A 139,918-nucleotide genomic window follows, 5' to 3' on the forward strand; every position below is an offset into this window, starting at 1 on the left:
ATAAAGAAACTCATGAAATCACCGGCTATTCTAACAGTTTAGGTCCTAAGAAAGCATCATTCGAGAATAATGGTGACCGCCACTTCTTTTGTAAGAAAAAAGGTCATATAAAGAAAGACTGCAACAAATATAAAACTTGGTTGTCCGAGCATGAGCATGCAGGTAATGATTCTTTAGCTTTTGTTTGTGAGTCCAACCTATTAGAAGCCCCATCCAGTTCATGGTGGTTCGATAGCGGTGCAATAAATCATGTTGTGTTTACTATACGAGGATTTATAAATTGTAGGAAGACAAATCAAGATGAATCAAAGCACACCGTAAGAAACAACAATAAAGTCAACGTCGAGTTCTTGGGAGATGTCATTTTAATTATAGATTTTGGTTTTAATTTGATGCAAAGAAACACATTTTATGGCCCATTCTTTAGACGTAACTTAGTTTCCGTATCATGTCTAGATATATGTGGCTACTCTTCTAAAATAAGGAATCATATTGTTTCTATGTTCTTTAATTCAAATAAGATTGGGTGTTGCAATATGTCTAATGGATTATACAGATTGTGTTTAACTCCCAATATTATATACGTCGCTTATAAAGCTGAAAAGGTTGTTTCCAAAAGACCTCTACCTAAGGAATAGTCTTATGCATTTTGGCATAAATGGTTTGATCACATCTCTAGTGTGTAAAGACTGATAAAGGATCCTGCATGCTCTTAAAAGTAATCTAGATACTTGCATAGATTGTTATAGGGGTAAGATGACTAAGATAAAGAAAAAAACTGCAGTTCGTAGTTCTGACCCGTTAAGGTCATCCACACCGACATTAGTAGACCCTATATGGCAATTTTGTGTAAAAGTTTTTGTTTCACCACTTTTATTGACGACTATTCCTGATATAGTCATTTGTACTCGATTAAAGAAAAGTCCGAGTCTCTTGATAAATTCAAGATTTTTCAAACTGAAGTCGAGAAACAGTTGGGAAAAGTCATAAATGTTGTCAGATCTGACTGAGGTGATGATTATTATAGCAAGCATGTCGATGCTGGACAACTTAAAGGGCCATTTGCAAATACTTAGAGGATTATGGGATAGTAGAGTAGTTTACTATGCTTAGGAATCTTGAACAAAATGATATGGTTGAAACACGCAATTGCACCCTTTTGAATATGATGAGGAGTATGATTACTAGGACCAATTCACTCGGTTTTCTATAGGTTGAAGATTTGAAAACAACTCTTCACATTCTAAACCGTATTCCTACCAAAGCTGTTCTACTAACTCTTTTTGAGTTATGGACTGGATGTAAACCGAGATTGAACTGTCTTAAGGTTTGGGGGTGTCCTGCAAAAGTGAGGTTTTATAATTCAACATTAAGTAAGTTGCACTCCAGAACTACTCGGTGTTACTTTGTATCTTACCCAGATCATTCGAAGGGATATCGGTTTTAATCTCAATGGAGGCACAAGAATTGTGGAATCACAGATAAAGAAGTTTCTGGAGTTTGATGGGCCGAAGAGGGTAGCTGCTCACAGGCTATTGAGGATAATAGTATGGTGGGTATCACTATATTTTTTATTTTACCTATACAAACAATTGTGGAACCTTCTACACCACAGATTGAGCCTGTCGAGATCTAGGATCACGTTGTTGAGGTAGCTCCTGATGAAGTTCTTCAAGCTCTTAAGTGCAAAATGAGGTTATAGTAGCTCCACATCCATCAGGTAGAGACGATCAGCTATACCACCAAACTATATAGTCTATCTAAGACAACATGACTATGGTATCGACTGTGTGGTTGATCCAGTGACTTATGCAATTGCTGTTTCTTGTTCTCAGTCAAATATGTGGTTGGATGCGATGAAAGATGAGATGTAGTATATGAAACATAATGGTGTTTGGGAGCTTGTTGAATTGCTCGAATGTCACAAGTCCATCGGTTGCAAACGGGTGTATAAGACTAAATGAGACTCCAAATAAAATATTAAGAAGTTTAAAGCCAGACCAGTAGCTAAGGATTTTACTTAGAGAGAAGGAGTAAACTATGAAGCAACATTTTCCCTACTCTCTTCTAAAGATTATTACAGAATGATAATGGCATTAGTAGCTCATTTTGATATGGAGTTACATCATATGGATGTTAAAACTGCTTTTCTAAATAAAGACCTTGATGAGGAAGTCTATATGGTGCAAGTCGAAGGCTTTGCAGCAGATGATTCATGTAAGCTTGTGTGTAGATTGAAAAAGTCAATTTATGGCCTCAAAGAAGCTTCTAGACAATGGTACTAAAAGTTTCATAGTGTTGTCACTTCATTCGATTTTGCTGAGAACAAAGTGAATCATTGTATATATTGCAAGGTCAGTGGGAGAAAATTTATTTTTCTTATACTCTATGTAGACGATATATTGCTTGCGAGCAGTGACCTTGGATTACTATATGAGACAAAGCGGATGTTGTCGAAGAATTTCTACATGAAGGACTTTGGTGAGGTGTCTTTTACCCTTGGCATTAAGATCTATAGGGATCGTTATCGCCTCGTATTGGATTTGTCTTAGAGGGCATATATTAATAGTAATTTGGAAAGATTTAGTATGTAGCATTGCAAGTTAGGAATTGCTCTTGTCATTAAGGGTAATAAACTGTGTCTTCACAATGTCTTCATTTAGATATTGAGAAAGCTCAAATGAAGGATGTACCTTATGCTATTGCACTTGAAAGTATCATGTATGATCAAGTTTGCACCAAATTAGACTTTGCTTTTGCAATAAGACTTCTAGGCAAATATCGGTTAAATTTAGGACACGATCACTAGGTTGCTGCCAATAAGGTTTTGAGGTACTTAAAAGAGGACAAATGGCTATATGCTGATTTAAGACATGTTCAAGACCTACAGCTAGTAGGGTATTTGGATGCAGACTTTGTTGGCCGTCGGGATGACATATAGTCGATAATAGGATACATCTTTATATTAGTGGAGGTGCAGTATCATAGAAAAGCGAGAAACAAAAGTTTATATCATCCTCTACCATGCAAGAAGAATTTGTACAATGCTGCTCGGCTGCTACTCAAGTTATTTGGCTCCGGAATCTCATTAGAGAGCTAACCATATTTGATTTTGTGGATAAGCCCATACAGTTATATTGTGACATTAACTCTTAGTATTGTTTATCAACAACAACAGAGATCTCGAGGGGTTTAAGCATATGGTAGTCAAGTTCTTTACCATAAAGGCAACAATTCAGAATGGTGATATTGCAGTAGAGCATATATCCATAAATGATATGGTTGCAGATCCACTAACTAAAGGCCTTTGCCCTTGTGTGTTTGAACGATATGTCGCATGGGCTTGGGAGCATCATTGGATGCTGTTGTTTAGTGGGGGCTATTTTGTTTTTGCTCTACTAAAGTTTATATATGTATTTGTCACATTTTGTTATATATTAACTCTTTTGCATTCAATAAAGTGTTTATGAATGTATTATTATCATGTTGAATACATATATATCTTACGAGAATCTAAGATATTGTATAAACCTTGAGTAAAGGCTAGAGGCATTCAATTATTAGCCTTAAGGATAAGACATATGTAGGTTCATTGGAACCATAAGGATATTCTCTAGTGACGCATCGGGTTTTGTGACACTTAAGGAGAGAGAATGTGGACTGACAAAGGAGATGACACATAAGGTATCACTCTCTATGAGGTGTTATCCAATTTGCTACACTACCATATTGAATCTGTCAGAATGTACAAGTGAGTTGTGTTAAAGAATCCCACATCGAATAATTAATGTGGTATAGAGTAGTTACTATATCTTAATAGGCTCATAACTCATTGGTAGCTTTTGAGTGAAGATAGGTCCAACCGGATATGTTAATAGACTCAAACTTTGGACTCCCTCTTGGTGATCTCTCCGGGCGAAAGGTATCAGGCTTCTGTTGCACTCTCAACAAATTGGTATCAAGCTGATGGTTTATTCTGATGTTTGGTGGATGAAGTTGAGCGTAATTTCCATGTGGTAGGCATTGTGGTGTAACAATGCGGGCCCGGTGGCAAGACTTCATATCTTGATGCAGAAGGATACCTGAATTAAGGGAGAGCTCACATGTGAGGGAAAAATTGATACGATGCACATGTAAGTTATGTTAAAGAAATCCCACATCGAAGAATTGGTGTGGTGTAGAGTAGTTAATATACCCTGATTGACCTATAACTCATTGACTTAAGTTTTTGAGTGAAATTGGGTCCAACTAGATATGTTAACAAGCTCAAACTTTGGGTTCCCTCTCGGTGATCTTCCCAGGCGAAAGGTATCGGGCTTCTATTGTGCTACCAACATAATTCATATTAGTAGAGTTAAAATCACTCGTGACCATGGTAAGCTCTATGTATATTCATGCAATTTCCGCAATGATTCGATATTTGAGGTTTTATGGGATCGAATTGACTGTTAAGAATAATCTCTACATGAACACAAAGGTGCGCAAATACAGTATAATTTTCAATTAATATAGCCCAAGTGGGAAAATGTAAGAGTTTTCTGATATGGGTTAAATTAATTGAGATTGTAATTTACCATTTTACAGGATTGATCTAATAAAGTAAAATATAAAGATTCTTAATTAGGCTAATATGGGACAGGCTAGTGAGGGCCGAGTAAAGCCTGACCTATGATGAGAGAGTTTGTGGCTAAAGCTCTATAAATAGTACTCAAGTCTCTCCTCTAACTTTGATGCACAAATTACTTCACAGAAGGAGCAGTTACAGAACATAATTGGTCAGGGGCAGTCTCATTGAGCTAATAATACATAGGGCAATAGAGGAGAAGTACTTATGCTGAGGATCGTCGCTATTTCGCATCAAGAACGATGTATCTTAAATGAGGTGCACAACTATCATTTCATCCATTAATGTATTATAGATTCTAGTTATGGAACGAATGAGTCAACATAACATCAGAAACCATCAAGGTAATAGAGTCGATGTAACCGTTGAGTAGTGGAGTAATGTAACCATCAAGTACTAGAGTCATAGTAACTTCTAGTAACCGTCGACTGTGGGCTATAAGTATCCCAAGTATACTCTTTGTAAGATCCCACAATCAATTAAATAACTGAACATTCTCATAGATTTATCTTAATCTTTACTTTTCTATGATTTAAATGGCTGGCCTTAACTACTTCCAATTTTCGTGCCTTTAATTCTCTTGTCATTTACTTTCTTATCCAAATTCAATAAAGGACCATTCACAACTTTTGTCAATTCACTCATTCATCCATCTACACTTTGAAAGATATTTCATCAACGGTTTTCGGTGAAACAATCTCCTTTAATTCTCTGGCCTCAAGAGCTAACGACTTCTTCTTCTTTATATTATTTTTTACAATTGAGTCTTCATCTATGGCCGACGCCTTAGGTTCCCATTCCTCCGGCAAAACTCTTTAGAATTTTTTGATTAAGCTCTTCTTGAGAATGAACATTGCCAAGAGATTTCAAACCATTAACAATATCTGTAAATCGAGTAAACATATCAACAATCGACTCACCGTCATTTATAGTAAGGAGCTCACACGAATGGGTTAGCATACTAACTTTAGATTCTTTTAACTTGATTTGTTCCTTCAATCATCACTTCAAGTTTTCTCATATTTCTTTTCCACTAGAACATGTCGATACTCGGTTAAACTCTTTAGCATCCAAAGCGCAATACAACATTACCATTTTTGGTAAGTCTAACTAATAGAAAAATAAGCTTTACTAGCCATTAATCACACTTCAAAAGGCTAAATTTTATTACTGATGGTGAAGTCGGATGTCCGGACACAAGTAGATTAAGGTGGTGATACACTTTACCATTTTTGGTAAGTCATTTTCTTCCCCAAATTGACAGTTTTGCCAATTTATTGACTCTTGTGAAAAAAAAAAAAACACTGGCAACGTTTCTTTATAAATACTTTGAGTCTCATTAGAGCAATATGGCATATAAAAAGTGAATACATGTCTAGGCAAATCCCTCCTATGAGTCCAGAGAGTTATATTTCCTCAAACCAAACCTGAGTACTTTGATTAAGCAACTAGTTGATATGACTTTTGCGCAAAACAACAAGGATGGGACAAGTATATATTCTGCATACAGACAGAGCATTTCAATTGTGTTTCTTGCATGTTCAAATCACATGTATAATAGTTTCATGTTGTCTCGTTTGATTTATAAATTTATGAATGTCACATGCTATCTTTTCTCTCGACTGGTATCCACGATGGAAGATCATCGCTGTAGACATCGCCGTCGCCGGAGCTGAGGCCGTTACCGTCTTTGTCATCGATTTCCACACCAACCCAATCAATGAAAGTAAAAAGGAACTCTCTAAAGGTAACGTTTCCTTTTCTACCCCAATCCATCTCCTCTGCACTCATTGAAAAAATAGAACGATGTCAACTATAATCTCGAAAACCAATCCTATCGCAATATTTGCATTATAACTAGGGTTTTGAGGTTTGTACTAAATCGTTTCCTGTTAACGTGCCGAGGAGATCTCTCCCTCGGTGAAGCCTCGTTCAGTGCTTTGAACACGTCTTTCTTCTTCAACTTCCCATCGCCATCTTTATCCAGAAACAAGAAGGCTTCAATGATCGTATCAAAAGTTGCTTCTACTGAAGGTGACCCTATCTTTTCCGTCTGGAAAATCATGTCATAGTGCTTAATACAATATTAAAATGGTTTATTGTTAACCTTTGAACTTTCAAGTAGATTAGATTAGAGATATAATTACCTCATCAGTTGATGCAGCTTCTTTCAAGAGATAGATGAGGCATAAAAGAACGATAAATTCTGTGAATTGTATTTCTTGGTTCTCATCAATGTCGCAAGAATGAAACAAGTCCTCCACATCCTTTTCGGAGAGATGAAGCTGCACTTCCTCCAAACATTTCTTTAATTCCTCTTTGTCAATTGCCCCGTTTGAGTCCTCATCTGCAATGAAAAGAAGAAATGAGGGAGTCTGTTGTTGCAATATTTATTGCATTCACATTTAATAATAATATTGCAACATAATTTATATCTACATAGGTGAGAGGATATTGCAATATATACTAATTACTCATAGTTATTAATGATTATACACATACAGATATAACAAAAGATTAGTTATATAATTTGTTACAAGTATTAAATTTAACTTATTTCGAAATCTAATCGCTCTTAAGTTTAGATAATGCCATCATCATTCACTATCTCATTGACAACCCTGAAAAATTAATAAATTCAATATCATCTAATTATAATCTAACTGAAGTATAAATCTTAATACAAGTGTATATTATACAACATGGATTTTATTATTTTTACCGAATAAGTTAAGAGAAATAGAACATAATGAACTAAATTGTGGGTTTCTTAGCAAACCAACAAAGAATTAGATATAAAATAATTATTTTTTTACTGATAATTAAGATAACACAACTAAATTTGAACACAAATACGGATCGCTTGTGCATGTACTCTTGTAATAACAAAATTGTTAAAACTCACCGTATTGCTGGAAAATGGCCTTAATATTCTTCAATCCCTCTTTGAATTGAGGAAACTTCATGATGATGCTATTGATTGTTTGGAACTTGTTATGCCTTGATGATGGTGTGTTCTTCACTTCGAGCACCTTCTTTTCAAGCTTCGTGTCCAATCTCTTGTACCTAATTTTTGAAGTACGATGGCAAAGTATGTTTCCCACTTTGTAGGATAAATATTTTAAGGAAGGACAAGAGCATGATTTGCCTGTTACAAAAGTGACTAGTGAGATATTGATAAGACCCACATCCAATTTAGTAAGAAATATTTATACAAAGTTAGTGATGAATATAGTAAGACTACTTAACAAAATTGTTAGCCTATATGTATATATATATTAGTCAATGGAAAACATTTTCATTGTTGACAACTAAATATTTTCATAAATAATAAAAATATTTTTCATTTATTCATTTTTATAAGGAATACACGCGATCATTTAGGAAAATGTTTCTCAAATAATTCATTTTTCACAAAAGAAACGGAGCCTTAGCGACAATATAGCTATATTCTATCCTGTTATTTGCTAAGCCAACACACAACACTCTAATAACATAATTACCAATATTTTTCATCCTAAGAATGACTGATTTACGTCTACCAATCTTTCATGAAAATTATTTGAAGGAATAAGGAAAAACAATTCAAATTATCTTATTGTTTTACTGGTTTTGCTTGTCACATGATTGAACAAATTCTAGATAATGACAATTCTACATATACAGGATAAAACAAGAACGAAATAAAATTTTTTTAAAAAGGAAGTAATTCTAACTAGTGAAAGGGATTAAGGATTACCTGTTTGATCTTTCATTGTGATTGTCTGTATTGGAGAAAGGAGATGGTTCTTCCAAGGGTTAAAGAAGGAAGGAAAGAGGAATGTTTCATCGGTGAAATGAAGAACATCACATATTGGAGAGAATGAAAAAAGAACCATTTAGAAGAATTATAAGAGATGCTAAAGTAGCTTTAAATTTAAGCATATATAAAAGTATTCCTTTCTTTTTGTTTATATTTTTTATTTTGTTTGATATAGAGACATTCCTTTCTTCATTGCACGACTAATCAAAACAAATCCTCTTCAAGCATATCGTCAACAAATAATAAGATAAAATAAGCTATTGAATAGGGAGAGAACTAAGTTGTTGGAGAAAAGGATAAGAGATAACGTAATTCTTTATGCAGAAAATTTTGAATTAAAGAATCTTAGATCTTTATGAATTTTCACAATAAGAGAAATGAAGATATACCTTTATCATAGCAATAACCTTGAAAATGATTGTTGTAGAAATAGGAGAAATAAAGATATCCGATTTCTCTCCCTTAACCTACTTTTTGTTTTACGTATGTTATCTTATGGAGGATAAAATATAACCTTTCATTGTCTTGGGTGGAGAGAGGACCAAACTCTATTTATAGAGGCTATCAATAGGTGCCTTCCATCAAAGTACATTCTAATCCTTATAAGAGTCACATCTTTTCATAAGAACGGTAACTTCTCATAAGAATTGCACCTCTTTATAATAGTTGCATCTCTTCATAAGAACGATAACTTCTCATAAGAATTGCACCTTTTCATAAGAGTTGCATCTCTTCATAACCACTACGTTTTAACATTTAAATAGTTATTAAACAATTAATCAATAATATCATGTGGGTCACAATTATTCTTACAAAAATTTCACTAAAAGTCCATAATAGAACACAATTGAATCCTAAACCTTTTCATAACAGACATAATATCCATCCAGTGTATATTGGTGGACCAAGAATTTTAAATACAGTTTTGAAATTTTTTATGCTTAACCGACATTTACAAAAATTGGAACTTAGGATGCGGGGGCACTACTAACCTTCTAAGTCTGCTGGTGGAGTCAACAATATATGAACTTGCTTAAATGACAGGAAATTGCCCACATTGCACAGCTGAATTGCACTTCCGATAAAGGTTTTGCGACTTCATTGTAACTTCTCTCAAATGTTTATAACTTGCACAAATCCAAAGGGTTAAAACTCGGTTTGAACTAATTAGTAAAATGTTGAAGATTTTGATTGCATCGATCGAAAGGATAGGAGCTCGACGGTGAAAGCTGCATTTCATAAAGGAAATTTTGAGAAAATTTACTACATGTTAGGCTATTTTGGGAATTTGGGTAATGCAAAAAGGCTGACAAAACTGTCCTATCGATTAATTAAGGTTGTTGGAATTATGAATTACTTTTCTGAGATTCGATTTAATTAGGGTGGGTAGATTACAAGTGCTTGTCGGCTATCCACCTCGTAAATATGCTTTGTCAAGTGAATAATTATTTGCAATAAACCATATACTCCCACAGGCCATGCTGTCCAGGCCTAACCATAGAGAGTTGCATAATCTGCTTGGCTAATTACTTAAATCTATAAGAGTTTTCTGCGGATGTTTGTGTAAAATCACATTCAATCAATCAACTTGTCATGGTTGATCCATCAATCCAAGCCTACCATAAATCTAAAAATTACAAAATTGGCTCCACCTCATTAATGAGGTCAATTAACTATTATTTTTAACATATATTCAAATCTTATATAGTATATGTTTTACAAATGTCTAAATCCGACATTTAAACTTGAGTTTTGTTAATTAATGATCTTGGGACTTTTAATTGCCGAATGCTAAGGAATCCAGAAGTCTTTTAAACTCCCCACACACGCAAAAGCCAAAATAGAAATCTCAAAACAAGTATGTATAATCTTCTTTCAAATGTGAATACAATGAAATGGAGCTAAAGAATAGTAGGAGAGCCAAGATTATCATTTAATCAATCAATTAATGAGGTTGTTCAATCAGTATTAAACAACTAGTGGTGTGTAGATTCTTCTAAGTTCACCGTCAAATAAAACACATGTCAATTAGCATATGCATACTCTAAAATGCGACCGGAATCTATACTTTATGCAAGTTCTTGGCTTACATACAAAACTTTCCATCTATTGCTTACTTATTTCTTGATCCTTTTATACTAGACCATCAATCTTTTTGTCAACTGCAAGATAGACTTATTTGACGATTCTACTTGGTGTATCAGGCAAAATTTGGGTTGTTTTGTGTTGAGATGTCAATGGACCGTTTCGGTTTGGGTCCCCGTTGACACCCGACCCGACCAGGGCATAAAGGTTATGTGTTTTTCATGACCCGATCTGAGACGCGACTCTCATGGAACCCAGACCAAAAAACGATTCGGGTTTATCAATTATATATTTTTTGTGTTTGGTGTTTCGTAACTACTGTTTACCATGATTGTTTTGGTTTCGAAACAAGTTCAATAACGTGTTTCTGATCAGTTCGGGTTTACGACCTAAAATTGAACCGAACTATTAGAGGCCCATTATTTTACATACCACCCAAACATAAAAGGAGTCCCACTCCGAAAAGACCCAAAAAAATTTATTCGATTTGGTTCAGATTTCGGTTTGGGCGGCTCTTTTTTGTGACCCCTATTTCTGGCCGGAATCAACTATAAGCGATGACATGGATTTGGAAACGGTGAGTTAATTCACAGTGGTATTTCAATCTAATGTAACCCATTGCACGAGGCCAATTCTTTGGTTCGTAAAGGAGCGATCTCCTGTGCTTTACCGGCTCCCGACCAGCCTCGTAAATAGTAGAGTAGCAAAAATAATCGTAAATGAATGAGAAAAATTAAGATTGAGATCAATAAACCTTGGGAGAGTCTATGCGACGCGTTGGTGCCACCTCGCGAGAGGATTAGTTGCACCAGCTTAGTGATGTGGTAGCCCTCATGAGGATCATCTCGAGAAGGTCGCTACATATATGAAAACTGTCACATACGAGCTTCTACAACAGTAATGTAGCATATTTTTCTTCTGCACTTCTGATCTTCCAACACTATTATTATGTTGTCCCAACGTGTGTTTCTTTCTTTTCAATAGTTATGAGGTGATTATAATATTTGACACGTGAATCTCTTCACTTGGTATCTTCATAGGTTCATATCACACAAGATAGCATAGACTCATAGAAGATCTTTATTATGCGATATCCTTTCTGCATTCACTCAGGGAACTCTTCAAATACTTTGATAATATTTTGTGATCGTCAGAATAATCTAAGGTATTCCAACATTAGTTTTCAAATTGTCCAACACTAGAAGCCCCTGTAACATTATGCAAGACCTATGAACTGATTAAGTCGATATATTTGGTCTGCATAGGTGACCATAGCTCAGAGCATTTTATATGCAATTGGTGGGATTCAAACCGGTAAGCTCTAACTCCTGAGCTAGATATCCTCAACATTTCAATCAAATGTGTCAACCTTGGAGATTTTTCAGTAGCTTCCTACTTTCTCCATTGATGTATCCTCAAAATGCTCTCAAAAGTGAATGCAGGTTTGCTCAATGTTGGATTAATTTTTGTAATTTGGATGTTTCAACTACTGTACCTGAGTTTTTCAGTCCCAATTTACCATCTATAATCTGGTTAAACGTTTGATTCTCAGATTTATGTTCTTCAATTGCATCATTTAAATCCATGTGCAATAACTGCAAAGATCATCCTTTCTCGTTTTGGATCTTTCGAGCAAATTTCACGAACGATTGGAATGCTTCATGCTTGTAAGACAAAAACATCATCCATGTGAATCGTGAATAGTCATCAACATTCACCAAGTAATATCTTCTTCCTCCAAGACTTATGGTTTTCATTGGTCCAAACAAATCCATGTGCAATAGCTACAAAGATCCGTTAATGGCAATAGTCTTTATTGAATTGAAAGAAGATCTTACCTGCTTTCCCAAAGTGCATGCATTGCAAGAGTCATACTTGCCATAGTTAATTTTTGGTAAACTATGGACAAGATCTTTTGACAATCTTGGAAATTTACTTCACATTGATGTGACCTAATTTCTTGTGACAAAGATCACATTCATCTAGTAAATATTACCATGCCGTTTGCCTATGAAGGATTGTGTCTTGTCTTGGCTTATGCCAACGCATCTACCTTCTTCGAAGCTAATTTTGTATCCCTTGTCACATAGTTGATTGATGCTTACAAGATTGTGATTCAAACCTTTGACAAGTGAAACGTCTTCAATGACCAGATTTCCCAATCTGATGTTTCCTTTGCCGATTATCTTTCCTTTATCCTTTCCTCCGAATATGACATTTCCTCCATCTAATTGAGTAAGGCTTTCAAATTTGGTGCTGTCTCCTATCATATGTCGTGAACAACAATTATTTAGATACCACTTGTTTTTATTCAAGATCACCTGCAAACAAGAGAACTCTCATCTTTTTGTTGGTATCCACTTAGGCTTGGGTCCCTTCTTGTTAGACTTTGATACTCTATCCAATCTCCAGTGAATGTTTTTGGGCTTCGTCTGCTCTTTTGGACATTCTAGTTTGAAATGACCATATTCATTGCAGATTGAGCAATCAAGAAATTGCTTACCAGTAGATTTTGTGAAGTGTCTTGCATATTGACTCTTATAAAGATTTACAAAAGGTTTTTGTTTCGATTTTTCTTTGACTTTTGGAAAGGGATTCTTCTCATCATCATTTTCCTCGTACCTTAAACCACATTTGTTGTAGTGAGAAATCTGAATCGAGAGAATATGCTGCGAGGTTTTTGAACCAAGTGAAAACTTGGTACTGATTTTTGAAATCTCTTCCTTAAGAGTGCTATTTTCAACTCGAGAAAGTTTAATTTTGCTCACCCATAGGTCATTATCTTTTTTCAAGTCATCAAGAGAAACTCCACAAGCAAGGTTTTCAAAGTACTATCAAAAACATTTTCTTTAAAACTGAAATGCTTTTTGAAGCATTGTTGTGTTCTTCAAATAATTCCTTTCAAAAATTTCCTGCAACTCTTTATAAGTTAGCTCAGAATTGTTTACCTTATTTTCTTCTTCAAGATCAAAATCAACCATAAGGTAGAGATTTGCTTTGTCGTCATCGCTGGATTCAAATTCAGTGTCACTCAATGTTTTAGCCTTTAGTACGCATTTCTTTGTTTCAAATTTTCCTTTCTTTTTCTTCAGAGATGGGCAATCTAATATTATGTGACCTGGTTCCTGCATTTATAACAGATTTTTTGTTTGGTCGAATACAACTACCATTTCATTCATTCAAAGACATATTACACGAGTGAAGCTGACTAGCATCATTACACAATAAAACCCAGAGAGGTTGGGGGGGGGGGGGGGGGGGGGTTTGTACAACCAATTAGAGGGAAGTATCCCTTTGCGATGGGACTTGGCGATCCAGTCCGCAACAAAATTGGTTTCTCGTGGACAGTGGGCTAGAAAAATACTTTGTGATTGGGTAAGTAGATGATTGCAGTCTTCGAATAGCTTTCTCAAGGCCCATGGGCTGAGGGACGGTTGCTCTGTATACGTCATGGTCGCCACATTGTCTGTCAAGATAGTCACTTTCACTGCGGGTCTTCTTCCTTTCTCTGCTTCTTCACGCATACAGCGTAAAGCTTCCATCACCGCTTTACCTTCAACTTCCAGAGGAGAATTGGCCGCAGCCCCTTTTGCAAACCCAGAAATTATCAAGCCCCTGTGATCTCTGCAAACGCCTCCAACCGATCCCTCAGTACCGCCTTCGTTCCACGAGCCATCCACATTTCAATTTCTACTGCCCTGTTTCTGGTGGAGTCCAGTGTTCTGTTGTTGTCTTCTCCGGCCAGGTTTTGCGATCAGGGGAGTTCTGCGTGCTGTAGAGTCTGCACAGATTGATGGCATCTTCAACAATAGCTCCCGGTTTGGGGTTAATTCGGTGGAACACTTGGGTGTTTCTGGCTTTCCAGATTTGCCATAAAATGGCAGCGATAAGTTCTCGATGGGGTAGATTGCCGCCTGTGAGTTCTTCCTCTAACCACTTGTCCATTATTGTTATGTTTGTTGGTGAAGCATCTATCTGTATTCTCTGATCGGTCCAAATTTGGTTTGTCCGGTCGCAAAGGAAGAAGATGTGCCCCGTGGACTCTAGAATTTGCCGGCAGATTGGACAAAGCGGGTCCGTAATCGCCCTTCTTTTGTATAAATTCTCAGTAGTGGGTAGAGCATTTTGGCACACACTCCACGGGAAGAATCGAATTTTTGGTTCGGTATGAATCTTCCATATCTTGGACCATAGAGAACGGGCAACGATACGATGTTGATGCTTGTTACGTATGTTGCTTAGTATGGGATTCTCGAAGTCTTGAGTAGCCCTGCTTGACCGTGTAGTCCCCTGATATACTGCCATTCCATATTTGCTTATCGCCTTCCGGATAAGGTAGGATACGTGTGTCAAGAATTTCTCTTACGACCTCTTCCTGGAATAGCCTTTGTAGCTGGTTTTCGTTCCAAGTTCTTGTGCTTTGATCGATCAACTCTGTGACTGTTTGAGGTCTTCTCGATTTGCTAGCCCTCCTATAAGATTCTGACTGAGCCACTTGTCCTCTCTGATGTCGATACTTTCGCCGTTCCCCACCACCCATTTAACCTCGGAGCTTAATGTATCCCTTCCCATTAACAAGCTTTGCCACCCCCACGATGGTCGGGAGCCCTTTTTTGCTTTCCATAAACAAACGTTTGGGAAGTAGATACCTTTTAGAAGCTGGCTCCATAGTGCATTCGGTTCTTGAGCAAGTCTCCAAGCTTGCTTGCCTAGCATGGATTTGTTGAAGGTTACTAGGTCCTTGAAGCCCAAACCACCGTCTATTTTCCTTTCTTTGAGGGTGTCCCATTTCTTCCAGTGAATACCAGATTTGGATGAGTGCTGTTTCCACCAAAATGAAGCAATTTTCTGCTCTATAGCTTTACAGACAGAAATTGGGATTTTGAAAATAGACATTGCGTATTGTGGGATTGCTTGTACCACTGTTTTGAGTAAGATTTCTTTACCCGCCTTTGATAGCAACTTTTCCTTCCATCCTTCAAACTTCATATTTACCCTGGCCAAAATCCACGCAAACATCTGTTTTTTTTTCTGTCCCCAATCTGATGGAATGCCAAGGTATTTCCCTATTTTCTCCATTATGGGTACTCTCAGTTCAGCTCCTAGATTGTTTTTAAGACTAGGAGGGCTACCCGCACTGTAGAACAGACTTGATTTGTTCAGGTTGATCGCTTGACCCGATGCAAAACAATATTGGTTTAAGATATTTGTTAGGTTTTGACACTCACCAATAGTCCCGTCTAGGAAGAATATAGCATCGTCGGCGAATAGTAGGTGTGACAAAGTTGGACAGCTCCTATTCATTTTGATGCCCTTCAGAGACCCGTCCTCCACCGCCTTGGATAGCATTGAGGATAGGACGTTGGCCATTATTATAAATAAGTAAGGAGATAGCAGGTCTCATTGTCTAATCCCTCTAGATGGCTGGAAATACTGTAGTGACTCCCCATTTACCTTGACGCTGAATGTGACAGTTGAGATGCACTGTTTCACCAAAGATACCCATTCCTCACAGAACCCCATTTTCAACATTGTCGCACAAAGGAAATCCCACTCCACTCTATCGTATGCTTTTTGCATATCCAACTTTAATATGGCCTAGAAATGCCTTTTTCTTTCCCTGATTCTCAGTTGATGTAAAATCTCCTGGACTATAAGTATATTATCTTGAATGAGCCTCCCGCTAACAAATGCGCTCTGTTCTTTAGCAATAAGATTTGGAAGCCAGGGTTTGAGGCGGTTCGCCATCACCTTTGAGATGATTTTATAACTGAAGTTGCACAGGCTTATAGGTTTGAATTGTGTGATGCTTTCTGGGTTAGGCACTTTGGGAATAAGCACTATGTGTGTTTTGTTGAGTTATGGGTCTAGATTGCCTGAGCTGAAAAAGGAGTTAACTAACCGGTGTATATCATGTTGTAACACCTCCCAGTGATGCTGATAAAACTGGCCATTCATCCCGTCAGGACCCGGTGCCTTTGTTGCCCCTTGCTAGAAGGTCGCCTTCTTTACCTCCTCTATGGACACTGGTGCCATTAACGTCTCGTTCATGCCCTCTGGAACTTGAAAAGTGCTTTGTTCTAGTATTGGGCTAAAATTCCTGATTCCCACAGTTTCGTACAGAGAGTTATAAAAGCTGGCAATGTGTTGCTTCAGACCAATGGGATCTCGACACCAAGTTTTGTCTATTTTCAACATTGATATGTTATTCCTTTGTCTTCGTTGGACCGTTGTAGCATGGAAGTATTTGGTGTTTTTATCTCTGCATTTGATCCAGTTAATCCTCGATCTCATCCCCCAATAAAGCTTTTCCTGCTTCCACAAGTTCTGAATTTGCATTTTGATTTGCTGCATTTCTCGTTTGTTGCTATCGCCTACTGTTGCATTTGTAAGGGTTGTTAATATTCTCTTTAATACCTCAATCTGGTTATAGGCATTACAGAATTTCTGTTTGCTCCACGAACTCAAGGCTTTGGTGGTTCTTTCCAATTTGCAGGCAAAGGCTGCTGGAACTTCTTCCGTGTCGCACCAATTATCCTTCACCAGCTCCTCACACTCTGCATCAGCAAGCCAAAACGCCTCGAACTTGAAGTCCTTTTTCCTTTTTACCCGCCTTGGGTGGAGGGATAGTAGGATTGGGCTATGGTCGGAGCCTATTGCAGGTAAGGCATAAGCTTCTGCATTTGGGTACCTAACTCTCCAATTAATGTTGCAAAGGACTCGATCTAGCCTCTTGCGCACTAAAGCTGTACCTTCCCTGTTGTTGGCCCATGTGAAGGCACAGCCCTTACTTTTTATGTCCATTAGTGAGCATCTGTTTAGGCATTCTTGGAAAGCGACAAGCCTGTAGTGCTCCGCCCGACACCCACCCCTCTTTTCCCAGTGGTACAATATTTCATTAAAGTCCCCTGCGCATATCCAAGGAAGATGATTAGCTGCATTTATCACCTGTAAATGATGCCATGGTCGAAGCCTTTCCTGAAAGTTAGTAGGGGCATACAGGAAGGTTATGCGCATAAGGTTGCCACTACCTTGATCGCTACACACGATATCAAAAAAGTCTCTAGATTTATCTTCCACTACTACTGTCACCCCTTCATTCCACAATATAGCCAGCCCCCTCGCAGTACTTGTAGGGTCATAACTCTCCATGTTTTGGAATTGAATCCGCCTCCTCACTCTGCCAACTATTTCACTCCTGTTCTTTGTTTCCATCAAAAAGATTAAATCAGGCCTTTCTTGAGCCACTAAGGCTCTGAGGTGATGGACTGTCAGGGGATTGCCCAGCCCTTGACAGTTCCAACTCATAAGTTTCATATAATCCCTGGTGGCTTATTAGGGCTAGCCACCAAAGCCCATTCATTACTTCCTTCTGCCAAATGTATCGGGGCATCTAGGAGGGCCGACTCATTAATAGAGGGGCTGAGCATCTCCAGAAGACCGAGGGGGTTGATCTTTTTCTGTTTTCTTGCTGTTGCTACTTTCTTGAAAGACTTTGGCCCTATTTTCTCCTTCCTAGACTTCTTTGCCTGCCCTCCCTTTAATATCAACTCAGAAGGGATGATTTGGGAGCTTATCTCTTCGAAGGTTGGCTGATCTTTCCTTGAAGTCCCTGCTAGATAGATCCTCTTGCTAGGCCTCTCCCCCTGGTGCTTATCTTCAATCAATCCTACGGCAGCCTTTCCTTTTGAACAGCGTAATTCTAGCTCTCTTGGGATGATTTCCCTAGGCGTCTCCGGGATAATCTCTGCCTCCTCAAGGATTGGTATATCTTTCCCGTAGAAAATCTTCCAGAATGGACTTGGTTCTCGTACTTCCGCTCTCAACCATTGCCCAAATTTGCCCCTGTCATTTTCGTTGAGCCCCGACTCCTCAAAAGGTATTTCTTTGCAATAGGAGGCGTAATGCCCTATCCTTCCGCAAGAGTAGCAGAAATGTGGAAGTTTTTCATAGCGATAGTCCACCAAAATCTTCTTGTATTCCAGATCAACAAGTGTTCTAGTCTTCAAGGGGTTGGAGAGATTCATGTGGATCCTTTCTTTGCAACTTTTATTGGGGCATCGTCCTCTAGAATCAAATTTCACCTCTATCACTTTCCCGATTTTTCCTGCCACCTCCCTAGCCACATCTTTTGAAAGTCTTCCTCGGGGGATACCCGCTAACTGAACCTAGAAGTCATAGTGGGTAAATTCATAATAATGATCGGGAATGTCATGATAGCCTTGTTGGAGTATGAGAAAATTGCTGGAAAAGGACCAGGAGCCAGATTCCAGGATGCGTTTTTTCTCCTCTAGAGAGGTGAATGAGAAGGAAAAGAACTCCGGTTTTATCAGCTCGCAATTTACCCTGTCTATTTTCCACGCCCTCTTCATGGTACTAAGGAACGCCTGGAAGTTCACATTTGGTTTGGAGTACAACTTCCCATACAGAGTTAGCTCACATTCATGTTGTTTTTCTGCAGGGATGTCTCTTGTTAGCTGCACTAAATCATCTTCAGACCACAAGTTCCCCAATTCTCTACAAAGGGCAACCAACCGGGCAGAGTTGTTTTCCTCACTTTCCATTGAAAAACTGACTGGGAAAGACCAAGTTTGCACTGAGCTGACTATATCACCCGATGTCTAACTAGCAGGACATCGTGCATTATGATATTGTCTTAGCTAAATGATTATAGAAAGCTTTAGCAGAAACTGTATGACGTGCTTTTTCCTTTGAAACACAACTAATCTGGTCACCAAGCAGAATGCAACTGCAGCGATGATAGATTCCTGCTTCATTTGGATCACTGACTTCTGTTGTAGAGAAACACTACTGAAGCTGTTTGTACTGTTTCTTCCTTTATGACGTAAAGCATCTCCGATCTCCAAGCGTAATTGCCCTAGGCGACTGAGAATGGTACTCTTTCTTCGATATCTTTGTTGTTAGAATCCTGCAGCGACGAAGGATCAGAGGGATAGATGGTGGAAGGAGGAGTAGTGAGGGAGGGGATCGACGGACCCCACTGTGGGTGACTCGGTCAAAAAAGGCAGGAGAATGCGCCTATTGGGAGGGTATTACGTAAGAGAAGGAAAAGGGACCCAGTCTGTCGTGATGCGCACAACTCCTTTAGCATGGGAGGAGGAGTTTCCTTCCCTCCCTGAGGTGGCAAGCTTCGAAAGGCTGAGTACTTGGCGAGATGATCAGAAGCGATTACTTCGCCTGGGAGACTTCGATTAAGGCAACGCGAAGCTGGGTTTAGGTGGAGAGGGGGAGTGGAAAATCGGGTTTATGAGGGTTAACTTGCGGACGTTGTGGTGGTCGAAGATGAGTTGAAGAGGGGGTTGAAAATAGTTAGGGTTTGGAAGTCAACTATCACCATGGGGATAGGGGGGAGCTCCACGAAGGAGAGAGGTCGGCTTGAGCGACTGCCTCCATTTATAACAGATGATATCCTTACCTTTGACCTCTTCTTTGCTTTTAAATTGCTTGATGTCCTTAAAGAATTTCAGTGGCTTTTTATCTTTGAAGTTCCCTCATTTTTTCATTAAGCTTTTGAAACTTCTAGTCAATAGTGCCATATTCTCATCATCATCTTCACCTTCTGATGATGTTTGTTCATCTGCATCATCATGTTCTGCCTTTTGTTCATCTGCTTTAAATGCTATAGCCTTCTTACCTTTTGAGTTGCTTTCCCAATTCAAGTGCTCTACTTCGTAGGACATTAATGTTCCTGTCAGCTCATCCATTATGATTGATTGAATTCTCATTGTTTCTTGTACAGAGGTCTCACGTTACTCCCTTCGTTTGGCAATGCTTTCAGTAGCTTCTTCACCTTTTCTCCATTAGTAAATGTTTTTCCTTAGTTTGCTAGGCCATTCACTATCACGGTGAAACTTGTGAACAACCGTGTGTCATTGTCTCATCATATTTCATTTTGAAGAGCTAATAATTTCCAAGAAGAATGTCCATCTTTTTCTCCTTCATTCTATCAGTTCCTTCAAATATCACTAGGAGTCGTTCCCAAATTTCCTTGGCTATAACACGAGGAAATTCTGTTTAATTCATATGGAGACAAAGCACAATACAGTAGATGTTTAGCTTGAGCATTGTGAGTAGCTCTTCTTTGAGCTTCTTCTACAAGAGTAGCAGCAGCAACACGAGCTGCAACTTTTTCAACATGAGCTTCTTGTCCTTCTTGTCGAGCAAGAGCTGGAGGAGCTTGAGCAAGTATGGCTAGACCATTTTCGATCACTTCCCACATGGCAAGATCTGTTGCCTCAATGTAGGATTGCATCCTTTGCTTCCACTAGCCATAGTTGCTTCCATCAAAGTAAGACGGCTAGTTTGAAGCTTGAGCATCTTTTATAAAGAAATCACCAAAGTTAGCCATAAGAGAAGATTTTTATGCTCAGAAGGCATACACTTCGGATAACAAGCAACGAGGCTCCAATATCAATTTTTGGGGCTAACAATACAACCTAGATGGGGGTGAATAGGTTGTTTTTAAAAAACTTTGATAGTTTTGTGGAAATTGATAACTACTATGCAAAGATCAGGTCAAGCGGATAGTTCAAATAACGTGAACTGGTTGAGTTCTTGACGCAGAGAGAAGCGTAAATTTGGAACAACTCCAAAGAACTCGAAATTTTTATTCAATAATACTGTGCTCTTGATTACAAGACGGACATCTTATATATAGAGATAGGACTCCTAATACTAATGGAAACCGAATAATTAAAGAAACTGCCTGAATGGTAATATAGGAAACTGCCTAAATGATAATATAAGAAACTGCCTTACTGGTAATATAGGAAACTGCCTAACTGATAATATAGGAAACTGCCTAAATGATAATATAGGAAACTGCTTGAATGGTTGTTTTCCCCAAAATCAAAAAAACTGCCGAGATTTCCGATGATTACGGCGATCACATTGTTCAAGATAATCACAGGCTAACTGTTCTACATCATTCCCTCCCTCTTCAGAAAAACTCGCCCTCGAGTTATGATCAGGATAGAGGGGTGTATCAGAAGCATGATACTCAAATAAGTCTGCCACATTAAATGTAGGGGAAATGTTGAGATCACCCGGAAGTTCAACTATATAGGCATTGTCGTTGATCTTCTTCAGGATGCAGCAAGGACCAATCTTCTTGTGCTTCAGTTTATTATAGCTAGCTACAGGAAAACGCTCCTTTCGTACGAAAACCATTACCTCATCGCTTACCTTAAAAATTTTCGAACGTCGCCGTTTGTCAGCATCCTCCTTATACTTTGAATTAGAAGCGGCCAATTGACTAGCCACAGCAGCTTGGACTTCATTAATTCTGGTCGGCAAATTCTCTGCCGCGACACTATAGCCTGGAATCTTGGGCAAGGGAACCAAATCCAGAGTATGTTGTGGTGTACGCCCATAAACGACCTGAAAGGGAGATGTACCTGTAGAGCGGTTAACCAAGTTGTTGAAGGCGAACTCAGCAGGAGCAAGATACCGGTCCCATTGCTTAGGCATATCACTGCAGAGGCAGCGAATGATATCCGCCATAGTACGATTCACAACTTCCGTCTGACCGTCCGTTTGGGGATGAAAAGAACTACTATACTGTAAATCAGTCCCAAACAAACGCCATAAAGTACGCCAAAAATGGCTCAGAAATTTCGTGTCGCGATCGGAAGTGATTGTCTTCGGCACACCATGGAGACGGACTACTTCACGAAAGAATAAACTTGCCACATGCGAAGCATCCGAAGTTTTCTTACAAGGGATGAAGTGCGCCATCTTTGAAAATCGGTCAACCACCACGAAAACATAATCTAAACCCCGTTGAGTGCGAGGAAGTCCCAACACGAAGTTCATCGATATGTCTACCCAAGGACCCAAAGGAATAGGCAATGGGGTATAAAGTCCAGTGTTCTAAGAGTGGCCCTTAGCGGTCTGGCAAATGTAGCATTTACTGACAAATCGCCCCACGTCTCGCTTCAGTTGAGGCCAATAGTACCGCTCCTCCACCAAGGCTATAGTTTTATCTCGCCCCAAATGTCCGCCGAGAGTACTACCATGAAGCTCTCGAATGAGTTGTTCACGTAAGGAACCACGTGGAATGCATAATCTATTGCCAAAGAACAAGAAATTTTCTTGAATTATCATATCGCCATGACAACTTGTTTCAGAACACTTCTCCCATATCTCAACAAAATCATCATCCTCAGGATAAAGAGAACATAGCTGATCAAAACCGACAACATCAGTGCGCATGGTCACGAGTGTCGCAGCACGTCGACTCAGCGCATCTGCTACTTTATTTAAATGGCCTGCTTTGTGACGAAGCACAAAATTAAATTGTTCCAGAAAAGAAACCCATCGTGCATGCATTCGATTTAAGTGCTTCTGACTCTTGATATATTTAAGGGCCTGATGATCGGTATTAAGAACAAATTCCTGCTGATAAAGATAGGACTGCCAATGCTTTATAGCTCGCACGACAGCATAATATTCCTGTTCATACGTCGACCAACGCCGGCGAACTTCATTAAGTTTTTCACTAAAGAAGGCTATAGGCTTACCTTCTTGGGAAAGGACAGCGCCAATCCCGACGCCGGAAGCATCACAGTCCAGCTCGAACACTTTCTCAAAATCAGGGAGCATCAATACCGGCGCCGTGGAGAGCTTTTCTTTTATAAGAGCAAAACTGGTCGAAGCTTCATCTCCCCAATGGAATTTGCCCTTTTTTTAAACAGTCAGTGATCGGGGCCATAATAGTACTGAAATCTCGAATGAAACGCCTATAGAACGTTGCAAGACCATGGAAACTTCGAGCCTCGCCAACATTCTTTGGAACTGGCCAATTGTGAATCACAGCCACCTTATCTGCATCAACGTGAAGTCCATCCGCGCTAACAACAAAACCCAAAAACAAGAGGCGTTCTGTCATGAAGCTACACTTTTTCAGATTAATGAACAATTTATTTTGCTGCAAGGTTAGTAGGACATCCCTCAAGTGCTCCATGTGTTGACGCCCATCTGGACTATATATGAGTATATCATCAAAGAAAACTACCACAAACTTGCCAATAAAAGGTTTGAGAACCTGAGTCATCAAACGCATAAAAGTACTAGGTGCGTTAGTGAGTCCAAACGGCATGACAAGCCATTCGTACAATCCCGCACTTGTCTTGAAGGCCATTTTCCATTCGTCGCCGGGGCGGATGCGAACTTGGTGGTATCCACTTCGAAGGTCAATCTTCATAAAAATCCGTGATCTAGAAAGTCTGTCTAGTATATCATCAAGTCGTGGAATCGGAAACCTATACTTGACAGTAATCCGGTTAATGGCACGACTATCTACACACATACGCATGGTGCCGTCTTTCTTTGGCGTGAGAAGCGCAGGAACTGCACATGGACTTTTGCTTTCACGCAAGAAGCCTTTTTGAAGGAGCTCTCCCACCTGCTCCTGTAGAATCTGATTATCCTTCGGATTCATTCGATAATGCGGCAAATTAGGAAGACTAGCACCTGGAAGAAAATCAATCTCATGCTGGATATCTCTCAAAGGAGGTAATCCGTCAGGTAAATCTTCAGGCATAACATCACTGAATACCTTTAATAAGGGCTTAAGAATGTCGGGAACACGAACCACAACTTGCTAGTCGCCCTTGTCCACAATCATATACATCCCTTCAAGCTTTCGGATGTTCATCATAACCCCTGCATTCTGCTTCTTCACAATCTGAGGGGAATTACTCTTCGGTCTCAAAGTAATTTTAGTCCTTTTCCACACAAAAGAATACGTATTCTCCCTAGCTCGGTGTATAGCATCAACATCATATTGCCATAGTCGACCCAGTAAAACATGACACGCATCCATCTCCACAACATCACAGACAATAGTATCTTGATATGATTTTCCGATTGAAATAGGCAAACGGCATAATTGGTTTACCTTAAGTTCTGCTCCCTTGCGTATCCACCTGATCGTGTAGGGCGCGGGATGCGGCTCCGTCTTTAGTTGCAAGTGATCCACCAAGGCCTTTGACACTATGTTCTCGCAACTTCCGCTGTCAATAATGATATCGCATACTTTGTTGTTGACAATACAGCGAGCGTAGAAAAGCTGATTCCGCTGGGTATCTTCTGTCCGCGGAGTAAGCAATAGACGACGCACTACACAATTAACTTGCTCACCCACTTCATCTTCCACTCCCACTTCTTCTTCCTTTTCCCAATCTTCCTCATACACATCTTCGTCATGTTCAACGATATTGGCCATTCTACGACGAGGACAATCGCTGGAACGATGGCCTAACTCGTTACACTTGTAGCACCTGATCGGTTGGGGCTTGGCATATGGATTCTGGGTATTATGATTGGGAGTGCGATTGTTTGTTGCGACTGCTTCCTTAGGCGTCCCACTAGTATCCCCTGGAACTCGGCTCGAATCAGGTGTTTATTGACTAGAACTTGCAATATCAGGCTGTCTTCCTTTCCCGAATGATCCACGACCCGAATAATTGCTACCACGAGTACTAAGGCTAGTCCTCTCCAATTGCACCTCAATTTTTCGCGCCATATCCTGGGCGTCTTCGACAGAGAATAGTCGATGCAAAGAAACCCGATCCTGAATATTAAGTCGCAAACCATTAATGTACCTAGCAGTTTGTTGTGCCTCGGACTCATCCAGGTTATTACGAGTGGAGAGTCGAAGGAACTCTTCCGTATAAGCTTGGACCGATCTATTCGATTGTCGGCAATTTTGGAATTACTGAAATAACAGTTGCTCATAGTCCGTTGGGAGGAACCTCTTCTTCAACTTCTGTTTCATCTGACCCCAAGATCGAATAGGAGCCTTGCCTTGTCGACGTCGCGTCAATTGAGTTTGTTCCCACCAAGCTGAAGCGCCACCCTTCAACTTGTACGCCACAAGTTTCACTTGGCGATCCTCGTCAATATCCATAGCGTCGAAGAATTTCTCGACCTCCCAAAGCCAATCAAGGAAATCTTCAATATCCAAATTCCCATTGAAAGTAGGGAGATCTACCTTTAGTTGATATTGCTCAGGATCTCGTCGATATCCTCCCTGATGTCGATTCCCACGAACATGCTCCTCCTGGAATCCCCTGTATCGGCGACCACCACGAATCTGCATCTCCTGGAAATCATCGTCTTCGTCTTCCGTATCCTCGACATAGTCTTGACGCCTATGTCGGGGAATTCCTCCACGCCCCATAGCATCTTCGGTAGGGGTGTGCAAAAAACCCGATACCCGCCCAACCCGCCCAGGACCGCCCGGAACCGGACCAGGACCGATGGGTTCTAAGGGTTTCGGTCCGGTTCCCGGTTCCAATTTTTTGGAACCGGTGGGTACCGGTCCGGTTCCCGGTTCCGGATGTGGAACCGCCCACCCGCCCACCTGGACCGGACCGGTATAATATATATAATATAATATTTTTTAGTTTTTCGTTCTGAGTTCTGCATCTGAAGAATTTCTGTGTCTGCTTCTGAAAAATTTCAGCTTCTGCATCTGCTTCTGAAAATTTCTCCGTCTGCGTCTGAATAATTTCAGCGTCTGAATAATTTCAGACAGAACTTAGATTATGTGAGTCTTCAATAATGTATTTACCAGCTTGTAAAGTCTGAAAAACTTCCTTCTGAGCTTCCAAAATATACGTACCTGGAATAAATTAGTTCAGAATAAGTATCAAATTTACAATAACATGGAAGGTTTTGTCAACTTCAAAATCAATAGGAATTTTCCTCAATAGTCACTCACTGCGCTCGGTCCGGTCCGAACCCATTGGGTCGGTTGGTCTCGGGTTAAACCTGGTACAAAAATGAAATAAAAAAATTATCGATTGGTCCCGGGTTGACCCTGGACCGGACCGAACCCATTGGGTCGGTTCGGTCCTCGGTCCTAGGCTCAATAGGGTCGGTCCTCGGTCCCAAAAATTGAGGACCAACACTGTGCGGGTTGGTCCTAGGGTTAGGGGGTGGACCGGCCCAACCCGGACCATGCTCACCCCTAATCTTCGGGATCACGAACGACAGGAATTCGCTCGGCTGGAAGAACGCCAGGCGCATGGTTTGTGGACAAACGCTGTATGGCATCAAGGATCTCTTGAAACCTCCGATCGGTTTGATCCACGAACTGATTGAACTCAGCCCGCGTAATAGGCTCGTTCTCACGGCCCTCAGCAGCGGGGAGATTGACATTCACGTTATTCACTATCGTCACAGGAGAAACCTGCTCTGATACCAAATGACGCAGAGAGAAGCGTAAATTTGGAACAACTCCAAAGAACTCGAAATTTTTATTCAATAATACTGTGCTCTTGATTACAAGACGGATATCTTATATATAGAGATAGAACTCCTAATACTAATGGAAACCGAATAATTAAAGAAACTGCCTGAATGGTAATATAGGAAACTGCCTAAATGATAATATAAGAAACTGCCTTACTGGTAATATAGGAAACTGCCTAACTGATAATATAGGAAACTGCCTAAATGATAATATAGGAAACTGCTTGAATGGTTGTTTTCCCCAAAATCAAAAAAACTGCCGAGATTTCCGATGATTACGGCGATCACATTGTTCAAGATAATCATAGGCTAACTGTTCTACATCAGTTCTGGTGTAAGTAAGAGTGAGAGAAACAAAAGTACACAACATTATATAATAGTTTGGCTTTATCCCTAAGCCTACATCCATTGTCCACACGAACAGCCACAAGTCGGGCTGGAGTGCACTAGTAATTTGCTAGACAAGTTACAACCAGCAAAAACCAATCCTATCAGATGATATATCAAACTATCAAGAATCAACTTTTTCTATCACTTGTGTACACTTGATCTTTCATACAATTACAAGATAGCAAGAACACTACAATGAAAATCGTAAGAGAATGAAACACTCTTTGCTAGAAACACAGCTTTTAACAGATTTTTGGATTTTCTGCCGAGTATATGGATCCCAATTATTGAATGTAATGTGATATGATACTAATGCAAGAATAGAAAACGTACCTATAGTTTCTTACCTATGGATGTGGTAGAGTAAACTTGAGATACGGGGCACCTTGCAAGCATCTAGATTTTGCCTTGGATCCTTGAAAGACTTGATAACTTGAATATTTGGTAATGGAGCACCTTAGATACTTGGGAAGGTCTCTCACCTTATGGTAGAAAGGAATTTTGGGAATACCTAGGACGAACCTGGGATATTCATGAAGGTCTCTCACGTCCTTATAAAAAAAAATTTCAAAATGTCTAGGACATATCTTAGATATTCATGAAGGTCTCTCACCTTTTGGTAGAAAGAAATTTTGAAATATCGATAATGTACCTTAGATATTCATGAAGGTCTTTCACCTTCTAATAAAAAGAAATTTCAGAATATCTAGGATGCACCGTAGATAATCGTGAAGGTCTCTCACCTCTTGGTAAAATGAAATTTTGGAATATTGAGGACGTACCTTGGATATAGTGAAGGTCTCTCACCTCCAGGTAAAAAAAAGTTTTGGAATATCGTGGACGTACCTAGGCTATTCGTGAAGGTCTCTCCTCCTTGTAAAAAAGAAATTTTGGAATATATAGGACGTACCTTAGACATTCATGAAGGTCTCTCACCTCCTAGTAAAAGAAATTTTGGAATATTTAGGACGTATCGTAGATATTCATGAAGGTCTCTCACCTCCTAGCAGTTTGAAGATTCAAGAATGTTTGGACTAATCACAAGGGTTTGGAGAGCAACTCGGGAACTCTTTAGTTTTCAAGGAAATATTACCTGTCAAACATTATTGGAGTAAAAATATATGCATTCATCAAACAAATAGACCACCCAGTGTTTTTTAAGAACACATTTCAAAGCTTATTTCATCGTATCAATTGAGCTTTATGCATAAGGGTTTCATCATGCTTGCATCACCAAATTTCCACTTGGGGTTTGAGGTTTTTGGATTTAAGGTTTTAGGGTGTTGGGGTTTTAGGTTTAGGGTTTTGAGTTTTGGATTTAGGGTTTTAGTGTTTAGGGTTTTAGGATTTGGATATTGAGGTTAGGGTTTTGGAATTTAGGATTTGGGGTCTACAACCTAGCATGGGAACATCTTGTGAAAGAGTGATAGAGAGAACTGATCTTGTTCCTCTATTATTTCTCTTTTTGTTATCAAAAACAAAAAGTAGATTGTTTTTACTTGATATTTCTGTTCCAAATATATTCACTAGCTACTTTTTTATTTTAAAGAATAGAAAATTTAACTAACGTTACCAAACGGATTTCTGTTCTTTTTCTATTTCGAGAAATAAAAGAACAGAAAAATAGAAAAACTAGAACGTTACCAAACAGACCTAATTGTGTTCGACCCCCTCTTTTGTGAAGACCTAAATGTGTATATTATAGTGGATAATTAGGTCTAATCAAGGCCAAATTTCGGCCATGTAGATGAAACCATGGGCTTTGGTCAAAATTTTATGATTATATGGGCTCAATTGACTCAATTCTCTAAGTGGGTGCATTTTCAACAATAGGCTTGACAACCTTATGGGCTTATTAAATTAAGCTCAAAGCCTTATATTGGTTCTAACTCGGATTAAATCCAATTCAATTAAAGCTCGAGACTCCCCTCTCTTACTTATGAATTTTGGCCACTTTTCTCCAAGCCTTGGTCGAATTTTGCTTGCCTCTTCATAGGCTCAGTCCATTCAATTAAGCTTAGAACTATTCGCCGCTGGTCCGATTAAATGCATTTAAATGAAATATGCTCCTAATGACTATATGCAATTTAATTTTTTTTTGCTAGTATCGATCCCTAATTTTCTATGCAGTGAATTACTAAATGGGACGTCAAAATTTAGGTGTCAACAATATGTGTCTATACCAAATTCACTGGTAAATCAACCATGATGGCTCAAATTCATCAATAAATCAATTCCTAGAGCAACCTTCTTCTGAGTCTAAAACCCCCCTCAATTATTATACGTTAAATAATTAGGCCCGAGCAAGCCCAAGAGGGCTGTATAGACAGGCTCGGGCTTATGAAGAAAAGTGATTTACCAAGGTCACCAAATTTGTGCTTGGGACCTTGTTGGCTAGACCAAGCTTTGATGGACTGCCAGGTCTACGATAAAGTCTACTTCAGCGTGTCCTTAACAAGCATCTCGAATCATCTGCCCCAAGGAAGAGCGTTGAGCCACTTTGGAACATATAGGACATGACCGACATGATGTTAACTGTTTGAACCATATTTTGCATTCGTTTTTTTGTCTTCACTTGTATTTTTCTTTTTCTTTATTTTTTGCTAGAATTGTATTTATCTTCTTCACTACTACAAGAAGCACTTGTGTGCGCTAATTTGTTCAAATTCAATTAAATCCCTCAGTGAAGCACACATACTTCCTAAATCTTCTTGTGGGACATTGGACGTTTAATAGACATGTCAATAATGCATGAGCGTGCACATTCAAATTACTTTAATTGGAGGAAGTTACCAAAATAAGTTGGTAACATATCATCCCTAAAAAACAAAATTTCCTTTATAGGCACACAATTAATTACAAACCATATTGCCTGCCAAAAATTATATAAGGACAACCGTCATTTCCAATAAATAAAATGATAATTATCTAGAAAATAAAACCTATCAGATTTGAGTCCCTTGACTCACCAAATTTATGCATTCCATATGTCCATATACTATCAATCACAGTCACTCAAAAGTGGATGGGCAAGAAGAATATATAATTCTCAAATAGACTATCCCAAATACTTGCAATTCCCCTCTTTCTCTCCTTCTCTCTCTCTCCCTCTCTGAGTTTCATCCTTTCTTCGCTTGTTCAACATATGGAGGGGAGGGATTTGACCTAGATCTCTCCCTCCCCTCCCTTTTTGGTTTCTTTTTCATCTATTTTCTCTTGTTTCTTGCTTTTCTCTCTCAATCTTAGATCTTGGAGCTTTTCTCTCCCAATCTAGTACTAGATTTGGGAGTTTTAAAGAATAAAGTTCTTTACCTCCAGTTTCAATGACGTTCATAGCAGTTTCAATGTTAAATCTATGCACATTCAACATGTTTGTTAGAAGTTTTGGCATCTCTCACTTGCTAATAGGCTCGCTCTCACATGTATCATATCTGAGCTTGTTCAATATGTTTTCATTGTCTCCGTATAGTGATGGTCTTGGGGATGCCGAACCTAGGCGCAAACTCCCAAAAGGCAAAGACATAGTTACAGATGAAAATTTCTATGTGTGCTCATCATTGATGATAATATATAATCCGGTGATCAACCGCCAATCCATTTATTAGGATGTAGTGATAGATTTATTCATGCAGTGGTAGATTTGTTCTTTCAAGATTATAAACTGCATGAGCTTACTTATTATATTATAAAACCACCTTATTTCGAAGACATTGAAATTCCTTAGGAATCAGTCCCCGAAGGATCGTCGGAATTGTTGCTATGAGATTCAGTTGTTTGGTCTCCATTTGCTTGGATCAACATCTTGCTTAATTCTTCATACCTTCTCTTATGAAGTTTTAGCTCCTCCAAGGATAGTTGGTCGACCGGTGCCTCCCACCAGCCCTTGATCGGACATTTCTCTAACTCTCGCCGGAGTTCAACGCCACGCTTTCTTGTGGCTCTCAGTTTCATTGACAATTCCGAGTTCTGTTTGGATAGTTCACGCAGCTTCGCCCTCTGTTCGCCTTCGGATTGCCTAACAGCATGAGAAGCACATGCGCGTGGATCTTCGACCCGGTTGGGACTCGTTTGACAGAAAGGACGGCCAAGAGACAAGGCCTCATTGCCCAGGCCGAAGAGTATAATCATGGACTCCAGCGCACATTCTGAATAGATGTCGGCAGTGCTCCTAGGATCTTGTTTGCGAGGACGGCCAAGAGACAAGGCCGTGTAGCCCAGGTTGAAGAGTACCATCATCGACTCCAGCGTACATTCTGAATAGTCGGCAGCAGCCCTCCAAGGATAACGAGAGCGACTTTTCAAAGCAGCATTCTTTTGAGTCTTATTGTTCATTGTCGTAATATATTTGAGATCCTCTTGTATTACTCTCGCACTCGCACATGATTGAGTGGGGATTGGCTGCGATTTATAGGCCCGTGACACCAATGAAACCTAACAACGTCTTGTTTTGTGATTGGTGAATTATGTTTTCCATGTATAGCATATTCAAGATAAGAACACCTAAGAATGTTTTATTTCCCTTTTCAGAGATAAGCATTCAAACTTTTCTCTTGCTTGGTTATGTTTCTTTGCAATTACGACTTTGAACGAGTATTGGTCAGAGAACAAATTAGATTTTGGTCCTTAAATTTGTCCATACTTATTTCAGTAATCAAATTGACTTTTTTTCACTCGATCCTTGAACTTATCTATTCTTTAATAGGTCCCCCAAATGGTTCAATTTTCAACCATTTTGCTTTGTATTCACTTGAGGTTTAATTGGAAGAGCATATTCATTGCGACGATATTACATTTTATTCCACTCGAGAAAGTGTATTTCCTTTTGGCAGAGATACTTTAGTGTTGACCTGAGCAATGGCGAGTTGGAATTATATCGAGCTAAACGTCGTTGTCCAAATGAGTCCTTGATTTTCTTTTTTTAAAATATTGGAGTTTACTCATGCAGGATTGAGCATGTCCGAAGACGCTACGCAAGCGGCCCAAGCTTAGGAAGGAAATATTGGCTAGGCCAACCCAGTTTGTGTTTGGTTGGCTCAAGTGAGCTCCCGTAAATCGTGAAATTCATGATCATGTCTACTTTAGTGTCTTCTCCATAAGTATTTGGAATCCTTTGTCATAAGGAAGTGCGTTAAGCCATATTAGAATATAATGGACATTATGGGCATGAGTAACTGTTTGAACAGTAATTTACAATTTTGGGCATGAAGCTTTATTTGTTGAGATTCAATTATAATGTCCTCGGTGAAGCATAGGCATTTCTTAGTCATCATGCACATTCATTTACTTTATAATATGAGATAGTTGCCAAAGGTAACTTGCCATCCTGTGGAGGCACATAATAACAAGATGAATTAATCATGTTTCCAGCCAAAAGTTACATAAAACCAAAGTTATTTCCGGTAAATAAAATGAAAAGCATTTAGGCAACAAAACCTTCCACAATTTTCCTAATTTGAATGACCGAATTTATGCATCTCCGTAAGTCTGTATAGATTTATCAAATTAACTAAGATTAATACCACGAAAAACCCCAAACTACCTATGACAAATTTACTCAAAATTAATTCTTTGAGTACAAAAAATCAAAAACTGATACACCTATGACAAATTTACCAAAAATTAATTTTTTGACCACCAAAAACCCAAAACTGATACACCTGTGATAAATTCATTCAAAATTAATTTTTTGACCATCAAAAATCCCAAATTAACTTGGGTTAATACCATGAAAAATCTCAAATTTTTTTAGTACCCGATTAGATTCTTGTAACCTGGTCCATGAACTAATCAATAGTTCCCAACGATAAAATTTTTAACCAATTTTCTTAGTATGCACTCAAGAGGTGATAGAAGAACATATTTTCTGTGATAATATTACATTTTATTGCACTGACGGGAATAATATTCATATTTACTAAAGTCCGATAAACTATAATCTATACTGTCAATAAAAGATCATGTCACAAGTTATCTCTGTACTTTTATTCGAGATTCAAAATTGTCCCTCTATTTTTTTTTCAAACTAATCTAATATTATTTGGAAAAAAAACCCACTGTTCGTCCCCATGCCGACAACAGAAGTTCCAAATGTCGGACATTTTCCTCTTCCTTCGGCTGCTATGGAGGACGACCACCAAGCTTCCACCATCAACTGAAAAAACATAGCTTTGTCGATTGTGATCTCTCTCTCATCTTAAAAGAAAAAAATCTAAGCACTGCGATATATAGTTATCATCCATTTCAAATTAACTAAATACAGAAAACTATGACACGACAATTGTGCTTAACTTTTGCCAAGTAAGCGAGTCACATTAGTATAATCATATGACACGACAGGTTGTTCAATTGAGATCTCACATGGAGCCAATTTTGAAAAATTTTAGATACTCAGATTGAGCCATAAAAAAAGTTGTGGTACTCGATTATAAAACAAGCAAAAGTTCAAGTATTTGAGGTGTTCCTTGAGAGTTGTTCACACTGATCAAGTCTTTTTTTTTTCCTAGGCTTCTCTAATTTAGTATATGTTAAATAATTAGGCTCTAGCAGGCCCACGAGGGCTATACAGGCAGGCTCAGGCTTAAGAAGAAAATTGATTTACCATGTTAAATGTTTGAACAATATTTTGCATTCGTTTTTTCATCTTTACTTCTGTTTATCTTTTTCTTTATGTTTTGCTAAATTTGTATTTATCTTTTTCCTAACACTACAAGCACTCTTGTGCGTAAGGGTTAATTTCTTTCAAATCAATTAAATCCCTCGGCGAACCACGAATACTTCCTCAATCTTATTGTGGGGCATTGGACGTTTAATAGAATTGTCAACAATGCAGGAACATGCACATTCAAATTACTTTAATTGGAGGAAGTTACCATTGTAAGTTGGTAACTTACCATTCTTAAAAACAAAATTTCCATTAGAGGCGCACAATGAATTACAAGCTCAATTAACCATATTGCCTGCCAAAAGTTATATAAGGACCACAGTCATTTCCAGTAAAAAAAATCATAAGCATCTAGAAAAAAAAACATACCATATTTGGGCCCTTTGACTTACCAAATTTATCCATTTCCATGTATCCGCTATACCATCAATTAGGTTTCCTCAAAAGTGGATGTGCAAGAACAATATATAATCATCAAATAGACTATACTAATACTTGCAATCCCCCCTCTTTCTCTCCTTCTCTCTCTCTCTCTCCCTCTCGCTCTCTGAGTTTCAGCCTTTCTTTGCTTCTTCAATATATGGAGGGGAGGGATTTGATCTAGATCTCTCCCTCCCCTCCCTCTTTGGTTGCTTGTTCTTCTATTTTCTCTTGTTTCTTGCTTTTCTCTCTAGATCTTAGACATTAGAGCTTTTCTCTCCCGATCACGTTCACAGCAATTTAGGTGTCAAATCTAAACTCATTCAACATGTTTTGGTTAGAAGCTCCAACATTTCGCATTTTTTTAAGGGTTCGCTCTCATTGATGATGATGTGTGATTCGGTGATCGACTGCTGATCATTTTGTTTGGATGTCACAAATCTAAGAACGAGCGTGCACTTACCTTTGCTGATCATGCTATGAGATGTACCTTGATTTCTGAATTTTGGTTTGTTTTGCAACTTTATGGGCTACTTTTGTCATGGTGATTTCTAGAATTTCCTATGAATCCTTTTACAGATCATTTTGATAATGAATGGAAATTTCCTTTGACAAAAAGAAGAAGAAGAATATATAATCAGACAACACATTTTCTTACAAGATTATAAACTGCATGAGCTGACTTATTTCAAACCACCTCATTACATTTCAAAGACATTGAAATTCCCTTGGAAGCAGTCCTGGGCGGATCGTCGGAATTGTTGCTATGAGAATCAGCTGTTCGGTCTCCAATTGCTTGGATCAACATCTTGCTTAATTCTTCATACCTTCTCTTATGAAGTTTTAGCTCCTCCAAGGATAGTTGGTCGACCGGTGCCTCCCACCAGTCTTTGATCGGACATTTCTCTAACTCTCGCCGGAGTTCAACCCTGCACTTTCTTGTAGGTCTCGGTTTTGTCGACAATTCCGAGTTCTGTTTGGATAGTTCACGCAGCTTCGCCCTTTGTTTGCCTTCGGATTGCCTAACAGCATGAGAAGCAGATGCGCGTGGATCTTCGACCCGGTTGGGACTCACTTGACAGCAAGGACGGCCAAGAGACAAGGCCTCATTGCCCAGGCCGAAGAGTACAATCATGGACTCCAGCGCACATTCTGAATAGATGTCAGCAGCGCTCCTAGGATCTTGTTTGCGAGGACGGCCAAGAGACAAGGCCATGTAGCCCAGGTCGAAGAGTACCATCATCGACTACAACGTACATTCTGAATAGTCGGCAGCAGCTCTCCTAGGATCACGAGAGCGACTTTTCGAAGCAGCCTTCTTTTGAGTCTTATTCTTCATGGTCGTAATATATTTGAGATCCTTATGTACTACTCTCGCACTCGCACATGATTGAGTGGGGATTGGCTGCAATTTATAGGGCTGTGACGCCAATAAAACCGACCAATGTCTCATTTTGTGATTGGTGAATTATGGTTTTCATGTATGGCATATTCAAGATAAGAACACCTGAGAATGTTTTATTTCCCTTTTTAGAGATAAGGATTCAAGCAAATGGATTTTCACATGGATTTGTCACATGTGTCATCTAGATTAGCAAATTTAACGACAAAATTTGACGGAAACTAATAAAGGGTAATTTGTCACAGGTGTACCTGTTTGGGGCTTTTAATTGTCAAAAAATTAGTTTTGGGTAAATTTGTCATAGGTGTATCAATTTTGGGTTTTTTGTGATTAAAAAATTAATTTGGAGTAATTTTGTCACAAGTGTACTACTTTAGGGGTTTTTCATGATCAAAAAATTAGCTTGGTGTATATTTGTCAAATCTGTACTAATTTAGGATTTGTCATGGTATTAACCCTTTATTTCAAGCTCATTTTCCTTGAGAGGTGTTTGCATTGATGAAGTCTTTTTTTCCTGAGGCTTCTCTAGTTTAGTAGGGCCATGATCAACGCGAGTTGAGTTAGATAGCGGGCCGAAAGTCCCCATCCAAAATTCCCTTCATTTGATATATGTTAATAATTAGGCCCGAGCAAGCCCCAGAGGGCAACATAGGCAGGCTCTGGCTTAAGAAGAAAATTGATTTACCAGGTTAAATGTTTGAACAATATTTTGCATTCGTTTTTTCATCTTTACTTCTGTTTATCTTTTTCTTTATGTTTTGCTAAATTTGTATTTATCTTTTTCCTAACACTACAAGCACTCTTGTGCGTAAGGGCTAATTTCTTTCAAATCAATTAAATCCCTCGGCGAACCACGAATACTTCCTTATTCGTATTGTGGGACATTGGACGTTTAATAGACATGTCAATAATGCAGGAACATGCACATTCAAATTACTTTAATTGGAGGAAGTTACCATTGTAAGTTGGTAGCTTACCATTCTTAAAAACAAAATTTCCATTAGAGGCACACAATGAATTACAAGCTCAATTAACCATATTGCCTGCCAAAAGTTATATAAGGACCACAGTCATTTTCAGTAAAAAAAATCATAAGCATCTAGAAAAAAAAACATACCATATTTGAGTCCTTTGACTTACCAAATTTATCCATTTCCATGTATCCGCTATACTATCAATTAGGTTTCCTCAAAAGTGGATGGGCACGAAGAGTATATAATCAGGCAACGCTCTTTCTTTCAAGATTATAAGCAGCATGAGTTCACTTATTACGTGATCAAACCACCAGAAAACCCTTCGTTGTCGGCTATCCTCCCAAATGACCCTCCCTCAAAGAAATTTCATGTGCAGGCTCTCAGCTTCAGATATTGAAGCTGAGAGCCTGCTTTGCTCTACTTTTCTGTTCTAGATTTCGTTTTTCGTTTTTTTTTGTTTTTTTCTCTCTCGATCTAATCAAGGAGTCTTTTTACGTCTCGTTTGGCATCTTCTTTTGCTAGTTGTTATTGCTTTTCTTCGCTCATCATGGTTAGTAGATTTGCTTGTAGCTGAAAACTTTGTGAGAATGTCATCACCAGTCAAGCCAACAGGATACTCAGGATATGCTTCTATGACTTCTCCGAGATTCGGCGGAAGCTTTTCTCTCCCAATTTAGATCTAGATCTCTAATTATAATCTTCGGCCCAGACTACGCAGCCTTGTCTCTTGGCCGTCCTGGCAATCAAGAATCTAGGAGGGTTGCTGACACCTATTCAGAATGTGAGATGGAGTCGACGACTGTGCTCGTCGGCCTGGGCAACGAGGACTTGTCTCTTGGCCATCCTCACAATCAAGCATCCCAACAGGGTCATACATCGGCTTCTTGTGCTGTTAAATCGGAAGGCAAACAAAGGGCCAAGCTGCGTGAATTATCCGAGCAGAACTCGGACTTGTCGAAGAACCCGAGAGCTGCAGGAAAGCGCGGGGTTGAGCTCCTGCGAGAGTTAGAGAAATGTCCAATCAGAGGCTGGTGGGAGGCACCGGTCGACCAACTCTCCTTGGAGGAGCTAAAACTTCGTAAGAGAAGGTACGAAGAAGTAAGCAAGATTTTGATCCAAGCGATGGGAGACCGAACAGCTGATTCTAATGGCAACATTTCCAACGATCCTAAAAGGAACGATTCCTATGAAATTTCAATGTCTTTGAAATAAGGTGGTTTGATCATGTGTTAAGTGAGCTCATGCTGCTCATAATCTTGAAAAAAAGTGTGTTGTCTGACTATATGTGCTTCTTGTAAATCCACTTTTGAACAATCCCGATATGGATAAGAACATCAACTTTCATACGGCACTCTTGAATGCCATAACTTTTATTTCGCTCACTTAAATGCCACATCGGTGTAAAATGGATATTTGAGTGCCATTTCTGGCAAATCATCTTATGCGGATTTTTTAATTAATTTTTCATTTGACGTGGATTTATTAATTTATTAATTTTTCTTTTTCTTTTTCTTTTTTCAATTTTTTCAAGGCCGGCGATGGTCACCGGCAACCCTCGCCAGTTGCTAAGGCCTTGCCCAAACAGCGAGGGCCACCTCGTCCTCAACCGATATGGCCACGAAGGCCTTGGGCGAGGCCATCGCGATCTCCAGATCTTAGTGGCCGTGGGCGAGGCAGCCCCGCCATATGTGACCATGGTCTCACTAGATCTAGCAAAGGCCTCGCCTACCTGCGGTCGGCGAGGCCGCGATGGCCTTGCCCAGGGGCTTTGCGGCCGAGGGCAAGGTGACCCTTGCTCAATCTGGGCGAGCCTTCGCAACCGGCGAGGATCGTTAGTGACCCTCGCCGACACTAAAAAAAAAGAAAAGAAAAATACAAAATTAAAAAAATATTTAAAAATGGTCCACGTCAACGCCGGCTAAGCCATGTAGAACGACCGGCATCCATGTTAGATTTTCTGGTGAGGCAAATCGCCGATGGCACTCAAGTAATCAATTTTTCAAATTTATGGACGAAAGTTATGACACTTGCGCTGTTTTTATCCCATCCTGATTGGTAATATACGGATATATGGAAATGCATAAATTTGGTTAGTCAAAGAACTCAAATATGGTAGGATTTGTTTCGTAGGTGCTTATCATTTTATTTGCTAGAAATGACTTGGGGTCCTCCTATAACTTTTGGCAGGCAATCTGGTTAATGGAGCTTGTAAAGGAAATTTTGTTTTTAAGGATGGTAAGTTACCAACTCACCATGGTAACTTCCTCCAATTAAAGTAATTTGAATGTGCATGCTCATGAATTATTGACACGTTTATTAAACGTCCGATGTCTCACAAGAAGATTTAGGAAGTATTTGTGCTTCACCGAGGGAATTAATTGAATTGGAACAAATTAGCCCTTACGCACACGAGTGCTTCTTGTAGTTTTACTTAAAAAGATCCACAAAATTATAGCATAAAAGAACGATAAATACAAGTAAAGACGATAAAACGAAAGCAGAATAATTGTTCCAACGAGTAACATCATGTTTATCATGTCCTGTATATTCCCAAGTGGCTCAAAGCACTTCCTTATGGCAAAGAATTCCATATGCTTGTAAAGGACCCGCTGAAGTAGACTTTCTCGTAGACGTGGCAGTCCATCAAAGCTTGGTCCAGCCAACAAGGTCCCAAGCACAAATGGGGCGACCTTGGTAAATCAATTTTCTTCTTAAGTCCCAAGAAAATGAGTTTTAAATAAAGGGGTAATGAGATTGCAAATACTTGGAGTTTTGCCTGTTTTAGAACCGAGTACTTAATTAAACTTCTTTGTTTGCTCAATCGAGTACCTCAATTTTTTTAAAATTGGCTCCATGTGAGATCTCCATTAAACAATTTGTCATGTCATATGATTATGATAATGTGACTCACTTAGTTGGCAAAAGTTAAGTACTATTGGGCGAGCATACGGCGGGAACTTTGGCGTGGTGTGGCATGCCGAGGCGGGGGAGGTAATAGGCCCACCCTGCCCCGTTTTTTAGCTCCTCCGAGCAGAATTGGTCGACCGGTGCCTCCCACCAGCCTTTGATCTGACATTTCTCTAACTTTGCCCAGAGTTCATCCTGGCGTTTTCTTGCAGCTCTCAGTTTCCGAGTTCTGTTCAGATAGTTCAAGCAGCCTCGCCTTTTGTTCGCCTTCCGATTGCCTAACAGCATGAGAAGTGGATGTGCGTGGATCATCGACCCAGTTGGGATTCATTCGACAGCGAGGACGGCCAAGAGACAAGGATTCGTTGCCTAGGTCGAAGAGTGCAATCATCGACTCCAGCGCAAATTCTTAATAGATCTCAGTAGCCCTCCTACGACTTGATTGCTAGGACAGCCAAGAGACAAGGCCGCATAGCCCAGACCAAAGAGTACAATCATCGACTACAGCGTACATTCTAATTAGACCGCAGCAAACCTCCTAGGATCACGAGAGCGACTTTTTGGAGCAACCTTCTTCTGAATCTTATCGTCCAGCGTCGTAATGTATTTGAGATCCTCTCGTATTACTCTAGAACTCGCACACAATTGAGTGGGGATTAGCTGCGATTTATAGGGCCGTGACACCAATAAAAACTACTGACATCTTGTTCTGTGATTGGTGAATTATGGTTTCCATGTATTGCATATTCAAGATAAGAACTCCTAAAAATGTTTTATTTCCCTATTTATAGACAAACATTCAATCTTCTATCTTGTTTGATTATATTGCCTCGCCAATTACGACCGTGCACGAGTTTTAGTCAGGGAGCAAATTAGATTTGGTCCTTGAATTTGTCGATACTTATTTGAGTAATCAAATTGTCTTTTTTCTACTCGATCCATGAAATTATCTATTCTTTAATAGGTCCCAAATGGTCCAATTTTCATCCATTTTTCTTTGCATTCACTCGAGAGCTAATTGGAAGAGCATATTCACTGCGACGATATTACATCTTATTCAATTTGAGGAAGTGTATTTCCTTTTGGCAGCGATACTTTAGTGTTGACCTGAGCAATGGCAATATGGAAATACATCGGGCAAAAAGTCCTTGTCCAAATCCGCCCCTGATTCTAAAAAAAATAAGTACAAGTGTTTACTCATGAGAAATCATGATTGAGCATGTACGAAGGGGCTACGTAAGCGACCCAAGCTTGGGGTGGAAATATTGGCTAGGCCAACCCAACTTGTGTTTGGTTAGCTCAAGCGAGGTCCCATAGATCGCGAGATTCATGATAAATGTGTTCTTCACACTTCACAGGTATTTGGAATCCTTTGTTATGAGGAAGTGCATCAAGCCATTTTAGAATATAATGGAAATGATGGGCATGAGTAACTGTTTGAACAGTAATTTACAATTGTGGCTATTAGCGATATTAGATATTTACTTGATTTTGCATATCTCTTGAGATTATGCATATATCTCATTCAATAGTACATATCCTTCAATGATTAGATTTGATATTGTGTTTATATTATTACTTTAAGTAGTTATCAATAAAGGTCATGTATTATTTATCACATACATCGAAATATATAGAAAATTTGCCATTTTTTCTCTTCCGCTTTCTTACATTTAACTTGGTATTAAAGCTTCCTTTCATGAGACAATCCTAGTGCACCCGGTGCACTTCCCACCCGGTGCACCTTATGCTCCCCGACTACTTAGTGCAACCTCAAATAAATCCATCGTGGCGCCACTCCACAATGTTCATCCAAGTGCCTCATTCTGGTACGAGTAAGTGTCACAGTGGTCGTGTTACAATGTTGGCGACGCGTCCCCAGGTCGAGCTTTTCTTTTTTGTCACGAAGGTATTTTTCAATGCCGCGAAGACGCGTCTTCGTACAATAACTTTCACTCAGTAAAGCCTAGCTTATTCCGCTTGTTATAACCAAGCCAGCCATATCAGCCACATTTGTTAAGTTATTATCCCGACAGCAAAGTCGACCGCAAAGGACGCATGCTGTTTGGCTCCATTGCCTCCCATTCTCGACATTTCACTTCTCATTTCGAGAAGTCGATCCATCACCACACGCCCCGCCATCATACGAACAACATATTGAAATCTCGTTGTCCACCACACACACCCTATGCATAGTCGCGCCACGCATCCTCCATGCCCAACCGTGCAGTGTTGGTTACACTGTTTGATTTCATGTCAATCGAAGATTTTGGGACATTGTTCGGATTATTTTTCAAACACAGTTTATTTTTTTCAACTCACCTTGCGTTTGAGAGGATGTTAGCGATATCAGATATTTACTTGATTCTACATATCTCTTAGGATTTTGCATATATCTCATTTAATGATGCATATTCTCGATTGACTAGATTTGATATTATGTTTATATTGTTACCTTAAGTTTCATCCCATAAAGCCTATTGATAGGCTCGTATACTATTTATCACATACATCAAAATATACGAAAATTCCCCATTTTCTCTCTTCCACACATTTAACCGTGGGAATAATGGCGAATTTGTTGATATTCAATTATTATATCTTTACCGATGGTAACTTGCCATCCTTGAAAGGACCAAATTTCCTATAGGGGCACATAATTACAAGATGAATTAATCATGTTGCCAGACAAAAGTTATTTCCAGTAAATAAAATGAAAAACTTATACACAAAAATACCTACCACAATATTCCTCATTTGACCGATCGACTCAATGCATCTCCACAAATCCGTATAGATTTTAGAAAGTCATAAATAAGAGTCCCCGTCAAACTTAAAGCACCAAATCTGGGAGCAGGGGCTGGAGGCAGAAATGAAAGTCGGCATAGAATATGAAGGAAAAACAGAGTTTTGATAAGTAGTCTTATGTAATTTAACAATTATTCAATCTTATGAACAATCAACCAAATTGTGCCAAATTCATCGGTAAACCAATTCATAGAGCAATCTTCTTTAGAGGAAAGTAATTAATCATATTGCTGCCAAAAATTATGGAAGGACCACATTCATTTTCAGTAAACAAAATGATAAGCATCTAGAAAACAAAACCTACCATATTTAAGTCCTTTGACTTACCAAATTCATGCATTTCCAAAAATCGGTATATTTTCGATCAGGATTGCTCAAAGTGGATGTGCAAGAAGAATATAGCATCAAACAACACACTTTATTTCAATAATTTGACTCATCGAATTTATGCATCTCCATAAAATCTGTATAGATTTATCAAATTAACTTTCATGTTTTTGGTCATGCCATAAATGAGTCAGCGTCCAACTTAAAGCACCAAATCTGAGAGACTCTTATATGCTCTGTTTGGGGAGGGCCATAACTAGAGCCCTTGGTAAATTTACCAAAGACGAAAATAGAGGGAGGTGGGGAAATTAAAGTTGAAATAGAATATGAAGAAAAACAGAGTTTTAATAAGCAGTCTTATGTAATTTAACAATCGTTCAATCTTATGAACAATAATCAGAATGTACGAAGTCACGCCCGTAAAAAAAAAAAAAGACTATTTGCCAATACCAAATTCATCAGTAAATCAACCATGATGGCTCATATCCATCAGTAAATCAACTCCTAGAGTAACCTTCTTCTAAGTCTTATTTGTCATGGTCGTAATGTACTAGGAATTGTCTTGTATTACTCATGCACTCACATATTGAATGGGGATTAGCAATAACTTATAGGGTTTGTGACACCAGTTAAACCTACCTAATTCTTTTTTCCAAGATTGGTGAGTTAAATAAGTTCCTCTGTATAGCGCATTCTAGATAAGAAATTTTAAGATATTTTGTTATGCTACTTGCAGATAAACATTATCTTAGAGGGGTCGGCTTGATTTCGTTAGGGATGAGTGTATTGGAAGTCTTGAAATTTATCATGAAAGTGAAATTGAATTCTAAAACTTTTAAAAAGTACAATTAAGTCCTAAAACTTGTCACAAAGTGTAATTGAATCCTAAAACTTTTAAAAAGTGCAATCAAGTCTTAAAACTTGTCAAATTTGTCCAATCAAGTTCTTCCATTAATTGCATTTGTTGAAAGTTTTACTCGATTGCACTTTTGTGATAAGTTTTATGACTTGTTTGCACTTTTTGAAGATTTTAGGACTCGGTTGCATTTTCGTAACAAATTTTAGGACTTGATTACATTTTTCTAAAAGTTTTAGGACTCATTTGTACTTTCGTGACAAGTTTTAAAACTTTCAATACACTTTTTGAAAACACTAGCTTCTAAAAAGGAAAATTCCATAAAAAACCCCAAGCTATGTCACTTGTGACAAATTTAACCTAAACTTTTTTTTGCGATACGAAAAATCCCAAACTATGTCACTTGTACCATATTTTCCTCACAATACTTTTTCAAAGGGCATTTTCGTCTTTTTTCTTTTTTTTTTTTGTTTTTTTATTTATTTCTTATCTCTTCACTTCGCCGGCCATGGTGGAGGGAAGCCGGCGAGGGCGGCCCTCGCCGGAATTGGGATCCGACGAGGGCCGCTCGACACCGACGAGGGCAGCCCTCGCCAGATCGGGCGAGGGCCGCCCTCTCTGGCTTCCCTCCGTCATGGCCGGCGAAGGGAAAAGAAAAAAAAAGAAAAAGAAAAAGAAAAAAGAAAAAGACGAAAATGCCTTTGGGCAAAAGTATTATGAAGTAAATGTGTCATAAGTAGCATAGTTTGGAGTTTTTCGTGTCACAAAAAAAATTCTGAATAAATTTATCATAAGTGATATAGCTTGGGATTTTTAGTGATGTTTTCCCCATCTAAAATTAGATCTTTGGAGATCTCATAAGCATCCAAAATCCCCTCTCGTCTGTATCCATACTTTCTATGTCAAGGATTTTTCTATTATATTTAAATGCTTATGTTGGTACTTGTTCCACCATTGGAATTGAGTTTTACGCTATCGTTGCCCATCACGTCACCACTACCTTTCTTAATAAAAGATACCATAATCATCATCTCAACCACTTTGCAGAAGTATTAAAATGGCTTCATCCTCCACCCTACTAGCTGTTGGGAAAACTTTCCTTCAGAATTTTGATGATACTACCACTGTCTTTGGTACTAATTTTTATTACAATAAGTACATATGGTGAATTAGTTTACAAACTTCAATGATTCCTTTGTATTAGCAAATACGAAAAATTAGGCTGTGACAATAAGGTGAACAAGCACCAATATGAGTGGTATATCTTGGTGGCTTGGAAGGACTTGTGTCAAGCTAGTGTTCTTGAAAGTCTTTAGGTACTAATAAAGGTGGAAGGATTATTGATATTGTCATCATGTGTCATTTCATTGGTATCGTCGCTAGAGATCATCAATCAACTCGTTCACAATTTGGCACGTGTTGATGATGAAATTCGGATTGTGCTGATGAGGAGGTATCATTGATGACGATTAGGTATGGGTGTGAAGATGACCGTTGATGGTACAAAAAAGAGCGGTTTAAAGATTGAGATCCGTAGTAGAGAAATTGGAAAAGATATCTGACAGGTTTCTACTTTAGTGAAGTGATAACTTCAACATACTCCACTTTTGGAAACCTGTGAAAGTGAGAGGAAACGATTGTATGGGCAATCTTGATTCAGGCATAGATATTTGCCTACTCTCAAACGGCTAGCTAGATCTTAAGGTCTTTAATGGTTAGATTAAAGACTTATATAAATAAGGATCAACAAAGCTTGAAAAAGGTTGGACGTGTCATATATTGCAGTTGTGCTTTGAAGCTCAAAATTATCCCTATAATAGCATATAGTCAAGTGTACAAGTGTAAATGCAATCTTGTGTCCCGATAGTATAATTTATCTTGTGAAAGAAACATGTTCCAGTTGTAACTTGCCTTGCTAATTACTAGTGAAATCCAGCTGTTGTTAGTCTATTAGCTAAAGAGCGGATGCAGGTTTGGATATAAAGTCGAACCTCTATAAATCATTGTTTGATCTATTTTTATTATTCATCATCTACTCTATCTATGCACTATCATCACACACACTGATAAACATTTCTCATAATTTGACTTTCTGATTGTTGTGTTATTTCGTGAAAGATCTTCAATATTTTTCCCTCGGCCGATTTAACATCCCTTCTGGTTTGTATTGTTAGTTTCAATAATTGATATCAGAATCTCGTTGCTTGTTATCTAAAGTGCTTTACTTCTAAGCATAAAGATATGCTTGAATCGCTACTTGGAAGCTTATTTGCTTCTAATTATCATGCTCCTAACAGGCCTCTGTACTTCGACGGAATCAACTATGGATACTGGAAGCAACGCATGCAAGCGAACATTGAAGCAATTGACCTACTTATATGGGAAATCATTTTCAATGGACTTGTTGTACTAGCAAGAGCTCCTGTTCAACAAGAAGGGGAACACCAGCCACCAGTTGCTGCTATTGCTGCCGCAACTCAACTTGAGGAATCTTAGGGGAGACTCACAATGCTAAAGCAAAGCTTTTGCTTTACTGCTCTCTCTGTCTCTCCATTTGAATTTAATAGGATTTCTTCTTGTGTTATAGCTTAAGAAATCTGGGACATACTTCAAGTATCATTTGAGGGAACAGACGGAGTTCCAAAATGAACATGCTTCTCAGAAACTACGAAATGTTCATGATGAAGTCCGATGAGATCATCACGCAAATGTTTACAGGATTCGCTAAAATTGTGAAAGGTCTTGTTAACCAAGGAAAAATCTTCAGTGATGTTGAGAAAGTGAACAAACTCCCAAGGGCACTACCAAAGGAGTGGAGTCATGTGAGGATGTTGGTTCGAAAGACAATAAGGATTCAACCCAATTTTAGGGACAAATGGTTAGGGACCTTGATGTCCTATGAAGTCGAAAATTCGAATGAAGAAACTAGTGGCAAATGTAAGAAAGTTATTGCTTTTAAAGCTGACTACAATGATGGAGGTAAACCAACTACATCTGATGATGATGATGACTACGACATGGCACTCTTCACCAGAAGATTCAAAAACCTAATGAGAAAGAGGGCTGAACATCAGAGGAAGAAATGAGATGAGATTGTCCGAAGAGAAGAAATTCTCCGGGCCAAAGATGATAGCAAAGGAAAATAAGTCATGTGCTATGAATGCATAAAGCTTGGACATATGAAGCAAGAGTGTCCACTCCTAAAAAAGAGAGAAGGAAAAATAGAGAAGAAGAAACGTGCCTTGCAAGCAGAGACATGGAGTGACACAGGTTGCGCCCCCGCCCTGTCACGCCACGCCACGCCGCGCCATGCCAAGCCAATATCCCCAGCCAATATCCCCAACCTATGCTAGGCATTTTTCGGCGAAAATTTGCAACGATAAGGCACTATGGGCGTGGATCCCGTGTGCCAGTGTATGTATCCCTATCCACCGGTGCAAATCGGTGTAATTACTCATGCCAATTCACTAAGGTGAGAAGAAAGGAATATATTTTTTACATTCACATAGTTTTGATTTCACCAGAGAAACTTTTTGACGTGCTTTGTATACATAGAATTAACCTCAAGACTCTGTTTGTTTCGCAAAAAAAAAATTGATTTAAAAAATATTTCCTTAAAAAATGATCGTTTAAAATAGTTGATCGATAAAAAATTATTTTCATTATCGGCAACAATTTATATTTAAATATTTTTATGGATGATAAAAATATTTTTCGCTCATTCATTTTTGTAAGCAATACAAGCGATCATTTCTAAAAAAATATTTTTCAAATAATTTATTTTTCGCGAAACAAACCTAAATCTCTATCTATTCTATTCTGGTGTTACTTCGTTCGTGCGTTTGCTAGATATGCAAAAACAGGACAACGATTCACATTTTTTTTTCTCGATTTCAATTACTACTTTTCCTTAAATTATAGTATGATGAAAAAGCATACGACATGGTCTTATTCGTGAACCTCTACTATCTTTTAAAGCTATATTTTCTGATCCTTTTACTTGGATTATAGTCTGATTGGTAATGTTATTATACAAGCTTATGTTGAAACTAAACACTTTGTTCAATGATGTTATAATAATTAAGTATTAAATCACGTCTTAATCTAATGGCTTATGATTTCACATAATCTCACATGGTATCAGAGTCTAGATTACCAATAAGTTTGGATCCAACAATCACACGAGAGAGATACAGGTGATCGGCTCCAAGCTAGGGCTCAATGTGTGAGGGAGAGATTATTGAGGTTGTCCCATATTAGTTGTAAAAGGAGTTGGTGGTCAGTTTATAAGTACGAGGGAAAGTTAGCTTTTGGGGTGAGAGAAGCACAAGATCACCATGAGATAATCTTTCAGGTCCCTATTTGACTATCCGATTAAATATGGGGCTAAGCGAAAATGATATTCATTTCAATCATACATACAACATCATCTTCTCTTTTTAGAGTGACTTTTTCTTTTTTGTTTCTTAAGGAAATCTTGCGTTCTCCCAAATTGTATTTTCGTTTAAAACAAAGCAATTAAAGCATTTCAAAACAACTAAATATTGACGTAGTTACGCATTTTTTTTTTATAATTTTAGATTCTAAAAGGTACTTTTAATATTAGCAAAAAGGTAAATAGGTAACATTTTTGAAAAATATAAACATGGCCGGATTGAATATTTTGTAATAAGTAATAATTCGTGCTTATTTTCTCAAAAACACACACACAAAAAAAAAGGACAAATGAAGAAAGGGTCGGACAGAGGCGGGGTTTTGCGAGCAGACCCATAAACCCCGACGGCGCCGCCGAGGATGTTCCGATGGCACCCTCGACCGACGGCGCTCCGCCGCACCCCCGCCGCGAAGCACCTCCTTCCTCCCTTCTTCCGCGCTCGTCAAGGTTCACTCTCTCTCTCCTCCCCTCTCTCTCGCTTCTCTCTCTCTCTCTTCTGTCTCTGATTTTCGTCTCTGTGCAGTCGGTCCGCGCGAGGTCTCAGCTCCTCCTCCGCTTCAGGCCCCCTTCTCCACCCGCATCGTCGGCGACGAGCCTATCCTCGTGAGCCCGCATTCTCGATCGCTCCGTGCGTTTCGTATTCCGTCGACCTCCGTCCCGTCCGGCGGACTGATCTGGTTTCGTTTTTGGGGGTGGGGGGGGGGATGCTTAATCGTACAGGTCCGAGATTTCATCCGTTCGGCGTTGTACGATCCAGAGCATGGCTACTTCTCCCAGCGGTCGGGCTCCGTCGGCGTGCTGGAGCGGAGCTTTAAGTTCAATCAGCTCGAAGGTAAACCTTTTGCTTCCGGTCCTCTAATCTCGGTTGCTCTGGGGATTGTTCTGTTCTTTGTGCAATGCATTGTGTGCAAGGTGGTTTTCGCGAATAAAAAGAATTGCGTAAATATTCTCTCCAATAATGTGGTTATTGTTAGTTAGCTGGAAAGTAATGGTGTTGTCAAAGCTTAGGTATTTATTGATTAGAATGAAATGAGGATGACGTGTGAACACTTCACTGCTTGAGTAAAGATGGATTTTTAACTTTAATACACAGGTCAGCCTTTCAAGTTAAACCTAATTAATTATCCAAGAGTTGTTTGCTCAAATGACGGAGAACATGCGAAAGCTTCGGAATGTTAGGTTTGGGCAGTCGAGCGAGGCCTGTCTTACCACAGGCTTTCAATGGTATTGTTGTCATCCTTCTGATCACGTGCACGTATTTCTCCATAGGGGCATATGAAGTTAAATCACGAAATGGTATTCGGAGATCGGTTACATCGACCAGAGTATTAGTCATGCTGATTTGTTTATCCTATGATAATTAGATAGACGGAGCAGCGTCTCTTGATGGTGGGATAGTTCGATTTACTATTTTTAAGGAACACAAATGCATGGCTTTTCAACTGTCTTATTTCTACTACTCAGTTTACTTCCTTAACAACTTCAGTCATTATACTATTCCTTGCGATGGTTAGAAGACCAACATAGTAATATCGAGAAGGAAACACAAGATGGTAAATATGAGTACTATCTTTCTGTTCATATACTGACGTATTGTAATTCTAGGCAGGAAGGATTACATGGAGCATTTGGATAAAATCTACAGGCAAAGTGATATTTCGTGGTTTACTCCTGTCGAGCTTTTCAAGGTATTTTAAGTAACTAATAACTTGTGTTGACGTATTCATGATGCTCCATGAATTTTTTCTAGGGTATGGGTTGTCTGCCTAGTGGTTGGAGGGTGAGGCTGCGTGATAATTCACACACAAGTTTGCAAAGAAAAATTTCTAGCATGCACTAGGTTCATGTGAGCTCGGTGCATCTCAGCCATTGAATATGATGGGTCACACATGGTGCCCAAATGATCTAATGGTTGTAGTAGGCTGTGCTCGGTTGAACATGGTATTTACATGATCATGTGAGGTATAAGTAAGTTTTGACATATTTGATTTGGTCTTAGTGTCTGACTGCTTTTAATGTCAGTGGCTGATGTCATAGAAGCTTAGTTGTCGAGTGGGAATTTGGATGGGCTGAGCAATTCCACTCTCCCTAGGCAGTAGTAAATAGATATCCTAGTGTTATGAAGTCAAAATAAATCTTAATGGCATAAGTACGTCAAAGCAATTGATAGAGGCTTCAAGGGATATCTATCGAGCATTGATACAAGGGCATTAGGTAGGACAGTTGTGCATAGAATAGCCGCTGCAAGCAACATTGAAAAGCTGTCATCACTTAGTTTCCATTCACATAGGGAACTCATACCTCTAGAACTCCAAGGTACCCCCTTGAGTTGTGCTATTTTGCTTGAGAACTACAATGTGAGAATTGACAATCAAATCACTGTTATCAAATCATTACGCTGAGTTCACGCTTCACATAATATCATACGGTTGTCACTAATGGTTGTCACTAATGGTCATCATTGTGTTTGTATGGAATCCATTATAGAAGTGAAGTGCATAATTTATATAAAATTATCTTTTTGTAGGTTCTATGGGTAAAAACCTATAGTGGGATCTATCTGGTTTTGCTTGCAAATTTAATTATGATTTAGGACTAGTTGTCTCGCTGATAAACATGCTTTTTGTAGTTTCATCACATCGTGGTATGCCATGCTAATTCACATCAGATCTGGTAGCTCTTCTCTAGATCTCTTTTGGGCTATCTTCTTTACCAGTAGATTTTGCAACTTGATTACATTATGTTTTCTCTTCCTGTAGCCGTGGTATGCCCATGGCATTGCTGAAGCCATAATGCGCACTGCTAACCTTTCAGTTCCTCTGAAAGTAAGTTTATTTGTACATATTTGTCTTTCTTCTTGTTGCTAGATCTACAAGTTTATCTGTTTACAAAACATCGAAGCCCCTTTTTGTACATAAGTGTCGAATTCACTGGCTTCATGGCATTTCATTCTCCATTGGAAATTTTGCATTTTTTATTTTGTATCCTTATCTTTTCTGCCTAGAATGGCGATGACATTAATGATTATTCTGATTGAGTTTGTGAACCAAGACATACATCCTCAAGAGTTAAGGTCGTAATTTACACAATGATGGTCATGACCAAAGTAGTTTCAGTCCTGCTCTCTTCTATAATTTTACAAGCACAAAGAAGGGTTTGAATTGGTCATGGCTTTTCCGGCTTTCCTTACTTGTTTAAGGAGTTTTTTCCTTGCGGAACTGGAACTAGCACTGCAGCTTGACTGTTCAACCTTCCAGATCTGAGGCCTTTGTGCTCGCATTTTGAGGTTTTGGAACTTGATGATTGTCTGCATGTGCAACAAATACTTATGAGTTACCCATTCTGGGATTAACCAATGAGATTAGCCACTGTTGCCAGAGTCGAGACTCTCTCTTTCTCTCCCCAAGTGCATCTTCCGTGCAAGTGTGCATCTATCGCAAACTTGAAGAGCATCCTTCAGCTGAGCGGCATTTCGTTGGACAACACTATAAACGACTAGGATAGTTTTAGTAAGTGCTTTCACATAGCTACTGTCCCAGAAGGCGAGGGGCACTTGCTAACTCAGTGGTCCAATGCTGGTTTTCAGCCGCTAGCACTTCTGTTACATTACACCTGTGTGGATGAAACTTATAGTTGATGGCCTGACATGGATGAAATTGTTCTTTTTACTTTGTTTCCTCTATGTTGCTGTTGCTTTGGAAATCTTCTGAAATTTTTATTGCAATCTCCTGCTTGAGTTTGAACCAAAGTAATTTTAAGTTGCTGTGCTTTTCGACAGATTATTCTTGAATGTCTTTTGGGCTATTGATAGAGGATGACATAGTACCTCTCCTTATTTGTTAGACTTAGATCTACTTGCTTACTTCTTTAATATAAGAAAGTGATGTGCACTTTGTAATATTCTTTCAGATATATGAAATTGGAGGTGGATCAGGAACTTGTGCAAAGGGCATCATGGATTACATGAAATTAAATGCACCAGATAGAGTTTACAACAGTATGACTTATACGTATGTGCAATGACAACCACTCTTTTCATTCTGGAAATGGTGTATAATGTGCCGCACTGAAAGAGTATACTTTGTTTGTATGTCTTGTAAATTCATTTGCATCCAGACATATACTATACACTCTTGTTTACATATCTTGCGCATGAGTGTGTGCACTTTACGAGTTTGAGATGAACTGCATTTGAGAATGATAACTCTGGATGTAATTCCCTCTTGCAATCATCACCTGCTCAACAGTTCAAGGTCATGCTTGCAGAAATGTTTTCTTTTGCTTGTACTATAACTCATCATCAATCGTTCTAAAAGATGAAAAGTCTGGAGATTTTAATATCAATTAATAGTTGTTGGAAAGATAACTTTATTTCCACAAGCCCCTATAAACTAGTGGACGGCTGATTATGGATGAGAGGTACTATATTAGGACAAAGTATCACACAAATCCTTGGTAGCATGAATCCTATTAAATAAAGGTGGAGTAGAATGTGTTCTTCGCGCTCTTGAAGTCCATATTATTTTTGAGTAAGCCTTTTCTATATGCAATAGTTCCACTAGGCTTCCAAATGCTGGTCAGCCATCATGCTAGTATGATAAACTTAGAAAGGTCGCAAGTGTTGATGGGAATTTCGTATGATTAAGGCTGAGATGGTTTAATATAAAAACCACAAATGTGATTGTTTTCTGTTACACTCTGTTCTGCAAGTAGATAAGTGAAGGTGTTGGTTCAGTGAGGCAGGCTAGCTTTGAAACATGTTCCTATGGGTCTGGTCAGTCAGTGCTTCAAGTTGCGTTATGTGCATGGAGACTTTTATTGCTAGAATTGAGTATGCTTCTTTCAAATATTCTTTTGCATCTGGAAAGCAATAAAATAAGAATGGCGCTTTGTACATCTTTTGCAGCTCCGTAGAAATTAGTCCCTCCCTGGCAAAGATACAGAGGGAAACAGTTGGAGAAGTCCTCAGCCACTCTTCAAAATTTAGGGTGGAATGCCGTGATGCCACGGACCGAAGTGGATGGGGTAAAGTAGGAAGCTTTTTTCTTTTGATTGATCTTTACTTCTTTAATGAGAGTCGGCTATTGTTCTACTTGGAACATTTTATGTGAATCTGAGTGTTAAAGGAATTGAAATAGAAAAAAAAAGCCTTCTCATGCCATCTTTCCAAATCACATTGATTAGGACCCAACAATACCATCTTTAGATAATATTTTGTGTTGATGCTGATGAAATTGGTTGCTCATCCTGGGGATAGTGTTTGGATAATTATGATCAGACAGATTAGAATGATGGTATTTCTAGGTTTGCTGTGAGGGATTTAGAATTGTGAAAAGATATCATTCTATGTCAGTTTACTGAAAGTAAATTTGTAGATCATATGTACTCTGATGGGGATTCGTCTAGATCGGTGTATCATAGAACTTCCATGCAATCTCAAATCATTAGGGACAAGTCATATTCTTTGCTCCCTAGTTTTAAAATGAGATCTTTATGGAACTTACATTCGGTTTCCGATTTATTGATCTCTGCTTTTTTATCTCAATGCACTAAGAGAACTATTTTGTTTTGGTCTCTGGGGAAGGCACATAATCTTATCATATTGTGCTTTCTGGTGCATCCGAAGTGTGTTTTCTGACTAGATCAAATTTTGCGACAAAGTGTAATATTCTCCTTAGATCTGTTTGTTTCTTCCCCTGAACTTGGGATTTGGATGATAAATTTTGTGCCAATGTTAGCTCTCCTGGCTTATAGTGCTTGTCAGCTTATGTGCTTTTCTCTCCCAAGTTTATGTGTCTCTATATATTCAAATGAAATGCATCAATCATATTTTGATGATTTTCCAATATCATATGCCTTTGTTGCAGGGGACCGTCAGGACCAACCTTGTTGGGTTATTATGCTTGAGGTATGCTTGACTTCTTGGAGCTATTTCCTGTTTTAGGTATGCTTGACTTCTTGGAGCTATTTCCTGTTTTGCTCAAGTCATGAGATTCTTCTTCTTAAGAATGGTAATTTTCAATATTTGTTTTATTCCCTTCTTTATTGCAATCTGGCTGCAAACAACTAGCTCTTTTGTTTTTGTCCCCGTCTTCACTTTGCAAAGTCTATATAGCATCTTCAGTTGAATTATTTCACCTGCATTTGCTCCATCTTTAGCTAATTTCCTATAGTTACATCCTTGGTCTTTGTTGAGTTATCGCCCTTAGTGAAAGTTAGTTCCTTTTATTTTGCAGGTGCTTGATAATCTCCCACATGATCTTATATACGCAGAAACTCAAACTTCTCCGTGGATGGAAGTGTGGGTCGAGAAACAAAATGACAGGTTGGAGAATTGCAAGTAGCATACTAGCTCTGAGTTCTTACTATTTTTAAGACTGAATTTTACAACATGGGTGTAATGAGGTTCATTAAATAGATTGGCCAACTGCTGGAGCAGTTCTATTATGTGGAAAAAGTAATAGTTCTGCAAAACCTTCTGATGTGACTGAGTTTCACTTTTTTTTTTTAGGCCAAACTAAGTTTCACATTTTAAATAATATGACGTTTGATTGTCTGTCAAAAAGTTTGTTATTTTTTTTATTAGCTTATGCTCATTCTGTGTGTCCCTTCACCAGTTGTTTCCTTTGCTTCCCTACATCTAAAAGTTTTTAAGCTGCAGTCTATTTGATACTTAGATTGGATTGGAATTGTCTACCATAAGTGAAAGAACAGATATTATGGTTTCATTGTTCTCTCTGGGTCAAGTTGTGTCCACCTACTTATTTCCTTGTAATAATTGTTTTTTTATAATTTTCTTTTTTATCCCCCTTTTTTTGGGATACAAAATCTTTGGATTTAATCAGCTCTTAGATTCCCACTTTGTGCATAATGGAGATGAGTTCTGACATGGAACCATTTGCTAAAGTTCCGCAAACCAATTAATGCAGGGAAACCCTATCAGAATTGTATAAGCCATTAGAGGATCCACTGATCAAGAATTGTCTTGAGATCGTGAATTCAGCAAAAAAACAAGCTTCTTCTAGTGGTGTAAGATTAATGGCGGATACTTTGTGGTCTAAAATCTTTCCTAGACCCCGAAGATGTTGGCTGCCAACAGGCTGCTTGGTAGGAAACCGTAACTGCATACTTTTCTGCCTTTTACTTCATTCTACTTCTAGTCTGCTAGCTTGGAGACAAACCCAATACAGGAACCTTTCTCTGGTCATGACACTGCCTTTGCAAATATGCAGAAGCTACTTCATGTTGTACACGAGGCTCTGCCAAAGATGTCTTTGATTGCTTCAGACTTTAGTTACTTACCTGATGTAAGGATACCTGGTGAAAGAGCTCCTCTCGTATCAACAAAGGTACATCCAATCTCTGTATTGTGTGTGATGCTGCCCATGCTTTTCTATTCTATTACAAGCTATCCGTGGACTGTCTTAGTGCTTCGAACTTTGAATTGAACCATGGCTACATGCCACGCATCAATTATGAGACGACTCACAAGTGGCAACATTTTATTTGCCGCAGACATTATATTCAGATGCTGCTTTAGTTGATTCTCGTGTTGCATGCTTTGACCATTGTGCCTCCTTTAATTTCTCCATGAACTATACTAATGATGTTCTCATAGGCTTCCACATCAATGTATTATGATTGGAACCCCTCAAAGGGCAAATTGGTCTGGTTTCTTTGAGTTCTGTGAAGGTTGCAGTATGTCGGGAAAAAAGAGCTAGAAATGAGGTTGTAAGAAGAAATGCTATGGTAGGTAAAAAAAAAACTGAGATGCCATGAACTTATGCAGGAATGCAATAGAAGAATTTAGTGAGGATATTGAAAAGAAATTCTAAACTGAAGTGTTTAGAAGATGGTTATACAGATCTCAATCGAATTTACAGCATAGCAGACTGCAGACTGCAAACTGTGTTTTGGATCCATGTGGTCTGTCCTCTGATATAGTAATTGTTAGCCACTAATTTGTGTTGCTATTTTCATGTAGTTTTCTTAAGTTCTGGAGTGGTGGTTTTAACTTTTTATAAACAGCATGGAATAAACAGTTTGACCATTTTTGGCTTTTGTTCTGCAGAAGGACGGGAGTAGCTCAGATTATAATAGCTATTTGGATGCAAAGGTTTGTAGTTCATAGAATCACTTTAAATGGTCCCAGCAATCTGTCACCATGGAATGCTTATTGACATCACATGAACTGATTGCCATAACTTAATGAGTATGGTCCTGTTTTGAGAAGCCTTATGAGTGACTTCTTTTAGCGACCAAAGCCTATTGGGTGAATTTAGTAATGGAGGTTATTCAGGAATATGCATTTTAGTGTTGAAAATTTTGCCAAGTATTTGTTTATGTTCTTTTAGTCTTATTATTTGGAAATCTACCTAGTACGCCTACCTTAAGTATTTAGTTGTATATGCATGCATTGTACTCGAATGTCTCTCTAAATATATTAGGCCATGGCTGTGATTACAACACCAAGCAATCAATATTTTGGAACGCTCATGCCATCTGTACAGTAATGATTTGGAATGCCAAAATCAGCAATCACAACATTTCAATATGTGAATAGATATTGAACTTTCACATGATGCCGTAATCTTAGATCTAGGCATAATTAAAGGCATAATTTTTTATATTTAATATCATAAACCTTTTAGCTATGCATAAAGTACATTTTAATGTGCTAGTACTAACATGAGTCAATCATCAGTTTGGATAATATCCTAAAGTTGATCCATGCTCCTTGGGCCACGGTTCCTTGTCATTTCACTCTATAGACAATTTTGCTTGCTAGAGGTGTCCTCGATGGAATGGATTAGAATCTATACAGTTTAGAATATAGAAATTTTAATCGCTAGAATGGTAATTTCTAACTGCTAACTAAAAAATGTATATCTAACTAGTATATTATATATTAGTTTTGACATAGAACCAAGTTGTCTAGTAATGGTCAGGATAGCTCAGCTGGTAGAGCAAAGGACTGAAAATTCATGTGCCACCAGTCTTATTGGGGTCCAAGACATTATTTGTACTAAAGATTGGGGCGATAATGATTCTTTCATTCTCCCATTGATGCAGTGCTGCATTTGTTATGCAGGGTGATGCTGATATATTCTTCCCTACTGACTTTTGGCTTTTGGAACGGATTGACCATTTTTGTTCAGGGTGGCTGAAACTTCATGAAGCTGCATCCTCTAAACAAGGAAGAAAGAGGAGAACAATTACAGTGAGACTGATTTTTCATGCTACTTTATCTTGTTTAGCAATGCTTCTACTGGAAGAAATTTTTTTATCTGAGTGATAGTAGAACTTCATTGCGTAGGATATTGATTGCACAATAATTTCACTCATTTGATCAGTTTACTATGTTCATATGATAAATACAACAACATGCTCTGGGTACCTTTAGTGAGGGAAAGAACTTGCGTATAGGGACACTGCATTATCCAAGCAAATGAAGGCGGGGAGTGAACCGCTCCATATTTATTGGTGCTACAGTGACCTTAAGACAAAGTCACTTTTGACTGCGAGGTGGTTGCTGTCTTCAAGGGCGACGGCTACTGCCTCAAAGTGGTCAAGCGGCCTTGAGGTGGTCACAGAGTTCATAAGGCCATGGCCGTCTCTTTTAGCCGCAACTTTTTTATTTGTCAAATTACCATTATTTATTATACCATGTTATATTCGATCTTATCTTGTCCGACATGCACCGATTTTAGATCAGATAGTATATACCTATATCCAGTATTATAATACCTCCGGAAAGCAGAAGTACAGGATATATAAGAAATGCTATCCTATTCTAATCCTATCTGGTCAAGTAGTCTATGTGGCCAAAGGCATGCTATACTCTGTTGGATTGCTTTGATTCTGTCTTTGGCATTATTGCTGTCATGGTCATGATTTGCTTATGTGACATTATATGATGCAGCTCGATACTTCTTCATTCATGGAGGAATTCGGCTTACCTTCAAGGACACGGACCAAGGATGGATACAACCCTCTTTTGGATGACTTTAAGAACACAAAATTCTATCTTAGCGTTCCTACTCACAACATTAAGTGATGAATCTCATGTGCTCAAGTTTCCGAGAACACCACCGCCTCTCTTGATGGAGGAAGAGATTGATTTGGGTTTCCCCATGGAAATACAGCATCTTTCAAAGCAGATAAAAGGTCTCTCAATCTCGGTTTCCAGAGCATTCTATACTTGATGAAGTTTCGAGATCATAGCCGATTCATGTTTTGCGCCGCATCTCACATGCAGCACAAAGCTGTGCGATCCAGTGAAATGTCAGCTGCTATTTCTCAACTTATTATTTGTTTCATTGGTAATAGGATGTCAAGGATGGTCACGGGTCGACGCTGTGCTATTTATATTGATTCTCGAAGATACAACTGTCCTTAATTCTCGATAGATCATACCTGCTACTTTTCAATTCTTCAGGCTACTCTTAATTTACACTGATCCGGGTCGATGTTGTATGCCATTGCTTTTATCAGTCAATAAGCCTCGGTTCCATGACATGCCCTCTTTGATATACCGTTTTCATTGTTACAGAACAAATTCTTCGACTCAGCAAAAGAGAAACAGAGAGTAACTTCGGCACATGTACAATCTTCTAAAAATGGAACACGTGCAAAAAAATGGACACAACTACACCACTTCTGAGCCACCTGTCTTGTTTCGTTCCAATAATTCAAGTTGAGTGATTCACACATTTTTGTGAAAGAAGAGGGAATAATAATTGAGCATAAGGTAATCTAAATCCATGCATTGATGTCATGGAGCCGTAAAGAAGGAAATAATAAACAGAAATAAGTGACGGTATTAGAAGGGTTGACTGCTTAGCCACCCTTCGGAGTCAACGAAACTTGTGCTGGTCAACTGGCCGACCGTCGCCGCGCTCAACTTCTTCTCCCAACCCACCCGGCGAGAAGTATTGGACCCGGGTCCGTAGCACCCGTATTCTGAAAATGTCAATTGGGACCTGATCCATTTCAATCAAAGGGAAAAGAAGCAACCTTCAATGCAACTACTAGAGAATGCAAAACTAGCCAGTTTCTTTCTTTTTGTTAACCCATTTGAGGGTACTAGTAAACCTAAAAGCTAAACTAAAAGAGGAAGGAAGATAAGTTCTGCCATTTTTTAGCTAGTCAGTAGCAGACAAGCAAACTCCTAAACTGAGGTCAACAGCAAAGGTTTCACTAAACAATAGGAAAATTATAGCACAAGTCCAAATATCTGCACAAGTAGTCTTGGTATGTTTATTTTGGATCATAAAAAGCAAAAGGTAATAATAATTATTTTTTCACAAGAATCTAAAATATCATTCGAGTTCATAAGAAATTATGGAAAAATTATATGTAAACCTACATGTCAATATTGACATATTTTGAGAAAGTTTAAAGCGCTTAAGGATCATGCTCAAGTGTTCTCTTTGGGTGATTTTTCAAGATGAATTAGCTAAAAAGGGCATAGTGGATAGAGGGACACACTCTTGTCCGGTGAAATGCCCGGCTTCCCAGCCTCGAGCATGCACGACATTGGTGAAATTGGAGCGATAGAAGATGACTCTCGCGTAGGCTCTCCACGGCCGTCCCAACAAGGCCGACCCAGAGCCGAACACATTGCACTCCTTGAACACGAACCCGTTCGCATCGTGGGGGTTGCTTCTTCCTTGCGCTGTGATGAACCCTAAAACTCCTTGCCCTAGGGCTCTTCCAAGCACTGATATTGCACAGTTCTGCAAAACAAAGCGCAAGAAATGGAAAAGGGCAATAAAAGAAAACATTTTAAGTTTAGAAAGATTGTGAAAAAAAAAATTTACTTAATTCTACATGTCAATACTTATATATATTGAAAGGTCTAACGTCTAAGGCGTTCTCCACTAAAACAAAAGTCAAAAGTCAAAAGTCAAATTATGAAAGCAGCAAGAGTTGAAAAAGTTGAAAGAGTCGAGCTCGATTTAAAAAATGTCAATAATTTGTGAAGTGCATTCAAGTCTAGGCTACATTTATTTAGCAAAAAATGATTGATTCAGGAAATACTTTCCTATCATAAAAACGTTGACTTATATTACTTACAAAAATAAATAAACGAAAAATATTTTTATTGTTCACGAAAATATTTAGAGATAAATTGTTGATGATAATGAAAACATTTTTCATTGGATAATTATTTTGAGCGATACAAACGATTATTTTTAGAGTAATATTTTTCAAATTATTTATTTTCTATGAAATAATCGCACTTAGGTGAAGCTTCATTAGGTTTGGCGTTGAATTGGTGGCATGCAAAAACCTAAGGAAAAGAACAACACAGAGTGACCAATTTCTTAAAACATACTGCCGATGATGACGATGATTGCATTAAAAAAGATGAATACATGTCTGCATCTACATATAAAGGTTTTCTTCATATAAATAAGGTCGTTTGCAAGACCAAAGTCAAATTTACCTCGTAAATGGACTGCCCACTACCGAAGATGAAGTCGACGGCTCCTTGGACCGTGCAACGCTTGAAATAATGCCGTCCTTGGTCGTCCCACAGTGTATCTTGCAGACCATAGAAACCACATCTATGGAACACATTCTTGTCCCCAGAAATCCTAACTGCAACTGCTGGGGCCCTAGGGTTTTTCTTATTCATCGGATTATTATACGAATTCTACAGCCAAAAAAATGCAAGAAAAAAAAGCATCAGTATGTCCATTTACATAAAATCTACAGTTAGATATACGTGACATACGAGAAAAAACTAACTCGAGGACGCACGTTTCACCCATTCCACGCATCGCAACATTGTTGAACTTTACATTATTCGTCGAATTATATATTACCCTGAAACTGATGCTCTTGGCGACGATGTTATCGGCCAAGGAAGTGAAGGTCGGGCTGTGCGCAACGGTGTCGTGGTCGTCCCACACGACCTGGGTCGTCCTCTTCGCTTGTCCTTTGAGGATGATGTACGGCTTGTCCTTCGGTATTCTCACCTTCTCCCTGCATTTCACATTAGGCACTCTACTCAACTCAGGCATAAGCTTGATACACCTTTGTAAGGGACTTTCCATTTTTCTTTTCATTAAAATGAATACAGATACATCAGACGTGACAAACTTTTATCAAAGATAAACTCTCAAAGTTTGGTTAATAGCATAAGAGGAAACTAATGAGCGTATTAAGTACGACAAATATAGTCAGAAAGAAAAGTTACGTCCATGATTCCATGAAGAGACTATTATTTCTCGAATTTTTGACGCATGCATAATTAGAATCTAAAATTACTTACGACTGCTCGAACATTGAGGAGCCCCATTGAATATTCAGATTTCGATGTCAAAAAAACTAGAGAGGGAAAAAAATCAGTGAAACAGTACCTATAAATCCCTTTCTTGATGTAGATGCAAACCCAGTTCGTGTTATTCGAAGGGACGGAGTTGATGGCAGACTGTATGGTGGAGAAGTTGCTGAGTCGCCCGGATGAGTCGACAAAGATCATCCGGTAAGGCGCTGCATTCGCACCGATCCGCCGGAGCCAATCACTATCGTCTGCAAGTCCCTCCGAGGATTTTGTATGGAGAAGAAGAAGAAGAAGAATCCATGCGCAAGGGTTACACAGAAGAAGCAATTTGATCAATCTTGAATAAGCCATGAAAATGCGATTGGAGGATCTGAGACAAACAAAGAATCAATGACAATGGAGGCTAACAGTAAATGCTGAATGAAGCTTGTGGATTCACATATAAAGGTGAGGATTGTTAGTGGGAGTTTGGCTGAACAAAGGTTGACTCTTGAGTTATCCAACTATCCAATCTGTCCAAATTGTAGTGTGTTTGTGATTGTATAAACCCTCATACTATAATAACAATCTGGTGAAGTTTTTGTTGGTTTGAAACAGGGTCTTTTTGTGTGGGAAAATCACTGACCATAGAGTTTGCATTTGTGAAGGCTAGATTAGTTAGTAAGGAAAACATAAGCTCCAATGTGAATGGACGGTTCTTTTTCAACGATTTTGGGTGACGCTCCTTTTTTTTTTTTTTGCGGGAAATGAATAATTTGGAAACAAACGATAGCTTGTAGCGCTTACAAAAATAAATAAATAAATAATATTTTCATTGTTCACGAATATGTTTAGAAATAAATTGTTATCAATAATGAAGATATTTTCCATTGACTATTTATTTTAAAGGGTTAATACCATGAAAAACCTAAAATTGATACACTTGTGACAAATTTACGCTAAACTAATTGTTTGACCACCAAAAACCCCAAATTGATACATCTGTGATGATTTTACCCTCTGCTAGTTTCCGTTAAATTTAATCGTCAAATTTCTAAGTTGGATGACATGTGGCAGTTGACGAATATACCAATTTAGGGTTTTACCCTCCGTTTGTCATAAGTGTACCAATTTGTGATTTTTCATGGTATTAATCCAATTTAATAGAGGGTAAATTTGTTACAAATGTACCAATTTTGGAGATTTGGTAGCCAAAAAAATTAATTTGGGGTAAATTTATTATAAGTGTACCAGTTTAGGGTTTTTAGTGGTCAAAAAAAATACTTTGACGTAAATTTGTCACAGGTATATCAATTTGAAATTTTTCGTAATATTAATCCAATTTTAAACGATACAAATTATCATTTTAAGAAAAAAATCTTTTTTAAATCATGTATTTTTTGCCAAATAAGCAACATCTTCGTGCTAAAATCAAGTTTTGAGAGAGAGAGAGAGAGAGAGAGAGAGAGAGAGAGAGAGAGGATTTATGGGTTGCCTGAAAAGGGGGGTTAAGTGGAGGTCGAACGGGCAAGTGCCTAATTTGGTAGGCCCGAGGGAGGAATTAGTCATGATGTGAGGTAATTGATTGCTTATTGAAGTAGAAGCGAAGTTTGGATTTATGGGTTCGGTGACTTGCAAATTAAGGGACGGTCCTTCATTTCACATACTGCAAGTGGCTACAGAATTGCAGTGAAAACTTCTTCTTGAATAATCTCATCATGATGAATCAACAGTGGTCCCAAGGAAACTTCTTTCTACAAAAGATGGAATATCTTATTATAGTGAAAGCCGTTATATTGAAAACAACTATGCTAGAGAAAACTAACTTGGTATAGCCGCAATTGTGCTGTAACTGTGTCGTGCCAAAACACGTGTATTTGGCAACACATCATTTAAAGATATTATGTTGCACCTACAAGATATTGATACGTGTTGCAAAAATTGCTGAGAGATCGATGAGGGTATTAAAATAAGAAAAAAGACCCATGACATTGGTGTATTTTTTTGTTCTTTATTGTTGAAGTTTCTGGCATATACTATTCTCACCATGTAATAATAATAATAACAATAATAATAATAATAATAATAATAGTAGTGTCGTACCGAAACAGGTGTGTTTGGCAACACATCATTTAGAGATAATATAATGTACCTACAAGATATTAATACATGTATCAAAAACTAGTATGAGATCAGTGAGGGTATCAAAATAAGAAAAGAGGCCCATGACATTGGTGTTTCTTCTTTGTTTTTTGTTGTTAAAGTTTTTGGCATATACTATTCTCACCATTATTATTATTATTATTATTATTATGTAAAGGAAGCTCATGCTATAAACGAAGTGGATAATACTCAACGTACCTAAGAACGAAGACCTAGTGCTATATCGATTTGATTTAAATTTAATTGGTGCTTTGGAGACAACTTCAAGCCTTGAATCCACGGAGAAACGTTCTGAAGAAGTTGGACAAGTTTGCAAAGGCAATTCGGTCTATTTCGGCAAGAATCATTAATTAGCTCTAGGTAAATGTTTCTAGCTGAAAACAGCCCTTGCAACAACTACTTTAACATATTTGAAATCTCCAACATGCTGAGGAGGTTTGGATATGCGTGAAAGTGAGAGTTAAGGGTGGCAGAGGTGATCAAAACGCTCTCAAAGCTTGTTCTTACTACTCTTGCTTATTCTTTGAAAAATACCTTGTGATTCCGATTGTAATTCTCTAAGAGAGTGTTGGTGTAATCATTGTAAAGAATGCTATAAGCGCAGAGTGAAGTGTGTGTACTTATAGAGTGAGCTACAGTCCCTCATAAAGAGGCAACTTCAATTATAAACATTGTCAAAGGCTTTAAGGATTGCACTACTGTATTCCAGCCTAGTCATTAGGCTCTTAGAGATGGAAGAGTAGAGTACGCCGATTAGAAACTCTGAACCACTATAAATTTCTTCACAGTCTCTTCTATCCTTATACTTTTTTTAGAATTTTATTGATAGAAGAAATTTGTTTTGCATTGCATATGTCGCCTAAAATCATCATGTCATTTTCTACACGTATTGCATGAAAAAGCTTTAAGAACCCTACAACAACAAATTCAATCCTCTTTTGGTCCATTTCCAAAGAGAACGTTCAAATTGCCCTAAGTTAGAGACAAGCTCAAAAACCCATGCACCCGCGTGAAAATGGGGGATCACCTTTTCAATCCCAGACCTCTCACCAAGGCCATTCCCGTCGTCTACGTTTGCTCTCGTTTCCTCATTCTATTTCCGTTTTGGTTTTAGCATATCTCCTTAATTATATACAATCCCTTAATCAAAATAGTCTTTTCGAGGGATGTAACGTAAGCTAGCTTCATGGCTTGGAATCAATGGGCATCCAAATGTAGGCCCTAGATGGAGGTTAAACAAGTCAAGCGACCGTACTCGCTTTTTACTGATCGTTCTTTGCTTGTACCGGGCCTCTTTCTCGAATGAGTGATCTTTCTGACTTTTCAAAACAAGGTGCCCTTTTTGAAAGTACATCCAAATGCGCATGCTTTGCCATTGCTTTTGCCATTTCCATCTTCCTCTCTTTCGTTTGACTTTCTCCCTCTTCTTCTTTTCTGTTTTATGATGCCCTCCAGCACTTGCCTTTGCTTTTACTCGACATTTGCTCTTTCTTGGTTTCTTGGCCCTTTTCAATTCACTTTTCATACACAAGTGCAAGATTTTTGTTCCCGTTTGCTTTCTCGATACGCCTTGCCCTAGTATGGAGGATGATCATTAATGGGGTTTATGGAAACAAAGTTCACAGGCTCAATTGGGTTTACTCTAGGGGTAATACTGTTCAGGAATGTAATGAACCGTCTTTCTTCATTTTAAGGGAGTTGTACCTGGTCTCGAAAGTCGCTGGTGGTCGGACCGCTTCTTTCTGTTGTGCCTCGAGCAGGGGCGATGACCATGACCGCGATTTTGAGAGAAGAAATCATGCCTTACGCGGGGTGCAGATTGGTTTAGCAATGGATCACATGTAGGTTTGATATAGAAGAAATGATAAATGACACAAATGGTCCTTAAATTTTGGCTTAATATGTAATGTGATCCTTAGACATTTAATTTGTTCAATGTGGTCCATGAACTTTACCACAATATACAATGCAGTCCCTGAACTTTTAATTTGTTCAATGTCGACCCTGGATTTTGGTACATGTTCAATTTAGTCCTCGCACTTATGAAAATATTCAATATTGCTCCTGAACTTGAATTAATGAAAACACAATGTTGAATATTTTCATATAGTTCATGAACTAAATTGAACATTATCCAAAAGTCCAGGATGATATTTAACTAATGAAAAGTTCAGAAATCATATTGCACATTGAGATAAAGTTTAGGGATCACATTATACAAATCAAAAGTTTAGGGGCTAATTGTACATTAAGCCAAAATTTAGAGATAATTTGTGTTCTGTTCCTTAGGAGAAATGACCTACTTGCTACTCATCATTTCAAAAATTGTCAATTAATTCTCAGGACTACCGGAAATCGATTTTCTTGCCCCAAGATCTCAATTAATTCATCATTTCAAGAATTGTCGTATCCTTCGATGGTATTGCTGCGTTCCTGCCTACAAGAAAAAGGTGAGATGAGAGCATCGTCTGACTAAAGTTGGAAAATCCCTAAGTTTGCCCCATTCTGATAAATGGTTTGGGCTTCCTAATGCTAATCCTACGATGGCACGTGAATCCAGAAGAGTGGCCAGCGAGGTTATGTAGAAGGGCACGCGATTCATTATTATTTATAAAAGCAAGAAAGGAACGACACCGTTTTCGACATGCACCTGTGAGTCGGGGAATGGTCAAATTCCATTAATATTTCATCTCAAGGGAAATATTTCTTTACAGCATCAGAATTCACAGGATCCGATAATTCTATTCTCGTCTATCAGAATAAGCCAACCTCTGGAGAAATGCTTTCTATGCAGTAAACTACACGGGGACCCTAGAAGATTGGCTTGAAATCTTCCTTTGGATGCTTTGATAGCTAGCAGGACCCAGCACAAAATTTAAATCTCCAAATTGAAAGAAGAACGTGGCCTGACTTTCTCATTCTATGCCCTAGCAATTCGTTTCCGGTAATACATATCGAGGGTAGACTAAACTGGCTATTTATTTGTCTGTTCAGATTTACGCTATGTTTGTTAAGAGGGATGAGAAGGGAAGAGAGAGGGTTTTTAAAAATGCAAATTGCGTTCGGATGAAGGGAAAGCCTAAACCCTCTCAAATAATTTGTTAAGAAAAATTTCGAGAAAAATAACAGATTAGGAGTGATTCGAAAGGACATAAAATGTACAAAAAATTGATTGGCCTTGATCTTATGTGTTTCGGCGCGCCTTTGAATCACTCAATCCTCAACACCTTGGGGTGGTAGTTAAATGCATGGTTCCAGATTGGAATAGCTCCGGACAGGAAGTTTCAGTTGAATGTACTTCACTCTGTTTTTTCAAGCTTCAATTGGAGATGTCGATGTTCGACTCGAACGTGCACCAACAAAGGATTGACTTAAGCTCTCAGTTTCAGCATATAATCCGAAAAACTCCATGATTCTGAATAACCTCTTTCCAACATTTTTCCCATCGAGAGACCAGAAACAAACCGCAACCAAAAACTGCGATGATTCCATTCATTGTCACTTGTCCATTATGATTCTACTGCTATCGCTGGCCAACCAAGCTCGTATTAATAACCATAAAATATAGACGTCAACCTCAAATTCTTTCCCGAAATTGTCGCAGATGTCTACAAGACTAAATCGACATGTAAGGGGCAATAATTTCCATATGGGTACCGAGCATTTCTTCCGCGGCCTTCTTAGCCTTCGCCCTCATTTTGTTCAACTGCTTCTTCCTCTCATATACAAGTTGTGCCCTCTCCTTCCTCTTTATCTCTGAGTTCCTACAAAAGTCATACAAATATATATCATCATCACTCCCAAACTTGCAGCACCAAGGCCCCTGCATTAATTAAAGTTTCAAAATCAAGAAACACTCCAGTGTACCAATGCATGTAGAACAAACAAGTAAATAATTAGTTTGGTCATATGCAGTAGCCGTACAAATCATGTGCTGATGTAATCTCATACAGACTGCTATGCACATTCAGCCTATAGAGAAAAAAATTCTCAGCCTGGATACAAGGATCAAAGTAACCATAACAAACTTAATTTTCTTTTGGCTGAAGAGAACACTCTATGACCAAATACAAGCAACATGACAACTTGATAGGAGAAGCAATATGTCTAGTTATAACTGGTGAGAATATGTCTAGATATTAAAAGGCAGCAGATGATTCCTCTTCTCCTAGATCAGCACCCAATCGAAACTGACAGAAGCACTAATTTATAGCTGCTAGTTCAAATTTCAAAAGCTCATTGAACTAAAGTTGAGCCATATGGAGCGTCCTATACACCTGTATATAGACCACAACTAGAAGCCCTCTGCAAACCTGATAGGGGTTCTGGTACAAATTATTTCATGTTCTTTGTGTAGACTATACTACTATATGTATAAGATTTTCTGCATAAACACGCCAGACTAAACTTCGCAATAGCTGCAAACCCAGCAACAAACATTTGCAACTAAACCTCTTCTGCAACTTCTCCTATATAAACACTGCTTCTCAAGCTAACAAACAAGTCTAGAAGACAGAAGGAGAATTATACATATTTACATTCAAACCTCAAAATTTACAGGTTCACAAATGGCGACTACAAAACAACCTGGAACCAGCATCCTAACCTTCTTTTATTAAGTCATTTATCTCCAATAAGAAAACAGTCGCCGATTGTGATGGCGATGCTGATATACAAATTACAGGAAATAAGCCCAAACCCCTCCTTAGTATTGGAAACGATCTGGTAACAGCTGCATGCAAAAGAGACAAGTAGCCAGTTCTCCCCTTAATGGTATCAAAGTGATTCCATCCCACTTCCGATGACAGCCTACCCAACAAGCAGTACTTATGTCCAGCTTGGAGCCTCAAAACCCTGTACAGGAGCCCTCAATCTTCAATTCTTGTTCAAGGAAATAATAATCATATAGTGCAAATAGGAAAATCATAATAGATGGTAAACCTAGCCTGGCCACACAAAACTCACTTGAGTGCATCAGGGATGGCCATCCTTTTCATCTTGTCATATGGAGGAGGAACTCCCTCGTAGGCCTTCAATCTTGCAAGTGCTGCCGCTCCTCTTTTTGTCTTGTGAGGAATCATACTAACATAGCAGCAGTTCAGTTATAGGAGGGACTGATATAACAAGAAATTGATCACTACAGCAAAAACTCTCCTCAGCAGCAATTACACTATGCAGTGCATAAAGTTACAGAAGCAATTTCAGAGTCTAATAACACTTCCTCCAGCTCAAACATACGTGCAGAAAATCAAGCTGTCAAGAACATTAGAACTCAAAAAATGAAAGAGGAGCTTCAAACGGATCCTATTGACTCCTATGCAAACAGCCAACAGAAACCTCGCCCCAGTTAATCCGATAACTGCATCCGAAAATCATCAAAAACCATTCCAAAAACTCTCATCCGACTAAAATTTTAGTTCCTACGACCAAATGCAGCAATAAACAGCACCAAACCTCCTGTTGTCAATTCCAATTTCATTCTAAATGAGCATAGACACAAATAAAGAGAATCTCTCTTTCCAAACCACACTTCAACAAAACAAAAACCCAATTACAATTCCATCAATCCACTAAACAATTTCGTCATCTTCAAACCTATTTTTCCAAACGAAAAAGCAAAATCGATCCTCTCGACCTCATTACACATGTCTCCTAAATGGGCACCAAGCACAAACAAACAGAACTCTCTTTTCCAAGTACACCCACAAACCTGTCAATCCACTAAACGATTGCATCATCTTCGAACCACATTTTTCACAAAATTCCAAATTACCTGCGAATGGTGAGCCAGAGGATAGAAGCTCATAAGCAAACTTCATGATAGAAGCTCAACCTTTTTCCATAGCATTCAGGACAGAGCAAAAAGAAACAAAAAGTTCATGGTCACCCCGACATAACAAAGCGATTGATCAAGAGCATATCACAGTGTCGAAACGCCGTCGACAATCAGTCTTGACTTTTTGGTTCGAATGCTTGAATCTATCTGGTAGAGGCCTACATTCCCTCGTTTGCTGATCAAACCCTCTTATGCATATGTAGCCTGAAAAATTCAAGAGGTACAAATAAAACAGTAGAACTACAGTCCAGTAAATTTTGCATTTTAGGCATCATGTCACATGACATTATCTCTTATCTGTGTCTAAAAGCATAGTCTGTCTTTTTTAACCGGTCATGCAATCCTTGTTCCAAGTTCTAGGCCACGCAAGTTTTTCTTTGTTTTGGTTAATGGACTGATCTTTGTAACTGAAATGCCATGCATATGATGAAAGAATCTGAAAGATATAAGGGCATTGTTAGAAAGTCCAACCCAACAGCTTAAGCTAATAGGTGGAGGGAGAGCACATGAATATAAAGAGCAATTAGGATCCGTTGTCAAGCGATGTGGGACAATATTTCAATAGGCATAGTCATCCCTTGTTCCAGTTTACCAAAGATCTGTTTCAGTGGCAATTGACAGAAATTCTTGGCGCTGGCCTAGGACTGGAAATGCTCCAACTCTCTTTCCAATTGGCTCTTTGTATCATCTTTAATCATTAGGACTTGAATGCCTCGCCAAGCCCATAGTTCTTGCTCAATAGTACCTTTTGTTGAAGTATTATCCCACGTCGATTGACAACGGGTTCTAAATGCTCTTTATATTCATGTGGTCTCCCTCTACCTAATAGCTTAAGCTTTTGGGTTGGACTTTCTAACATGGTATCAAAGCTAGTGCTATCCCTTTCGCGAATGTGCGTGATCAAAATTCCATGTGAATATGCATAGTCAAAATTTCACGTGCTGCTCGTAATCTGGCTTGCACGTGAGTGGGGGTATTGAAGTATTATCCACATCGATTGACGACGAGTCCTAAATGTTCTTTATATTCATGTGGTCTCCCTCCACCTAATAGCTTAAGCTTTTGGGTTGGACTTTCTAATACCTTTTATAACCTATGTTAGCCCGATGCATGCATAAGATGCAGTCCAAACCATTCTGGTCCAAGAATGACAAAGGAGAAGATGATGCAGATTCCCTGTCTCCCTTTTCGCAGGGGAAGCACCTATTAGTTGGCACTTTGCCTCTTTTTGTAGATTATCCAAGGTTTGGATTTGTTCCCAAGATGCTTCCCAAGCTGAAAAAGAGACTCTCGCTTTCCAAGAAAACTCAGTTTGACCACCATCAATCTTCTTTTCTACCGACTTTCCAGACAAAATTCCAATTATTCCACTATTTAACACGAACACATCCTTAGAAGTAGCAGAAATCTTTAAACTCTATACAAAGCATGAATAAAAAGCTTCGAATCCCCAGTCCTGGGTTTGTCTCGAGTGATCGATACCCCTAGTGATCCTTCCACCATTCAAATGATGACAGTCCACCACAAAAGCCTCCTTTTTTTCTGGCACTGTCAACGTTGAGAAACCGATCATTAAAAGTTGTTTCCCTATACCAAAAGCAAAAAGTGTATCCGACTCCCTTTGCCCACTTTAAGAGTAGTCTCAAGGAAAAACTCACTCCCAATCTATGCAGAAAATTTCATTAATAGTTATGAAGTAACTCGATGACGTCATGACATTGAACCAACCATTTTAACCTGTTGAACTGTGAACCACCAGCCTGACTTGTATTTACCTTTGTTTAGTTTTTAAAACATTGATCTTGCTTTGAACTAGACGCTACACAAAATTGATGAATTCATCTAGTATTGTTTTAAAGAGATTCCTCATCTGCAAAACACAGATGAGTGATCTTTACCTTTTCTGAGAAAGTAATGCAAAATTCAACCCATGTCACAAACTGAGGAGATTTCAGATGGCACAAAGAATCAGTAGAATGAACTCCTACCTCAAAAGAGCAAAGGTCTTCATGAGAGCACCCTTGATTGGGCATGTTGGTTAGACATTCTATGGTAGTCATGAAGCAACTCATGAGCTAGCAAAATGCTGTTCCCAAAGTTTCTTCCATATAAATGCACACTGATTCATATTTAAGATGCAAGGCAGAATATTATTCAGCCTCGAGGTCAAAATAGCAGTAGTACATGTGCAGAGCATATTGCTACATCAGATTGGCCAGAAATCAGAGACTTCTCAAGGGCTTTGGTTTGGACTTTAGGTACTAAAGAGATAGCATTAGAGTAAATAGCAGAAAGCCTAATGCTTCCAAACATTAGAAATGGTCTCAGTAAATCTGCGAGCATCTAGCAGGAAAATTTTTGAAAACTGGACTGGACTGATCAGTTCAATCTGGTGGATAGAGTGACGTCCGTGGTCTGATCTGGTTCAGACCCCTAAAGACACCAGTGGTTGTTGGTTGCAACCTGGAGAAACCCAGTGTTGACCCAGTAGTACCTGGTCAAAGCTCCGCTCAACCCAGTCAAGAACCAATCCAATTTGATCCTATTAGAGAAGGTAAAGAAAGGAGATGGTGGTGGCTGCATTTTTACCTAAGGAAAGAAAATTCTCTACCAAATATTTGACGTCTACCATGGACCAAGTGTTGATACCGGTTCAAGAAGAATTCTCAGCTCCAAGAAGATCCTCAGAGCATCTGAGAATTAGTTTACAGTTTAGTTTTACATAAGAAATTCCGAGCGTATAACTGCAATATCGTACCAGACTTCAACTAGATCTAGATCTCCTGGATTTAGGAACCTAGTGAGAATATGACCTTTGTTTCCAGAACGCCACTTCAATTCTCCTAAGTTACGCATAACAACCTCCAAGAGTTCTCTATACCAACCCAAACTATAATTTATCCCTCACTATGCAATCTTGTGGAAATATTTTCTTTGCTAAATCTATTCCTAGCACGCATTGCTAATCACCACATGCACGCATGGTCACCCACTTCAGGTTTCTATGATGTACGGAGTGAGTTTGAGAGGATCCTTTAGAAAAAACAAAAAGGGGACAGTAAGCCATTTTTCCCAATAGCATTGAACTGCGCCATTAAATATGTAAAATTACGGGATGGGATCTATGTGGAATTTTCTAATCTCACCTCGCAGAAAGCAATCTGTCACCTCTTCTGGTGATAATCCTGCCACGGGCAATATTAAGTACATAAACCCACTCCTTTCACCCTTCATAATTCTTCTATATGAGCATCAGGGATCAGTATAATGTACCTCTACATATCGACAAAACCGAGGCTCCACAATACAATGTCCGTCTTGTCAAGTTTTTTATCAGGTCCACTTGAACATTAACCGGGATTCTACTTGAGCCATCATCAGCAAGCACCTGCAAGTCAATTTTAGTCTCACGCAACAGTCTGATGTGGAAGAACGGCCAGAATAGTGGCAGATGGAACTAGCAATAAACCAGCTGTGTCTGCAAATGACCTCATTGATTTGGAAATATGTCCCATTCAACGGAAAGTTGCCGCGTAAAGCTGTGCGCACTGGTACCTATTTTCATGACCATTTCACATCAATTCACAAAATTGTAGTTTAACATGAACAAAACGCTCCAAAAGGACATCGGGATAGTCTTCTTTTTCTTTTTTTTACCAATATCGTTCCTTGAACAGTGTCAGAACTATGTCTGTCCATATCGTTACCGAAGCTCCTGGTATTCCTTTCAGACAGGAATCCTGCAGATGAAATTCCATGATGAAAACAAGTTTATTAGATGGCATTTGTGAAATCAAACACGCAACATTCCTGCACTAGAACTTCAGAGGACGATATACTAGTGTAGTTCAACCACAACTGTTAAACAGACTACTTTCGGGAGGTGATATGAAGCAAATTTAATAAGCTGCAACTAGTGAAGCACTGTAATTAAGAAAGCTGCATTGGTTGTTTACCTGGTTTCCATATAGCAAGCAGGTATGGATATGCATCGTCAATTTCTCGCCTGCATAGCTATTAACACTTACATTTTACGCTAAAGTATAACATCAAAAAGCTGTGGATATTTGCTCATCCACTATGATATGAACTCATAAACTGGACAAAAATAATTGCTTACTCCTTCTAGAAGGGGGTGAGAATCTGGTAGCTCAAAACTGCAAAACAACAAAAACTGTGTTACAACTTGGAAATAGTCTTTGAGTTGATTATACGAAGGTTCCAAAGGGTCAAAAGAATGTAAGATATACTTGAGTGCTCAAGAGACTATGTGATACTACATTTATTACACAATAATGTCCATATCCAAAGGATGTTTTGCAAGTTAATCAGCGAAAGCTGAGTTTCTGTACAAACTAATATTTGTATTGTTGATTTGTTAGTGCAACTTTCAATGTTGAGTTGTTAATAATCACATAATAATTTGTCTGTCGTGCACGCTCAGAGAAAAAAAAAATGTTTAAACACATAGAACAATGAACAAGGACTGCCAATGGAACTATAGATGAGACTGAACCATAGAAGTAGGTAGAGCCTCAGCTCCTCAATTTAACCAACAAATTTTTTGCCCATCCATGAAGGATTTCGCTACTTACACTGGGAATGTCATCCTTGAAACGTTGTGCTTCACTTTGGGCATGAGAGGAGGTCTTGTCTCTTTTAGCAACAACTCGTTCACACGATGTTTTGGATCTACCATAATGTCCTCAATGTCCTCAATGCAGACGTCAGTTCTCCTGGAACCTTCACAATTCCCATGTGACAGTTTCAAAAGATTGTACACGATTGAGGAAAGCTAGTGCTGGGCAGAAAGGAAAGTGCATCTCCGGTACCTACCAGCTCCGTTTGGAGGATAACTAGACCTTTGTGGAAGAATGCTTGAACTGCAGGCAAATATACCTCATTGTCAAGTGAAGTTAATTTTTGTGTTGGATCGGATTACCGCAAAAACAGGGATTGTAAGACCAAGATGAAGGAACTAACATGGCAGTGATGTTAAAAAAAATTAAGAAAAATTTGAGAACAATCAGAAGGAAGGTATTAAAAAGTCCATAACGGTTCCCACCTAGAGAGATAACTAAGATTTTCTGCAGAAGCAAGCAGAGTGAAGACCAGGCGATGATTGGATTTCACATCTCTCGATTATACAGAATTCTTAAGGTTAAACTCAAGTACGTTGGCTAAAGAATATCCCACCAGAATTGAGACATCTCTCTGGCTGTGGAGAGTATCAAAGCAAAAGTTAGCATACCCCTCATTTCTGCTTCCATAGTGTTTACATTCATCTCTAAGTGGACAAGCATTGCAGTTCGGTTGCGTTTTTGTGCAGAAAACCTGTACAACTTTTTCAGCATCAGTATCCACATGTGGTCATATATGATCGGGGAATGAGACAGAAATCTTAATGTCCTCATTCTCCATGACATGACTAACCACTCACCTTTCCCAAGGTGATCATATGATAATGCAGCTCATATCTGCAATGCAGAATTGACACGTTAGCAATGAATCTACTAGTTAGTAGGCTTGTTTAAACCACAGAGCATTGCCTATTCTGTCCAAAAAAAAGAAAGCATAGTTATGTAGTTACAATGTCCGATGGTCAAGATGGCAGAGCCGCGTCCAGAGGTACTTCTGGATGTCGTCAACTGCAGGGTATCTGATCAGGGAAAAAGATCAGAAATTCAATAAAAGAAGAGCATTAGAGAAATGTTTGAGTACCGTTGTTATACTTTTGCAAGAGATGTAGTTGGAATGTCTCCGGCATCGGTTGAAGGGGGACCCATCCAAGGCGGACCACTATGCGGCCCACATTTGTGTCAACCTTTTTGAGGTGATAAATTTGAGAACGCTCAGAGAAAGATAAGATACATCAACACAGAAATAAGCCGCTGAATTCTTACTGGGAAGGCAGGTTGCTTGAGGCTCAAAAGACGTATGCATTCCACGCTTTTCAGTCCCAGCCCTTCTATTGTCAGCAGAAATTGTCTAATAACCAATTTCAGAATCAGTGACTTCTAAATTCATTAGAAAGTTCAAATCAAAGTTTACAACCTCTTGCTCACTCATGCCAACATGCATAAAAGTGGAAAATAAAGTCCACTCAATCTTACTTTACTAGGTTTGGTGGGACGTTCTTTAGCCATTCAAGGTCGATACTCCCATGATCTCTACACAGTCTATGAAGAAACCCCTACCAAAGTTAAGGAACCGTCATCAGCTATCTTTGACATTATCATGTAAGTTTGTACTATATGAGCTTTCAGCAAAAGTTTTTTTCTCCTTCAAAATGTATACCTGTATTCTTTCTGCGAGTTTATCGTGCATGCCTCTGCTCATTAGAATTTTAGCTAAAAAAGCTGTATCGGCTTGGCTCACCGCCTCCCAATCCAAAGATTCTAAAGGCCTAGGATTTTTTTCTTTGTGTCTCCCTCTAGAGTATAAGTTTCTTACACTTTCCCAGTACATTTTCTTGTCATTATCTTCACACATCTTTATTCCTCTTGAATTTGCGCCTCTTCGCGCCTTTTTTTTCCTGCTCTCTGGGCAAATGTGATGATAATCTTTTTGCATCTTTCTATTCGGAAATTTTGCAGCAAGTGCTATGAAGGATGAGCTGCAAAATAGATGTTCTTCTTTCAAGCTTTTCTTTATCAATTTGCCAAAAAATCATTCATTCTCACACTGTTTGTGACTTAAAGAAATCTTAAGGAAGCCATACCTGGAATTCTTGTCTGACACGTTTTGTGTTAGAAATGCTCCGACTACTGAGTCCACAACAGAACCTTTCCACTCCATAAAACATCGATCCCCTGCACATTGCATTACAAAATGTTGTTATAATTGCGCTCAGAAGTAGAAAACATGGAGCAAGATCTCCTTATTAGTTTCTCTATAAAAGTACCCCTCTAAAGTTTTTCCGAGTTATTCAATATAGGTATACACTCACCTTGGACACGACGCATTTTCGTGACAAAAGAAAGTGTCTGTTCGTGGAAACGCTTCCTTTCTTCTTCCCAATATCTTTTCTTGTCAATATCTCTTTCAATTTCTTTTTCTGCACATTCGCTCCCAAATTCATTTAATAATGCCCAAACTCTTGTGGTCTCATAGTCTATGTCAACTTTAGGCCGTGATAGCCATTGCCAGCTGAGATTCATCCTTGCCTTTCTCATATCAACCTCTGCATAATGCTTTCGCTTCACCTGATGGACATCTTTGTCCTTCCTTGTTTCGACATCCGAAGCTCCTTTTACTATTACGTCCATAGCCTCATTGGTTTGTTGTTTCGTTGGGGTCTTAACATCTTTCTTTCTCTTTTCGCCACAACGCTTCTCCAATGAGGCTATGCTCCGTTTGTCGTCTTCTTTTGCGGCACTTTTCCTCAAGCTTCGTGGACCGATCTTGACAGGGGTCACCGGAATCCACGGATCCCGTATAGTCGCCTCCATCAGATTAGTCCTGTCCAACGGATCTTTCATCTCACGTACTATCTGCATCTTCAGCTAAGAAAGCCGAGTCATTTAATCACATCAGGTCGGTAGATGTGGCATGATGGAAGACAAGATAATTGGCAAATATGGCAATAAACAATTCTTAGAAGGAAAAGCATAGCATCGTCGGGAACAATGACATTAGGTGTTTAGTGTCTTGAGGAAACTAAATCCTGCGCCAACTGATGAGCATGTTTGTGGGCAGTGTGTGCTGTAACAGTTGGACCCAACGGCTATGTGCTTCTTTGCAACATTTACTGTAATGCAAAATAAAAAAGGATTTAAATTTCAACTCCATCACAAAGAAGTGTACAATCGACAGTGCCCTCGAGGAACATATATTAGTGAAACGAGCAAAACAAATCTAAGATCCAGTCAATGAGCTGAGAAGTGAAGGTGGAAACCATCAAAGTTTGAAAACTACTTATCTACTCAAACCTTGTCGGGGTAGACGACAGCTACCACCAGAGAAAATGGTGATCCATAGTTACACCACTCTTGATCGGTGAAGAAAATGAGGATGGGTCGACCTGGTGGGGTTTACAGGTCGCAGGTGGGCGAGAAAAAGCGTACTTGGTAAAGAAGAAATGAGGGGAGAGAGGACTGGCGGGGGTGGTCTGGGTTACGAGTGAGGAGCGACAAGATCAGGGGAGAAAGGGTAATTTACAACCCGGCTCGCCCCAAAATTCTAATTTAGTTTCAAGACGGCCACGGACCCAGCCTCGATGGACCCAAGGTGCTGGTGAGTTGGGCGTGCTAGCCGGGTAACTGAGCAGTGTTGCTGAGGACCCAGGCATACCTCAAGAGACTCGGGCCCTGCCTTTGGGACTCAGGCCATGGGCATCGAGATTCTCGTGCCCAAGTGTCGAGATCTCCGGTCAAAGCGCTAGAATATTTGGTACAAACGCCGATGTATAATTTAAGTATAGACATTTTATGGATTATGAAAATATTTTCTCTTGATTCATTTTCCTAAGGGGAAATTCCAATTAAGGACCCTAAATGGGCCTTTTTTTTCAAAAGAGGACCCTAAGTGGACTTAGTGTCAAATAAGGACTCGAAGTGCCCAAAAAGTCTCAAATAAGGGCCGGGTGGCAGGGCGGCCAAAATGCCTGCCGGGGAGAATGTTACTATTAAGCCAGACATTAACTTTTTAATTTTTTTTTTCCTTTTTTTTTTTTTCTTTTCCTTTTTTTTTCTTCTCTTCCTCCGCCGCCATAGCCAGGGCCAATGGAGGTCGTCGGCCTCGAGGCGAGGCCGCCTCGCCGGCGTCGGGCGAGGCCGCCCTCGCCGGCGTCGGGCGAGGGCCGCCCTCGCCGGCGTCGGGCGAGGGCCGCCCTCGCCGGCGTCGGGCGAGGGCCGCCGCCCGGTTGCCGGCGAGGTCGAGCCTCGCCGAGATCCGGCGAGGCTCGGCCCGCCGGCGGCCGGCAAGGCTCGACCTCGCCGCCTCTCGCCGACGCGGTGAGGTCGAGCCTTGCCGGCGGCCGGCGGGGCCGAGCCCTCGCCGATCTGGCGAGGCTCGACCTGTCTAAGAATCGGGCGAGGTTCGACCTCGCCCTAGCCGGCGAGGTCGAGCACGGCCGGTTCCGGCGAGGGCTCGGCCCGCCGGCCGGCCCAGTGGGAGCTCGACCTCGCTAGAGCATCGGCGAGGCCGGCCTTGCCGTTGCGGGCGAGATCGGCTCGCACGGCCAGCGAGGTCGAGCCTCGCCCGGGCCGGCCGACGGGCGAGCCCTCGCTGGGCCGGCCGGGCTCGACCTCGCCGTTGCTGGGCGAGGTCGAGCCTCGCCAGCGGCGAGCCCTCGCCGGCAACTGGCGAGGCCGGCGACCTCCGCCGGCCCCGGCTATGGCCGGCGGAGGAAGAGAAGAAAAAAAAAAGAAAAGGAAAAGAAAAAGAAAAAAAACAGAAAAGGAAAAAATTAAAAAAAATTAAAAATTTACTGTTTCGGTGCCGGAATAGTAACATTCTTGCCGGCCGGCAGGCATTTTGGCCGGCCGACAACCCATGCCCTTATTTGAGACTTTTTGGGCACTTCGGGTCCTTATTTGAGATTGATTGGGCACTTCATGCCCTTATTTGACACTAAATCCACTTGGGGTCCTCTTTTGAGAAAAAGGCCCCACTTGAGGTCCTTAATTGGAATTTTCCCTTTTCCTAAGCGATCCAAATACCGAAAAATGAGGAAAATATTTTTTAAGAAAAAAGTCTTTCACAAAAAAGATGAAGTAGATCTCTAGATGGTTATACTATAGAGATAATGACAAAAAAAATATATTGCATCTTGTTTTTAGTAGCATATTGACAATTCACAGATAAATAAGACTTTCCTTAACCATGGTTTTCATCCATGATCTTGAAGCTAATTACTTTCACTTAACTTCACTCGTAACTTCAGCTCCTCGTCATCTTCCCTTCAACTCTTTTCTCTAAGTTTCTTCTATAATTGATTAAAATTCGTTACTTTTATAATCACTCCGACCAGACATAGCATTAGAGAGGAATTAGCATAGAATCTGGCTTGAGCTGGATTACCATTTTAACCTTTACATTAAGTGAGAGAGCAAATTTACTATGGAAACTAATTGGAATATGGAAAGCAATTTTAGATAACCTTGGAAAATTTGATATGTCATATTTTATTTGTCAAATCAACTACATCTATATCCACTTTTTCTATTGATTTTTTTCCAAAAAAATGATATTTGACTTTCGATTCCACAGACATCAAACTTCTCGACAAAAATGAACTGAGTGAACTTAAAAAGGATGAAAGAGACATTAAATCGACCACTTATATTTAGATTTGTCAAAGATTTTCTAATTATGCATTTATTTGTTATTCATCAACATCCAATTTTAGAATTAATACTTAATAAGATTGTAATGAAGTGAGGTAAGAGAAAAGCATCTCCTTAAAAATAGGAGAAAGGTATACGTGATTATTAAAGAATTCACAAGTTACATGTTTATCCCCATTTATTCATTTTTTTTAGACCTCAATAAGGGTAATTAGGGGGAAAAAGGGGGCAAACATCCTTGAAAAGTAGGAACACCTATTCGCTCCAATTTAGGATGGGAACCACCAAAATTGAAAAGTTTATATACCAAAAACACTCTCGATTCGTTCACAACATTACCGATTTGTATCCTCTATCTTGAAAACCATAATTTTGCACCTATTCGTCATGAGAATAGTGTACCGATTTTTTCTTTTGAAAATATAATCATAACCTTTCCTCACAGCCACCAACATATAATCCAATTGGGAAAACTCTAACTCCAAGTCCTAATTCGACCACTATGATACATGTTGAATGTAGTCCCTGAATTATATGAAAATGTTCAATGATGACCTTCTATTAATTCAAGATCAGGGATAATATTGAATATTTTCATATAGCTTAATGACTAAATTGAACATGAGGGGACCAATTGAACAAATTAAAAGTTCATGGACCACATTGCACATTGGGTTAAAGTTTATGGATCATATTGAATAAATTAAAAGTTCAGGAACCACATTGAATATTGGGCAAAGTTCAAGAACTATCTGCGTCATTTTCCCAATATAATAATATGATTCCTTTCACATGGGTCAAAATCTCTAAAGGAATTACTCTGAACAAGCATACAAGGTTGTGATCATTTCAGGATGACTCCTACATATGAATAATATTACAAGACCTCACCCATCAGATGTGAAATTTCGGTTACCACAAACTTCCTCAGTTAAACCATTAAAGTCCTCATCAATGCTGGTTGTGCCCCCATTCAATGTGTGGGCCAATCAATTTCTACTCCATTCACCGTTCTAAATGCTTGCCAATCCAAGCCCCTACACCAAAATAATCACTCCTCGTTCTTGTCGAATCAAGTATAGACCTAGTCAATCCATGAACCATACATCTTACTAAGGGTGGTGTGTTATTATAATAATATCCACAACGACTCGACCTGTTCCATATGAATAAAACCTCCAAAAAAAGTACTTTGACTTATTACACAATATTTTAATAATTTTATCATTTGAGGGGTGGATTCTTACTTATGAATAACATTACAAGATCTTCACAGTATGATAATCCTAGAGGTATCACATTCACAGCTAGTAAAAACCATATTAAGTTTGTCGAATGCCCATGCATTATACTATCTTTTAGTAAAGATTGTACATAATTGTGCTGGGAGAACAATGACAATCCGAACAATATTGGATTAGCACAGCGGAACAAAACACTCTCCCCTCTTGTGTAAACCTAATAGGAAACAAATGAATAGAGCAATAAAAATACCAAGCACCCACAAACACATGACGAATTTTTTTACATGGAAAATCTCCTAAGTGTGAGGAGATAAGAAATCACGAGACCAGAGTCCACCAAAAAAACTTCACTATCAGCAAAACTGGGTGAACAAAGTTCTTCTCTAGTATATACTAGAGGTACATAGCAGCAAAGACATCAGGAACATTCCTGGCAATACACATGAACTTCACTAGAGACAAAGGATAAATCTCACCAAAAATGCAGGTTTAGTTAAACTCACGAAAAACCTGATGTAGGGAGTTTCAAGTGAAAATCAAACAAATCATATTCGAGAAGAATGTGTCACAAGCATGCTGACAAAGTTTGAGCTCAATCGGACCACGAATCTAGCTCCGATGTCGGCTTGATGAAAATTAGATACTTCCCAACCCAGATTTTCTACTATATTTTTCTCTCTTGTTACTGCGTCTCAAAAAACGTTCTTTTTTGCGGTTACCACATAATAATAGTGAGAAACCCTATTTATTCATGGATTATCATATGGGCTTAAGTCTTGGGCTTGCAAATCATTGGGTTTCCTCTACATGAAAGTGAACCCAGCCAACAAATTAGACAATCAAGTTCTAAAAAATATCTACATGAGGTTCTTGGCACATGCATTTTGCATTGGTAACAATAAAACTCTCTTAGTTCATTACTAGCAACTTTGCAAACCAAAAGGTGAAAACAGATAAAGAGGTCCTTAAATAGATTTTCTTTTTGAAAATAAATAATTATTTTCACATGAAAAGACCATTTTTTGGGTCTAAAAACACCATTCGAATAGCTATAAGATAAATAAGTTATTCAAAAATAATACTCAACATAATCCATTATATAGAAAGTATAATATTTTTGTTTTTCATGATAAAATAATATATAGATATAAAGGATAACCAATGAATATGAATTCATCTAAATTCTTGTTTGTGTCGCACTAAAATTATAATGTAAAACTACTCTTGGTTATTGGCTAGCTGTTTGTTTGTTTTTCCATATAGAAGGCCACGGTTGAAGAATATGTGTTTTTGTTTTTCCATATTGAAGAACAAGGTTCAGACCTTGGTGCATAAAAAAATAATAATGTCTTTTCTCAAAGAAGCTTAAAACCCGATATAGAACTTATTCAAATTGAGAAACAACATGGTTGGACTGGTTCTAATAAATAGATTGGTAAATCTTACCTTGGATTTGGTGGGCGTTGAACCTACTCTTCCCAAAACTAGACCAACAAGCCGATTCCTGCCGGTTCCCACTTAAAATGGTTCTCGTGCACATGTATTCTAAATGAGTCCATCTAAACATCTTCGTCTATTCAATATGAGATTATCTTGTGTGGACTCATTAGCCTCTATCTTTAAAAATCATGCAAGGAGAATAGTTTTACGAGAAAGCTCATCTAAATAGGAAAAATTCAACCTTCATGAGCTCATTGATCGTGTCAAAATAAGCTCGAGTTGGCACAAAGACGGAATTGTTCACATTTAATACGATGGAGTATCAAGTATGTGTTATGTGCCTAATTTATAGAAGTTGGACAACACGCATATGAGGAATTTCCTAGCAAGTCTTGTTCTCATATAAGGACAACGCAATGTACCTCTTCGAAAGCTCCAATTGAGAGTACTAGAGTTTGACTTTGGAAAGAAGAGGGTCATTGGTGCTGACTAGACTTTGGAGAGAGGCCAAAAGCCCAAGCATGTGCATGTGTCAACCCACAATGGGAGGAAGCTTCGTGTGTTGAACTAGTAGAGGACAAAGAGGCATGCTAGAACAAGTCTAAAAACATGAGATATCCAACGTTTTACGGAAAATGAGTAATTTAAAAAATATTTTTTTAAAAATAATCACTTGAATTACTTAAAATAATTGATCAATAGAAAATATATTTTTATTATCGATAACAATTTATATCTAAATAAATCACTCATTCTTTCGCAAAATAAACAGAGTCTTAGTATTAATTATAACTATTTTTTTAACGTTCAGTTAAAATCTGTGACATTACTTAGGGTAAATCAATATTAATATATTGAACATCAATAGAAAAAGACCTCACAAAGCATGGCTCATTTATCTGAGTGTCGCCTGATAATTCCAAAGCCAAAAAAAGTCTAGGACTCAACAATTTCTGACATGTCAACCAAATTGTAAGAAGATACTTATGTAGGACAACTCGTTGACCTTCCACTCTCTCGTGTGTACCCACAAAATTAATCGTTCTCATTGGCAGCTTATGCAATAGCGACAGCTCTTGTCGGTCGCCTCGACCACTTCACCCCATTCGAGCTGTTTTTTTCTTTTTTTTTTAATCCAACACTTAGATTGACATGATGTCATTAAATAATCAATTATTCACAGTTATAATTTCGAGTATATATGAATTTATGAGAGTTCTATCTTTGACCCTTATATTCAATATCGAATTTCAATAATATATTTTGATAGAAAATAGACTTCTTGTGAACGTACCATTCTAAGGACCAATTATAATCGCCATATGTACTGAGAGTTACTACTAAAACTTCTCTCCCGAGTAAGCAAGAAAGAAATTCTTGGTCACATTATAAATATATTAAACATAGAGTTATCATATGATGAAAGAAATTCTAATTGAATTTTGAACCAACTAGGACAATTCTGCATTCAATATAGGATTCTAACACATAAGTGGTCTCTCTCGCGGCACATTATAAAAAAGGTTAATAGGATAGTATTTATGTTTCCATCATTTCTAACCAAGTCCCGGATCTTTTTCCGGATAGAGAAGATCAAGGGATAAATGAACTCTATTTCAATTACCGATGATGGGAATTTATTTTCGTGAGTAACGTTCAAACCACAACAATATTGTAAGATTTTGTCTTTAATAACTACCTCCGTTCCATTGATATGTTAATCTTTCCTTTTGAAGATTGTACATGCAGAACATGTTGCACACTGGCAATCGATTTGGTTAGTGACATCAAATTTGGAACCGAATATGAAGTTGTAAATCCGCACTTGTTTCTTTACATTTTGCATCACATATTTATCGTATCTTTCAAAAGTTACCTCATGATTTGGCAGTGAGATCTCATCAGCATATCTTATGGTACAATGCAATGAAAATTTACTCACAAAGAATGTATGTGTCTCAGCCTGTAATTATTTCAAACGATAAGTGCAGTATATTAAAAGGGAAAATAGGTAATTATTTTTTTTGTGGCCAGTACAAGAATGTAATACCCTAGTATTTTTCTAACATCAAAAGAAAAAAACTACATTATGTAATGCAACGTTCAATATGTCAACTCTCTCTCTTACTAGTTGATTTATTATCATAATCACATCGCGCTATTTGCATGGATGAATCCGAATATCTGCTGAACCGAACTCGCTATGTCTTCTGCTGTGAATCTCGCTTCACCCGCAACCTGCACAAGAACAACACAAACGAAACTGACCAGTGAAATCACATATTTTCCTAAAAGTCTTTTGGTTGAAGTGAAACACAGAAAAATCTCTCTGATCATCACAATTCCTACAGTTAAAAAAATTCCTCCATCAATATCAACCAGTGTACAATACATAATTCCTTTATGTTTTGGACGTAAAGACATAATTCCGGTTCCATAAATTTTGACATAGCACAATAAACATTTAACATCTTTAAGTATGTGACCGAATTACCTTAACATTAAATGAATAGAGGACGGTCTGTTCAATGGTGGTTATATTTGTGTGAAGGATATTGAGTTGGAGGTCCTCTATAGCTGCAATGATCTTGATGAGCTGCCCAGGCCTCCTTCTTGACAGTATCTTGATCATGGCGTCGAACCCTAGGAGCTTGACCTCCACATCGGCAATGCACGACTTGCTCTCTGCCGTCTCCTCATGGAGCCCGGTGTCGAAGTCTGGGAGCTTTATTGGGTCGTTGGGGAGGCCGGGCAGTGGGGGAAAGAACTGGGGCTGCTGCGGCTGGTGAGGTGGCTGTTGCACAGGGAGAGAGGGTGGCGGCCCGCCGCCATCCCCGTAGAGCCGCCGCCGCTTCTGAGACTCGAGGCACTGGAGGAGTTGCTCCAGCTCCCTCACGAATTCAATGGCGCCTCCAATGATAGAAGCTTGATCTCCCTGTGGAAAGATTAAGCGAGACCCCTCACATTATTTCTTTGATTTTTTTTATCTTTTCTTTGGACTGCATAACTGAAATATGCATGGAATGAGATTGAAAGATTTAACAATCAAGTAATTGTGATTTATAAATAAAATATAGTATGATGGAGTCAATTACAAGGTATAAAATCTGCTGGTAATTTTTATTTTGAGACCTAATGTATAAATCTCCCTCTCTCTATGATTCGCTTGATGCAATAAAACGAGTTGAGAAATATTATGTACACGCAATGCAAAAGATTGGATCTCATGAAGCACACTTAGATCAATAATTTCTACAGCTCCTTTCTTTTGTTTCTTAATCTTCAAAATAAAATGTTTCATTGCATACCCTTTGTACGTAAGAGCCTGGCATGAGAGACCTCAGAACTCGGAGATGCTCGTTCATTTGCCTTCTCCTATTTCTCTCCACAGCTATATGAGTCATCCGCTGGCTCTCAACTTCCTCGCTTGTCTTGGTAGTCCGTGGCCGCTTCCTCTTGCTCTTGCTGGCCTCTGCCGCCACGGAACTCTTGTTGCTTTGCAAATCTTCCCCGAGAAAATGCAATTGCACAGAAGCATTATCGGGAAACCGAGCAGCTTCTCGATCCTCCCTAACTCCATCCTCGTCGTCGATTCTTCTTTCTTCGTTATTGTCATTCAAAACTGGAAACTTGAGAAAGCAAACCGGGTCAATCCCGGCTTCATCCTCGGAGTTGTGGCTCGCTTGGTTGAGGGCCAACTTGGGCCCAAAGTCCGCGAATTGCATCACATCTGCAAAGCTCAACTTGTCAAGAGAGCCAGAGCCAGAGAACCCGAGCGGAGATATCAATTGTTGATGGCCTTGTTGAGGAGGGTGATTCAGCATGTAATCCACCATTCCATTATTGTCACCGCTGCCACCGTCGTGGTGTAATGGGATTTCGACGACTCGTGATCTTACGAACTGATGGTGATGCTGATGTTGTTCATTGAAAGCGTGATTATCTTGGATGGCCTGAAAGGGAAGTTGTTCATGTTTAGAGCAATAATACAATATTGGAGAGAGAGTGAATCCAATGTCGACGAGATTTGTTCTGTCAATGAAAACTAACAAACAAGTGCAAATGATGGGGTTGCACAGTTTGTAGTACCGAGTAGTTCTCGTCTTTCTCCATTTGAATGTTTATATATATATATATACGCTTCTGTATGACTTCAATCAGAAAAACCCTAACAGAGCTCAGTTCTTCACGTAAGGACGAAAAGCCTGGTGAGATTTCACCCACCTTGGATCTCACACCTGAAATAATAGCACACACATCAAATTACACCAAAAGCAATTGAAATTCGTATAACCCAGTACAAATCTTTATCGTGTTTAGCTTCGAAGGACAAATTTATGAAACCAATGCAAGGTGAGAGAGTCGTGATGTGAACAAAACAGGAACCTGATTGGAGAGAGAGAGAAATGGTAATGGGACAAGGAGCAAAGTGGGGTTTTGGTGTTTATGAAGTTTGAGAAGGTTTTTGTTTGGACAAGATAAGGTGGTGGAGTCACGTGTTATAAAGGGCCAAGTTTGCCTTTTTGACTTAGAGAGAGAGAGAGAGAGAGAGAGAGGGAGAGCCTGTAGGGAGATAAATGCCCACCTCACAAAGTTTCACAGTTTCACCACCCTTTAATTAATGGGGGTCACAAGGGGCCAACGACGCTCTTTTTCTCTTGCTTTTCATGACTCTTATTAATCAAAAAGCTCGGGGCTCCACGGGGTTGAATTTGAAATACAAAAGTCCACCACGCTGGTTTTTGCGTGTTCAATGGAAATTGTGCTCGCTACAGGTCGACTGATTTAGGGTTTTGCATTCCTTGCTTCACTTTGACGAGACCATTTGTTCGATAACAATGATAAATGTGCTTCTAACAATGTTGAATTTGAAATGCAAAGCATATATATATATAGCTCTACATAAAATAGCTCAAATTTCCGACATGGTGGAGCGTGTTACTTATTGGTGAACTACATTTTGCCTCCCCAATTTTCGAGATTGAAGCAAGTTGCCCCCCAAAACTTCAATTTTGCAATTTACTTTTTTTTTTAAATTGGTTGTAATGTGCCCGTTAACATCGGCTCGAGCCAAACTTTGCTTGTAGCTCTCATCATTTGACTACACATGACCAGTTATGGAAGATTTTTATCACCTATATATATACACCATATGTAGATATATATGATTGAAAAAATAAATATACGTCTCAAAAATATATTTGCAAATTATATTTCTCAGTTACTCTCATCAAATTCTTGTTGAAATTTTTGTCACATGCCATTACGCGCAATATATTTCTAAGTTGTCCATGTAAATATTTATATGGTTAATTTCCCCTCGAAAATAAGTTATCATGTTGTCATGTGATGGAAGCTCCAAGCATAAATTGGGAAAATTGTCTCAAAAGTCTTAAATTTATTGCACATAAGCCGATTCAGTCCAAAATTTTCCAATTTGGGTAATTTAGTACTAAACCTTTTGAATATTTTCCAATATAGTCCTTTCGGCCAATTTTAACAAAAAATTTCTAACATGGTGGTTAAGGCAGCGTCGGTCATCCTATGTGACAACCTCCACTGTGCATTGTCAAGAGCCCGGCTACTGGTAAAAGGAAATAGGAAAATAAGAGAAAAGAAAAGCAAAAGGAAAGATAAAAAAGAAAAGCAAAAATTCAGAAAAATTAAATATTTTACAAAAATTATTCACGTCAACGTTGACCGTGATTGATAGCGTCAGCGATCTCTAGCCAAAATCGGTGGGAAGGACTACATTAAAAATTCGTCAAAATGTTTATGACTAAATTAACCAAATTGAAAAAGTTTAGAATTGAATTGGCTACCGTACAATATGTTTAAGATTTCTTGAGTAATTATCCCAGCACAATTTGATTAGAGTCAATGTTCGGGGCACATTGCAACAAGTTTAAAAAATTAAGGGGACAAATTGCAAATATTGAAATGTCAAGCGGCAATTTGCAAGAACCCTATAAACTTGGGGGTAATATGTAATTTGCCCAGTCAGGTTGTTTCCCCACCTAGTGTTACCATTCAATCACACTTATTCGGGTACTCCATATTTAGGGTTTCGATAGTAATTTTTACTTTTTACTAGTTTTGCAGCTCTTACAATTGATCTACTCAGTACGAAATGCCTCTTGATTTTAGTGATTTGGTACTTGCTTGGATAGCATAAGGGATAAGCAATCTCACGAGTCCACTAAGAGCGCCATGAAATATGAAACTCTGAAATTGTACATACTCATATCTGTAGACCATTTACTCCCTGCCTCAATGGTCAGAGATATTTTACCATCCAAGTTATGTGCATCTCTAAAAATCGAGACTATTGATGCCTTTGAATTTGATTAGACAATGCTCTCTCGATGGTAAAAGGTATTAATCCTTGTCCATGTATATTTAAATGATTTGGTCCCCAGTCAAGCATAAATATAGGGATATTATCAAAAAAGCTCTAAATCTATTGTACGGATGTCAATTTAGTTTTAAACCTATTAATTTGGCGAATTTAATTCTAAACTTTTTGACGATTTGCTAAAGTGGTCATTGCGGCCAATTTTAACCGAAAATCGCTGATGTGAACATTGGCTATCCTACATGGCATGAGCGGCGCTGATGTGGACAATTTTTGCAATTTTTTAATTATATTTTTCTTTTTTCCTCTTTTATGCCTTTTAATTTTTTCTTATTTCTTATTTCCCTCCACCAGTCCGCGGCCTTGGCATTGAGGCCAGGACACCTTCGCTAGATCTGAGCGAGGGGCTATGACTAGCGAGCCCTTGCCAGCAAAGTCAAAAAAAAAAAAAAGATAGCAAAATAAAAAAATGGAATATAGTAAAAAAGAATAAAAGGAAAAAAATAAAAAAAAATTATAAAAGAATTGTAAAAATTATCCACGTTAGTGCTGACTATCCTACGTGGCATGGCCAGTGTTCACGTTGGCAATTTCCGCCCAAAATTAGCAGGAAGGACTAAGTTGGCCAAATTGAAAATTTTAGGACTGAATTGACACTCGCACAAGAGATCTATGACTTTTTTGGTAATTTTCCCCCTAAATATACGTTTGTGATTCTCCACCACTGTTTGCTTTGCAAAAAAACATATCAAATGGAGAAAAATATTTTCCACGAAAAATATTTTCTAGCGAAATGACTAGTTTTTAGTTGTTTGGTGATGTACTAAAAAGCGAGAGGGAAAAAGTTTTTCAATATTTAGGCTTTACTTTCAAAATTATCTTCTTCGCAGTAATTATTTTTTGTTGATAATATAAGATACAAAGATGATATCAAAATCTTTGTCTAAGATATTATTAATCTATGAAGCATGAATTTTTAGTTATTTCTTTTTAAAATTAAAGCAACCTAAAAAAAGGTTGCCAAAAAAATAGAAAATGCAAATAACTACTTAATCTCTTAGTACTCACAAAACTACATATGAAATGATACTCCATTCCAAAAAAGTAATCAAAAAGTGGTACCACAAGAAGCAAAATGAAAAAGCAAAGAAAAAAGAAATTTCATTGTAAATTTGAAAATAAGAACTTTTTTAATTGGCATTTCCACAAACACCTTCTAAACTTTTTTTTAAGAATATGAGTCACATAGCCGAGTTAAAGTTCATATGACATATTATCATTTAGTCCAATACACCTATGTCATATCGAACGCTTATATGCTATTGAAGTTAATGGTAGGAATCAATTCGAAGAGAAGATGAAACAAATCGAGAGTTTATTATGAATAGAAGAAAAGGTATTGAAGGCATTGAAGATGAGTGAAGATGAGTAAGTAGGGAGAGAGAGATTACGTAGATTAAAACTCTGTGTGAGCGTGCACGAGCGTGCATGTGGAAAAATAGTTCAGAAAAATGATTTCTTCTTTTTAGGATGGAGGAATCATTTTTCTCAATTTTAAATATGGTTGTTTTCCCTGGTCATTAATTTTTTTATATTAATTATCCACTTTTAGCAGACCAAATACAAAAAGTTTAGAAAATCATTTCATGAAAATCATTTTCATGAGAACAAACACATCCTAAGGTTTTTATAAAGTTCCATAAGGCAAAGACTAGAGAATACTCAATACCACATGAAGAGTTGATTATGTGCTCATGCTATAAGAGTTTTTCTGAAGTGGGCTATATTAATTGATATTGAAATTCACTGTTTTACGAGGTGGTATAATAAGGTAAAATATAAAGATTCTTAATTAGTCTAACATGGAACTGACTTGTGTGGATCGAGTAGAGCCCAATCTATGATGAGAGGGCCTATAGCTAAAAACTCTACAAATAGTGCTCAAGTCTCTCGTCTAGCACTAATGCATAAATTACCTCACAAAAGGAACAGTTACTTAATGTTTATCGTGAGGGGCAATCTTATTAAGCAAGTAATAAAGAGGGTAATAGAGGAGAAGCATTTGAACCCATAATCGTTACTATTCCGCATTAAGAATGATGTATTTTAAATCAGGTGCGCAAATCCTTTTTCTCGATTACTATGTTCTAGTTTTCTGACTATGGATCTTGGGGTGTTGTTTTCACGGCTTACATGTGCTATTAGAGTCATCATAGTCTAAGGCTAGAACCTTTGAATTTTGCTTGTTTTTGGAATTTTTGTTTGATGAAATTTGATTTTGATCACATAGATGGATATATCTCGTCAAGACAAGAATTTTGATAGGTCACACGCCTCTAGGGGATATTGCATGTATCGCCAAGCAATCGTCACCTAGCGTTGCATGCGCTAGGGCTGACGTCAACAACCCACTGACACGGGTCAACTCGATTGACCGTGGGTGACCTAACCCTACCCGCTAACGCGTTGACTTGACCCAGTTGACCATTGATTAGACCGGTCAGTTCGGCGATCCATGCCAGATAAAGCACGCCGAGAGTGCGCTATTCACACCGGTGCACTCAAGCGGCACGTGAATTCATTTGGATTGTGCTGAGTGCTAGTGTTCTCGTACTTGATGCTCTATAATTTGGTATACTTATTTTACACATTTGATGCTTTTAAGGATGTGAAAATGCGCATGGAATCCTATATACGTGTATTTTTAGGGTATTTTTGGTATTTTTTTCCTATATTTCTCTATGGTTTCGGAAATACAAATGCTAGCTCACATGTATATCATCATAGATAGATTGTGTAGAGCATGATTCTTTGATAGCATGTATAAGTTTTAACATGCATCAATGAATGAAACAATGTAATTGTCATGACATGTGATTTAGTAACAAATTGCCCTTGTCTTCAAGTCTAAATTTATATGTATATGGTTAAAGTGAGACATAAAGTTTATATCCCTAGTGCGAGAGAGTTTCAAGGATTCAATTGGGTTGTGACTGCTAAAGTGACACACTTAATTTGATTTGAGAAATATCGGTATAAAACCCCTGCTTGGCAAAAGAGCAATCGGATTTGCTTGTTATCAATGATACAGTCCATTCAGAAACACTTGAAGAGTGGTTTACTAGCTGACTACACTGCTAAACAGATGATGAAAGCCTTGGAGGCTAGGAATCGTGCCTTGTCTAATGCTGAGATTAGGACACATTTACAATGACTCTTCAATATGAGGTATGATAATTCTAGTGGGGTTAGGGATTACGTCCTTAGAATGGTAGACCTGCAGACAAAACTTCAGGCCCTTCAAGTTACTTTTCATGATACTTGCATTGTGCATCAAGCCTAAACACCCTTTTAGTTGATTTTGGGATTATCGAGACCAGTTATAACTCTCAAGATGAGACCTCGTCAATTAATGACTTAATAGCTAGGGTGGTGGCAGAGGAAGAGATATTGAAGAAAGAAAGATGGCACATTGCCCTTCATGCCTTTAGTTTCGGTAATAAGAAAAGTAAGAGGTCCAAAAATCATACTCATAAAGAAACTCATGAAACCACGGGTTATTCTGACCAATATAAGAAAGCATGGCGACCATTACTTCTTATGTATGAAGAAAGGTCACATAAAGAAAGACTGCGACAAATATAAAACTTAGTTATCCAAGCATGAGCCTACATGTAATGCTTTGTTGGTATTTGTTTATGAATCCAATCTATCTAAAGTCTCATCCAATTCATGGTGGCTAGATAACAGTGCAACTGATCATATTGCATTTACCCAACAATGATTCATAAACTGGAGGAAGCCAAATATGTACGAATCAAATCTCACCTAAGAAACAAAAATAAAGTCGACGTCGAGTTCGTGGGAGATGTCATTTTAATTTTAGATTCTGGTTTTAATTTGATATTAAGAAACAAATTATATGTTTCTTCTTTTAGATGGAACTTAGTTTCCGTATCATGTTTGGAATATGTGACAACTCTTTTGAAATAAAGAACAATATAGTCTCTATGTTTTTTAATTTGAATGAGGTTGGGTGCTGCAATATATCTGAGGATTGTACAAATTGTGTTCAACTCCCAATGATATATACGTCGCTTATACGGCTGAAAAGGTTATTTTCAAAATACCTCTACTTAAGGAATAGTCTTATGCATTGTGGCATAAATGGCTCGGTCACATCTCTAGGGAAAGAGTGGAAAGGCTGACATGTTGCCTGCTTTTAAAAGTGACCAAGAGATTTGTGTAGGCTATTGTAGGAGAAAGATGAATAAGATAAAGAAGAAAATTGTAGTCCATAGTTCTGACCTGTTGAAGGTCATTTACACTAATATCATTGGACCCTATAGGGCAATCTTGTGTAGAAACTTTTCTTTTGTCACATTTATTGAGGACTATTATTGATATGATTATCAGTACATGATTAAGGAAAAGTCTGAATTTCTTGACAAGCTCAACATTTCTCGGACTAAAGTTGAGAAACAATTGGGAAAAGTTATAAAAGTTGTCAGATCTGACCGGGGTGGTGATTATTTTGGCAGCTACTCATGCTATTTGGCTCCGGAATCTCATTAGGGATTGACCGTATTTGACTTCATGGATAGGTCCATATTGTTGTATTATGAAAATAACTCTATAGTGTTATTTATCAACAACAACATAGATCTCAAAGGGTCAAAGTATATGGAGTTCAAGTTTTTTACTATAAAGGAAATAGTTCAGAATGGTGATATTGCAGTAAAGCATATTTCCACAGATGATATGGTTGTCAATCCACTAACTAAAGGTCTTTGTTCTCGTGAGTTTGAACGACAAGCCATTAGGATGGGCTTAGGAACATCATGAGATGCTATTGTTTAGTGGGAGTTTTTTTTTTTTTTTTGCTCTAATAAAGTTTACATCTGCATTTGTTACATTTTGTAACATTTTGATATATATAAACTCTTTTGCATTCAATAAAAATATTTATGAATGTATTGTTATCATGTTGAATACATATATCTCATGAAAATCTTAAAGTATTATGTAAACCTTGAGTAAAGGCTAGGGGCATTCAGTTATTAGCCTTAGGGATATGTCTTGTTGCACATAAAGTAAAGTTAACTATAAGGATGGGACATATGTAGGTTTATTGGAACTATAAAGATATTCTCTTGTGACACATTAGATTTTGTGATACTTAAGGAGAGAGAATGTTGATTGACAAAGGGCATCACTCTCTACTAAATGTTATTTATTTGCCATACTATCATATTGAATCCATGTCAGAAGAGTTAAAAGCACTCGTGAATATGGAATGCTCTGTGTGTATTGATGCAGTTACCATTATGATTCGGTGTTTAAGACTTTATGGGATTTGATTGACTGTTAAGAATAATCTCTAGACCAACATAAAGAAGCGCACATACAGTACAATTTTAATAAATAAGCCCAAATGGAAGAATATAAGAGTTTTTCTGATGTGGGCTACATCAATTGAGATTGAAATTTACCGTTTTACGGGGTTGATCTAATGATTTAAAATATAAAGATTTTTAATAAGTCTAATACGAGGCTGGCTCATGTGGGCCGAGTAGAGCCCGGCCTGTGATGAGAGGGCCTGTGGCTGAAACTCTATAAATAGTGCTCAAGTCTCTCCTTCAACTTTGATGCACAAATTACCTCATATAAGGAGTTTTTACTGAACGTTAATCCTGAGGGGCAATCTTACTGAGCCAGTCAGATAGAGGGTAATAGAGGAGAAGCGCTTGAGCCTAGAATAGTCGCAATTTCGCATCAAGAACGATGGATTCCAAATTAGACATGCAAAGATTTCCAAATTAGACATGCAAAGATTACCGTGTTCTAGTTTTCTAACTGTGGATCTTAGGGTGCTGTTTTCGCGACTTACATATGCTTCTACAATTGAAGACGTCTATGAAGTGGATTTGTGAGTGCATCGTCTAAAGCTTACCGCTGGACAACTATGGCTGTAGACATTTTTATGCAGCTGCATGTTCATAAGCTATTGATATTTCGTTCACGAAAAAAGCTACATAATTCATTAGAAATTTAGAAATGCACTTAACTATAGTTGAAAACCCGCTTCAAAGGCAAGGTTATTGGACTAGACACCATTTTTTTTTGTAAATGATCATACTAATCGGTAGAGGGATAAATATCACGAGTCACACGGACATGAACTATGCGTCTCGAGCACAAATGAGAAGTGGATAATGCAGGCCGCCGCGTCAGACGTTTCACGGCCACACGACGAAAGACGAACGGAAGGTATTTTGGGTCAGTGGTACAAGTTTGGTGCGTAGGAGAGGCGGAAAAGAGTTTGAATATTGATGGCCCACGGAAAAAAGGACTTACATTTCTCTTTTGGAGATCATCTCTGACGAATTAATAAGAAATTAGAAATCGAGTGCGGAGGGTAAAACACCATTTTGAGGATGTCCACTTTTGCCTGCAATCCGCTGTCTCTCTTGGGATCCGACATGAGAGGGCGGGGACATTATTGACCGTTTTCTTTAATTGATTGTCGAATGCAGATATCGAGGTATGCACACGAGTGTCAGGTTTAACGACGGGTTAATACATGACCAGTAGGCACCTGAACCTGGGAACCACAAAGGACCAACCCAAGACTGGGATATTGCACCAAACGAAGGGATATTCTCTCTTTGATCCCAAGTGGGGGCAGAACAAGAAAGATATTACCAGTCTGCTTTCCCAATGCTGAAACCCAAAAAAAACTGGGGGCTGACCAAGAAACATTGAAACTATGGCAGCACGTGAAGTGCTGACGCATTTGATCGCAATTCTTGTGCTCGCGCAAGCGGCGGCCGTGATGGCCGTGACGGGGCAGAGCCGCAGCGCAATACCCACGACCCTCGAGGGTCCGTTCAAGCCCATCACGCGCCGCTTCGACCCGTCCCTCCGCTTGGGCAGCGATGACTTGCCAATGGATCACCCGAGGCTCAAGAAGAACGTCACTTCCTTGTTCCCAGAGCAGATTTCGCTCGCGCTGTCTACTGATCCTAGCTCGATGTGGGTCTCTTGGATCACAGGTAATTAATTTCCTTCACAATTTTGTTGTTTGTTAGGTTTGTAAAATCAGAGTGGTCAAGCTTGAGGTATATGTACAAGTTTCGAGTATGGTTCTAACGGTTCTTGGAATTAGGAATATGTTTCTTGAGAGACTCAACAAGTTGTTAGCTTTTGTGATCATAGTGCATTTCTTCATATGGGTAAGGGACTGTTGTGATGACCAAGTTGGTACTGCATTTCCACCTTATGTGATGTGTTGCGTTTGAGTTCATCGAGTTCAGGGGCGGTCAGTGAAATCTATTTGTTTGTATGGATTAAGAAGTTGGAATAGATGTCGATGATGGTCGGGTTAATGAGTTGATCCGTGTCTTCAAGGGGATGCTCAGATTGGCAAGAATGTGACGCCTCTCGATCCATCGTCGGTCGCCAGTGAAGTTTGGTACGGCACAGAGAGTGGGAAGTACGCAAGCCAGCAAGACGGCATGTCGGCCGTCTACAGTCAACTGTACCCGTTTGAGGGGCTCTTGAATTACACCTCTGGCATTATTCATCACGTCAGACTTGAAGGTAACTGGTAATCGGTTAAATGCTATGTAAGGTTTTTGATTTCCATTACATAACTTAAGGTTCATTCCTGACACATGGGGAAACATGATCTGGATTGTCGGTGTTTTTGCCTTTGGTTTTATGTATTCCTCAAGTGAGAGCGATGGATTCCTTCATATACTGAATTCAATTGGATTCTGCAGGTAGATGCTGGGCATGAGAAGCTTCACTTGATAGACGCCATTTTATCTGTAATTGCTTAGTGTCACATGTTGCCTATTATTGTCAATTTTTTTTCTGTTCTTTTTTTTAATGTGAGCTGCTATCATGTTATCAAGATGGTGCATTTTGTATGACAATGCTTGGGTAATAAGAATTTCACAATGAAGACCAGCCTAAATTACAAATCATTATGCTTGCATTCAGTATGGTAATCGATTGATTCACTCTGAGAAGAAAGCTGATAAAGAGTACTTTTTCAGCAAAATGATCCTCTACAAGAAGAAAGCTCATAAGTGATCTTTAGTACTCTGCTTCCTGTGCTCACTGCAATTATTAGTTTTAAGAATCTGAAAACACTTTCACGATAATACTCCAATCGCGTAGACGAGAGATTGATCTCTATGCTTACCAATTCTCCCACCCCCAAACATTTAAGTTTTGACCAAATTAACAGATTTGCTTCAGGCTGAGAAGCTTCACTTGATAGACGCTATTTTATCTGTAATTGCTTAGTGTCACATGTGGCCTACTCTCGTCAATATTCTTCTGTACCTTATTTTTGTGAGCTGCTATCATGTTATCAAGATGGTGACTATGCATTTCATACGAAAATGCTTGGGTATTAAGTATTTCACCATGAAGACCAGCCTAAAGTAAATGTAAAAGAATTGCATGTGGCATGTGCTGGTTTTTTGTTCTTCCTTTACCGTCGGGAGCCACCACCAGTCCATCCATTTTATTATAGTGACGGAGTTTGCTCAACAACATTTTTTTTTTCCTTCGCAGGTCTTGAACCTGGTACGACTTATTACTATAAGTGTGGCGACAGTTCTGTTCGAGCAATGAGTGACGAATATTCCTTCAAGACCATGCCTTCACGCAGTCCAAATGCATATCCCAGTCGTATAGCAGTTATCGGAGATTTAGGTCTCACGAGCAATTCTTCGACAACCATAGATCACGTGATCAAGAATGATCCGGACTTGGTTTTGATGGTTGGAGACTTGAGTTATGCAAACCAGTATCTCACGACTGGGGGACAAGGGGCTTCATGCTTCTCTTGTTCGTTTCCAGAAGCACCCATTAGAGAGACATATCAACCTCGCTGGGATGGCTGGGGAAGGTAATTCCTATGCGCCTTCGCATCCTTTTATGGGTTTGTTTTTTATCAGACCAGTCGAATATTCTGTCTTGTGTGCATATAGTCATAAGACGATAAAAGTTTGTGATGCAAGCTTAAAATGAAGCATCTCCATAATGGTGCAAGTGCTAAACAATTTGAAGTTAGGAAGACCAAACATCGCTGCACCAATATGAATACCAAATACCTCTTCTAAGATGTAGGTCACACTAGATGATATTGTATCGGCATGATCATTGCCTTCTTTGTCGCTTTTTATGCTTGATGCTTTGATATGATCATCCACATCGTACATGGATTAAAAGCAGAGGTAGAATGGCAATGATATTTTGGTGTGCCAGTCCATTTTTAAGGTCTCTGCAGCTGCACATAATAATGCTCTTGCGATTACCCTGTTTGAATGAGCCAAGAACCAACTAATTACAATTTCAGGTTCATGGAGCCATTGACATCAAGAGTGCCTATGATGGTCATAGAAGGCAACCACGAGATTGAGCCCCAAGTTGATGGGATCACCTTCCAATCATACCTAACAAGATTTGCCGTTCCCTCGGAGGAGAGTCGTTCCAACAGCAGTTTCTACTACTCCTTCAATGCTGGAGGAGTACACTTCATTATGCTCGGAGCCTACGTCGACTACAACATTACTGGTACATGAGTAAATCCTGCGTTACACTTTGCCACTCGGTCATAGCATGAAGAAGAGCCATGTACCCGGCTGATGGATGAGTTATAACTTTGTCTTCTGACATTGTTTTGACATAATTTCGCCCTTCCAGGTGCTCAGTATTCGTGGCTGATAGATGACTTGCATCGAGTGGATCGCAGTTTAACCCCATGGGTGGTTGCTGCTTGGCATCCACCGTGGTACAATAGCTATAACTCCCATTATCAGGAATTTGAATGCATGAGGCAAGAAATGGAAGCTCTTCTTTATCAATACAAAGTTGATATTGTGTTCAATGGCCATGTAAGTACATAACATGAGGAAGCTTAAAGTTTTCGCACTTTGAAAGTTAATGCTTCTTTCCCTTGGAATCTGTGCACCTGTTGTCCTGTGTGAGGAGGAGGAAAGAACTTATGATGATTTCATGATGGCATTACAATGTTTGCACCTATTGTGAGTTCTTGTAATTTAGTCTGGGATAGGAATGCCTATTTTTACTTTAGAATCATGAAAGTTGAAACAATGTTGAACTGAAACCAGAGCTACTGCATATGATGCTCATGCATGACTAGCAACATTTTCACTTTCTATCATCAGATACGGCTTCTTCTCAGACAACCCTGATATTAATATTTCTCCATGATGTCCTTTCAAAATGTAATACAATCTGCTAGCCTAAAGATTAGAAAAAAAAGACATATCAAAGTGGCAAGAGAGGAGAATTGGAGTCTTGGATTTACATTTATACAAAAGTCAAGTGGAAGAACCGACACTATGTGGACATACCACTACCTCCCTCTTTAAAATTGTTAGTTAGTTGCATGATATGTAGGTTCCGGTTCGCAGGTTCATGCATATGAGAGAATGAACAGAGTCTACAACTATACACTGGACCCATGTGGTCCTGTATACATAACAGTCGGGGATGGTGGCAATATCGAGCAAGTTGACGTCGATTTTGCAGATGACCCTGGAAAGTGTCCTAAACCTGAGGACAACAAGCCTGAGTTCGGAGGGTTGTGTCATCTGAATTTCTCCTCCGGCCCAGCCAAAGGCAAATTCTGCTGGAGCAAGCAACCTGAGTGGAGTGCATACAGAGAAAGCAGCTTCGGACATGGAACACTCGAGGTATGGTTGTCAAATGCTAGGCCATGCACCTTTTTTACCCTTTTTCTAGTCGTCCAAACCAATGTGCACTCTTAATGGAGTTCACTTTATTGTTATCACTATCTATCCACTTGTTGGTTCTAACCTGTATAAACAGTCTACATTGGACGTTGTTGGCATGTCATATTGTAGAGGTGATAAGTGACTTTTACTGAGCAAGGCTTCAACTTGCTGCTTTAAGTGACCCTTGCAATGTTAGGCATGCTTCCTAAGCTGAACTGATATAATCATCTATGTCTCCTCACCATCTGAAGCATCTCTTCCTATGAACTCCGTATCTAACAACGTAAGCTAGTCTGCGTTTGAATAAGAGCCGTTGGATTAGACGATCTAAGTGCCCTTTTTCTTCTTTTTTTGGAGAGAAATTTATTCCAGTTTGAATCAGTTGACGGGTATTGGATTCTGGAGGATGACTAGCATGAGTTAGAAAAGTTCATATTGCTTTTCTTTGACTGCACCTTGGTAACATCATAGTTCAATTGAGCAAAATTTATTTGCTATTTTCCTTCGCAGATTGTGAATTCAACATATGCATTATGGACTTGGCATAGGAATCAGGATGCCTACAAGGAAGACAAACCGGGCGATCAGATATTCATCGTGCGACAGCCTGAACTATGTTCTCCAACCCTTAAAGTAGTTCTCTAAACCATAGTTTTATCTTTTAATTATAGCTTTCTCTGTCATGAAATTTATTGCACGTCTAGTTCCTTTTGTTATTCAACATGAGGACCATTCACTTTTAGGATTCGGCGCACAATCACAAGCAAATAAAGAGTAAAAACAAGAAAAGGAAATCGGGACACAGGATTTTTATTTTGATTCACCCTTAAACTAGGGCTACGTCAGTAGACGAACAAGGTTTTTAGCACCAAGCACCTCTCATATACAGCCAATTATCTTTGGTTCTGCAGAGTTCCATTTCTTGAAGATATACTTGTTTTCAAGTTCTGTAATCTTTACAAATTGAAAGCCGGCCATTAATGGCACACTCGGTGAATTCAACTTGTTCCTGGTTGTCTTGTGATAGGAAACGAGTGATCCTCCTCAAGGTCCTCAAGAGTCGGAACCCGCATCCCAATCATCTACCGCAATTCTATCATCCAAAATGATGTGGCTGACGAGCTTGCTTGTCGCTTCGTTTGGCAGTGTTGCGAGATGATCATCTTCCAAAGCAGGGATTTTTCAAAATTTACCTCTACAGTTACCTCGAAAGATGGATGAAGGAAGTTCTCATGCATAACTTCATATGGGAGTACTGGAACAGAGTTATCTGCGTGAGTGTTCTGTTTATGGAAATACTCAAGGTAATGTAAAACTTGTGCATATACATTTACACATATACTTGAATACAAATTCCTCTTTTTCTTATGTTTTATTGACATTCATGTAGTCACGTAAAATGTAAATCTGACATGAGTGCTAAACAGACTGCCCATATTGCATTCAAGTATACTATGTATTGCCTCTGAAGTCTGATGGGTCCTATTGGGCTATACAATAGGATAATGTTATAGTCGTCCATCCAATTTTTTTTTGAGAAAATTTCAAATAAGGGCATGAAGTGCCATCATTTTCTTTAATGAGGGTCTAAAGTAAATCTTGTTTCAAACAAGAGCTTAAAGTGGCCAAATTATCTCAAATAAAAGTTTGAAGTGATCAAATCATCTCAAATAAGGACTTTTGGCTGGCCGGCCAACAAGTGACCGTCGGAGAAGGAGTATTCTAGTAAAAAAATTCTAAGTATACATATAAATATTTTTAATATTTTACTTTCATTTCCTTTTTGTTTTGTTTTTTTTTCCCTCTTCCCTCTCCCAGCCATTGCCGCACCTTGTTGATAGCCGGCGGAGGTTACTGGCCTCAGGCGAGGGCGTTCCTCGCTAGAGTCAAGTGACCTCCGTGGCCATTGATAAGGCCGACGATGGCCGGCGGAGGGAAAACGGAAAAGGGAAAAAGAAAAAAGAAAACAGAAAAAGAAAAGGAGGAGGAAAAAACAGAAAAAAGGAAAAAAGAAAGAAAAAAGGAAAATATTCAAAAAAATAAAAGTACGGAAATGCCCTTCGACCGCGCGAGATCAAGGCATTCTTTGAGAATGATATGGTCACTTTAGGCAATTATTTGAAACAATGTCTATTTCAGGCCCTTATTTCAAAAAATTAAGGCACTTCAGACCCTTATTTGAAATTTTTCCGTTTCTTTTTCTTCTATTTTTTTGGCGTACTCGTCCCTTTGACTTGAGTCATGTGAATTTTGCATGATCCAACTGCGTGTTACTTAAGAATCGATAACTATAAACAATAAGAAAGTTGGGTAAAATAAATACTTTGTGATTGGGACATACCATCACAAAACTCAATTCTCTTTCCACTTCCCCTACACATTACTTTATCGTTTACATTAATTAGATAAAAAAAAGCTTAATTATCCATCATTGATGTTTTTTAAAAAATTAAAATGGATTCATGCAATGTATAATGAGGTCATCAGTAATTAATTACATACGTTTGGTAAAAAAGTAATTACTTAGTTATATATGTGGACTAATAAATAGACAAATCAATTGAAAAAAGGGAATGATATCAACATAATGAAAAAGTTAAAGGTTTCTAACTTAGAAACCACAAACTTTTACAACAATTTAGATAAGAAGTTTAATTTTTCCACTTATCTAACATTGACGTTCTTCAAAAAAGCTAAAATGAATTCAACTATACGTGTGTGTATATATATGTAGTATTTTAGACTCCATTCCTTTCACGGAAAATAACTTGCAGGAAAATATTTTTGGATTTTTCGATATTTGTTTCACGGAAAATAAACTAGTCATGGAAAACATTTTCCATCAATGGAAAAAGCACTTTCAAAATTGAGGAAAACATTTTCTATATCTTCTTTCACCTCACTTTCTTTCACAAAATAATTTTTATTTTTATTTTTTAAATTTATTTAAATTTTTAAAATTTTACTACTTTTCCTTTTCTTTTCTTTCTTCCTCTGTCGGTTGCCGGCCACAGCCACGGCCGATGACTAGCCACAGGCGAGGCTCGACCTCACTCGAAGCTGGCGAGGAGGCTCGCTCGAGGTCGGCAAGCTGGAGAGGCCTCACTGAGGTCGGCGAGGCAAGGCTAGAGTTCGTTGGCCATCGCCGTGGCCAGCAGAGGAAGAAATAAAAAAATAAAAAAGAAGAAGAAAAAAAGAAAAGAAAATATAAAAGATTATTAAAAAATTCAAAATAATTAAAACTTCGATTTTTGTAAAAATTACATAAAAATTATAAAGGTTATTAAAAGGAGTGCAAGGAGGAAAATCAAAACATATTATCCACATACCGAATGACGGAAAATATTTTCCAGTTTATTTTTAGATCTCAGCTGAATACCGGAAAATGACTTTCCGGAAAATATTTTCAAGAAATATCACATTTTTCGCGAAATGTATGGATTAAACTTTCGTGATATTCTCAAATCGTACATTTTACAGATTGTCTCATAATATATTTTCTTCTTTATTGAAAAAAAAGAAGTGTCATTTTATTCAGGATTCTCAAATGCGTAATAATTGTTTTAGGGAGAAGAACACTAGAAGTGCCAAAAGTTGTGTACGGCGCTCACTTTAATACCAAAATTTTTTTTTGATCACGTAAATGCCAAATCGGAGAAAAAACGATCACTTAAGTGCTAATTCCGGCCAAATTGATTACATTACATTTATAATTAAAAAATTTAATATGACTTGACCTATTTTTTAAAAAAATTCAATCCACGTGGACATCTAAAACGATGTCGCACAATCCAACTAGCGCTGAAGTGATCATTTTCTAACAGCAACTAGTACTAAAGTGATCACTTTAAACAAAATTTGGCACTCAAAAGATCATTATTTACAACTTTTAGACAACGTCGTTTATGGGCTATATGCTGACTGGGCACGCCGACGAGCCACATAGGACTAAGATTATTAAAATATTACCACGTCAGATTTCCGACAATCCAGATCGGATTTGGCACTTAAATGATCATTTTTTTAAAAAAAGTGGCACTTAAATAACCCGAAACAAACTTTTGGCACTAAATGAGTGCCGCATACAATTTTTGGTACTTCTAATGTCCTTTTCCAAATTTTTTTACTATGAGAGCAAATCAACAGACATTCAGACAGATGACAAAAGGAAAAAGCCTCATCTTTCTTTTCACAAAAGAAAACGAAAATGCCTCTTATTGTCTGAACTGAGAATTCTTTTCTTTTTCTTTGGAGAGGGCTGCTTTCTACGTAGACTCTGTCGTTCATCAGATCCAGACAGTTATAAGAACACTTCCCATCTACCAAGCTACATATCCAAAGGCAAATGAAAAGGTAAAACCGAATTAAAACCCTTCGCTTTGATTCGGGCCATCTTAATGTTAGTTTCAGAAGTACTATCACGACCTGCCCTCGGGTTTACCACTTTGGGGTTCAGTTAATGGATTATTAAGTTAGGAGTCACTACTAATCTATTTACGATGGGTCAATTAGAAATCGAGATATATTTTTTACTCCTACAAACCAAAGATTATGAGTGCGGGGAGTTGGTAAAGCTAGATTACTCTGACACCTTTTCGGTACCTTTTCTTTTCAAAAAAAATATTTATGCAGGCAGCTTGAATTGATTTTATTACTTCCTATCATATGAAGTGATAATGCGGGTGCGCAAACCACCAAAGTAACATCTAATAAATAAAGCGATAAATAAATTGCAAGGAAATGGAGGAATTGCTTAAGCAACGTAAGCATCTGCAATGTTAGCTAAATCCTAAATATGATTTCTAATTAACACGCAATTCCACTCAATATTTTTTAGGGTTTTCTCTTGTTTAAATGAAAATTAACCTATATGCAAGGCAGGTAATGCGATTACTCTAAATGCAATGACGTAAAAAATATGTCTATTCTAAAATAACATGCGACTTTTAATTAAATAAACCTAAAATGCAAGCTATATGACATGCGACTTATGAATCTAATTCTATGTGAAAGGCACACAATGTATTTTTCGTATTTTTTTATTAAAATTCGGAATAATAAAATTGCCTAAATTAATATGCCATCTATTTTAGAAAAGACAATTTAATTTACTCTAAAATGACTTTTTTTTGGTATTTTTATATGAAAATTCGAAATTAAAATTACTCTAAATAAACTATTAAGATTAGCATAATATCTAAGCTAAACTAGGAAGTAAATTACTTTAAATCCTAATTTAAATTGAAAAATTATCCTATCTTTCTAGCAAATTTAGATTATTCTATTCTATTCAAAGAAAGTTATCTAGACCTATCCTAAACATGCAACATTATCTTCCAAGAAAATAATTCAAACTTTAACTAATATTTTTGGATTTTCTTTTAAAAGAAATAAAATCAAACAAAGGATAAACACTATCATCGAATCAATCCACGCAATCCGCAATATTTATTTTATCATATTTAAATTAGGAAAACGATATAAACCAGCAATCATACCCATATAGTTATGGATATTGATGGAAGGTCCTTTGTTTAAATTTGGAAACAATAAATCAACGATCGTATTCAAGGAGTGGTCTTGTGCAGCAACGGGGACCCACGAAGATGTTGACTTGGCCGATCTAGGCGTGTTTGACGCTCCCAGGAAAAAGCGAAATTTCTTGATCTCTTCTCATCTTCTTTTTTTTCTCTCTCTCGCTATAGCCGTGTGTTTCAATTGTCTTGTAGTTGTGAAGAACTCTTCCGTTGTCAAACTACCCTCACGAACGTCACCGCTGGATCACCATCTTCAATCTTCGAGGGCACTGCAATGTTGTGGTACAAAAGGTGTGGAGTTCGATCAGAGAAACAGGGCAGCGACACGAGTCGTTCAAAGGGAAAGAACGACTTCCTTTCTTTCTTTTCTCTCTCACTGCTGTGCCCGGGTATTGAATTGTGTGGCCTCCTCCTCCCACTTTGTTAATGTGCCGTCTGTCTTTTATAGGTGAGAGAGTCTGGGATATCAAAGAAAGCAAATCATATTTCCTCTCGCGGATGGTCACAAAGATATCATGTTTTTGTCCTTTCTTCACTTGCTTCGCTTTTTGCCTTCTACTTACGGATCTCGACGCACGAAGATTTTTATTGCCTTTGCTTCTTTCCTTTGAAAATATGTCCAGCTCTTGTGATCGTGATCAACCCAAACATATTCTTTATTTTTTTTACCCTTATGGTTAGAATTGCTATGCTGAACAAAATTATTTTCCAATTTTACCGCAATCAATGTTCTCTCACCTTAATGATCCGGCCATGTCATGGATTTTGGGACAAATTTTTCTTCACCGTGGGCTTAATCCAAACTAATTAAGCTCAGAGCTATTCCATCTGCCGCCAATCCAACGTAAATGTAACTATATGGATATAATTAACTATTTATGTAAATGTTCTTAATATATATGCAATGCAATTTAATTTTAATATTTTTGTCAGGGACTAAAGTTCTTCTATGCAAATATTTTGCTAAATGAAGCGCCAAAATGTAGGTGTCAACATGTGCGAAATGCATCTTCTGCGGCGAGCGGTGACCCGATGCTTCTTCTGCTTCATTTCCTCTTTCCATGACCTCCCAATGTCACGTGCCACACTGATTGAATTCAGAGACGCACCGGAAAGGCCTCTCCTTGTGAACCCAACTGCGTAGAGCCCGGCCTGGTCTTTCCATCCGTTTGGGAACGGGTTCTTCGGGATCCTGTCCTCGGAAAAGAATTCATTCTCCCGGAGACATCACAATTACAGTAATGTTGCTTATTCTGCGGAAAGAAATTGGGGTCACAACCAGAGGCAGGATTGCTTGGAGAAAAAGGAGCATCTTTTTTGTTTTCTTGCTTTTAAATTCACTAACCATAAAAAATAGTATAAGTGACAGCTACTTGAGGAAAACAAGGATAAAACAGAAAAAGAACCTGACAAGAATGGTTGCTTTTAGAATAAAGAAGGTCCACATCAGTGTGCAGTGGAACATTTCATTCCTAAAGTAGACTAAAGTCAGAAGAAGCATTTCCAGGGTAGGTCTCATCTAATTAAAATATTTATTCTTCGATTTTGCGTTAACAACTCAAAAAATAATTTCTAGAGACTTTACAAAAAAGTAGGTTTCAGCGACAAATTTTGTAACAGTCTGAATTTTCGATCATTTTCCCGAGATTTAAAAAATGAATTTGACCAATGCACTATAGTGAGGTCTCACCCGGAAATGCGTATTCACGGGATGCTAACCTTAGGGGTAGGGCTATTACGGGATTGAGTTCGCACGACCAAAGAACTCGACCTGGGTTCGATCTTCGACCATATGAATTGACGAGGGAATGTTTTGAGCCAACCGAGACCGATCTATCTGATTGATCGTGTCCGAAGGGAACTAGTGACAGACCCTCGCAATTATATGACAACCGATGTCGTCCTGGGTAGAGTAAACTTAAACGTGATTTGACTTAGTGTCGGTCACGGGTCGAGAGCGCGTAATTCCAGAGAGCCACCCGTTAGCCAGAGATAAGCTAAAGTTGCGATTGTTCAATTTTAGTCATTTCTTGGAATTCGGGCCCGGGAATCGAGAATTTTGAAAGTGACAATATTGAGCGGCCGATGACGTTTTTGACTTGGCCAACTTTGGGGCCACCCATTTCTGCAAAAAAATGGATTTCGGTCCGGGACCCGGAAAATGACGATTTTGCCCCTCTGGTCACCGATGGCGATTCTGAAGTCGTTTGAGGTTATTTTTCGAGGGTAGTGTCATTTTGGGATGGCCACGCATACCAGGAGTCGTTTTGGCCAAAAATTGGAATTTCGACAAAAATTGGAAAAATAATATTATTTTATTCCCGAAACTTTGCAGTCAATTTCCGAGGGCTTAAAAAGTGAATTTCGCGGATCCGACGCTATATTATGTTGGCCACGCCCATATGGAACCCGTATGTGCGAAAATTGGAATTTCGCCCCGGGACCGGAAAATTACCATTTTGCCCCTGGACCCGGTATTGGGAATTCCGAATTTTGGACAATTTTGGGCAATAATTGAGGACTAAAATAAGTGAAAAAAGAAATTGAAATTATTGATTTATCACATTGCCCTTGAATTATTGGATAAGGATTAATGTGGGCCAAGTGTTCAAGGGCATTTTGGGCATTTTTGGAAATGTTGGTCCAACTAGTCAAACCTCTCTCTCTCCTCCCATTCTTGTTCCCCAAGCCGGTCACTCCCCCCCCCCTCACGATCAGTTTCTCTCTCTCTCTCACTCTCTTCATCTTCTTTTCCTTCCATCAGCGCTGCTGCTGCTGTTCCGCCGTTTCAGCCACCGTTCCAGCCCCGTTCTGTCTCGCTTTTTAGGTAAGTGACCTCCCCAAATGTCGCCTAGGACCTCGGGTATTGTTAGGCTTGTTTAGGGCTCGGTTTAGAATGAATTTAGTGGCTGGTTTGCTTGATGGTGTGTGTTAACTGATTTCCGGCTAGACTGCTGCTGCATCACCAGATTTTACTATTTTTACTGTGACTTGTGTGACCCGAATTTGAGGAAGTGTTCTTCATGAAAGTTGTTCATAGAATCTTGAAGTATAACATATTTTAATTTGGAAATTTTTGAAAATCATTTGATGCCATTCGGAAGTCCATCTTTGGACCGAAATAAAACTGCCCGATTTACTGTTCACCCGACCTTCGGGTCTGTTCGAATTTTTATAAATTTTTCCAGGACTATTTTCAAAATACTTCCTTAACAAAAATTGTTGGGGACATTTGTGGCTATAACATATAAAAATTTAAAAGTTTTCCAAAATGATTTGGGTACCGAATGAGTTATATTTTGATTGCCTGAGGGGCTGTCCGAGCGAATCGGATTTTGTCTGATTTTGAGTGTTAAAACGAGGTGTTTACGGTTAGAAATGGGTTTCGAGTTCTTCACAGAAAATGTTCATTGAGATGTTTTGTACAACATATTCAAATTTCATAATTTCTGGAGTTGGTTTACTATTTATTTCAAATGGATTTCTGTCACTGTGCAACTGCCCAGTTTGGACCCGATTTTGTATATTCCAGGTTTTTCTCTCTCTCGGACTGAGTTAGTGGCTGGTCGTTTGCGTGGTTGTGGACTGATTTGGGCGATGAATTTCGAGGTTTAGGAGGCTGAGTTAGGGCTATGATGTTGTGGATTAATCGGGGATTAATTGTGTGATTGATTGGAATTGTTACGGCATGATTGGGTTTATTCTGATAATTGCATTATTTGTGATCGTTGGCTGGTGCGGAAATGCATTTCGGGTTGATTGTGTGTTGTATGTGTGTGGCCGTGAGGCGTGGTGATGTGATTGTGCATTGAATTCGCGTGCCAAGAGCGTGTGGTTAAGTGGTGCGTGTTCGTGTGACGAGAATGCGAAATTATGGAATGTGTGTGAAGTGTGTATGTTTGGCAGTGTGTTTGTGTGGTGGCGTGGTACGTGTGGAGAGTGTGGAACGAAGGTTTGGAAATGTGGGATTGGTTGGAAAGGATCCCTCCTGAGGCGTGTTCGTTTACGCGGGATGATGCCGTCCCTGACGAGGTGACGATGCCCGGCCTGACGAGGTGTCGATGCCTGACGTGGTCAGAAGACCGTTGGCCTGATGCGTTTTACGCGGGCACGGTAGAAGGAAAGTGTGTGTAGGATTCCGTCCTGAGGCATGTTCGTTTACGCGGGACGATGCCGTCCCTGACGAGGTGACGATGCCCGGCCCGACGGGGTGATGATGCCTGACGAGGTCAGAAGACCGTTGGCCTGATGCGTTTTACGCGGGCGCAGTAGTGGTGGAAAGGTTGAGAATGAGCAAGAATTGGCGGGACGAGTGAAATTAAGAAAGTGACGTGTCGTGTGGTGTGAGTTGGGGTGCGAGTGTGTTTGTATCGCGTGGTGTGATGCTCGATTATGGGGTAAAAACTGCTAGGCATGGTATGGGACGTGACCAAGTGGGTTTTGCTCTATAATCGGGGCACGCGCACGGCTGTGATGTATTTCTGTGGCATACTGGCTGTGTGGTTGACTAACGTGCAGGGACGTGTATGATGGATTCCAGGTAAGGTCGTGTGTGGTTGTTAGTCTGTTTGATTGTCGTGTGTTATGCGTGTTTTCGTCTGGCGGTACGTGAGTGCCTACGTGGGGTTTGGGGTTGTACACTTATTGAGATTCGTCTCACGGTTGTACAACCGCCACTTTCAAACCCCCAGCCGTAGACCCAGGAGGCCCGCCTCCTCTTTTTGGTGTTTTGAGGAGTCGCCCAGGGAGCCCAGTGGAATTGCAGGCGATGCCTAAGAGGTCTTCCGGAGGATCGAACCAAGCGAAGTGGGAATATGAAGGAAGGAGGCGACCCTTAGGTTTTTCCCTAGGCCATTTTAGGGGTTGTTTGACTTGGGTTATCCGATAGTGAAGTTAAGATAACCAAACCCCTGAACTTTTGTTAAAACGGTGGTGGAGGATGTTCGTCTGTATTTATGTTTGTATATTCGGTGCTGTATGAATATGTTATTTGATTGTTATGGTGGTCTACCCCGTCGTCGTCATCTTTCTGTCCGGGGTTTTGTTATTCGCTTCCGCATGTGGCTCTGATGTTTGGGTTGGGTCGGCGACGTTCCTGGGACGTCGCATCATTTCAACCGCAGCAGGGGATGTCGCGAGCTCGTAGAGGTTCGGGGCGTGACAAATTTTGTCACAAAAAAATGGAAAAATTTGTCGCTAAAAGAATTTGCGACCAAAAAACTTTCGTCGCCAATTCAGCGTCGCAAATTTTAGTGACGAAAAATTTCAATTTTCATCGCTAAATTGCGACGAAATATATTCGTGGCAAAATTCGTCGCTAATTTTTCGTCGTTAATTTTTCATGGAAAAATTCGTCGCTAATTAGCCACAAACTATATTCGTGGCAAAATTCGTCGCTAATTTTTCATGGCAAAATTCGTCGTTAATTATTCGTGGCAAAATTCGTCGCTAATTATTCGTGGCAAAATACGTCGCTAATTTGCCACAAATTTTTTTTTGGGTCAGTAATTTGCGACGAACTTATTCGTGGCAAAATTCGTCGCTAATTACCACGAAAATTTTTTACTTTTGCCATGAACATTGTTCCGGAACGAATTTAGCAACAAATTTTTATTAATTCTTTAGCGACGAAGTCAATGACGAATGTTATTTAGGGACGATTTCAATTTTAAATATAATTAACAGCAAAATTATTTTCTAGAATTTATATTTAACATTGATTAAGCACCTAATAACATCAAAATTTAGTGCTTAAATACATAATGATATGATGATGAAATACATAGTGCTCAAAATTTAGTGCTTAAAAATATTATAATGATATGAAAATGGAAATTTTAACTAGCAAGGACTGACAAAATCATCATCATCAGCAATGTCATCATCATCATGTTGCTCATCATTGTGCCCATCACCTATTAGATTAATCGGAGGTACAGGAGGAACCTCATCGTGATCGAGATTGAGGTGTCGCAAGATCAATTGCATTTGTTGTTTGACCACTCTTATTTCTTCGTCATTCTCTATAAGTAAATGTTTCAGTTGGCTCAATTCTTGGGTCATTTGCTCCTCAAGTCGTGTTCTCTTTGAAACAGCCGTATTGGAGGATAAAGTTGCAGCAGCCTACATTGTGTATACCCTTGACAAAGATCCCATCCCAACAATTTTTCTTCTTTTCATTCCACCCGATGTCTCCACCCATAATGTCATACTGTCAACTGATGGCTCAAACGCAGCAACACCATCACCACCACTACCACTAGCAGTACTCATTCAAAGTTCATCATATTTTTCCTCCATTAATAATATAGATGAAAATAAAATAACTTCATATATATAACTACCATAAATATTAAAAACATTCATGATTTTCATTCTAGTTCTTACATACCTTAATAACTTTTACTCGATTGCCAGTCCATGTCTTATCTTTTTTTTGAAATGTGCGTTCAAATGTAGCTATATATGTCGGTTCTGTCCCCGATTCATCTACCTATAAAATATAAACATAAATGAGCAATTGAATTAAATTAACTTACAACATGTTTAACAGACTTATCATTCTTTTTCAATGCTCCCCGATGTTGATAGAGCTCCCAGCATATGTGGCAAACCCTTCACTAGAACTTGAAGCTCGATTCTTCTTATTTTATTCATTCATTTGCTTATTCTTTTCAGTTTCCCAAGTTCTCTTAATTTCCATCCAATTGTCACCCGTAATAAAATCTAGCTTTTACTTGACTTATCTTTGCTTTATTCATCACATTTCTTACGTGATCACCGGCTTTCTTCTTAAAAATTCTTTTAACTTCATCCTCTTCGGTTTCATCCCACCTAAACTTCCGCTGTGTTAATAGAAAAACAACTGAAAGTTATTATGAGGGTCACATATCCATTACCATGCACCAGACAATTCGGCAATGGATTTTCTAAAGTTCATATCCATTACTACTTGATGTGGGACTTCCCACTTCTGACAACTAAAGAGTTGTATAGGCGTTTGCATTCCCTCTCTTGGCAAGCCGACTTTTCGGAATGAGTTTTTCCACCCTTTATATATATATATATATATATATATATATATATCCATTGACATGATATTAGAGCAACTCTTCGGATGCACACACACCTTCTCAAACCGATGAAGTTGTAACCAGAGGCATATTTAAGAACTCTGGCAAAAACTGCAGGAACATATTTAGAAGAAACTTAAAAGTACCAATAATGGCGAGATCGAATCCAGAAAATGGATATCGGTGAGACACTGGACACAATTCCAAACTTAAAAGTACCAATAAGAGGGTATGATCCGATCCCTAACACGACCACTAGAAACACCTAGAAGAACAAAACTTACCTTGAACTCATTCCACCACAAATCATATACTTCTTTTGGGCCGCTACCGTAACTAATATACTACCCCCTCCAAGAGTCATTGACTATTTTATTAAGTTACCTCACAATATACGTAGTATCCGTGAATCTGCAAACAGGTTAGAAAGAACGATATGGACAATGAAACAATGAAGCATACGGATAATTTGCAACATGGACAATTCAGTTGACATCCATATCTAAAACCCTAAATATTATATATACTTAAAAAAATGAAGTACTTACGAATTTTTATATGGGCATATCATGAGTCGGCTATCTTCTTCACCTGTGTTTCCCTCATCATTCGAGTGTTGTACTAAAGAAGAAGGTGGAACCAAAGGAGATGGAACTGAAGGACATGAACCTGAAGTAGATTCAGTTCGTATGTGTCCAAGTTGTCCCGTAATATGTTCTTGAGGGTCGGAGGAAGGGCCAATGTGTCCATGTTGTCCATCAGCATGTAGTGGTCGAGGGAAACATGAAAGGGCAGGGGAAGAGGAAAAGGACGGGGACGAGGAAGGGGAAGGGGTTGCTCTTCTTTGTGAAACTGCACCATGCATGTGCCCTCCATGTTTATACTGATAAGTAGGAAGGTTAAATAAATATCTTAAAATACATGAACATATGTAGGGACACATAATGACGTACATCATGAAGCTTACCATTTTGTTTCAGAAAGCAAGAGATAAACTTGAGAAAATGAAACGAACTTGCTATCGCCTCTGATAAATAGCAAGTTGTCCGAAAATGTCTACGAGCTTCTTTAGCTCTTTTTTGCCACAAATAACGGTTGTTACCTCTGTCTACAAAAACATTCAAAAAGCTAGTGAAGTGAAGCACTTTCTGGTGATTATTATCTAAGAAGAAAAGAGGAGAATGAATGATAGGAAGCATATTACATGACATGATCAAACTAGGATATTTTCAAACCTAGATATAAATAAAAGGGGAGTATATTTGGCAATCAAGAACTAGAACCCTCTGTTCCAAAATTTGTTAATGAACATTAGAAAGCAGTTCCAAGTGAAACACAATGTGTATCATGTATCTTTCACACAATATTTAAACCGGACTAAAAATCTGTGAAACACAATGTGTTTCTGCTCAAAAACCTATCCAAACGACTTCAAAACGCAAAAAAACGACGTCCATCACGGCATAGCTTGAGTATTGATCAGCGGCCACTTTCCACACAGCCAACCAAATTTCAGCCCATTCCGAGTTCGCCAATCTAAGTGCATCAATTAGGTACTTGACTTAAAACAGACCCAATTCGAAACCGAACAATCTAATATAAAAATAGACTCAATCTAATATAAAATCCAATCAGACCCAATCCATTCAACCCGAGATAAGTCGAATCCAATATAAAAACAGAAAGAAGCAGTAAACCCAATCTAATATAAAAGAAGCAGCAGTAAACAAACATCCCACAGAATCCGAAACCGAACAATCTCCACCCTATAGAATTCGAAACCGAACAATCTCCGCCCTACAGAATCCGAAACCGAACAGCAGACCCAATCCGAACAAAAAGAAGCAGTAGAAATCAAATATAAAAGAAGTAGCAGCAAACGTCCCATAGAATCCGAAACCGAATAATCTCTGCTCTACAGAATTCGAAACCGAACAGTAGACCCAATCCGAATAAAAAGAAGCAGCAAAAATCTAATATAAAAGAAGCAGTATCAAATAAACATCCCACAGAATCCGAAACCGAACAATCTGAAACAGTGCTCGCCCGAGACAAAAAGTGCAAAAAATTCACGCGAACGTACCTCCTCTAAAACTCTCGGACGACGATCATCCTCAAATCCGAAACTCTCAGACAACGGTCCTCGTGCTTGAGGTTCCTCTCGGACGACAGTCCGAGCGCTTGAGGTTCCTCTCAAACGACGGTTAGCACGATCCTCCCAGCGTCTGCCGAAGGGGTTCCTCTCTCCAAGAAAAAATTGCGTAGAAGAACGCCAAATCCGAAGAAACACTCGTTGGAGGAAGCCGTCGAGAATAGAGAGAGAGAGAGAGAGAGAGAGAGAGAGAGAGAGAGAGAGAGAGAGAGAGAGAGAGAGAGAGAGAGAGAGAGAGAGAGCCGAATCCTAATTGTACCCCCAAATCAAGACGACGCCATTTTGCAAATTAGCGACGAAATCAGCGACGAACTATAAAAATAGTCGCGGCAAATTAGCGACGAATCATCTTTCGTCGCTAATTTTCGTCACAAATTAGCGACTGAGATGAATTCGTCACAAATTAGCGACGGATATGAATTCGTCGCTAATTAGCGACGAACTATAAAAACAGTTGCGAATGTGCCGCGAAAAGTTTATTTTCACCACAAATTAGTGACGGATTTGAATTCGTCGCTAATTTGCGACGAAATTAGCAACGAACTATAAAATAGTCGCAAAAGTTTATTTTCGTTGCTAATTCCGTCGCTAATTGGCGACGAATTCAAATCAGTCGCTAATTTGTGGCGAAATTAGCGAAGGACTATAAAAATAGTCACAAATGTGCCACGAAAGTTTATTTTCATCGCTAATTCCGTCGCTAATTAGCAACGGATTTGAATTTGTCGCTAATTACCGATGAAATTAGCAACGAAAATAAAATAGTCGGGAACGTGCCACAAAAGTTATTTTTGTCGCTAATTTGCGACGGATTAAATTCATCGCTAATTTTCGTGGCAAATTAGAAGCGGATTTTAATTCGTCACTAATTTGCAACAAAATTAGCAACGAACTATAAAAATAGTCGCAAAAGTGCCGCAAAAGTTAATTTTGTCGGTAATTTGTGACGAATTTTATTCCGTCACTAATTTGCCACGGAATTAGTGACGAAATTAACTTCCGTCGCAAATTAGCGACGAAATTAACTTTCGCGGTAAATTAGCGATGGATTTTAATTCGTCGCTAATTTCGTGGCAAATTAGTGACGGATTAATATTCGTCACAAATTAGCGACAGAATTAGCGACGAAATTAACTTTCGCGGTAAATTAGCGACGCATTTTGCAAATTAGCGATCGAATTAATGACGGAATTAGCGACAGAATTAACTTTTGCGGTAAATTAGGGATGGATTTTAATTCGTCGCTAATTTGCGACGAAATTAGCAATTAACTATAAAAATAGTCGCGAAAGTGCCGCAAAAGTTATTTTCGTCGTGAAATCCGTCCGTCGCTAATTTACGACAGAATTAGCGACGAATTGTAAAAATAGTCGGGCACGTGCCGCAAAAGTTGCTTTCGTCGCTATTTCCGTCGCAAATTAGCGTCGAAATTAGCAACGAACTATAAAAATAGTCGCGTTCGTGCCGCGAAAGTTATTTTCGTCGCTATTTGCATCGGAAATTAGCGATGGATTTGCATTCGTTGCTATTTATGTCGCAAATTAGTGACGAATTGACGTTCTTCGCTAATGTTCCGTGGCTAAATCTTTATTTTTTTGTAGTGTAATTTTTACGACGAAATTAGCGACGACGCAAATTAGCGACGAAATTAGCAACGACCTATTATATTAAAAATCAAGCAAATAAAAATTGTCGCTAATTTTGCGACGAAATTATGTTTGTCGCCAATTAGCGACGACCTTTCATATTAACAATTAATCAAATAAATAATAATAATAACAATAATAATAATAATAATAATAATAATAATAACAACAACAATAATTATGACAACAACAATAACACATGTCGCAATAATAATAATAATTACACATAATTAATAGGGTTAATACCACCAAAAACCTCAAACTGGTACGCGTGTGACAATTTTACCCCAAACTTTTTTTTTACCACAAAAAACCCCAAACTGGTACACCTGTGACAATTTTACCCCAAACATACCACAAAAAACTCCAAATTGATACACTTGTGACAATTTTACCCTGATCATACCACAAAAAATCCCAAACTGGTACACGTGTGACAATTTTACCATGAACTAAAATTTTAATATTATTTTTTATTTTTTCGAATTTTTATTAATTTTTTTCTTTTTTTCTTTTTCATTTTTATTCTTCATCTTCAACCTCTGGCCGGTCGCCGGACCGGCGACCGGCCAGAGGTGGAAGCCGGCAAGGTTGGCCCCGCCGGCTGCTGGGGAGGCTCGACCTCGCCGGCGTCGGCGTCGGGCGAGGGCCGCCCTCGCCGGATCTGGCGAGGGTGACCCTCGCCTGCGTCAGGCGAGGGCTGCCCTCGTCGGCGTCGGGTGAGGCCAGCCCTCGCCTGGGTGAGCGAGGGCCGCCTAAGTTGGGCGAGGGTCGCCCTCGCTTGGGTGGGCGAGGACAGCTCTCGCTCGACGCCGGCGCGCCCTCGCCTGGGTGGGCGAGGACAGCTCTCGCCCGATGCCGGCGAGGGTCGCCCTCACCAGATCCGGCGAGGGCAGCCCTCGCCTGAGTCGGGAAAGGGCGGCCCTCGCCCACGCCGGCGAGGTTGAGCCTCGCCAGCCGCCGGCGGGGCTGACCTCGCCGGCTTCCGCCTCTGGCCGGTCGCCGGTTCGGCGACCGGCCAGAGGTTGAAGACGAAAAAAAAAAAAAAAGACAAGAAAAGAAAAAATTAATAATAAATTCGAAAAAATAAAAAAATAAAATAAAAAAATTATTAGTTCAGGGTAAAATTGTCACAAGTATACCAGTTTGGGGTTTTTCGTGGTCAAAAAAATAGTTTAGGATAAATTTGTCACGGGTTTATCAATTTGGAGTAAAATTGTCATAGGTGTATTAGTTTGGGGTTTTTGGTGGTAAAAAAAAAGTTGGGGGTCAAATTATCACAAGGGTACCAGTTTGTGGTTTTTTGTGGTAAAAAAAAAAGTTCGGGTAAAATTGTCACATGCGTACCAGTTTGGGGTTTTTGGTGGTATTAACCTTAATTAATAAAAAGTCTCAAAAATAATAATCTTTATCTTCACCTTCGTCTTCGTCTTCATCTTCATCTTCATCTTTACCTTCGTTTTCGTCTTGATCTTCATCTTCACCTTCATCTTCGTCTTGATCTTGAACTTGATCTTTATCCTCTATCTCAAAATCAGATTCTACAACACTTTCTAGATTTGATTCGCGAATTTCAGTTGGATCAACATCTATCATTGCTCCACATGGGTCTCCTAAAGTGAGAATATTATATTCCTCAGTTTCAACCGCATTACAAACTTCCTCTTGTTGATATGCTATATCCTTCCAATATTCCTCGATTTTTCTTCGTGCTTTGGTTTTACATATAGCCCACCAATCAGTTTTGTCACGTTTCAAACTAGGATATGATGCATAATATACTTGAATTGCTTGTTGTGCCAAGACAAATGGTTCATATTTCATATACCTTTTTTTAAAAATTTATTTCAACCAAATTAAACTTTGTATGCACCTTCATTCCTTTAACGGGGTCGAACCATATGCACTTAAATAACACAACCCGCATTAATGGTCCATGGTACTCTATATCTATGATTTCATCCAACAAGCTATAAAAATCATCTTTTGAACTGCCACCATTGGATGACCGAACACACACACCACTATTCATTGTGGCTTTTCCCATTCCATATTCTTGAGTGTAAAAATTATACCCGTTTATGAAATATGCTGGCCAGCTTCGTACTCTTGACTTTGGACCCCATGACAGATAATATAGCAATCCTTGCTCTTCAACCTGATCATGATTACTGTGAACCTAAGGTCACACACGCAAAGTCAATAATCCTTGCTTTTCAACTTGATCATGAGTTTTGGTCCATAGGTAACTTACATATGTTTTGAACCATGCTGCAAATTCTTTATCGCACAAACGGTCAAACTCATTTGGTGGTAGTTCATACATTGTAGTTTGAAAAATCATATTAACAAATACCATTTATATATTAGCAAATATTTGACACACAATATATATATTTGCAAATATACACTTACTCGAAGTATGGCTCCACTTCTGGACAGTTCAGTAAAATATATGTATGGGCTACTTGCCATTTTTCGCCTGTTAAGTAACAAAACTTACATGCGTCGCTTGGTCGACCAAGATAATTGAAAATAGAGAATGATTTGCAATTAGGATCAATGGGGCCCTCATCATTTCTTCCTGCTCTCCGCCTCTTGCACTGCCCATGCGGCTCAAAATAGTATGATGCAAATGTTGTCACTTCTTCCACAATATATGTATTACAAATTGAAGCTTCGGCACATGCCTTATTCTTCACTTTTTTCTTCAAATGATATAAGAACCCAGTTGCAATAAAAAGAAGTTTATCAGAATATAATATATAATAAAGTAATTTTGAATTTATTAAAAAAAAATTTTACCTCTCAAATGGATACATCCATCGAAATTGAACGGGACCTGCAACTTTGGCCTCATAAGGCAAGTGAACTAAGAAATGCTCCATTGAATCAAAAAATGATGGAGAAAATATCATTTCTAAGTTGTAAAGAATAATTGAAAAATCTCTCTCTAGTTTCTCCATATGTGATGCTTGTTGAGCAAATATCGTGAAGGAAATTACTTAATTCTGTAATGGCGCCCTATACATAGTTTGGTAGAAGTTCCTTGAAAGCTATTGAAATTAGTCTTTCCATAAATATGTGACAATCATGACTCTTTAAACCTGTTAACTTGCATTCATTCAAATCAACACATCTCCTGAGGTTTGAAGCACATCCATCAGGAAACCGCATAGATTTTAACCATTGACAAACAACCCGTCTCTGCTCCTTGTCTAATGTATAAACTTCTTTTGGTTTTGGTCCCCTGCTGCTTGCATCCACATCTAGTGTTGGCCGATCACAAATATCTCTCATATCTTTTCTTGCATTCAAGTTGTCTTTTGTTTTTCCAGTGACATCCATCACAGTATTTATGACATTGTCGAAAACATTCTTTTCTATATGCATGATTTTAAGATTATGATGAATAAGATGGGCCTTCCAATATGGTAGATCCCAAAATATACTGCGTTTAGTCTACTTATGTGTACTTCCGTATATAATAGTTGTGCCATGAGGGTTTTCAACAATAGTTGGAAAGTCATGTACTCGCTCCCAAATTTGATCACCGGTCAACCTTAATGGTGGAGGTGTTCTTTTAATCCTATTCTTGATGAACTCTATCTTATTCCTTCTGAATGTATGACTTATTGGCAAAAATTGTTTGTGACAGTCAAAATAGCTGGCCTTCTTACCATGTTTTAATTTGAATGACTTTGATTTCTCCAAACATATTGGACATCCTAAGATCCCAGCTCTACTCCGTCCAGATAACATTCCATAAGCAGAAAAATCATTTATCGTCCAAAGAAGAGTAGTCTTCATTACAAATATTTGATCAACATAAACATCATACGTAAAGACACCTTCATCCTATAACCGTTGTAACTCTTCAATTAATAGTTGCATATAAACATCTATCAACTTTTTCGGATTTTGTGGGCCAGTCACGATCAATGTCAAAAACATATAAGGTGTTTTCATGCACATACCATATGGAAGATTGTATAGAGTTAAGATAACTGGCTAACATGAATAACTTTTTCCTGATTTTCCAAATTGAGCAAATCCATCATCACATAGACTTAACCTGATGTTTCGAGGCTCTATCGTAAACTCAGGGTATATTCTATCAAAATGTTTCCATGCCTCTGCATCTGAAGAATGACACATTAGACCCTCTTCTGTTTCATGATTTGCATGTCAAGTCATGTGTTCAACAGTGGCTTGAGACGCATAAAGTCTTTACAATCTGGGGATTAAGGGCAGATAAAATATTTGCTTGTATGGTATACACTTCTGATTACAACCCTACCTCCTGTTAATCTTGTACCTAGGTTGGCTACAGAATTTACAAGATTCTGCATTTTCATCATCTCTCTAATATAACATGCAACCCCTACTATATACATCAATCCTTACAACTGGAAGACCTAAGTTATCCACTAGCTTCTTCATATCGTAAAAATCACTTGGCATGATGTTATCACGAGGCATTATTTCCCGCATTACTTCAACAAAAGAGTTGAATCAATTCTCAGACATATTATGATCTACCTTGATATTTAAGAGTCTTGCTGTCACTGATAACTTAGTGTGGTTGTCATAACCAGTCCATAAAAGTTCATATGCTGCTTTCAACACTTTCCAGAACTAATTAGATGGAAAAGATCCATTACATACACTCTCATCAAAACCTGTTACTCCTATCTCTTCCAATTGTGATGCATGACTAGTACCCACTTGTTCAAGTGTAGGAGTAAAACTAGTACTTGCATGGTTCAATTTTAAAATAAAATTCTGACCACCTACATTAATCACCATCCTCTGGTACGGGTTCAATTGGTTATAATAGCTACATTCTTCCCTAACTAATAATTAGTCACTTCTTCGATATCCTTCATCAGATATAAATGGTTCACCATGGCAAGTCTAATTATAGTAGTTTGGAGTAAACCAAAATCTACAAAGATGTTCTCTAACTTTATCACACACATGAAATTTACCATTATTGCACTTTTTACACGGACACCTTAACTTATTTCCATCCCTGAACTCAAATTTACTACTAGCAAAGTCCAAAAACAGTTCCAACCCAGTATGAAACTCATTGGTCAATCCTCGACGTCCAGGTAAGTTCTTATTATACATCCAAGTCCCGTCTCTTTGCATTGTGTCTGTATAAAAATTAAAAAAATCTCATAAAATATTAAAAATATCATATCTACTGTTCTACTGTTTAATATTCTTAATTAAAACCATAAAATTCTAAAAATTAAAGTTGTGTTTTTGACGAAACAATTACTTTGAAATTGAAAAAAATAAAAAAATTACCATGTCAAGAAGACTTACTCAAGTATTTGACTGAAATCTTTGTAGTATAATGTTGTCAACTTGATGAGAATTGCAACGTTCACTTGGATTGCAAGAACTTCAAATTGACACGTACCTAAAAAAAAGAAAAATTACTTAATAATTTTTTTTTAGAATTTTTTTCTTTTTCTTTTTCTTTTTTTTCCCTATATTCTTCGTCGGACTGGCGACCAGCAACCGGTTGAGGCCGACGAGTTTGACCTTGTCGGCCATGGGCCAGGATGGCCCTCGCCGGCGCTGGGGAGGGCAAGGTCGAGCGGCCTCAGCCTCTCGCCGGTCGCCGGTCACCAGACTGGCGACCGGGGGAGAAGAAGATAGGAAAAAAATAAAAAAAGAGACAAAAGTCAAAAAAATATAAAAAATTCGAAATTAGTGACGAATAGTTCTTCGACGAATCATCTTCGTCGCCAATTAGCCACGACACTTACCGACGGAAAAGCTTTACCAAGACTAATTTGCGCGCGCGCGGAGAGGTTTATCGAGAGAAACGAAAGAGGGAGAGGGAGGGAGAACAACGAGGAGGGATATGAGGAATCAGCAGCGAGAGAGAAAGAGAAATTGGGGGTGACGGTGGGTAGATTACAATTAGCGACGAATAAAGTAGGTCGCTAATTTAGCGACGAATATCGTTTGTCGCTAATTAGCGACGTTCAAATACAAAATGTGGCAAATATCGCCGCTAATTAGCGACGAACCTATTATATTAAAAATTCAGCAAATAAAAAATTTAGCGACGAATACGATTTGTCACTAATTAGAGACGAAAGTGCCACGACAGTTATTTTTCGTCACAAATTCCGTTGCAAATTAGGGACGAATTATTTTTCGTCGCACATTCCATCGCAAATTAGCAACGAAATTTTTTTTTGTCGCAAATTAGCGAAGAATATAGTTTTCGTGGCAAATTCCGTCGCAAATTAGCAACAAATTTACTTTTTGTCACAAATTCCGTCGCTAATTTGCGACGAAAAAATATTAGTCGCAAATTCTGTCGCTAATTAGCGACGAATTTTCTTTTCGTCGCAAATTCCGTCGCTAATTAGTGACGAATTTTTTTTCGTCGCAAATTCCGTCGGAAATTAGCGACGCAAAATTTTTCGTCGCTAATTTTCCGTGGCTAAATTCTTGTTTTTTTGTAGTGAGAGAGAGTGGGATAGAGACGATCTGCATAACCCCTAGTTTTCAGTCAACCGTATGCGAATTCCAGGTGCGGAACGCATAAAAGAAACACCTTTATCAAGCGATTTTCATTCCACATGGTGCTCTTATAGGACGAGCAAACTATTAACTGAACTCCCAAGCTGACCACAGAATCACAGTTTCCACTGAAATGTCACATAGCGATTAACAGAGTATGATAAACGAAAATAACTTCTGGGAAAGTGAAATGAAAACATCAAACGCTCTATACCCTATCTCCTTCGCTTCTGCTTTCTCTAATAGTATGGATGTACTGTCTTTCCATATATGTGGCCTTCACATTTGTCATCTCAACGTTTGAATAGCTGGTACCTACCATTCGTATTTTGTGTATTTTACCAAATGAAGCCGACCTTATTCACCCTTAAATTAATTGGTCTACCATGCCTTTGTATTCATATTTCAAGGAAAAAACAAAGGTTTCAAATATGAACTTTCACCTAGACTTCTTGTGGTATTCATGATCATTCCTGCCCTTCTATAAGCTTGCTCTGGATACTTTTACATAAGTAATAGATCCCACATTCATATTCACCGTGATTGCATAGTAAAAATTAGCCACCTATCTTCTTCGCTTCTGCTTTCTCTAATAGTATTGATGTACTGTCTGTCCATATATGTGGCATTCATATTTGTCATCTTAACGTTTGAATAGCTGGTACCTACCATTCGTATTTTGTGTATTTTACCATATGAAGCCAACGCTATTCACCCTTAAATTGATTGGTCTACCATGCCTTTGTATTCATATTTCAAAGAAAAAACATAGGTTTTGAATATGAAGTTGTCACTTAGACTTTTTGTGATATTCATGATCATTCCTGCCCTTCTACAAGCTTGCTCTGGATACTTTTACATAAGTCATAGAGTCTATGTCGCAATCTTCAACCGTTTACCTGGAGGTGAAGTGCTAACCGTTCATTGCAAATCCAAAAACAACGATCTTGGCTTTCATCGACTCGCTACCAATGAGAAGTGGGATTTTGGATTCAAGCCTAGCTTTTGGGGTCGCACGCTCTTCTTTTGCAGCATGCAATGGCCTGGTCAATTTCACTACTTTGATGTATACGTTGAGACTAGAGATTTTAATCGATGTACTAAGGTCTGTCCATGGGAAATATATCCTACTGGTCCGTGTTTGTATAACTCAACATGTGAAAATTGGAATACCTAAAATTTCCTAGGGAAATATGGTATTTGGCCATGGTTGAGATAAGATTGTAAGCTGCTCATCCTTTGGGTGAAATAAAGATGGCTAGTTAATACTTAATGGGCACATATGCAGAATTAATTACACTGATCGAATATTTGTCTAGCATTAGAGGAGTTATCAAGTCAATTCATGCTATTCACTTGTCTCGACTCATGAATCGCAAGAGTATATGCATCGTACGTGGATCGTACAAACTAATTATAAGAAAAAGACATACCATACCAATTCATATACAATAAATTACAAAAAAAGTGCTCTTGTATTGAGATTTAAATATCAGATCATATAATTCGTGTTAATTTATTTCATCCCTGATTTTCGTTTTAGGGGCCGATCTTTTCTGCCCCGGTATTCTGTAACCAATACAGTAACATAAGAGATGGCAAATTCAAAAAGTTGGTAATCAAGCAAAATAAAAGTGGCAACTGAGTAGAAACGTTGGTAATTTGAAAAAACAATTAAAGCAACTCATATAAGAGTTAACAACCTAGGCTAGTGGGTAACTCTTTTAGAGAAAAGCTAAATTTTAACTCAAATAAAGATTATTAATATCAAATAGTAGTTGGTAAATTTACTGTTTTGGTACGAAAGGTAAATAAGATCTGTAAAAGGTGAAAGAAGTTTCTTTTATTAAAGGAAAAAAAGTTGGTAATTCTTAACAGAAGCAAATAGACATCGGTAATTCACTCAAATAAGAATTGGTAGCATAAAATTTGTTGGTAACTTAATGGGATAGAAAGTGGGTAATCACTCTTATTATGGTAGGTAGATTCTACAAATAGTCAGTACATTTAACCGCTCGTAAGTAAGGCAAATAAATGTTGATAGCTCAATAGAAGAGTTGGCAAAACTAGAAAAGAACAAATAAACATTGGCAAACAACTAAAATGAGAGTTGGTAAATAAAATCTAGTTGGTAATTCAGTGGGAGAAGAAAATCGGTAAACCACACAAGTAAACATTGATAAGTTTGTGCAAGAGGTGATAAATTCAAGGCATTGGTAAGAAAAACAAATAGCAGTTGATAAACGATAAAAAAATATGATAAATAAAATAACCAAATAAACATTGATAAGTATATCAGAGGAGAATTGATGTGTAACCTAAAGCGAAATGGTACTAACTGGAAAAAAATTGTAAATTATTCCAATTAAGATTGGCAATTCATAAAAAAAAATTTAATATGTTAATTGTTTCCAAGAAAGACAAATAAAAATTGATAAAAATAAGAAAATTAAATAATTTTTCAAATGTAAAAAAGAATGGGTATTTTAAAAAAATATCAGTAAATACCAACAAGTTATCAGAAATCGGGTTTTTTACCAACAGTTTTTTATTTACACTTACCAATTTCAAAAATCTATCAACATGGAAAAAATTTCGGAAATTAAACACTAGAATCGTCCAAGAAGGTATAAAAACTGTCCAAAAAAAGTAGGATGTAAGGTACATAAGATCTATGAACTTTCAGTTTTCTACCCTTTCAAGGGTGCTATTTTCTTTTTAAGTTCACCATACAAAGCTACCCTAAAAATTTGTCAATTGAAAAATAAGTTAAATAACAATATGGCTGATGCATGTCCACTCACCTTATTGAACAGAAATATATCGTCTTTGCACACAAGATGTACATGCTAACAACTAACCAATTCCAAACAAAAGCGACACGTGTACAAATTACTTGTTCAAATACTATTTTGCTTTATTTTTTCCAGATCTTAGATAAAAGAGCGTACTTATAATAACTGCATGCCTCACTGCTCTCATAGTGCCAAAAGACCCTGGTTAGAAGGAACATAGAGAGATGGCCTTCTTGTGTGGAATCAAGAATTGGAAAATGGTGGTGGCCAAGCCCATGTGTCTTTTAATTTCTTAGCAACAGTAGTGTCTACATAGAAATCTCAGAAAATTCTTTGATATCGAGAAACGGACAAACATGGATGTGCGCATGTTGTGCTGTGGTGAATGAGTAATTACAAAAGTATCATCGACTTCAATGAGTGCTTTGCTTTGCTTGACATTACAATGTGTCGCAACCTCCCCGCGGCAGCCCTAGGCGGTCAAGGATGAATAGGCTAATGGATTGCTAAGTCTAAACATAAAACTCAACTCGGGCTCTCCTAAGCCCATACCAACTCGCGACTTAATGTTCAAGTTATTAACATGCAAATCAAGTTGCCACTAATCGGTTTAGGGTGGGTTAATCAGAAATCAAAGTAAGGCGATAGGAGAATCGCCTTACTCCTATGAACTTGAGATTCAAATGAGTTCAGAGACTTGATTACACTAATTATCTAACTAGTGCTATTTCGGTACCTAATCTTGTTCAAACAAAACTTTAAAGGTGTTTGTATCGTCTTCCTATCGATTGTGAATCCTAGAGTTCTAACCCTAACTGGACTATGGAAATGACAATTGATGTATTGGAAGTGTGCAAACAAAGGCCTAACATGTCTCTAATCGAGCACACGCAAGGTTGGATTAAATACGTAATTCAAACATACGAATCAACCAACATGCAATCAAGCATGGGATTCATCAAACAAGAAGGCAAGAAAAGGCATTCCATAGCCCAAATTCCACTTTTTAATTTTAAAAAAAATTCGATTTTTAAAATTTTTTTAATTAAAAATTATTTTTAAATATTAAAATGATATAAAAAATATGATAATACTATAAATGGACCTAGGTCGGATCTCCGGATCCACCTTTGGGCTCGGACACAGGTCTGGATAGACCCGAGTCAAGACCAGCCTGGGTTGGCCAAGACCCGTGAACTGAGTCCGACCTAACTCGAAGGATTCGGCTAACCTAATTCCTCTACCCAGGCACACGATGCTTGGCCTAGGTCGAGAACTGGTATTCAGCTAGCTTCTCATCTGGCCACTGACCGGGAACTGCCTCAGCTCCTTAGGTCGAGGAGGACCCTGCTCGTCTGGCCACCAACTGGCCAGCCACAGCGACCGCCAACCGAGCCTCAGGTTGGACCTTTCGCATCTAAGCTTCGGCCAAGGCTTGGCCGGTGACACTCGACCACTTTTGACCTCCATTCAACTTCAAACGGCCACTACACGGCCACCACCAAGATCCACAGTTCCCTGATTGACCCCTACGCCGTTGGCCAAGGATAAAATTTCAGATCTCATTCAGGCATTTCATCAAATGAGTACTATGCACGACAAAAACAAAGGATCCCTGACCTTTTACGGGGCTCAAATTCACATTGGCGACCAGGACAAACCCTTACCGTGATGCATGGACCGGGATCAAAGACGACATGGGCTGGAGTTCATGTGAAAGGGACGGTCATGAACTTTGACCGACCTACACAAAAAATAGGGGATAACAGAGTTGAGAGGGGCTCCCCAATTGAAACTTCGGCCGGGGGGTCGCCAGTCAGCTCACGGGCCACGGCGAGACTGGTGGGGACTTCCCTTCACTCAAATCTCACTCTTGCTCTCTATCTCTCTCGATTTCTCTCCTTTCTCCTCTATTCTGTTTCTTTCTCAAAAAATAGCCGACCCTTCTCTCCTCTCCTCGGCTTTTATAGTGACCAATGACCACCTACTCTGCCTATCTTGGCCACAGAACACCTGCTCTCCTCTGCTCTACTCCGCTCAATTCTCTTGGCTGCGCATTTTTGCTTGGTGGAACAGCTTTTTGCCCTGCTCATCTATGGAGAGGCCACGACGACAGAGGAAAGAGGGAAAGAGGGAGAGAGTCACCGAGCCGGGCTTGGCTCTCGCGAAGGGCGAGTGGGCAGGGCCCAACTCACACAAGAAGGAGAGGAGAGAGAAAAAATCAGGCTGGACCCAGGGGGAAGAAGGAGTGGGCCGGGTCGACACGGCTCTAACCCGGCCCAATCCAATTTTTGTGACTATTTTTTGTTTTTTTTTATAAAAAGGAAATATATTCTAATAATGCAAAATGCACCTAATGTATACATGCCATGCAATTGAAAAGAAATATTTTTTTTTTGGAGTTAAAAATTTAATTCCTAAATTTTGTGAAATTAATTGGGCAAAAAATATAGGTGTCAACACAATGTTTACTGTATGCAGGAGAAGAATCGACTCACCCGGCTTAACTATTAAAATTTGAGTTTGTAGGTTGGGGCAATTCCAAGCTCAATTCGAAAGGGTATGGGTGCTCATGTGGGTTGTCCTTTCACGTTTGTGGCTTCAATTTCTTGTCCTTTCATGAAGATTTTCAACACGAAACCATCTCTGGTTAAAGATTTAAAATAGAAAGGTAATAATTGGGATGCAACGATCCGTTCCACCCGGTTGAAACTGCTTCAATTTCTTCCTTGACCCTTATGTAATTATAATAATATTTGTAAGGCAACGACCCATTCCACATGGCTAAAGCCTCTAAAAGAAGCACTTCGATTAATCACGTAAGATATTAATCATTTCAGGGTGGATTTTACTTATAAATAATATCACAAAATCGATAGCAGACTGGAGGTACCACATTCACAGCTAATAAAAACCATACTAAGTTTGTCGACATGCATTATAATATCTTTTAGTAAAGATTGTACATAATTGGATAATCAAGTTGTGAAAGATATGAGGTTCTTGTCACATGTATTTTAAATTGCTAACGATAAAAACTTTCTTAGCTCATTACTGACCTTGGAAACCAAAAGGTGAAAACAGGTAAAGGGGTCCCTAAATAGATTTTTATTTTTTAAAATAAATAATAATTTTCACTTGAAAATACCATTTGAATAGCAATAAGATAAATAAGTTATTGAAAAAGTACTTAACATAATCCATTATATAGAAGTATAATATTTTTGTTTTTCCTGATAAAATAATGTATAGATATAAAAGATAAACACTGGACACGAATTCATCTAAATTCTAATATGTGACGCACTAAAATCGTAATGTAAAACTACTCTTGGTTATTGGCTATTCGTTTGATTTTCCATATGAAGGCCACGGTTGAAATATGTGCTTTGTTTTTCCACAATGAAGAACAAGGTTCAGACTTGGTAAATAAAAAAAAAATTCTTTTCTCAAGCTTAAATGCCTATATAGAACTTATTTAGATTAGGAAACAAACTGGTTGGACTAGTTTCTAAGGGTGCGAATGGTAACTATTCTGCTCCAAAAATCAAATTCTTGCCAGAAATTGATTTCTGGAATTATTGCCAGAAATTGATTTCTGGAGGAGAAATCTGTTTGGTAAAACATGACTAATTCTACTCCAGAAATTGATTTCTAAAAGAGAAATCTATTCGGTAAAACATGAGGAAATTTTTGCTTATGGATGAGAAATGCATTTGATAACGGCGTGTCAATTCTATTTCCGTAACAAAGATAGTCCGAACTCAATTTTTGAAAAAAAATTCAAAAAATAAAAAAATAAAAAATTTCAAAACTTCACAGAATGGCTAGAATACTTGTGGCCACACATTTTGAGTGAAATTTAAATTTTTTTAGGTGCCCAAAAAATTAAAAATTTGAAAAATTTCAAAACTTCACAAAATGGCTTACAATACCTGTGGCCACCCCATTTGAGTGAAATTTAATTTGTAATAGGTGCCCAAAAAAATCAAAAAATCAAAAATTTCAAAACTTCCGAAAATGGCTTAAAATATCTGTGGCCGCCCACTTTGAGTGAAATTTAATTCTTTTAGGTGCCCAAAAAAGTAAAAATTTCAAAAATTTCAAACTTCACAAAATGGCTTAGAATACCTATAGCCACCCACTTGGAGTAAAAATTTAAATTTTTGGAGGTGCCCACAGGTATTCTAAGCCATTCTGTGAAGTTTTGAAATTTTTTATTTTTTGTGGACACCTAAAAAAATTTAAATTTCACTCAAACTGGGTGGCCACATGTACTCTAAGCCATTCTGTGAAGTTTTGAAATTTTTTATTTTTTGATTTTTTGAATTTTTTTTAATACCTAAAAAAATTGAAATTTCACTCAAACTGGGTGGCCATAGGTATTCTAAGCCAAAAATGCATTCGATAACAGCTCGCCAATTCTATTTCCGCAACAAAGATAGTCTGAGCTCAATTGCAAAATGTTATTTATCTTAACCTACAATACATGATATTCGAGGCAAAATCTAGTACGTTTTTCTAAATCCTCAAATAGAAAGAATAGAAATTCCAAAATAACATGTCATTACAAGAAGACCTGGTACCAAATCCTCAATTACACATAATATGAATCCTACAATACAACATTATATTACAAAAGGCAAAAAAAAAAAACAAATAATCCTCGAATAATAACAATGGAAGCACAATACAATAGTGGAAAACCGAATTTCATGGAATCTCCGGCATATGATTATCCCTAGCCATTTTATTGGCAATACGTTTCCTGATAATGTTCATCTCGTTTCCCTCTTTGGTCGTCACTATATCATCTGTACCCTGTTCAATAGCTTCACACACATAATCTGGATCTCCATATATGGACAAATGCTTATCCATCCTGTCTTGCTCAATGATGTAGTTATAAATCGCACAGCATGCAATTACAATCTGTGTTTGTTTTTCAAATTTAAATGGAGGCATATGTCTCAAAACAAAAAAAATGATTCTTCAAAGCCGCAAGGGATCTCTCAATGATATTCCTTAATAACGAATGCCTGTGGTTGAATAATTCCTTTGCTATTGTTGGTCCCCCACTTCGTCGAAATTCTGGTATATGATACCGTTCGCCTTTAAATGGTGTTAAAAATCCTGGACTTAAAGCATAACCAGAATCGACAGCGTAGTATTTGCCTGCAACAAAGTATTCATGGATTGATCATGAAATGCAATCCTAGCAAACTCATAAACACAAATACTCGTTATATATCAAAGTAGCACCTGCGGGTGGTCGAGGAAACCATAGGTGATGTGTGTCAAGTGCGGCCGATAACACCCGGCAATCGTTCGCTGATCCTTCCCAACCAGCATACACAAAAGTAAATCGCATATCAAAGGAACAGACACACAGCACGTTCTGAGTAGTTGTGCCTTTTCTACCTCTAAATCGTGTTTGCATACGTTCAGGTACGGTAGCATGAATATGGGTGCCATCCATAGCGCTTATGCACCCCTATCATTTAATTAAATACATACATTAGACAATATTGTGAGCAAAACTAACCAAATGGTGCAAGGAAATGTACGAAAAACGTACATTGAAGTAACGATTAAATTTTGGCTCAATTCGAATTTCTTTTGGGACAACATCAAACGAAAGAGGTACGATAATCTCCTTCACCAATTCCAAAACACCTTTCAACACCGCACCAAAGTACTTGCTGACAGTCTCTCCTGAATGTTGGAATCTCTCACATACAGCTCTGTTGGAGTTCTTGTGACAAATCATTAATAAAAACATGGCAACCTGTTCATCTACCCTAACATATCAACTGTCTGCCAACCAACCTCTTGACTTGAGCAAACCGCAAAGGTTAAGAAAAACATGTCTCTCCATTCTAAATGCTTCGTATACTCTATCCGAATTTCCATGAAGAAGCTCGCTAACCCATTCGGGTCCTGTCAATACACTATCCCTAATACGTTCTGTTTTGTGCATGGACCTACTTAACCAAGCAGTAGACAACCACACCAATAATATATTCAACTCATCCTCATCAAAGTCTTGTTCACCTGATAGAATTGTTTCACTTGATGCTACTTGATCATTAGACCAGCTACTTTGATCCCCTTCCATATTACCTAGGCCGTCATGTGAAAGAAGAAGACAAACTCAACATGTCAGTTGGGAAGCCAATACATTTGAACTGATATGTTGGGAATTTAATACCACTCGACAGATAATTATGGAATTCAATCACATTAAAGCAAAGTCTCAACATCATCACAAATGCATAGGAATAAAGACAAGTCAATGTCTGAAATACATAAGTGAAAAGCCGAAATGAACTCAAACATAAAACGGCATACTATAGCCCAACAACTACTCAATAGCCCAACTACTCATCCACAGACTCAATAAAGGCAACTCTCATTTCGGGAAGACATGTCAGGAAGCCGTCTCTCCAAGAGGCATTAATGACAGCACGGTTCATGGCTTTGATGTAAATAACCTTGTCCAAGTCATGTATGGCATTTAGGACGGGCAGCCACGGCTGCTACAGAGTAAGGGTCCACAGGCGTTGAGGACTGTGAGGTAACAGAGGCACTTGATGTTTGAACCGTCTTAGCTTTGATCCTCTCTTGAATGGCTTTGCAGGTCGAGTCAAATGAATGTGAACTGCTCTTTCTCCTTCTCTTGGCATTTGGAGTCCTATCCAACCTGTGGCCTTTTGGAGGTGGGCTTGCCGGCACGTTAAATTGTTCCACATTAGCTTGAGTTTCGAAAAACTGTTCTGATTCGTAGGTCGACATGAACATCATTGTCACCACCACCACCACCACTATCACATGTACCCTCCGACGGCGCCACGCCTTGCGCATTTCCTATTGCAAACTCCCCAGTGACGTATGTATCCCCAAACACAACACAAAGCTGTGAAAACAAAGGAAATCCGTCCTTCTTGAACTTGGCCCATTTAGTATTAGCCTACGCCATTTTCAAAATAATATCAGGCAGTACTCAACATTTTATAAATCTTACATTTGAGGTTTCAGCAATAAGAGGACCTAAGTAAGTAACAACACCTTGATGTGATTTGCCCAAACAGTTTCATTGTCCACAACAACCCTCTTGCTCTTATCGTCCCATCCAAATCCCGTTGTTGAAAGTAGCTTCTTGAAACTACCATATTGTCTCTTCAGTTTCTGTGCCTTGTTCTTGAACTGTGATAGACTAAAGCGAAGTCCTGTTTGTTTATTAAATTCTCCCTCAATGTTAATCCACCCTACTCTGTTGTAGGTACATGATGTGTGATTTTCCTTTTTTACCTCATTCACCATCAGACTTACAAACAATTCGATCAACGACTCAGTCCACTTTGCCATGTACATGTCTTTGGAGGATTCCATTTATGTAAAATCGATGAAATTTCAGGGGCAAATGCTAGTAATGGCGATTCAACAAACAAGCGATAATTAAACAGAGGAGCACATCTACAAAAGACAACATAAATTGTACCTGACCAAAGAATTTCACACCCTAAAGTAGCCTTGTTAGAGCAGGAAGAGTCTTAATCCACGGGTTCTTCCTCAATTGCGTTGATGGGACTTAGTATGTGAATGTAAGTAAAACTGCTATTGCAAATGGTCCAGAGCTCCAGAAATAGTCATTACCTTGAGAGATGCGGGAATAGTTAGTATAGATGAACTAAGGCACATATCAAAGCAAGAGCACAACAAATCTTGAGGGCTAACAGGAGAAGAAACTTGATACTTAAATAGCCTATTATGAGCTACCGTACAATCTGTAGTATCTAAGCTCGTGTGCATAAGAATGTCAGAAACATATTATAAGCAAAGATAAGAAAGTGCCTCAAGGAACAATTTTTTACTCTACAAAACCATAAATAAGCAATGACTGAATGAATGGAACAGTTAAACTGTGATAAGAACCAAAATCTTCTTGTGGTGTGATAGCTATTTTAAATTCTCAATGCAGCAAAGAGATCGGAATTCCAATGTATTAAATCCAAAAGGCAATGCATGGAGCGGCGAGGCACTTGGACTTTCAAATTCAAATTCTGCTTGGAACAAGTGTGGCTCAGATATAGACTAGGGAAAAGTAGAATACCACGAAAGACACTTGTTAAGATCTGTTGTAACATAGGACATGGAATAATATCATGTAAATTCAAAAGAATTTAACATATGAATAGCTGATGCTTAGGTAGAGATATAGAAGGGAAGAACTATGCCTCTTTCAAGACATAAATTACATGAAAAGTACACATGTAAATAGACCGGGGATCAATTTTGTAAGGGACTAAGCTGGTAGACAAATACCACAGAATCAGACAAGCAAGGAAGCAGAGGAAGGCAGCTTCTTAGAAGAGTGTAGTCCCTGGCAAGAATGTATCGCTCCTAAGAAGTCAGTTCCATTAGATAAACCAATAAGCTGTAGCATCATTGACTAGTGTCGCGACCTAAAAAATTTCTCTCAGGCTAATGGATTGTTAAGACTAAGCCTAACTCGGGCCCTCCCAAACCCTACCAATTCGCAACTTAGGGTTTAAATTTTTAACATGCAAAAGTTTTCATGCTTGGAGTCGCCACTAATCAATTTATGGTAGGTTGATTAGAAACCTAAATAAAACATAGGGAGATATGTTTTATTTCTACGAACCAGAGATTCTAAGCCCGGGGACTTGATTACGCTAGATCTGGTCTAACGCCCTTTCGGTACCTTTTCTTTTCAAAAATGTTTTGGCAGGCAGTTTGGATCCATTTCAACTTAGTTACTAACATGTGAGGTGTTCATGCGGGTGCGCAAACCACCAATTTAACACCCAGAAAGCATTAAATAAATTGCAAGTTTGGAAGAATTATTTACCTGGAAGCAACGTAAGCATCTGCATTGTTAGCTAGAAAATCACATTGACACCCTAATATGATTTCTAATTAACAAGCAATTCACTCAATTTCTTTTTTTGGATTTTCACTTATTTAAATGAAATCTAGCCTATATGCAATGACATGCGAAAATGACATGCGATTAATGCAACCTAGCATGCAAACTATATGTCGTGCGACGACGTGACCTATTTCTAATGACAAGACGAATGATTATTTTTGGTATTTTCTCAATTTAAATTCGGAATAATAAAAATGCCTAAGTTAACATGCAAACTATGATGACTTAATCTACCCTAGCATGATTTCTTTTTAGGATTTTTGTTAAAATTCGAAATAATAAAATAACCTGAATAATCTATTAAGATTAGAATATTACTTAATTTAAACTAGGAAATAGATCATCTCAAGTCCTAATTTAAATTAAATAACTACTCTATCTTCTAGATATATTTAGGACTCCTAGACATGCAAAAACTCTAATTCAAATCTAATTAATATTTTTTTTGAATTTTCTGTTTATTTGATAAAGGAAAGCAATTAAATAAACAAGGATAGCAACCACATTCAAAACGTCCACGCGATCCGCCATATTTGTTTCAAACTCGGATTAGGCACAAAAATCAAACTATCGGTCATATCTATAGGGTTATAGATATCGACGGAAAGCCGATTATTCAAATTTGGAAAGCGGATAAAAATCATTATCGTACCCAAGTGGTTATGGATAGGATAATAATTTTCCGTATCGCCGCGTATCGAACCTTAGGGATAAGGTCGGATAGTCGTCCAGATACATTGCTAAATTAGGAAGTTTTCCTAATTTTGAATATTTAAAAATATTGCGGATATATCGAACATTATCCTAAGATATCTAAATATCCACATGATATTCACGAAATATTCAAACACCCATATTAGGAAATTAAATATTCTGAAAATATCGGATAATGTTGAATTACCTAATTTGCAGATAACTTCCAAATTTGAATCACCGGGATTGCGGATCGGGATCGAACTCGGACGACGGGCGACGCGGCGTTGGCGCGGTGGCTCACAATGGCGTCCGGCGACGGCGAACGGACCAACGACGGTGGTGGTGCACGGTTTGGGATTGGTAGCTCGCAATGATGGTGCTCACGGGGCGTCTCGTGGCAAGGACACGCCGGGAATGACTCGCGGTTGGGCTTGACTGAACACAGCTAAGGATCTGCAAAGCTTCTCTAAGGTTGCTGAGCTAATGTCACCAAAGGTTCACTTGGATTGATGCAGGAGCGTTGGTTTGCTCTGGACAGCTTGGAACTCCACCAAATCTGGACAGCAGCGTCGGAAGCAACAAAGGGTAGCCAGACACGTCGGAGAACTCGTCGAGATTGCAAGAAGCTGCAGCAACGGCAGCGAAACTGGGCTGGACGCGAAGAAGGTTCTCCGGAAATCTGAGCGTGATGGACAGCAAACGCCAGAGCAGAAATTTGATGGGATGCTGATGAGGAGCTGGGCACGTCGGGCAAGGGCAAGACAGCGACCAGTGGTGGCTGCCTTTTTCTCTTTGTTGACTCTTGCTTTCTGACTTTCTCCCTCTCTTTGATTTTTCTTTCTCGCTTTTTGTGTGTGAATTGAAGCCGTGAATGTCAATGTGTGTATGGCCGCCTCTCTTCACGATTTTCTGTTTTTTTCTAAAAATCTGACCTAAACATGTTTATATAATGCTAACCTAGGTCAATTAGATGGGCTCTATAGTCCTAATGGGCTTAGGCTTGGGCTTAGGTTTAATTTAATTTAAATGGGCTGATTTATCTTGGGCTTTTATTTAATTAAGCATAATGGGCTGAATTAAGCTCAAATTAAAACAACCGAGCCCGTTTGACTTGTAATTCCCGGCCCTTGCCTTCCGAGCGAGCCGAGTCTCGTTCGATGAAATTTTAAGCTCATTCGCCACTGCCAATCTGATGCAAAAAATGCAATTAAATTAAATGGACCTAAACTATATGTTTATGCAATTTAAATATTTTTGTTTAGGGGTTAAAAATTTAATCCCTAATTTTCTATGCAAATTACACTAAATGATACGCCAAAATTTAGGTGTCAACAACTAGATTTCTGTTCTTCCATTTATTAAATTAGAAGAGCTGGAACAAGACAGATGAATCACCCTTAGTCAGTCAAAAAACAATAAAAAGGAAATTCTTTTGTATTGTCGTAGTAAATAATGCAAACAGATACATAAAATTTCAATTAAAAAGAAGAATCAAACAAAAAAAGCAACTCAGAGTGATCTCTTCATAATAGAGCCACATTGCTCTTAGATAGTCACCCATAAAAGAGACAGTGACACTATAATGAATCCCCATCCCAAAAGTGAGATGACTCGGACCAGAACATCTAAATGAGTTAACCTAAAAAGACTAAACTTAGTCTACTGGCCACAAAGAAAAAGAACAGAATAATGCTTTCCCCGTTGCCATAACAAGCAATCTATAATAGACAGACGATACATAATCAAAACAAACTAATTTAACCAATCCATAGAAGAAGAACTTCCCTAAGAATGACTGAAATGTGAAGAAATGCAAAAGCAACGGAGATGATTGTGAGACCCAGGCCTAAGACCGAGAGTTTTCAACATGGGGATCTTAATTCTAGCCTCAAGAGCATAAGGTCAACCAGACCCAACACCAGAAATTCTCATTCCCAGAGAGAGAGAGCTTCATACGAATTACCTTTTGTATAAGACCAAAGAGTAGCCAGAGTCGGAGATGGACATGATTCTGAGCTTCTGTCATTCTTTCTGCTCTGTGTTCGTGTTAAGGCGGAGTGATACTTGGGTGGGAAGATCTGCTGCGAGTCAAAGGAGAGCGCTACATTAGGAATGGAGAGTTCTCGCCAGACCGCTCCGCGACGTCTCGTTCCTTCGATTCCGACTCGATCGAGCGAGATTCGCGCGGGCCGCGTGCCCTAAACGGACAGCCGCGTTGCGCACCGCCGATTGCACCGAAGGAAAAAGCTAACGAGAGAAGGAATCGAAGATTCACGAGCCCCTTTGAAAAAATGGAGACGGCAGAGATGGAGGGCCAAATCGATCGCCGCCCCGTGTGGTGGCGGTTTCGGTGCTGTCGCAAGGAGGGAAGGGCGCGGCGGCGGTTCCAGTGCAGTCGCAAGGAGGGAAGGACGCAGTGGCGGTTCCGGGGAAGGATGCGGCGACGGTTCCGGTGCAGTCGCAAGGAGGGAAGGAGGGCATGAAGATTAGAACGAAACCGAAGAGTTGAAGGAGAAGCCAGAATACATCCCGGAAGCAGAGAAGCTACTTTTTGTAGCTTCTTTTTTTCGGTGAAAAACGCATTCTGAATGCGAGAATGCATTCGGGAACTAAAAAAAGAATGTGTTTTTATCAAACGAATTTTTTGTCTAGAATGCAAAAATTATTCCAGAATGCATTCCGGAAATTTTTTAACAAACTTCATTCTGTTCCGGAATGCATTCCGGAACATAAATTTTGCTCCGGAATGCATTCCATATGCACCCTAAGTAGATTGGAAAATCTGACCTTGGGATTGTGTATTGAACCTACTCTGCCCAAAACTAGACCAACGAGCCGGTTCCTGTCGGTTCCCACTTAAAATGGTCCTTGTACACATCTTCAAAGGGAACGAAAGGTAAGGATATTTTTTTCAAAAAACAGTTCTTTAAATGAGTCCATGTAGACGTCTTTGTCTAATCAATACGAGATTATCGCTTGTGGGCTATCAGCCCGTCTTTAAAAATCATGCAAGGAGAATTGTTTTACGAGAAAGCCCATCTAAATAAGAAAACTTTAATCTTCACAACCTCATTGACCATGTCAAATTAAAGTTCGAGTTGGCGCAAAGAAGGAATTGGTCACATTTAATACGATGGAGTATTAAGTATGTGTCATGTGCCTAATCTATAGAAGTTGGACAACACGTATATGAGGAATTTCCTAGCAATTCGTGTTCTCATATAAGGACAACGCAATTTACCTTTCGATAGGTCCAATTGAGAGTGCACTAGAATTTGACTCAGGAAAGAAGAGGGTCGTTGGTGGTGACTAGACTTTGAAGATAAGCCAAAAGCCCAAGCATGCGCATGTATCAACCTAGTCATGGCCACGGGCCGGTTTTGGCCTGGAACCGGCCCGGTCAAACCCAAGCCCGCGGTTCGGAACCGGAACCGGCCCGTGGCCTACGGGCCCGGTTCCAAATTATTATTTTTTAAATAATAATGAATTTTTTTTAAAAAAAAATTCATTATTTTAATTTTTTTTTATAAAACAAATTGAACTCTAATTGCCATGCATTGTAAGTGCATTGATCTCCAATTACAATGCTTGGCTTGAGTGTATTGAACTCTAATTACAAAGCTTGGCTTGGGTTTTATAAATAACCCCTTTGATGGTCTCTTCATTCCCATTCGATGTGGGACTCTCGGCTTGCCTTGAACACCTTCAATGTGAGACTCTTGGCTTGTCTTTATGCAAATGCCAAGAGTCCCACATCGAATGGGAATGAAGAGATCATCAAAGGGGTTGTTTATAAAACCCAAGCCAAGCCATGAGCATGTGAAGTTGTATGCCTTTTGTGGCTACGATCTTTTGCTAGTTAAGAGCAAAGGGTTCCATTGGACCGCCTAGAACCGGACCGGACCAATGGTCCGGTTCCCGGTTCTATAATTTGCCTGTCCGGTTCCTAGTTCTAAGATTAAAGGACCGGTCTTTACCGGTTCGGTTCCTAGTTCCAACCGGGAACCGATTACCCCTATAATTTTCATTTTGATTATAATTTATATTGAATAATTCATTATTTCATATTTTTATAATTCATTATTTTTTTATTTCATAATTTATTTTTAAAATTTTTAAATTACGAACCGGAACCGGCCTGTTCAGAACCGGAACCGCTAGGGGCGGTTCCAGTTCCGATTCACACATGGCCACGAACCAGAACCGCCGGTTCCGAACCGCGGCCATGACTATGTCAACCCGCAAAGGGAGGAAGCTTCGTGTCTCGAACTAGTAGAGGACAAAGAGGCAATACTAGAACAAGTCTAAAAACATGAGATATCAAATGATATGAAAGTAAATTTAGGCTCTATTTGTTTCGCGAAAAATGAATGATTAGAAAAATATTTTTCTTAAAATGATCGTTTGTATTGTTTGAAATAATTAGTCAATAAAAGTATTTTTTTATTATTGACAATAATTTATATCTTAACATTTTCATGGTTGATGGAATAAGTTTTTGTTCATTCATTTTTATAAACGATACAAGTAACCGTTTTCAGAAAGATAATTTCCAAATCACTAATATTTCGTAAAACGAACGAAGTCGTAGTATTAATGATAACCTAATTTTTTAAGGTAATGTTAAAATTAGTAAGATTACTTCGGGTAAATCAATATTAATATATCGAACATCAATAGAAAATAACCTTACGAAACATCATGGCACATTTATCTGAGTATAGCCTGATAATTCCAAAGCCCAAAAAAATCTAGGACTCAACAATTTCTGACAGGTCAACCAAATTGTAAGAAGGTACTTTTATAGGACAACTCGTTGACCTTCCGCGCTCATGTGTGCCCACAAAATTAATCGTTCTCATTGGCAGCTTATGCAATGGCGACAGCTCTTGGCGGTCGCCTCGACCACTCTTCACCCCTACCTAACACTTAGATTGACATGATGTCATCAATCAATCAATTATTCACAGTTATAATTTTGAGAATATATAAATTTATGAGAGTTCTATCATTGACCCTCATATTCATTATCGAATTTCAGTAATATATTTTGATAGAAAATAGACTGCTTGTGAACGTACCATTCTAAAGATCAACTATAATCGCCAGATGTACTAAGAATTCCTCCTAAAACTTCTTTCCCGAGCAAGCAAGAAAG

The 139,918-nt window shown here is 38.6% G+C and overlaps 8 protein-coding genes and 1 long non-coding RNA gene across 14 annotated transcripts; 2 read left to right on the forward strand and 7 right to left on the reverse strand.

Annotated features, from left to right (window-relative positions):
* Positions 1-6,112: 6,112 nt before the first annotated feature.
* Positions 6,113-8,485, reverse strand: LOC115682783 (probable calcium-binding protein CML22). The gene is made up of 5 exons (XM_030607122.2): positions 8,364-8,485; positions 7,530-7,772; positions 6,772-6,971; positions 6,503-6,677; positions 6,113-6,405 (listed from the first exon to the last, which is right to left on the reverse strand). The coding sequence occupies exons 1-5, from the start codon at positions 8,377-8,379 to the stop codon at positions 6,224-6,226; spliced, it is 816 nt and encodes a 271-aa protein (XP_030462982.1). The 5' UTR covers positions 8,380-8,485; the 3' UTR covers positions 6,113-6,223.
* A 26,466-nt stretch (positions 8,486-34,951) lies between these two features.
* Positions 34,952-35,503, reverse strand: LOC115681053 (agamous-like MADS-box protein AGL62). The gene has a single exon (XM_030604918.1). The coding sequence runs from the start codon at positions 35,501-35,503 to the stop codon at positions 34,952-34,954; it is 552 nt and encodes a 183-aa protein (XP_030460778.1).
* A 12,753-nt stretch (positions 35,504-48,256) lies between these two features.
* LOC115682265 (uncharacterized) lies at positions 48,257-58,402 on the forward strand. Of its 3 annotated transcripts, none has more exons than XM_030606436.2 (14): positions 48,257-48,419; positions 48,496-48,575; positions 48,693-48,804; positions 49,578-49,660; positions 50,732-50,797; positions 51,882-51,982; positions 52,879-52,997; positions 53,840-53,880; positions 54,209-54,297; positions 54,902-55,079; positions 55,205-55,321; positions 56,044-56,088; positions 57,064-57,192; positions 57,895-58,402. In XM_030606436.2, exons 1-14 carry the CDS (start codon positions 48,332-48,334, stop codon positions 58,027-58,029), a joined length of 1,383 nt encoding a protein of 460 aa, XP_030462296.1. In that variant the 5' UTR covers positions 48,257-48,331; the 3' UTR covers positions 58,030-58,402. The 3 variants fall into 3 exon arrangements, 2 of the variants coding, with proteins under 2 accessions (XP_030462296.1, XP_056177254.1); XR_004005872.2 differs by having other exon boundaries at positions 48,258-48,419; positions 57,131-57,192; positions 57,895-57,965; XM_056321279.1 differs by having other exon boundaries at positions 48,258-48,392; positions 48,511-48,575.
* A 245-nt stretch (positions 58,403-58,647) lies between these two features.
* LOC115682292 (probable pectinesterase 55) lies at positions 58,648-61,874 on the reverse strand. Of its 2 annotated transcripts, none has more exons than XM_030606480.2 (5): positions 61,343-61,874; positions 60,806-60,965; positions 60,424-60,633; positions 59,463-59,710; positions 58,648-58,934 (listed from the first exon to the last, which is right to left on the reverse strand). In XM_030606480.2, the coding sequence occupies exons 1-5, from the start codon at positions 61,615-61,617 to the stop codon at positions 58,829-58,831; spliced, it is 999 nt and encodes a 332-aa protein (XP_030462340.1). In that variant the 5' UTR covers positions 61,618-61,874; the 3' UTR covers positions 58,648-58,828. The 2 variants fall into 2 exon arrangements, with proteins under 2 accessions (XP_030462340.1, XP_030462332.1); XM_030606472.2 differs by having other exon boundaries at positions 58,648-58,954; positions 61,343-61,865.
* A 5,037-nt stretch (positions 61,875-66,911) lies between these two features.
* On the reverse strand, positions 66,912-69,310 carry LOC115681061 (60S ribosomal protein L13a-2-like). Its single transcript, XM_056310257.1, has 4 exons — positions 69,182-69,310; positions 68,374-68,490; positions 68,015-68,262; positions 66,912-67,172 (listed from the first exon to the last, which is right to left on the reverse strand). Exons 2-4 carry the CDS (start codon positions 68,487-68,489, stop codon positions 67,159-67,161), a joined length of 378 nt encoding a protein of 125 aa, XP_056166232.1. The 5' UTR covers position 68,490; positions 69,182-69,310; the 3' UTR covers positions 66,912-67,158.
* A 39-nt stretch (positions 69,311-69,349) lies between these two features.
* On the reverse strand, positions 69,350-76,513 carry LOC115678914 (transcriptional activator DEMETER-like). 2 transcript variants are annotated; one of them, XM_056310253.1, is made up of 18 exons: positions 76,194-76,513; positions 75,966-76,056; positions 75,542-75,860; positions 75,358-75,437; positions 75,148-75,232; positions 74,977-75,068; positions 74,835-74,903; positions 74,685-74,721; positions 74,496-74,578; positions 74,081-74,127; positions 73,840-73,987; positions 73,365-73,401; positions 73,201-73,258; positions 72,902-72,984; positions 72,734-72,799; positions 72,518-72,632; positions 72,391-72,429; positions 70,564-70,792 (listed from the first exon to the last, which is right to left on the reverse strand). In XM_056310253.1, the coding sequence occupies exons 1-18, from the start codon at positions 76,510-76,512 to the stop codon at positions 70,662-70,664; spliced, it is 1,899 nt and encodes a 632-aa protein (XP_056166228.1). In that variant the 5' UTR covers position 76,513; the 3' UTR covers positions 70,564-70,661. The 2 variants fall into 2 exon arrangements, 1 of the variants encoding a protein (XP_056166228.1); XR_008816288.1 differs by lacking the exon at positions 70,564-70,792 and adding an exon at positions 69,350-69,448 and having other exon boundaries at positions 72,518-72,799.
* Positions 76,514-84,128: 7,615 nt separating this feature from the next.
* On the reverse strand, positions 84,129-86,699 carry LOC115680230 (transcription factor FAMA-like). Its single transcript, XM_030604003.2, has 5 exons — positions 86,604-86,699; positions 86,307-86,455; positions 85,526-86,170; positions 84,712-85,152; positions 84,129-84,455 (listed from the first exon to the last, which is right to left on the reverse strand). The coding sequence occupies exons 2-5, from the start codon at positions 86,328-86,330 to the stop codon at positions 84,366-84,368; spliced, it is 1,200 nt and encodes a 399-aa protein (XP_030459863.1). The 5' UTR covers positions 86,331-86,455; positions 86,604-86,699; the 3' UTR covers positions 84,129-84,365.
* Positions 86,700-95,027: 8,328 nt separating this feature from the next.
* On the forward strand, positions 95,028-100,823 carry LOC115680208 (purple acid phosphatase 23). 2 transcript variants are annotated; one of them, XM_030603970.2, is made up of 8 exons: positions 95,028-95,627; positions 95,983-96,174; positions 97,162-97,498; positions 97,949-98,166; positions 98,296-98,486; positions 99,030-99,311; positions 99,864-99,986; positions 100,381-100,823. In XM_030603970.2, exons 1-8 carry the CDS (start codon positions 95,342-95,344, stop codon positions 100,510-100,512), a joined length of 1,761 nt encoding a protein of 586 aa, XP_030459830.1. In that variant the 5' UTR covers positions 95,028-95,341; the 3' UTR covers positions 100,513-100,823. The 2 variants fall into 2 exon arrangements, with proteins under 2 accessions (XP_030459830.1, XP_030459839.1); XM_030603979.2 differs by having other exon boundaries at positions 95,375-95,627; positions 95,994-96,174.
* A 9,770-nt stretch (positions 100,824-110,593) lies between these two features.
* Positions 110,594-112,859, reverse strand: LOC130138948 (uncharacterized). Its single transcript, XR_008817206.1, has 4 exons — positions 112,173-112,859; positions 111,446-111,870; positions 111,278-111,379; positions 110,594-111,184 (listed from the first exon to the last, which is right to left on the reverse strand). It is a non-coding gene; the product is annotated as an uncharacterized LOC130138948 (long non-coding RNA).
* Positions 112,860-139,918: the final 27,059 nt, after the last annotated feature.

The sequence above is a fragment of the Syzygium oleosum genome, unplaced genomic scaffold (genome assembly GCF_021117445.2).
Source record: "Syzygium oleosum isolate NSW1041296 unplaced genomic scaffold, Sole_v2.1 Sole_v2.01, whole genome shotgun sequence".
Lineage (NCBI taxonomy): Eukaryota > Viridiplantae > Streptophyta > Magnoliopsida > Myrtales > Myrtaceae > Syzygium > Syzygium oleosum.

Excerpts from the sequence above, each read along its gene's own strand:
- LOC115682783 (XM_030607122.2), bottom strand. Across the intron at positions 6,678-6,771 it reads AAGCTGCATCAACTGATGAG|ACGGAAAAGATAGGGTCACC; the intron begins GTAATTATATCT and ends ATGATTTTCCAG. Across the intron at positions 6,406-6,502 it reads CGTTAACAGGAAACGATTTA|AGGAGATGGATTGGGGTAGA; the intron begins GTACAAACCTCA and ends CAATGAGTGCAG.
- LOC115681053 (XM_030604918.1), bottom strand. The coding sequence starts at position 35,503 with ATGGTACTCTTCGACCTGGGCTACATGGCCTTGTCTCTTGGCCGTCCT.
- LOC115682265 (XM_030606436.2), top strand. The coding sequence starts at position 48,332 with ATGTTCCGATGGCACCCTCGACCGACGGCGCTCCGCCGCACCCCCGCC. Across the intron at positions 53,881-54,208 it reads GTTGGGTTATTATGCTTGAG|GTGCTTGATAATCTCCCACA; the intron begins GTATGCTTGACT and ends TTTATTTTGCAG. Across the intron at positions 56,089-57,063 it reads ATAGCTATTTGGATGCAAAG|GGTGATGCTGATATATTCTT; the intron begins GTTTGTAGTTCA and ends TTTGTTATGCAG.
- LOC115682292 (XM_030606472.2), bottom strand. The coding sequence starts at position 61,617 with ATGGCTTATTCAAGATTGATCAAATTGCTTCTTCTGTGTAACCCTTGC. Across the intron at positions 60,634-60,805 it reads CCAAGAGCATCAGTTTCAGG|AATTCGTATAATAATCCGAT; the intron begins GTAATATATAAT and ends TTTTGGCTGTAG. Across the intron at positions 58,955-59,462 it reads GGGCATTTCACCGGACAAGA|GTCCCAATTGACATTTTCAG; the intron begins GTGTGTCCCTCT and ends GAAATGGATCAG.
- LOC115681061 (XM_056310257.1), bottom strand. The coding sequence starts at position 68,489 with ATGATTCCTCACAAGACAAAAAGAGGAGCGGCAGCACTTGCAAGATTG. Across the intron at positions 68,263-68,373 it reads GCCATCCCTGATGCACTCAA|GGTTTTGAGGCTCCAAGCTG; the intron begins GTGAGTTTTGTG and ends GCTCCTGTACAG.
- LOC115678914 (XM_056310253.1), bottom strand. The coding sequence starts at position 76,512 with ATGGACGTAATAGTAAAAGGAGCTTCGGATGTCGAAACAAGGAAGGAC. Across the intron at positions 76,057-76,193 it reads GAAAATGCGTCGTGTCCAAG|GGGATCGATGTTTTATGGAG; the intron begins GTGAGTGTATAC and ends TGCAATGTGCAG. Across the intron at positions 73,402-73,839 it reads TCAAGGATGACATTCCCAGT|TTTTGAGCTACCAGATTCTC; the intron begins GTAAGTAGCGAA and ends GTTGTTTTGCAG.
- LOC115680230 (XM_030604003.2), bottom strand. The coding sequence starts at position 86,330 with ATGGAGAAAGACGAGAACTACTCG. Across the intron at positions 86,171-86,306 it reads AGAAAGACGAGAACTACTCG|GCCATCCAAGATAATCACGC; the intron begins GTACTACAAACT and ends CTTCCCTTTCAG. Across the intron at positions 84,456-84,711 it reads TCTATTCATTTAATGTTAAG|GTTGCGGGTGAAGCGAGATT; the intron begins GTAATTCGGTCA and ends GTTCTTGTGCAG.
- LOC115680208 (XM_030603970.2), top strand. The coding sequence starts at position 95,342 with ATGGCAGCACGTGAAGTGCTGACGCATTTGATCGCAATTCTTGTGCTC. Across the intron at positions 98,487-99,029 it reads ATATTGTGTTCAATGGCCAT|GTTCATGCATATGAGAGAAT; the intron begins GTAAGTACATAA and ends TCCGGTTCGCAG. Across the intron at positions 99,987-100,380 it reads TATGTTCTCCAACCCTTAAA|GAAACGAGTGATCCTCCTCA; the intron begins GTAGTTCTCTAA and ends GTCTTGTGATAG.